Source organism: Triticum urartu, chromosome 6A (assembly GCF_056163025.1).
Source record: "Triticum urartu cultivar PI428250 chromosome 6A, HENAU_Tu73, whole genome shotgun sequence".
NCBI lineage: Eukaryota > Viridiplantae > Streptophyta > Magnoliopsida > Poales > Poaceae > Triticum > Triticum urartu.
In genome coordinates this window covers 475054898-475199076 of record NC_141878.1, presented here as the reverse complement: position 1 = coordinate 475199076, position 144179 = coordinate 475054898, and the positions used below count along the sequence as shown (strand labels likewise).

General features: G+C 46.5%; 4 protein-coding genes and 1 pseudogene across 4 annotated transcripts; 1 reads left to right on the top strand and 4 right to left on the bottom strand.

Moving 5' to 3' along the window:
* Window positions 1–35156: 35156 nt before the first annotated feature.
* On the bottom strand, window positions 35157–70594 carry LOC147965761 (uncharacterized). Its single transcript, XM_087530594.1, has 5 exons — window positions 70580–70594; window positions 70451–70487; window positions 69948–70089; window positions 69079–69491; window positions 35157–35503 (listed from the first exon to the last, which is right to left on the bottom strand). Exons 1-5 carry the CDS (start codon window positions 70592–70594, stop codon window positions 35157–35159), a joined length of 954 nt encoding a protein of 317 aa, XP_087386720.1.
* Window positions 70595–72678: 2084 nt separating this feature from the next.
* Window positions 72679–74215, bottom strand: LOC125512367 (E3 ubiquitin-protein ligase PUB23). The gene has a single exon (XM_048677460.2). The coding sequence runs from the start codon at window positions 74133–74135 to the stop codon at window positions 72852–72854; it is 1284 nt and encodes a 427-aa protein (XP_048533417.1). The 5' UTR covers window positions 74136–74215; the 3' UTR covers window positions 72679–72851.
* Window positions 74216–100703: 26488 nt separating this feature from the next.
* Window positions 100704–101410, bottom strand: LOC147965760 (uncharacterized; annotated as a pseudogene).
* A 2660-nt stretch (window positions 101411–104070) lies between these two features.
* LOC125514181 (putative protein phosphatase 2C 26) lies at window positions 104071–108403 on the bottom strand. Its single transcript, XM_048679459.2, has 4 exons — window positions 106456–108403; window positions 105779–105892; window positions 105193–105457; window positions 104071–104722 (listed from the first exon to the last, which is right to left on the bottom strand). Exons 1-4 carry the CDS (start codon window positions 107743–107745, stop codon window positions 104598–104600), a joined length of 1794 nt encoding a protein of 597 aa, XP_048535416.1. The 5' UTR covers window positions 107746–108403; the 3' UTR covers window positions 104071–104597.
* A 23129-nt stretch (window positions 108404–131532) lies between these two features.
* LOC147965759 (uncharacterized) lies at window positions 131533–132678 on the top strand. The gene has a single exon (XM_087530593.1). It carries the CDS (start codon window positions 131533–131535, stop codon window positions 132676–132678), a length of 1146 nt encoding a protein of 381 aa, XP_087386719.1.
* The last annotated feature ends 11501 nt before the right edge of the window (window positions 132679–144179 follow it).

Below are 144179 nucleotides of genomic sequence, written 5' to 3'. Positions count from 1 at the left end.
CACATTGTGAAAGTGCATACTTTTTTGTACAAGCTTGGTCAAAGTAGAGATACTTTGACTGCAGACAAAACTTGTATGCAGACTAGAAAGGACCGGAGGGAGTACATGTGAAACTACTGCAAATGAGGTGATCACCCTGGGAATAATGCTAGTACATATTGTTTTGCATGTTCATCCAATGCCAGTGATACAGGAATTCGAACTAATCGAAATAAATTCATTCATACACAGTCGGATTTCATATAAACATGCCAGATTTCATTACATTTCATACATTCTTCAACTAAAAAGGGGTGCGCTGGAGGTATAATTAATTAACCGAAGCTACCCACCTATATCCCGCTGAGCCGAACAGAAGCTTCAGTGACTTAATTGTAGGTGCGGTTGCGTAACTGACATGTGGCCTGTTGGGCCCACGTGTCAGTCAGCCAACTGCACCAGCAGTTAAGTAGAAGCAGCGTTATTCTCCAGCAAAACTCCCCGACTCCACGTCGTCGCCAAGAAGCTAACCGGCCGTCAATGGTCAACCCGCCTAGCTTGCCTTCAACAGGAGGGTAGCAGCGGTGGCCTTACTTGGACCCGAGCGACAGCGTCCTACCGTGTTCTACTCTTCCTTGTTTTCTGTGTGGCGCGGCCTCGTTGGCAGCGGGGCGGGGCCTCGGCGGAGCCGGCGATGTCCTCTGTCTCGTTGCCGGCGGGCGGCGCCTCAGCGGAGCGGTGGAAATCCTCCCCCGCGTTGCCGGCAGGGTGGGGCCTCGGCTGAGACGGCGATGTCCTCTGCCTCGTTGTTGGCGGGGCGGGGCCTCGGCGGAGCCGGCGGTGTCCTCTGCCTCGTTGTTGGCGCCGCGGGGCCTCAGCGGAGTAGGGCCTCATCGACGCCAGCGGAGCGGGGACTCGTCGGTGCCGGCATTTTCCTCTGCCTCGTCCTTGGTCTCGCCAAACAACGCCTCGCCCGCTTCATCGCCCTCTTTGCTAGCCTCTTTTTAGGTGGCCGCAGCCTCCGCCACCCGCATGTGCTCCCGCCAGCGCTCGAGGCGGCCCTTGTGGGCGGAGCGGTACGAGATGAGCAGCGCCTCCTGCTCCACCCGCTCTGCGGCGATCTGCTCCTCCGCCTGCAGATGCTCCTGGAGGAGATGGTGGTTGTAGGCGGCGTCGGCCTGCGCCTCCCAGAACTTCTCCTGACGCATCTGCCTCACATTGTCCATATATTGGGCACGAGCCTCGCTGATGGTCATGGTGCAATGCACCGGCGAGGATGGCGCGGAGGAGGGGGTTGGCGCCGGATCGTCGACTACCATGTTCTCCATTGGGATGTCGTCGTCCTCCGGCTGCCTGCCGGCCAGCCGGTCGGTAGCAATGGCTACCATCTCCTTGTGGTCCGTCGTCCGCCCGTCCCAAAGAGCGCTGGAGTGCGAGGAAGCCATGGTGGGAAGTAGTGGTGTGGACAGGATAAAGGGAACGGATGCGGATGACTGCGGCTATGGCCGGCGCAACAGTTTATATAGCAATGGTGGGCGGGCGGAGGGACGGGCATGTGGCGCCGGAGTAGCCGCCTCGGCAACCGCGTATCATTAATGTGGGCGGCAGATGGACGGACGGACGGCACTTGTGTCGTTTGAAGGCGGAGCAATCGCCTGCACCGGGAAGCGGGGCAGGCGGCGCTGACTGTTTCAGGCGGAAAGCGCGCGCGGGCGAGGAGGTGACTTTACTTGGAGAGGATGACAATGGGGACCCACCAGGTCTATAGCCTACATACGCCAGTGCCTCCTTATTATATATATGTATAAAACTATACTCCCTCCGTCTAGGTGAATAAGTCGTATTAGAAGGTGCATCACGACCTAGGTGCAAGCAGATTGGTGGAAAAGAAGAATATTTCTCTCTTCTAAACACAACATTTAATCACAGCAGTTAAGAGGATGCCTTATTAGCTACCCATGCAGACCATCGTAATTCATAGCATGCAAAGCGCTTTTATTTCTTGCCTAATAACCGCATGGACGTGCTGCATGCATTGGTCCTTGCCCGAGTAAAAAAAGGGAGGGAAGGGGTTTCCACGGGAGACAACGAGGCAGAGGTGGAAGCGCTCGTTGGAGTTATTTATTTTGCTTCCCCCTGGTTTCCTGACATCACGGTCCCACCCCGTTGTCAACCTATGTAGTACTAGTCAATAAACGAGAGAATTGCATAACAAGCGGCCGACAGCTGGAGAGGGAGTCCTGGATTAGGGGGTCTCCGGATAGCCGGACTATCTCCGTTGGCCGGACTGCTAGACTATGAAGATACAAGATTGAAGACTTCGTCTCGTGTCCGGGCAGGACTCTATTGGCGTGGAAGGCAAGCTAGGCAATACGGATATGGATATCTCCTCCTTTGTAACCGACCTTGTGCAACCCTAACCCTCTCCGGTGTCTATATAAACCGAAGGGTTTTAGTCCGTAGGGGACATCAACCACAACATACAATCATACCATAGGCTAGCTTCTAGGGTTTAGCCTCTCTGATCTCGTGGTAGATCTACTCTTGTACTACCCATATCATCAATATTAATCAAGCAGGACGTAGGGTTTTACCTCCATCAAGAGGGCCCGAACCTGGGTAAAACATTGTGTCCCCTACCTCCTGTTACCATCCGGCCTAGACGCACAGTTCGGGACCCCCTACCCGAGATCCGCCGGTTTTGACACCGACATTGGTGCTTTCATTGAGAGTTCCTCTGTGTCGTCACCTTTAGGCCCGATGGCTCCTCCGATCATCAACAACGATGTGGTCCAGGGTGAGACCTTTCTCCCCGGACAGATCTTCGTGTTCGGCGGCTTTGCACTGCGGGCTAATTTGCTTGGCCATCTGGAGCAGATTGAAAGTTACGCCCCTGGCCATCAGGTCAGATTTGGAAGTTTGAACTACACGACCGACATCTGCGGAGACTTGATCTTCGATGGATGCGAGCCACAGCCGGGCGAGCCGCACTGTCACGATGGGTATGACCTAGCTCTACCGCCGAACAGTACCCCAGAAGTCGCGCCCGCATCAGCTCCGACCATTTGCTCGGAGCCAACTGCGCCAATCGAGGACGGGTGGCTAGACACCACCTCAGGGGCTGCAGTCTCAACGGCGATCGAGCCGAACACCAGCCTAATCCTCTGCGAAGCCCGTGACTCCAAGGTGCCAGACTCTTTTCCGGACTCCGAACCGCCCGCGCCCCTGCCAATCGAATTCGATTGGGCGCCGATCATGGAATTAACCGCCGCGGATATCTTTCAGCACTCGCCCTTCGGCGACATTCTGAATTCACTAAGGTCTCTCTCTTTGTCAGGAGAGCCCTGGCCGGATTATGGCCAACAGGAATGGGATGCGGACGACGAAGAAATTTGACGCCCACCCACCACCCACTTCGTAGCCACTGTCGATGATCTAACCGACATGCTCGACTTCGACTCCGAAGACATCGACGGTATGGATGACGATGTAGGAGACGAACATGAACCAGCGCCTATAGGGCACTGGAAAGCCACCTCGTCATATGACATATACATGGTGGATACACCCAAAGAAGGCAATGGCGATGAGATAGTGGAGGATGACCCCTCCAAGAAGCAACCCAAGCGCCAACGTCAGCGGCGCCGCTCTAAGTCCCGCCAAAGCAAAAGTGGTGATACCAGCACAGGAGATAATAACACTCTGGATAGTGCCGAAGACAACAACAATCCCCTCCAACAAGATTTAGAGCAGGAGGATGGAGGAGCCAGCCCTCCCGAGAGAGCGGCAGACGGAGAGGAGGAGGATGACAATTACATGCCCCCTCCGAAGACGAGGCAAGCCTCGGCGACGATGAATTCGCCGTACCAGAGGATCCCGTCGAACAAGAGTGCTTCAAGCGCCAGCTTATGGCCACGGCAAATAGCCTGAAGAAAAAGCAGCAGCAGCTTCAAGCTGATCAAGATCTGCTAGCTGACAAATGGACTGAAGTCCTCGCGGCCGAGGAATATAAACTCGAGCGCCCCTCCAAGAATTACCCAAAGTGCAGGTTACTACCCCGACTGGAGGAAGAAGTGTATGGTACGGCTGATCGGCCACCTCGTGGCCGCGATAGAGAGGCATTCCAGCCAAAAACTCAGCCTCCACCCCGATGCCATTCAAATAAAAAGGCATGGGGAGATACGCCAAACCTGCGAGACACATTGGAGGACAAAGCAAAGCATGCAAGATCGATCTATGGATCACGAGGGCGCACCACTCTGCGGGACGATAAACGTCACGCCGGGTACAGTAAAAGAAAATCCGGCCGGGCCGAACACAGCGGGCAAGACCCATTCGAGCTGCATCGCGATATAGCCCAATACAGAGGCGCCGCACACCCCTTATGCTTCACAGACGAAGTAATGGATCATCAATTCCCAGAAGGTTTCAAACCTGTAAATATTGAATCATACGGCGGCACAACAGATCCCGCAGTATGGATCGAGGATTTCCTCCTCCACATCCACATGGCCCGCGGTGATGACTTACACGCCATCAAATACCTCCCACTAAAGCTCAAAGAACCAGCGCGGCATTGGCTTGACAGCTTGCTAGCGGACTCCATTACCTATTGGGAAGATCTGGAAGCCGCATTCCTCGACAACTTTCGAGGCACTTATGTGCGACCACCAGACGCCGATGACTTCAGCCACATAATTCAGCAGCGAGAAGAGTCGGCCAGGCAATTCTGGACTCGGTTCCTTACAAAGAAAAATCAAATCATCGACTGTCCGGATGCAGAGGCCTTAGCGGCTTTCAAACACAACATCCGAGATGAGTGGCTAGCCCGGCACCTTGGTCAGGAAAAGCCAAAATCTATGGCAGCTCTCACGACACTCATGACCCGCTTTTGTGCGGGAGAAGACAGCTGGCTGGCTCACAGTAATAACATATCAAAGAACCATGGTACCTCGGATACCAAGGACGGCAATAGCATATCACGTCGCAACAAACATAAGCGCCGCATTAACACCGAAAATACTGAGGATACGGCAGTCAATGCCGGATTCAAAGGCTCTAAACCCGGCCAGCGGAAAAAGCCATTTAAACAAAGTACGTCAGGTCCGTCCAGCTTGGACCGTATACTCGATCGCTCGTGTCAAATACACGGCACCCCAGACAAGCCAGCCAATCACACCAACAGGGATTGTTGGGTGTTCAAGCAGGACGGCAAGTTAATTGCTGAAAACAAGGACAAGGGCTGCATAGCGATGACGAGGAGGAGCCCCGGCAGCTACGCACCGGAGGACAAAAGAGGTTTCCCTCGCAAGTGCGGACGGTGAACATGATATACGCAACCCACATCCCCAAGAGGGAGCGGAAGCGTGCGCTCAGGGACGTATATGCGTTGGAGCCAGTCGCCCCAAAGTTCAACCCTTGGTCCTCCTGTCCGATCACCTTCGATCGCAGGGACCACCCCACTAGTACCCGTCATGGCGGATTCGCCACACTGGTCCTAGACCCAATCATTGATGGATTTCACCTCACTCGAGTCCTTATGGATGGCGGCAGCAGCCTGAACCTGCTTTATCAGGACACAGTGTGCAAAATGGGTATAGACCCCTCAAGGATCAAACCCACCAAAACGACCTTTGAAGGCATCATTCCAAGTGTGGAGGCCCATTGCATAGGCTCAATTACACTGGAAGTGGTCTTCGGATCCCCGGATAACTTTCGAAGTGAATAGTTAATCTTCGGTATAGTCCCGTTCCGCAGTGGTTATCACACGCTGCTCGGGCGAACCGCATTTGCTAGATTCAATGTGGAACCGCATTATGCATACCTCAAGCTCAAGATGCCAGGACCTCGCGGAGTTATTACAGTCAATGGAAACACAGAGCGCTCTCTCCGAACAGAGGAGCACACCGCGGCCCTCGTAGAAGAAGCGCAAAGCATCCTCTCAAGGCAATCAACCAGTTCGGCGCTTCAAAGCCCGGACACCTTCAAGCGTGCTCGGAGCAATCGGCAAATAGACTGCCTGGCGCGATCTGAGCTCGCGTAGCAATACGGCGGCCACCCCAATCCAGCCCAACGGCGAAACTCGTGCCACGCGTACATAATTACGCATTAAAAATACCATGGGCACAGGTGGGGAGGGGGGCACAACTGCGGCATGCCCCAAGACGCGGCTTAAACCGCACTAGGGGCTTCCCGTTTGGTTATTTTTCTCCTTTTTTTCAGGACCTTAATCTCTGGAAACACTGTCCGGCGGCACTATTGTTGAACACATGATGCAGCAACCAAGGAGGCAGACAGCTACGTCATACCACGGAATTCCCAGGTGGATTACAGTAACGAGCGAAATATTCAATTTAATATCATTCCTCAGCTTGCCCTCGGAAGGGACATAGTCTTACTCTTTGCTTATCACACTATCTGTATCACTCTGCTTTAACGCAATTTTTTGAATAAACAATGCATGACATTACGACTATTATTGCATTCTTGTTATATATATATATCCATGTGTTCATTAATGACGCCTTGCAACCGTACACTTTGGTATCGCCAATACACCAGGTAAGGATGGCAATGGGTCGGGTTTGGATCGGGTTGAACAATATCAAATCCATATCCATATCCATGAAGACAGTCTTTACCCGCCCATGAAAAAATCCACGGGTGAAAAATTGTGTCCATGTCCAAACCCGATGGATATCCATACCCACCGGATATCCATTGGGTCCTCTCGAAACATATAAATTAGAAATAACACAATGTTAACATAAGCTCTTCCGTCCTTTACCTCATGGCAGGCTAGGCTTAACTTATGGTAAACAAAAACTTATGGTAAATCAAAACGTCCAGTCACAACCTAAGATCATTTACTGTTTTTTCTAATAGATGAGAATGACAAGTCATTTAACAAGGAGATAAAAATAAGGGAAGGGGCATTGGAGTATGTTACGGAGGGGATTAAATGTCCACTAATAAAATTTATGACGAGGATTGTGTAGTTTCTTTTGCATGTTTTAGATAACAAAGTGTAAAATTGTAGTGGGACATGTGACTGTTGGGTAGGGATAGCAGATTTTTTCCAATTAAGTCATACTATCGGGTCGGGTTTGGGTATACCCATGGGTACAAGATTATATCCATGCCCTACCCACGAGCAGTTGGGTCGGGTTTGGGCGCCGCCCATGGACACAAAAGCATATCCAAACCCTATCCATTCGGGTCGGTTATCCATGGATATCCATGTCCATGGATAAAATTGCCATCCTTAACACCAGGGGCTTACGTACCCCACAATACGGTGTGAAAAGTCTGAACACTTCCATAAGTGCGGTACCCCGAACTTATAGCTTTATATGCATCAGCTCCGAATCATGTCTTTGGTCAAATGTTGGGTTTTCCCGGCTCCTATGTTTTGGTACCTTACGTTCCGCTCTATCGGCTAAGGTAGCGCTAGGAGAACTACTGCGATTGTGCCCCGGTTCTGCTGGGTTTAGCACCTCAGTAGAGAAAGCTAAAACTGACTGTCATGATAAGGCGAGAGACTGGTCGCTGTTCGGCAAGGTTTTCGAGTCCCTAAAGACTTATTCCGCTTAGAGCGAGGCGCCGGCCCTGTCCGGCTTAAAGGCGTGTATCGCGCCCCAAATTCGGCCTTCCGAATACCAGGGGCTTCGCTGAAATTTAATTATAGAATTCTATGGCTAAGTGAGAGTGATAAAGCATTATTAGTCAGGTTGCCTTGTTCGCTGTGCTGAGCACCTCCCTCGAAGGACCCAAACATGGGAACAAGAGTGCTCAGGTTTATCCCAAACACCCCAGCACTCTTGGCATGGGGGCAGAAGCCGATGACAAGCCATCTCTCAGATTGGATAAATAGCCAAACAGAAGGTAATATTTTAAATTCAAACAAGCGTTGCATAGCGCATATGAAACAAGTTTTCATAAATACAGGATAAAACGAGCAAGTCTCACTCAAATATTACATCTTTAGAACACTCGTCCGCTATGAGACGGGCACCTGGCAGAACACCCTCATAGTACATCTCGGGGTGGCGGTGCTCCTTGCCCTCCGGCGGCCCCTCCTTGATCAGCTTCACGGCGTTTAGCTTGACCCCCTGCAATTTCACACGGGCGAAAGCCCGGTGTGCACCTTCAATGCAGACAGATCGCTTGATGACCTCCAGCCGCGGGCAGGCATCCACAAGCTGCCTCACCAGGCCGAAGAAGCTGTTCGGAAGGGCGTCACCAGGCCACAGCTGGACTATAAAGCTCTTCATGGCCCGATCGGCCGCCTTATGTAGCTCGACCATCTGCTTCAGCTGGTCGCTCATTGGCACCGGGTGTTCGGACTCAGCATACTGAGACCAGAACAGCTTCTCCATTGAGCTTCCATCCTCAGCCTGGTAAAATTGTGCGGCATCGGACACGCTGCAGGGCAAATATGCGAATGCTCCTGGAGAACATGCTTGCTTTGCATATAGAAAGCCTTACCCGCCGCTATCTTCTTCATTGCGTCGATCTCCTGGAGGGCCTTTTGAGCTTCGGCCTTGATACTTTTTGCGCTCTCGAGGGCCGCGGCAAGCTCAAACTCCCGCGTCTTTGAGTCAAGCTCCAACGCCTCGTGCTTCGCCACGAGAGCCTGGAGCTCTTGCTGCACCTCGCCCACCCGAGCCTCGTGCTTCTCCCGCTCGATGCGCTCCTTGGCCGCTTTATCTTCGAGCTTGGTTAGCGCTTGCTTCAGGGTCACCACCTCGGTCGTGGCCCCTGGCAAATATACGATGATCCTATCATTTTGCAATCGCGTCTTTTTTATGTACATATCTATAGACAGGGTATTACTTACTCTTGTTCTCCTCGAGCTGCCTCTTGGCAAGGCCGAGCTCTCTCCTGGACCCTTCGAGGTCCTGCTTCAGTATGGCGACCTTCGCAGTCAGTGCGGCGGACGCCAGCAGCGAAGCCTGCATATGCATATTGACATACTTATATTAGACTCCTGCGATATTATTTGATCCTCTGTTCGGCATTTCTTTGTGAACACCGAACAAAGCATCAGGGGCTACTGTCTATGCGGTAATATTTCTACTACATTTTAAAACACTTACCTCAAAGCCTGTTAGAAGGCTGGCACAGGCTTCAGTCAACCCGCTCTTGGCGGACTGAACCTTCTGGACCACCGCACTCATAACAGTATGGTGCTCCTCGTCGATGGAAGCGCTGCGAAGCGCTTCCAGCAGATTGTCCGGCGCCTCTGGATGGACAGAGGTCACCGGCACAGGCGTCTTGCCCCTCTTAGAAGGAGGCCGCCTGCCCAAGCCTGGAACCGCTGGAGGTTCCGGCGCGGTGTTCGGCTGAGGGCCGAACTCGGAGCTCTCAGGGGCCCCGTCCCCTCGGCTCTCGGAGTCCGGAAGGTCGCCTTGAGGCGCCTCCGGGACTGTCTCCCCTTGGTCCGGTGCCTCTTGAGACAGCACCTCGGCATCGTCGGCAGGATGAGGGGAGGTGGCGGACAGGACTGGATCGCTGTCCATGTCCGACGAGCCCAGGGAGTCGTCCGATGATACATCGATACTGGCTCGCGGCGGCTTGCATAATTATGTTTGGCGTTAGGGAAAGCAGTGTGACAAAGGAATGCTATGAGTTACTCTGGTATCCGAATACTTACGATCTCCCTGGGGGATTGGCCCTGGGCAACCACTCGTCTTCGCCTTCGTCGGCGGCGGTGGAACTGTCCGGAAGGAGAGTCCTTCCCTTCTTGGACCCTTCAGCCCCCCCAGTTGGGGCGGCCTTCCTTTTCTTATCTTCCCTAGCCGGTGGGGGAGCATCTTCTTCTTCTTCCTCGTCTTCGGGGGAAGAGTGCGCCCCAGAGTCATCGGACAGTGAGTCCGACGACGCCTGGCGTCGGGAACTCTTTCGGGTTCCCTTGGCCTTCTTGGTCTTCTCCGGCACCGTATAAGGGGCCGGAGTCAGCATCTTCGCCAGAAGAGCATCTGCTGGGCCTTCGGGCAAAGGAGCCGGACAGTCGATCTGTCCGGCCGTCTCCTGTCAGTCCTGTCAAAGGTACGGGAGTTTAGATCCTGCATGGAGTCAATCTATAAAAAATAAGTATCCTGTGAAAGGTAAAGCAGCTTACCGCACTGGCTTGGCGCTTCACGCTGAATCCGTGATCCTCAGTAATGGGAGGGGGGATCTCGGCGCTTTTGAACAGCACCCTCCAGGCATCTTCGTGAGTTGTGTCGAAGAGCCTGTTCAGAGTTCGGTGCTGTGCCGGGTCAAACTCCCACAAGTTGAACTCCCATTGTTGGCACGGGAGGATCCGACGGTGGAGCATGACCTGGACCACGTTGACAAGTTTGAGCTTCTTGTTCACCATGTTTTGAATACATGTTTGGAGTCCGGTCAGCTCTCCCGAACTACCCCAGGACATGCCCTTCTCTTTCCAGGAGGTGAGCCACATGGGGATGCTAGATCGGAACTCGGGGGCCGCTGCCCATGCAGGGTCGCGCGGCTCGGTGATGTAGAACCACCCCGATTGCCACCCCTTTATGGTTTCCACAAAGGAGCCCTCGAGCCATGTTACGTTGGGCATCTTGCCCACCATGGCGCCTCCGCACTCCGCCTGGCGGCCGCCCACAACCTTCGGCTTGACATTGAAGGTCTTCAACCATAAGCCGAAGTGGGGCTTGATGCGGAGGAAGGCCTCGCACACGAAGATAAACGCCGAGATGTTGAGGATGAAGTTCGGGGCCAGATCATGGAAATCCAGGACGTAATAGAACATGAGCCTCCGGACGAATGGATGGAGAGGGAATCCTAGTCGACGGAGGAAATGGGTCAGGAACACTACCCTCTCATGGGGCCTGGGGGTGGGGATGAGCTGCCCCTCATCTGGGAGCCGGTACGCGATGTCGTCGGGCAGGTATCCGGCTCTCCTCAGCTTCTTGATGTCTCCATCCGTGACGGAGGAGACCATCCACCTACCTCCCGCTCCAGACATGGTTGGAGAAGGTTGAGGTGGGAAGTGCAGACTTGGGCACTAGAGCTCGAGTGTTCGAAAACGGATGAGCAAAGGAGGAAGAAGGCGTGGATAGAAAGGTGAATCCTTATCCCTTTATATGGGCGGACGAAACTACGCTTCCCACTTGCCTGGTAAAACTTGCTTATCCCCCAAGCGCCGTAATCGATGGCGCGGTTGGGTTACCCATGCCCGTATTGATGAGAATCCCGTAATAAGGGGACACGATCTCTGCTTTGACAAAGACGTGTCAAAAAACTGCCTCGCGTTAAGCGCGGGGCTAGTTAAAGGAAACGGTTCGAATAATCACTGGGCCATGACATAACGTCATACTGTCAAAACAAATCAGCAAATTAGATTTGCGAAAATATTGTTCTCTCTACGGTGGTATGTGGGACTTATTTTGCAGGGTCGGACACTATCCTCGTATTCAGATTCTTCTGTTATGTATTCAGAGAAGGAACCCGCCTTGCAATGCCGAAGACAATACTGCGCGCCAGACTCATCGTCATTGAAGCCTGGTTTAGGGGCTACTGAGGGAGTCCTGGATTAGGGGGTCTCCGGACAGCCGGACTATCTCCATTGGCCTGACTGTTAGACTATGAATATACAAGATTGAAGACTTCGTCTCGTGTCCGGACAGGACTCTACTTGGCGTGGAAGGCAAGCTAGGCAATACGGATATGGATATCTCCTCCTTTTTAACCGACCTTGTGTAACCCTAACCCTCTCCGGTGTCTATATAAACCGAAGGGTTTTAGTCCGTAGGGGACAACAACCACAACATACAATCATACCATAGGCTAGCTTCTAGGGTTTAGCCTCTCTGATCTCGTGGTAGATCTACTCTTGTACTACCCATATCATCAATATTAATCAAGCAGGACGTAGGGTTTTACCTCCATCAAGAGGGCCCAAACCTGGGTAAAACATTGTGTCCCCTACCTCCTGTTACCATCCCGCCTAGACGCACAGTTTGGGACCCCCTACCCGAGATCTGCCGGTTTTGACACCGACAGCTGGGACCAAGCAGCTCGAGCAGTATTTGTGTTTTTGAGGTGTGAGCACTGCAGAGTTTTTCGATGTTTAGCCCAGATATTAATTTTTCTCCTCTAAACAACAATGAAAACATCGCTGCAGGTATTAACTGGGAGGGCTGTGGCCCGTCTAGCCCAGGCCAAATATCCAGCCTACATATTAATTTTTTTCAAGCAGAAAATGGCTAGCCCAGCTATACTTTTTTTAGGAATACCCAGGCAAGGTCCAGTTGTTATTCTCCGCCCCGCTGGGCTGCAAATCTTTCCTAGGAGGGATGCATTAGGCTTAACAAGAAAATGGGCTTTAAGAAATAATAAATGGGATGTAATTATAAAAACTGGGCAGTAACTATAAAAAAATGCACCAAACACGTGATTACTTTATAAAATATTATTTTGGATATTGAAAATTTTAATTTCATTAATTGTTGCGAGCGCAATGTTTCGTTGGATTTTTATGTAATATAAATTTATATTGAAATTGTATTTAATCTGACTAGAAATTTCGAGATAAAAATATTTCGGATCCCATCAAAATGTGGGAAATTTTATTGAATTCTGTTTTGAACGGTTGGTTGAAATGGGATGTACTTTTAACAAACTGTAAATGGGATGTAGTAAATTCCATTAGAATTCAAAAATGGGCTACACATTCTTACAATTGTCAAATGGGCTATAAGTTCTCTGCCACACACTTCTGGCCTTACTAAGTTGACGCGTCCCCTAAAAAAACAGAGTTCATGCGTATGCAAGGCTTTGTCAACTTATAGTCAACACACGGTTCTAGCAGCAGTGGCCGTTGGATGTCCATCCAACGGATGCCGTGCTTCTTCTTCAATCTCGGATATTCTAGCTTCACCCGCCCAAAAAATGATTCCTCCCCCTGACATCTGGGGCACACCATTTTGGAAGCTGACCTGTGGGCCTACTAAGTTGACGTACCAAGGGCTTTGTCAACTTAGTCAATATAAACGATTCTAGCTGCAGTGACCGTACGATGTCCATCCAACGGCCGTAGTGCTTCTTCAACCTCTGGTCTTCTTGCTCCAGCCGCCCAAAGCAGCGCCGGTCGTGCCGCCTGCTCCTGCCTCCCGTGGCCGGCTGTGCTGCCGTGGAGGCCTCACCGCCCCCTACTATTCCCATCGCTGGCCAGGCCCTGCAGCGACGGTAGCCTCACACCGCAGCCGAACGAGTGAACCCTCATACTCCTCTCCGCATGGGCATCCACTGCCGCGTCTTCACCGGCTCTGCGTCGTCCCCTTCCTAGGCCTCGCCGTCGTCCACCGCCCTGGTGCTCTCGGCGCGGAGTGGTCAACATGGAAGGAACAACTTCCATCGGATGTGGACTGTACGTGGAGAGGCTGACAGCTGGGTCCACGGCGGAGCAAGGAAGTGCCTCCTTATTACGCGGAAAATAATGATTCCTCCACCTGACAGCAGGGACCCACCGGACGGGCCACCAGTATTTGCGAAAAAACGTTTCCCCCTGACAGCTGGGACCCACCGGACGGGCCACCGTATTTCGTGAAAAAAAAAATGTTCCCCCCACTGTCAGCTCGGACCCACCGGAAGTGCCTCCTTATTACGCACAAAAAATGAATACTCCCCCGGCTAGCTGGGACCCACCTTGCTGGGAGGCTGACTTGTGGGCCTACTAAGTTGACGGGGACGAAGGGCTTTGTCAACTTAGTCAATATGAACGATTCTAGCTCCAGTGACCGTACGATGTCCATCCAACGGCCGTAGTGCTTCTTCAACCTCTGGTCTTCTTGCTCCAGCCGCCCAAAGTAGCGCCGGTCGTGCCGCATGCTCCTGCCTCCCGTGGCCGGCTGTGCTGCTACAGAGGCCTCATCGCCCCCTACTATTCCCACCGCTGGCAGGTCCTGTGGCGACGGCAGCCTCACACCGCAGCCGAACCAGTGAACCCTCGTAGTCCTCTCCGCGCGGGCTTCCACTGTCGCGTCGTCCCCTTCCTAGGCCTCGCCGTCGTCCACCGCCATGGTGCTCTCCGCACGGCGTGGTCAACGTGGGCAAGGAACGACTTCCATCGAAAGAGTACTGTACGTGGAGAGGCTGACAGCTGGGTCCACGACCACAGCACAGTTTTTTTGTGATTTGCCAAGTAAGTTGCTTTGTCAGGCCTGTTGGGCTGCAAATCTTTCAAGACGAGGAGAGCTTTCATTCGGCTGGCCGAGAAAATGGCCCATCAGTAATGAGAAATGGGTTGTACATTTTTAAAACACATCAAACCGGCAATTAGTTTCAAATATCTTTTTTTCACTTCAAGATTTTAAATTACATTAATTTTTATGCATGGAGAATTTGTTGGATTTTATATGATATACATTTATTTTTAAAATCAGTTTGAATGTGAGTCGAAATTTCGGGATTAATAATAGTTCAGAGCGCACCGAAATATGCAAAATTTCGTATAATTTTTTAACCGTTGCCACAATATGGGCTGTAATGCTAACAAAAAGAATATGGGCTCCAAAAAAACCTTAAGAATTAGCAAATGGGCTGTAAATTATTAGAAATAATGGCAGATGGGTTGTATGCTGTTTTCCACAGATTTGAGGCTTTCCTAAAAAAAGATTGACGCACAAGCACTGACTGTTGGATGTCCATCCAACGGCCATCGTGCTTCTTCAATCTCTGCTCTTCCTGCTCCAGCCGCTCAAACAATGGCCGGCAGGACTGCCTGCTCCCTCCTCCTCGCGGCCAGCTGTGCTGTCGCGCAGGCCTCACCGCCCGACCGTACTCCCATCGCTGGCCTAGCCATCCCTCTACTCACCCACACCTGCTATTATTCTCCGGTGACGGGAGACGAACCAGTAAACCCTCGTACAATCGTACTCCCCTCCACGTGGGAAACAACCGCCGAGTCTTCCCTGCCTCCGTGTCGTCCCCTTCCTAGGCATCGCCGTCGTCCACCGCCCTGGTGCTCTCGGCGCGGCGTGGTCAACGTGGTCAAGGAACAACTTCCATCGGACGTGGACTGTACGTGGAGAGGCCGACAGCTGGGTCCACGGCCGCAACAAGGAAGTGCCTCCTTATTACGCGGAAAATAATGATTCCTCCACCTGACAGCTGGGACCCATCGGACGGGCCACTGTATTTCATGAAAAAAATGTTTCCCTAGACTGTGGGACCCACCAGCTACATCTTCGCACGCAAGGATGTGCGTCCGGGCAAAAAAAAACGATTCGCCCCCTGACTACTGGGACCCACCAGCTACATCTTCGCAGGCAAGGAAGTGCCTGACAGTCGGGACCCACCTGGTCGAAGCGTACGTAGCGTTGTCATTCTGGTCGTGAACGTGTACGTACATACTGGTCGATGTAGAGGCATGCACGTGTCGTAGTAGAGGCGCGCACGTGTCGTAGTAGAGGCATGCACGTAACCTGTACACGTACGTACAACGGCCAGGGTGAAGAAAGAAAATACGGCCACATATGTGTACATACGGGCGGGGTCTCGAACGCCTACTCGCGCATATGTACGATCAGGGCTCGTGTACATTGCTGGGTCGAAACGGAGAAACAGTGTCGTCGTCATGTTCATGGGGAGGCAACAGAATACGTCGTGTTCATCGGGAGGGCTTGGACGGAACAGGCGATGGAAACGAGGCCTGGCGTACCGCACAACGGAGGAAACGGACCTCCTATGTTCGGAACGGGGTCCTGTTGATCGGGAGGGGTGTGGCGTACCGCAAAACGGACGAAACGGACTTGTGTTGGAGCGCTACGGTTGAAACGGGGGTCCTGTTCATCAGGAGGGGTGTGGCGTACCGCAAAACGGGACTCCACGGGATACTGTTCATCTCCACCGTCGACCCCCTCCAGCCTCCATGAGCTACTGTTCATCCACCGTCGACCTCCTCCAGCCTCCACCTGCGACTGTTCATGCACGAGCTCCTGTTCATCCAGCCTCCACCGCGCGCTACTCCACCGGCTACTGTTCAACCAGCCCTCTCCACGGGCTCCTATTCAACCACCCCTCCACGGGCTACAGTTCATCCTGCCCTCCACCGTCTACTGTTCATCCTGCCCTCCATGGGGTGGTCCTGTTCATCCAGCCCTCCACGGGGTCCTGTTCATCCAGCCCCAACCGGCTCGATCGATCGGGGTCCTATTCATCCAGAGGCAACACCACGGGGTCCTGTTCATCCACCCCCACCGGGAACTGTTCATCCAACCCCCCTCCCCCGCAACGCTCACTGTTCATCCAGAGGCAGCATCGATCGGCTTCAGTTAGCAGCAGTAGCGAAGGAATCGCTCAATCGGGTTCAGTTAACAGCCATCGATCGATCGCTCGGGTTCAGTAACGCGTAGCCTGCAGTGCAATCGCTCGGGTTCAGTTAGAGCCCAACGCCTCGCTCGGGTTCAGTTAGAGCCAACGCCTCGCACACACGCGCATACGTGTACGAGAGAAATGCGCATCGGTCGGCCCCGACCTCCCACCGTAATCGGGAACTCCCCGAAATTTTCCTCCCCCTCGCTTCTACCACGGTTTTTTCCGTCATGGACGGCCCAAAGAATGTCATGCAGCTGCGTCTCCGGCCCGCCCAGGACGAAAAGCCCATTTTCTGTCATGATTTTTTGTCATAGAAGTAGGAGCCCACCACATTTATGATGATACCGGGTTTTGTCACAATTATCATCATAGAAGTGTCATATGTATGACAGGAAAAAAATTCGTTCGGTCCAAAATGTCACGGACATGTCTTTTTTTTGTAGTGCCTGGTTGTTGCTTGATGCGGCATAGATCGCCCGCGGCCGGTGGGCGGTCACGAGTGCCCTGGAAGTTCGCGACGAAGCGGTCGCGCATCTCGTCCCAGGAGGAGATCGAGCCGTGCTGCAGGTTCAGGAGCCAGGAGCGGGCCCCATCCTTGAGAGCCATGGGAAACCAGTTCGCCATGACTTTTTCGTCGCCGTTGGCCGCTTCGATGCTCAGCTCATAGAGCTGCAGGAACTCCGCGGGGTCGGCGGTGTCATCGTATTGAGGAGGTAGATCTGCCTTGAACTTGCCTGGCCAGGGGACGCTACGCAGTTCAGGGGTGAAGGCACAACAGCCAACCGTGGTAGCTGGGGCCCGCTTCTGATGCGGAACTTGGTCTTGGCGAGGTCCGCGTTGCGCCACTGTAGGCGGCATGCGGTCTTGGCGAGGTGGCGCGGGGAGCGCCAGTGCAGCTTCTCGCGGCTGCGGGATTTCTTGGCAACTTCTTTCTTCACGCGCGGGCGCCGGGCGCGGTGGATCACCCCGCGGAGGCGCGCGCCTTGGTGCCAAGGCACCATCTTGGGGTTGAGGCGGTGGAGGCACTCTATGAGCCCCATCGCCCGTGGCTGGTTGAGGGGGAGGCAGAGAGTGGGACGGCGTCGGAGAGCCCCCTGCGGCACGGACGAGATCGGCGACGCGGTCGAGCCACTCCTCATAGAGGTCGTCGACGGGGCGGTAACGCAGGAGCTCGTTCACCACGATGAGCGCGGCCCGTGCCTCCATGGGAGCGCGGTGCGCGTGGGACGAAGAACCAGCAGGGGTGAGTGATGGAGTAGCAGTGTGGCCGTCCTGCCGCACCGAAGGATGCTACGAGGACGCCTGCTGCTCATTCCCCACCGGGCCGGTGGCAGCGTTGGCGGCGGGGACGGAGAACAACGAGGTGGCCCGCCGACGGGAGCCGTCTGGGCGACACGGGCAGCGAGGGCAGCCCGACGCTCAGCTCGAGCACGGCGAGCGTCCGACATGGAGACGACGGAGCGACGGAGCAATGGACTGACGAAAAGGAAGCTACGGCGCACCCCTACCTGGCGCGCCAAATGTCGGATGTGGGGTTCCGGCTAACCCTTAAGGTTCGAACACTGGGGTGCGTGCAAAGTCTTTCCCTCCTACCGATCTATGCTCTAGCTTGCTAAGATCTTGCGGACGAACTCGATGAACTCGCAACATAGAAAGACACGGGGTTTATACTGGTTCGGGCCACCGTTGTGGTGTAATACCCTACTCCAGTGTGGTGGTGGTGGATTGCCTCTTAGGCTGATGATGAACAATACAAGGGAAGGATAGCCTCCTGAGGTTGAGGTGTTCTTGTGCTTTCGGACTTGTGTGTATCTCTGGGTCCGATGAGATCTCTGGGTCCGATGAGATCTCCCTGCTCTACTGTGGTGGCTAGTCCTATTTATAGAGGCCCTGGTCCTCTTCCCAAATATCGAGCGGGAAGGGAGCCAACAATGGCGGGCAAATTTGAAGGGGGACAGCTAGTACAAGCTATCCTGAGAAAAGCGGTCTTCGCCTGCGAAAAGCTCTGGGGTGACGTCGTGTTGGGCTCCACGATGACCTCCGTATTGCAGTCCATGGTCTTGGTCTTGTTGCACCGAAATGGCAACCTTTGCCTGATGCCTCGATACTCCATGGTTGCGCTTGCCCCCTTTGCACCAAAGAGGAAACAAGGACGCTGCGTGCGCTGGCGCCCGCCTGGCGCCCGCCTGGCGCCCGCCTGGTGTCGATCGTCATGGATCACGTCACGAGAGCCTCATGAGGTTCTCCTCGCCTTGATATCTCCACCCCTCGCAAGCCTGCCTGACTAGGCCGCTCGGGAGGAGGTCTTGCGTCATCCGCCTCGCGAGGCTTGGACCCTCACGAGGGTCTTGGATGCTTTGTTGATGAAGATGGGCCGTACGGCCTGCTGGCTCCGCCACGCCACGGGCCGCAGGCAGGCAAGTCTGGGGACCCCCGTTCCCAGAACACCGACAGAGAGTTCATAGAGGAAGCTGTCAAAAAAGCCAACAAGAAGTACAAGTGATCACGTGGTGCTCCATATCGCGTGCCTACCTTACATTCTGTGGCTGAGGAATGTAATGTATCAACTTGTTCTTTTAAAACTATGTATGTGCACTATGTTATGACTGCATGCCCCCATAGCCTAGTATATAGTGGTGGCGTGTGAGTGACATTGAATATTTGTAATATATGTGTGGATGTGAACCTACTTAGGTGTGACAGCAGCTACGTTTATGTTTCGGTACTGTTATGTGTTTGTGGTTGGTACAGAGAGAGACAGAGAGACAGATCCAATCTCGGAGGGGCTCTCGCCTCTCCCATGCCATGGAGACCAAGGACTAGAGGGGAAACCCTTCTCCCATCTAGGGAGGAGGTCAAGGAAGAAGAAGAAGGAGGGGGGCTCTCTCCCCCTCGCTTCCGGTGGCACCGGAGTGCCACCGGGGGCCATCATCATCACCGCAATCTTCACCAACAACTTCACCGCCATCATCACCAACTCTTCCCCCCTCTATGCAGCGGTGTAACCTCTCTTTTACCCGCTGTAATCTCTACTTAAACATGGTGCTCAACTCTATATATTATTTCCCGATGATGTATGGCTATCCTATGATGTTTGAGTAGATCTGTTTTGTCCTATGGGTTAATTGATGATCGTGATTGGTTTGAGTTGCATGTTTTATTATTGGTGATGTCCTATGGTTCTCTTCATGTCACACAAGCATGAGGGATCCCCGCTATAGGGTGTTGCAATACGTTCATGATTTGCTTATGGTGGGTGGCGTGAGTGACAGAAGCACATACCCGAGTAAGTAGGTTGTTTGCATATGTGAGTAAAGAGGACTTGATGCTTTAGTGCTATGGTTGGGTTTTACCTTAATGATCTTTAGTAGTTGCGGAGGCTTGCTAGAGTTCCAATCATAAGTGCATATGATCCAAGTAGAGAAAGTATGTTAGCTTATGCCTCTCCCTCAAATAAAATTGCAATAACGATTACCGGTCTAGTTATCGATTGCCTAGGGACAAATAACTGTCTCATGACAAAAAGCTCTCTACTAAAACTAACTTAGTTGTGTATTTATCTAAACAGCCCCTACTTTTTATTTATGCGCTCTTTATTATCTTGCAAACCTATCCAAAAACTCCTACAAAGCACTTCTAGTTTCATACTTGTTCTAGGTAAAGCGAACGTTAAGCGTGCGTAGGGTTGTATCGGTGGTCGATAGAACTTGAGGGAATATCTGTTCTGCCATTAGCTCCTCGTTGGGTTCGACACTCTTACTTATCGAAAGAGGCTACAATTGATCCCCTATACTTGTGGGTTATCAAGACTTTTTTCTGGCGCCGTTGCCGGGGAGTTACATCATCGGGTGAATATTCTTGTGTGTGCTTGTTTGCTTTATCACTAAGTAGTTTTTATTTTGTGCTCTTGTTTTCTATCTTTAGTTATGGGTAGGAAATGCAAAATACCAAAAAAATAGTTGTGCCTCCTACACCAATGGTTGAAGAACCACTCAAAATCTATCACACTCCTGAAGCTTTTTACTTGGGTCATCTTTGATCCCTATGTGCTCGTGCTGAAACCCCAACTAGCTTAGTTGAGGGCAAATCTTTAGATGAGCATGCTTGTTATGTGCGACACCGCTTATGTCAAAAAGGGAAACTTTTACTGGATCAAATTCATCGTTTGCAATGCTATGCTTGGAATTTATGTGAAATATATGATGTTACTTGTTGTTCTGAAAACCCTAAGAAACACCTTCCCTACCAATGTGTGTTTAGTGATAATGGAATCATATCTTCATATGCTAAGGGTGTTTATAATTACTATGATGTTCAACAAATTGAAGAATTTGTTGCTTTTAAGGGTGCTTATGAAATTGCTTCTTTGATTGAAAAGTATGATGCTACTCTTTACAAATCTGAAAATTTTGCCATACTTAAATATTGTTATGATAATTATGCTTCTAATGCCTATGTTAAACCATATATTGAGGACTCCTCCGTTGTCCAAGAAGAGACTAATATTTTGCAGGAGTCTATGGAAGAAGAAATTGATGAAACTATGAGCTCATTGGATGAAAAAGATGATGAGGAGAGCGACGAATAAAAGGAGGAAGATTGGATTAGCTACCCGTTCCCACCTTCTAATGAGAGTAACTCTCCAACTCATACATTATTTAATGTCCCTTCATTCTTACCGAAGGATGATTGCTATGATGATTGTTATGATCCCGTTGATTCTTTTGAAATACCCCTTTTTGATGAACTTGATGCTTGCTATGCTTGTGGCCATGATGCCAATATGAATGATGCTTATCGTGATGAACTTGCTATAGTTCCTTATGTTAAACATGAAATTGTTGCTATTGCACCCACACATAATAGTCCTATTATCTTTTTGAATTCTCCAAACTATACTATATCAGAGAAGTTTGCTCTTTTTAAGGATTATGTTGATGGGTTGCATTTTACCATTGCACATGATGATTTTGATGAATATAATATGCATGTGCTTGCTGCTCCTACTTGCAATTATTATGAGAGAGGAACTACATCTCCACCTCTCTATGTTTCCAACACGATAAAATTGCAAGAAACTGTTTATACTATGCATTGGCCTTTACTATGTATGCATGAATTGTTCTTTTATGACATGCCGATGGATAGGAAGAGAGTTAGACTTCGTCATTACATGATATATGTAACATTGTCCTCACTTCTAAATGCCAAATCATTGCTAATTCAAATTGGCTTTGATATACCTTGGGATCCAGGTGGATCCATTACTTGAGCACTATATGCCTAGCTTAATGGCTTTAAAGAAAGCGCTGCCAGGGAGACAACCCGGAAGTTTTAGAGGGTCATTTATTTCTGTTGTGTGCTTTTACAAAGTTTAAAAGTAAAAATAATGTGCCAAGATTTTCCTTTAGGATGTTTACTTTGCTTGTTGGTTTGTACGGTGCAGGACAAAAACTTTGGCTGTAGTGCGCGATTTTACATTTTTTACTGGAACATCAAACGGTTCTGAAACTTTTTGCACTGTCTTTCTATACAAATTTTTTATTTTTCCTAATTTTGGTAGAAGTTTTCAAGTATCATAAGTATGGTGAATGTTCAGATTATTACAGACTGTTCTGTTTTAGACAGATTCTGTTTTTGATGCATAGTTTGCTTGTTTTGATGAAACTATCGAATTATATCAGTGGATTAAGCCATGAAAAAGTTATATTACAGTAGCTACAATGCAAAAACAAAATATGAATTGGTTTGCAACAGTACTTAGAGTAGTGATTTGCTTTATTATACTAACGGATCTTACCGAGTTTTCTGTTGAAGTTTTGTGTGGATGAAGTGTTCGATGATCGAGAAGGTCTCAATGTGAGAAGTAGGAAGAGAGGAAAGAGCTCAAGTTTGGGGATGCCCGAGGCACCCCAAGTAATTATTGAAGGAGACTCAAGCGTCTAAGCTTGGGGATGCCCCAGAAGGCATCCCCTCTTTCTTCAACAAGTATCGGTATGTTTTCGGATTCGTTTCATTCATGTGATATGTGCAGATCTTGGAGCGTCTTTTGCATTTAGTTTTCATTTTTATTTTATGCACCATGCTGGTATGAGATAGTCCTTGGTTGATTTATAGAATGCTCTATGCACTTCACTTATATCTTTTGAGTATGGCTTTATAGAATGCTTCATGTGCTTCACTTATATAATTTGAAGTTCGGATTGCCTGTTTCTCTTTACATAGAAAACCGCCATTTGTAGAATGCTCTTTTGCTTCACTTATATTTGTTAGAGCATGGGCATATATTTTGTAGAAAGAATTAAACTCTCTTGCTTCACTTATATCTATTTAGAGAGATGACAGGAATTGGTCATTCACATGGTTAGTCATAAAATCCTACATAAAACTTGTAGATCACTGAATATGATATGTTTGATTCCTTGCAATAGTTTTGCGATATAAAGATGGTGATATTAGAGTCATGCTAGTGGGTAGTTGTGGATTAGTAGAAATACTTGTGTTGAGGTTTGTGATTCCCGTAGCATGCACGTATGGTGAACCGTTATGTAACGAAGTCGGAGCATGGTTTATTTATTGATTGTGTTCCTTATGAGTGGCGGTCAGGGACGAGCGATGGTCTTTTCCTACCAATCTATCCCCCTAGGAGCATGTGCGTAGTACTTTGTTTCAATGGCTAATAGACTTTTGCAATAAGTATGTGAGGTCTTTATGACTAATGTTGAGTCCATGGATTATACGCACTCTCACCCTTCCATCATTGCTATCCTCTCTAGTACCGTGCAACTTTCACCGGTACCTTAAACCCACCATATACCTTCCTCAAAACAGTCACCATACCTACCTATCATTTCATTCCCATAGCCATTCCGAGATATATTGCCATGCAACTTCCATCATCATCATATACATGACTTGAGCATTCATTGTCATATTGCTTTGCATGATGTTTTCATGGCTTGTCCTTTTTTAATGTCATTGCTAAGCTAGATCATTGCACATCCCGGTACACCGCCGGAGGCATTCATATAGAGTCATATCTTTGTTCTAGTATTGAGTTGTAAGTAAATAAAAGTGTGATGATCATCATTATTAGAGCCTTGCCCCAGTGAGGAAAGGATGATGGAGACTATGATTCCCCCACAGGTCGGGATGAGACTCCAGAAGAAAAAAAAGAAAAAAAGAGAAAGGCCAAAAAAAGAGAAGGCCCAAAAAATGAGAGAAAAAGAGAGAAGGTGCAATGTTACTATCCTTTTACCACACTTGCGCTTCAGAGTAGCACCATGTTTTTCATATAGAGAGTCTCTTGAGTTATCACTTTCATATACTAGTGGGAATTTTCATTATAGAACTTCACTTGTATATTCCGATGATGGGCTTCCTCAAACGCCCGAGGTCTTCATGAGCAAGCAAGTTGGATGCACACCCACTTAGTTTTCAGTCTGAGCTTTCATACACTTATAGCTCTTAGTGCATCCATTGCATGGCAATCCCTACTCACTCACATTGATATCTATTGATGGGCATCTCCATAGCCCGTTGATACGCCTAGTTGATGCGAGACTATCTTCTCCTTTTTGTCTTCTCCACAATCACCATTCTATTCCACCTATAGTGCTATGTCCATGCCTCACGCTCATGTATTGCGTGAAAGTTGAAAAGGTTTGAGAACGTCAAAAGTATTAAACAATTGCTTGGCTTGTCATCGGGGTTGTGCATGATGTAAATATTTTGTGTGGTGAAGATGGAGCATAGCCAGACTATATGATTTTGTAGGGATAACTTTCTTTGGCCATGTTATTTTGAAAAGACATGATTGCTTTATTAGTAAGCTTGAAGTATTATTGTTTTTATGTCAAATGATAGACTATTGCTTTGAATCACTCGTGTCTTAATATTCGTGCCATGATTAGATTACATGATCAAGATTATGCTAGGTAGCATTCCACATCAAAAATTATCTTTTTTATCATTTACCTACTCGAGGACGAGCGTGAATTAAGCTTGGGGATGCTAATACGTCTCCATCGTATCTATAATTTTTAATTGTTCCATGCCAATGTTCTACAACTTTCATATAATTTTGGCAACTTTTTATACTATTTTTGGGACTAACATATTGATCCAGTGCCCAGTGTCAGTTCCTCTTTGTTGCATGTTTTTTGTTTTGCAGTAAATCCATATCAAACAGAGCCCAAACAGGATAAAAACTAACGAAGATTTTTTTTGGAATATATGTGATTTTTGGGAATAAAAATCCATGCGAGACGATGCCCGAGGGGGCCACGAGGCAGGGGGCGCGCCCAGGGGGTCAGGCACGCCCTGGGCCCTTGTGGCCACCCCGTAAGGCGGTTGATGCCCTTCTTTCGCCGCGAGAGAGCTAATATCCGGATAGAGATCGTGTTATAATTTCAGCCCAATCAAAGTTACGGATCTCCGGGAATATAAGAAACGGTGAAAGGGAAGAATTTGAGAACGCAGAAACAGAGAGAGAGAGACAGAGAGACAGATCCAATCTCGGAGGGGCTCTCGCCTCTCCCATGCCATGGAGACCAAGGACCAGAGGGGAAACCCTTCTCCCATATATGGAGGAGGTCAAGGAAGAAGAAGAAGAAGGAGGGGGGCTCTCTCCCCCTCGCTTCTGGTGGCACCGGAGTGCCACCGGGGGCCATCAACATCACCGCAATCTTCACCAACAACTTCACCGCCATCATCACCAACTCTTCCCCCCTCTATGCAGTAGTGTAAACTCTCTTTTACCCGCTATAATCTCTACTTAAACATGGTGCTCAACACTATATATTATTTCCCAATGATGTATAGCTATCCTATGATGTTTGAGTAGACCCGTTTTGTCCTATGGGTAAATTGATGATCGTGATTGGTTTGAGTTGCATGTTTTATTATTTGTGCTGTCCTATGGTGCTCTCTGTGTCGCGCAAGCGTGAGGAATCCCCGCTGTAGGGTGTTGCAATACGTTCATGATTTGCTTATGGTGGGTGGCGTGAGTGACATAAGCACATACCCGAGTAAGTAGGTTGTTTGCATATGGGAGTAAAGAGGACTTGATGCTTTAATGCTATGGTTGGGTTTTACCTTAATGATCTTTAGTAGTTGCAGACGCTTGCTAGAGTTCCAATCATAAGTGCATATGATCCAAGTAGAAAAAGTATGTTAGCTTATGCCTCTCCCTCAAATAAAATTGCAATAACGATTACCTGTCTAGTTATCGATTGCCTAGGGACAAATAACTTTCTCGTGACAGAAAGCTCTCTACTAAAACTAACTTAGTTGTGTATTTATCTAAACAGCCCCTACTTTTTATTTACGTGCTCTTTATTATCTTGCAAACCTATCCTAAAACACCTACAAAGCACTTCTAGTTTCATACTTGTTCTAGGTAAAGCGAACGTTAAGCGTGCGTAGAGTTGTATCGGTGGTCGATAAAACTTGAGGGAATATTTGTTCTACCTTTAGATCCTTGTTGGGTTGTACACTCTTACTTATCGAAAGAGGCTACAATTGATCCCCTATACTTCTGGGTTATCACACAGCCAAAACTGCATTTGATGTTTGTGGCCCCAGCGCATCATCAGCGTCCCAAGTCCATCGCCGCCGTATGAAATGGTGGGGCAATCGCGTTACCACGACCATGTCCATTACGTTCAGTATGTTACAACACACAATCCCGTCTCGTTCAAATTTGCATCATTGGCAGTAGTATTCGCCTTCATTTATTGATTCCTTCACAAACTAGTTCATTCCCTTGTCCGGGTCTTCAGGTTCTAAATCCGACATGCCCAAAAGAGAACACACCTTGAACGTATGTTCGTCCATCTGGTAAGCCATGTACATGCTTGCACACTTTATTTCTTCCTGGAATCTGCATGTTTTTGTGTTTTTGTTAAACTCTTATATGATGTTGTGTAACACCTTATGTTGATGTAGGTCGTAACATAGCAAACGTATCTAACATCAATGATGGCATGGAAATCCTGATTTTCTTTCCCACATCTGTTCTTGTGTTGTTTGTTTCCACTTGGAACTGCATGATATTTCACATGGCAACTGCATAACATTCAACATGGCAAATGCAGTTCATTTAACATGGCAAATGCAGTTTTGGGTCACATGTCAACTACATATCATTTCACATGGCAACTACAGTTCATTAAACATGGCAATTACAGTTCAACCCACATGGCAACTGTTGGGGAACGTAGTAATTTCAAAAAAATTCCTACGCACACGCAAGATCATGGTGATGCATAGCAACAAGAGGGGAGAGTGTTGCCCACGTACCCTCGTAGACCAAAAGCGGAAGCGTTAGCACAACACAGTTGATGTAGTCGTACGTCTTCACGATCCGACCGATCAAGTACCGAACGCACGGCACCTCCGAGTTCAGCACACGTTCAGCCCGATGACGTCCCTCAAACTCCGATCCAGCCGAGTGTTGAGGGAGAGTTTCGTCAGCACGACGGCGTGGTGACGATGATGATGTTCTACCGACACAGGGCTTCGCCTAAGCACCGCTACAGTATTATCGAGGTGGACTATGGTGGAGGGGGCACCGCACACGGCTAAAAGATCAAATCAATTGTTTTGCCTCTGGGGTGCCCCCTGCCCCCGTATATAAAGGAGCAAGGGGGGGAGGTGCGACCGGCCAGGAGGAGGCGCACCAGGAGGAGTCCTACTCCCGCGGGGAGTAGGACTCCCTCCCTTCCTTGTTGGATTAGGAGAAGGGGGAAAGAGGAGGGAGAGAGGAAGGAAAGGGGGGGCGCCGCCCCCTCTCCTTGTCATATTCGGACTAGAGGGGGAGGGGCACGCGGCCCTGCCCTAGCCGCCTCTCCTCTTCTCCACTAAGGCCCACTATGGCCCATTAAGCCCCCGGGGTTTCCGGTAACCCCTCAGTACTCCGGTAAAATCCCGATTTCACCCGGAACATTTCCAATATTCAAATATAGGCTTCGAATATATCAATCTTCATGTCTCGACCATTTTGAGACTCCTCGTCATGTCCGTGATCACATCTGGGACTCCAAACAACCTTTGGTACATAAAAACTCATAAACTCATAATATAACCGTCATCGAAACTTTAAGCGTGCGGACCCTACGGGTTCGAGAACTATGTAGACATGACTGCGACACGTCTCCGGTCAATAACCAATACCGTAACCTGGATGCTCATATTGTCTCCCACATTATCGGTCAGACCGCATAACAACATACGTTGTTCCCTTTGTCATCGGTATGTTACTTGCCCGAGATTCGATCGTCAGTATCTCAATACCTAGTTCAATCTCGTTACCGGCAAGTCTCTTTATTCATTCCATAATACATCATCCCACAACTAACTCATTAGTTGCAATGCTTGCAAGGCTTAAGTGATGTGCATTACCGAGTGGGCCCAGAGATACCTCTCCGACAATCGGAGTAACAAATCCTAATCTCAAAATACGCCAACCCAACAAGTACCTTCGGAGACACCTGTAGAGCACCTTTATAATCACGCAGTTACGTTGTGACGTTTGGTAGCACACAAAGTGTTCCTTCGGTAAGTGGGAGTTGCATAATCTCATAGTCATAGGAACATGTATAAGTCATGAAGAAAGCAATAGCAACATACTATACGATCGAGTGCTAAGCTAACGGAATGGGTCAAGTCAATCACATCATTCTCCTAATGGTGTGATCCCGTTAATCAAATGACAACTCATGTCTATGGCTAGGAAACATAACCATCTTTGATCAATGAGCTAGTCAAGTAGAGGCATACTAGTGACACTCTGTTTATCTATGTATTCACACATGTATCATGTTTCCGGTTAATACAATTCTAGCATGAATAATAAACATTTATCATGATATAAGGAAATAAATAATAACTTTATTATTGCCTCTAGGGCATATTTCCTTTAGTCTCCCACTTGCACTAGAGTCAATAATCTAGTTCACATCTTTATGTGATTAGTTCACATCTCCATGTGACTAATACCCAAAGGGTTTACTAGAGTCTATAATGTAGTTCACATCGCTATGTGATTAACACCCAAAGAGTGATCATGTTTTGCTTGTGAGAGAAGTTTAGTCTACGGGTCTGCAACATTTAGATCCGTATGTATTTCGCAAATTTCTATGTCTACAATGCTCTGCACGGAGCTACTCTAGCTAATTGTCCCACTTTCAATATGTATCTAGATCGAGATTTAGAGTCATCCAGATCGGTGTCAAAGCTTGCATCAACGTAACTCTTTACGACGAACCTTTTGTCACCTCCATAATCGAGAAACATATCCTTATTCCACTAAGGATAATTTTGACCGCTGTCCAATGATCTGCTCCTAGATCACTATTGTACTCCCATGCCAAAATTATTGTAGGGTATACAATAGATCTGGTACACAGCATCGCATACTTTATAGAACCTATGGCTGGGGCATAGGGAATGACTTTCATTCTCTTTCTATCTTCTTCCGTGGTCGGGCTTTGAGTCTTACTCAATTTCACACCTTGTAACACAAGCAAGAACTCTTTCTTTGCCTGTTCCATTTTGAACTATTTCAAAATCTTGTCAAGGTATGTATTCATTGAAAAAACTTATCAAGCATCTTGATCTATCTCTATAGATCTTGATGCTCAATATGTAAGCAGCTTCACCGAGGTCTTTCTTTGAAAAACTCCTTTCAAACACTCCTTTATGCTTTGCAGAATAATTCTACATTATTTCCGATCAACAATATGTCATTCACATATATTTATCAGAAATGATGTAGTGCTCCCACTCACTTTCTTGTAAATACAGGCTTCACCGCAAGTCTGTATAAAACTACATATGCTTTGATCAACTTATCAAAGCGTATATTCCAACTCCGAGATGCTTGCACCAGTCCATAGATGGATCGCTGGAGCTTGCACAGTTTGTTAGCACATTTAGGACTGACAAAACCTTCTGGTTGCATAATATACAACTCTTCTTTAAGAAATCCATTAAGGAATGTAATTTTGACATCCATTTGCTAGATTTCATAAAATATGGAAATTTGGTAACATGATTCAGACAGACTTAAGCATCGCTACGAGTGAGAAAATCTCGTCGCAGTCAACACCTTGAGCTTTGTCAAAAAAACCTTTTTCGACAATTCTAGCTTTGTAGATAGTAACACTACTATCAGCATCCGTCTTCCTCTTGAAGATCCATTTATTTTCTATGGCTTGCCGATCATCGGGCAAGTCAACCAAAGTCCACACTTTGTTCTCATACATGGACCTCATCTCAGATTTCATGGCCTCAAGCCATTTCGCGGAATCTGGGCTCATCATCGCTTCCTCATAGTTCGTAGGTTCATCATGGTCAAGTAACATGACCTCCAGAACAGGATTACCATACCACTCTGGTGCGGATCTCACTCTGGTTTACCTGTGAGGTTCGGTAGTAACTTGATCTGAGTTTACATGATCATCATCATTAGCTTCCTCACTAATTGGTGTAGTAGTCACATGAATAGATTTTTGTGATGAACTACTTTCCAATAAGGGAGCAGGTACAATTACCTTATCAAGTTCTACTTTCCTCCCACTCACTTCTTTCGAGAGAAACTCCTTCTCTAGAAAGAATACATTCTTAGCAACGAATATTTTGCCTTTGGATCTGTGATTAGAAGGTGTACCCAATAGTCTCCTTTGGGTATCCTATGAAGACACATTTCTCCGATTTGGGTTCGAGCTTATCAGGTTGAAGCTTTTTCACGTAAGCATCGCAGCCCCAAACTTTAAGAAACGACAGCTTAGGTTTCTTGCCAAACCACAGTTCAGAAGGCGTTGTCTCAACGGATTTCGATGGTGCCCTATTTAACGTGAATGCGGCTGTCTCTAAAGCATAACCCCAAAATGATAGCGGTAAATCAGTAAGAGACATCATAGATCGCACCATATCTAGTAAAGTATGATTACGACGTTCACACACACCATTATGCTGTGGTGTTCCGGGTGGCGTGATCTGCGAAACTATTCCGCATTGTTTCAAATGTAGACAAAACTCGTAACTCAAATATTCTCCTCCACGATCAGATCGTAGAAACTTTATTTTCTTGTTACGATGATTTTCCACTTCACTCTGAAATTATATGAACTTTTCAAATGTTTCAGACTTATGTTTCATCAAGTAGATATACCCATATCTGCTCAAATCATCTGTGAAGGTCAAAGATAATGATACTTGCCGCGAGCCTCAACACTCATCGGATCACATACATCAGTATGTATTATTTCCAAAAAGTCAGTTACTTGCTCTATTGTTCCGGAGAATGGAGTTTTAGTCATCTTGCCCATAAGGCATGGTTCACAAGCATCAAGTGATTCAAAATCAAGTGATTCCAAAATCCAATCAGCATGGAGTTTCTTCATGCGCTTTACACCAATATGACCTAAAGGGCAGTGCCACAAATAAGTTGCACTATCATTATTAACTTTGCATCTTTTGGCTTCAATATTATGAATATGTGTATTACTACGATCGAGATCCAACAAACCATTTTCGTTAGTGTGTATGACCATAGAAGGCTTTATTCATCTAAACAGAACAACAATTCTTCTCTAACTTAAATGAATAACCGTATTGCAATAAACATGATCAAATCATATTCATGCTCAACGCAAACACCAAATAACATTTATTTAGGTTCAACACTAATCCCGAAAGTATAGGGAGTGTGCGATGATGATCATATCAATCTTGGAACTGCTTCCAACACACATCGTCACATCACCCTTAACTAGTTTCTGTTCATTCTGTAACTCCCGTTTCGAGTTACTACTCTTAGCAACTGAACTAGTATCAAATACCGCGGGGTTACTATAAACACTAGTAAAGTACTCATCAATAACATGTATATCAAATATACCTTTGTTCACTTTGCCATCCTTCTTATCCGCCAAATACTTGGGGCAGTTCCGCTTCCAGTGACTAGTCCCTTTGCAGTAGAAGCACTTAGTCTCAGGCTTAGGTCCAGACTTGGGCTTCTTCACTTGAGCAACAACTTGCTTGGCGTTCTTCTTGAAGTTCCCCTTCTTCCCTTTGCCCTTTTCTTGAAACTAGTGGTCTTTGTCAACCATCAACACTTGATGCTTTTCTTGATTTCTACCTTCGTCGATTTCAGCATCACGAAGAGCGTGGGAATTACTTTTGTCATCCCTTGCATATTATAGTTCATCACTAAGTTCTAGTTACTCGGTGATAGTGACTAGAGAACTTTGTCAATTACTCTCTTATTTGGAAGATTAACTCCCACTTGATTCAAGCAATTGTAGTACTCAGACAATCTGAGCACATGCTCACTGGTTGAGCTATTCTCGTCCATCTTGTCGGCAAAGTACTATCAGAGGTCTCATACCTCTCGACACGGGCATGAGTATGAAATACTAATTTCAACTCTTTGAACATCTGATATGCTCCGTGGCGTTCAAAACATCTTTGAAGCCCCGATTCTAAGCCGTAAAGCATGGTGTACTAAACTATCAAGTAGTCATCATATCGAGCTCGCCAAACGTTCATAACGTCTGCATCTGCTCCTGCAATTGGTCTGTCACCTAGCGGTGCATCAAGGACATAATTCTTCTGTGCAGCAATGAGGATAATCCTTAGATCACGGATCCAATCCGCATCATTGCTACTAACATCTTTCAACTTAGTTTTTCTCTAGGAACATATCAAAATAAACGGGGAGTTACATCGCGAGCTATTGATCTACAACATAGTTATGCAAATACTATCAGGACTAAGTTCATGATAAATTAAAGTTCAATTAATCATATTACTTAAGAACTCCCACTTAGATAGACATCCCTCTAGTCATCTAAATGATCATGTGATCCAAATCAACTAAACCATGCCCGATCATCACATGAGATGATGTAGTTTTCAATGGTGAACATCACTATGTTGATCATATCTACTATATGATTACGCTCGACCTTTTGGTCTCAGTGTTCCGAGGCCATATCTGCATATGCTAGGCTCGTCAAGTTTAACCTGAGTATTCTGCGTGTGCAAAACTGCCTTGCACCCGTTGTAGATGGACGTAGAGCTTATCACACCCGATCATCACGTGGTGTCTGGGCACGACGAACTTTGGCAACGGTGCATACTCAGGGAGAACACTTTTATCTTGAAATTTGGTGAGAGATCATCTTATAGTGCTACCGTCAATCAAAGCAAGATAAGATGCATAAAAGATAAACATCACATGCAATCAATGTAAGTGATATGATATGGCCATCATCATCTTGTGCTTGTGATCTCCATCTCCGAAGCACCGTCATGATCACCATCGTAGCATCATTGTCATCTCGCCAATCTTAAGCTTCTATGACTATCGCTACCGCTTAGTGATAAAGTAAAGCATTACAGAGCGATTGCATTGCATACAATAAAGCGACAACCATATGGCTCCTGCCAGTTGCCGATAACTCGGTTACAAAACATGATCATCTCATACAATAAAATTTAGCATCATGCTTTGACCATATCACATCACAACATGCCCTGCAAAAACAAGTTAGACGTCCTCTACTTTGTTGTTGCAAGTTTTATGTGGCTGCTAGGGGCTGAGCAAGAACCGTTCTTACCTATGCATCAAAACCACAACGATAGTTTGTCAAGTTGGTGTTGTTTTAACCTTCGCAAGGACCGGGCGTAGCCACTTGGTTCAACTAAAGTTGGAGAAACTGACACCCGCCAGCCACCTGTGTGCAAAGCACGTCGGTAGAACCAGTCTCGCGTAAGCGTACGCGTAATTTCGGTCCGGGATGTTTCATCCAACAATACCGCCGAACCAAAGTATGACATGCTGGTAAGCAGTATGACTTATATCGCCCAAAACTCACTTGTGTTCTACTCGTGCATATGACATCTACGCATAAAACCAGGCTCGGATGCCACTGTTGGGGAACGTAGTAATTTCAAAAAAATTCCTACGCACACGCAAGATCGTGGTGATGCATAGCAACGAGAGGGGAGAGTGTTGTCCACGTACCCTCGTAGACCGAAAGCTGAAGTGTTAGCACAATGCGGTTGATGTAGTTGTACGTCTTCACGATCCGACCAATCAAGTACCGAACGCACGGCACCTCCGAGTTCAGCAAACGTTCAGCCCGACGATGTCCCTCAAACTCCGATCCAGCCGAGTGTTGAGGGAGTGTTTCGTCAGCACGACGGCGTGGTGATGATGATGATGTTCTACCGACGTAGGGCTTCGCCTAAGCACCGCTACAGTATTATCGAGGTGGAGTATGGTGGAGGGGGGCACCGCACACGGCTAAAAGATCAAATCAATTGTTGTGTCTCTGGGGCGCCCCCTGCCCCCGTATATAAAGGAGCAAGGGGGGAGGTGTGGCCGGCCAGGAGGAGGCGCGCCAGGAGGAGTCCTACTCCCACCGGGAGTAGGACTCCCTCCCTTCCTTGTTGGATTGGGAGAAGGGGGAAAGGGGAGGGAGAGAGGAAGGAAAGGGGGGGCGTCGCCCCCCTCTGCTTGTCCTATTCGGACTAGAGGGGGAGGGGTGCGCGGCCCTGCCCTAGCCGCCTCTCCTCTTCTCCACTAAGGCCCACTATGGCCCATTAAGCCCCCAGGGGGTTCCGGTAACCCCTCGGTACTCCGGTAAAATCCCGATTTCACCCGGAACATTTCCGATATCCAAATATAGGCTTCCAATATATCAATCTTCATGTCTCGACCATTTCGAGACTCCTCGTCATGTCCGTGATCACATACAGGACTCCGAACAACCTTCGGTACATCAAAAATCATAAACTCATAATATAACCATCATCAAAACTTTAAGCGTGTGGACCCTACGGGTTCGAGAACTATGTAGACATGACCGAGACACGTCTCCGGTAATAACCAATAGCGTAACTTGGATGCTCATATTGGCTCCCACATATTCTACGAAGATCTTTATCGGTCAGATCGCATAACAACATGCGTTGTTCCCTTTGTCATCGGTATGTTACTTGCCCGAGATTCGATCATTGGTATCTCACTACCTAGTTCAATCTTGTTACTGGCAAGTCTCTTTACTCGTTCCGTAATACATCATCCCACAACTAACTCGTTAGTTGCAATGCTTGCAAGGCTTAAGTAATGTGCATTACCGAGTGGTCCCAGACATACCTCTCCGACAATCGGAGTGACAAATCCTAATCTCGAAATATGCCAACCCAACAAGTACCTTCGGAGACACCTGTAGAACACCTTTATAATAACCCAGTTACGTTGTGACGTTTGGTAGCACACAAAGTGTTCCTCTAGTAAACGGGAGTTGCATAATCTCATAGTCATATGAACATGTATAAGTCATGAAGAAAGCAATAACAACATACTAAATGATCGAGTGGAAAGCTAACAGAATGGGTCAAGTCAATCACATCATTCTCCTAATGATGTGATCCCGTTAATCAAATGACAACTCATGTCTATGGCTAGGAAACATAACCATCTTTGATCAACGAGCTAGTCAAGTAGAGGCATACTAGTGACACTCTGTTTGTCTATGTATTCACACATGTATCATGTTTCCGGTTAATAAAATTCTAGCATGAATAATATACATTTATCATGATATAAGGAAATAAATAATAACTTTATTATTGCCTCTAGGGCATATTTCCTTCAGCAACTATAGTTGATTTCACATGGCAATTACAGAACATGCTTACAATGTACTTAATGGCTATTTTTCAATAGATCAGCAAGTCAAAAAAGTTGGCAACTGCATTGCATTCTACATGTCACCTACTAACTTCATGCCTGTGCAAATTAGAACGGTAAAATTATTCACTTACTTGTTAAAAATCTTGTTGGTATATATCTTGCTCATCTGCCTTTCCATCGGTAAATATGTTAGCAATTTAGGCTGCTTGAGCATGGTGTTTGCTTCTTGTTGTAGCTCAGATCCCAGTATTTTCTGTTGCAAAGCGGTGTATTGCTTGGCAAACTGCAGCAATGAGTTGCCAGGGCTCACGTACCGCTTCAAAACAGCATTGAACCCCTCGCTGCGCTGCATAGTCTGCAGAAATGGGAAGAAGCACTGCATGAAGTAGGCCGGCACCCAGTACATTCGCTTCTCCCACAGGCTAGTAAGTGTCTTGTTGTCTTGGAATTGATATGTTTCAATCATAGCCGTCACTACAAAAAATACACTTCCGTGATGATACGTGTTTGTCACAGTAGGTCACGTTTTCTGTCATGCATGTACATCCATGACAAATTTATGACAGAATCAAGTAATCATACATGTGCTGTCGTAGAAGTGTTCCATGACATTACCAAAATTATCATCACAGAAGTATCCACTTCCATGACGATAAATCGTGTGTCATAGAAGTGCTTTCGTCTAGGGTGACCGACACGTGTCATCCACCGTAACAGAACGCCGTTAAGCTATCGGGTCCGGTTTTGGATCCGATAGCCCGTTAACAGCCCCGATCAATGGGGATTTTCCATGTGTAAAATCATCTTTGGCTGGAGGAAACACGTGTCGTCTCACCGTTGGGACAGATGTCATCCACTCGTTGGACCCAAAGCGCCTATGATAGGTCGACACGTGGCACGGCCCAACAGAGGCCCATTCCTGTGAAAAGGCCGGCCCATTTGACTTGGTCAAAAGGTGTCGGGCCGGCCCACGACAAGCCTATTAACAGCCTGTTCGCATATAGCCCATTTACAACCCGCTATGCCAGGGCCCGTTTACGGCCTATCCGAATTAGGCCTAGTAGGGTCATCTAGGCCATCCAATATAATTCCAGCCCGTTTTAACTTCTAGCCCATGTATGGCCCATGACGTCTTTCGGCCCATACGAGGCCCTTAGTAACCCTCGGCCCCTTAACGTCCCGTGGTAAAACTGGCCCGTAATGAACATTGTATCATATTATACCCATTAATGGCCCATTATTCCGTTGGGCCGTTTCCAGCCCATGTTATCTTTCGGCCTTCTCAGGGTCCATTTATTCTTGGGCTCATTTCCAGCATTCAGTTACTTATGGCCCGTTACTGTCATTTTTGGCTTGTGGGCCAAATATAGCCCGTGGTTACAGTCGGCCCGTTTGTGGCCTGTTAATACGTTGGGCCGTTTTCATGTCGAAAAAAACCCGTTGGGCTGTTTTCATAGAGTTATCAAATACGGCCTATTAACAACCCATTATTGTTCATGAATAGTACAGCCCGTGATTGGCGAAATGATGATACGCCCCGTAGAAGGCCCATGGATCCTATGGCCCGTAAAAGGCCCATGGATCGTACGACCCGTAGAAGGCCAATGGATCCTACGGCCCATATAGAAGGCCAATGGATCCTACGACCCGCAGAAGGTCCATGGATCATACGGCCCACAGGAGGCCCATGGTTACAACAGTCCATGTGTTGCCATGATTATTTTGGCCTAGTTTCCAAAAATAGGTTATTGGGGCCACTAGAAAAACACAGAAAAAGAACTGCAGTGACTACAAGCAAACAACTAAACAAGACAATAAGGAAATAAATAAGCAAGCAATTAACGCTAGCCTATTACCGCTATTACACATATTACATCCACTGGGCATCAAAGTTCGCCACCAGTGCAAATATAGGGAACAAAGGAGCATATTACATACACTGGCCGTCAAAGTTGGCCACCAGTGTAAATAAACGCGGCAGCAAAACAAGAGCATAACTGAAACAACTTCAGAAGAGCTCAAGAAATGTGGTATCCACCATGCTGACAATAAGCTTAGCAAGCTTATTAGCTTTGTCCTGTTTGGCGCTAAAATCCTCCAACGCTTGCTGTTGCACCAGAAAGTATGCATCTGAAAGCTCCAGGGACTTCCGCAGTCCTTCCGCTTCTTGTCGCAGCACAGCTGATCGATGTCTTTCAGCTTGTAGTTGAGACTCAAGAAACCAAACTGATTCAGACAGTGAGTTTGAATAGCTTGTGCAAGCGGTAGTGGCCAGTAACTCGAACACTAAACCAAGACAGGACTTTGGGGTTGTCTCACTGTCTTCGAGATAGTCTTCCTTAGCTGTTTTATCAACTTTGTTGGAGACCAACAAGGATGTGTCACTATCCTGAACCTTATCTGCATTACTTCCTTTACCATTGCTTAATAAGGCACTCTTCCCCAATATTCTGTCAGCATTCTAAAAGAAGAAACAAGCAGACACATAACATGTTTAGCATGTACTAGTATAAGAAACTCATTTCGGTGAACCAGTTCATTCGTAAGGTGGACAGGATTAAACTACCAAGTCTTCTATTGCCAAGTACTAGTACATAATAAAAACATCAAACAAACATATATCTATGTCCTATAGTCACTGCATTGTCTTGCCAAATCAAAATAGAGACACGGTTCAAATCATACCAGTTCAAGAAAAAGTAGCAGTGAAAGAATACAAAGCGTGGGAAACTACATGGCACAACAAGATTTCAGATGGTTACCACGAGTCTACATGTACAAGAACACTACTAGCTCTGTTGTGATACTAGTAATGTGCATGATATGAGAAGTCAACTGTATACACAATTGAAATTGAAATCAACAGAGCTATTGATAAGAGCAAGCTTGTTAAAGAAACATGCATGAACATACCTGCTGTGCCATTGGAGTTTCGATTGGATCCTTCAATTTAAAAATAAGTTTGTATGAGTAAATACAGTGATACAAGAGCAAAGCTGTATGCACGACAGCAATCATAGTTAAAAAAAGGCGCGCCTAAGAGAGCGCTTAAGCGCGCCTAGGCTCTAGGCGTTGGCGAAACGCATTGCGCATAACTACGCTTAATATGTGCATAACTACGCATAAGCATGCGCTTTGGTCAGTAAAGCGCAAGGCAATGGCAAAACACACAATTAACGCCTAGTGCTTTTTGAACTATGATAGCAGTGGAATCTTAAATTAGAACAGTTGTTCTTCAGGTTTAGGCACTTGTTCTACATGAACAGAGTACAGTAAGACGCAAGAATATAGTACTTAAAAATAGAAAATGAGCTCATAGACCTTACCACATTCTTGGTTCGGGACCAGTACAGAACAAGGTGTTCCCAGTCATCGTCCAGTAAATGTGTCTCAGGAGAACGTAAGGGAATTTGATGAGTTTCTTTGCCGGTGAAGTACGTTTTCTTCAGGTAATTCCGATACTGCCACCAAGCATTCTTGAAGATAGCAGAGGTACTAGCACAGGTTACCTCATCCTGAGTTTCCAAATCGGTCCTTCTCTATAGAGAAAAATGGGAAAATTTGTTGTATTATAACCATCATGGAGGTAGGATGTATGGGACAAAGCAAAGTAATTTCCATGAATAACATTACTTGCACATAACTCCTGGACAAACACCTGCAACTGGCATTTTCCTTCATCTTCATTATAATATTTCCAAGATGGGAAGATACGCAGATACGATTTAACAACATCAAATGCGATAGATGCTAAACTATGACTAGTTGGTTGTGCTTCCTCCATAGGAATAGGCGTACTAACTGGTGGAGTTGGGGTTCGCCGTGGTAGTACTGGCCCTTTGGGCACTGGAGCTGCCTTACTAACTGCTCTTGTTTGGGAGCTCTGTGGTGGAGATGGTTTTGTCTCAACAGGAACTGGGTTACTATCTGCTGGGGTTGGGGTTAGATTGGGTGAAGCTGGTTCTCTGTCCATCGCAGTAGGGGTACAATCTGCGGGAGTTTGGGTTATGTGTGGTAGGGCTAGTTCTTGTGCATGTATGACCGGGGTGCTATCTCCACCAAGAGGTAGCACTGTTTTAGATGGTTCTCTGTGCATCGCAGTAGGGTTACAATCTATGAGAGTTTGGGTTATGTGTGGTAGGGTTGGTTCTCGTGCATGTACAACCGGGGTGCTATCTCCACCAAGAGGTAGCACTATTTTATTTGAAGACCGTGTTTTTAGTCCGCTAGATGCTGGCATCACCCGCTCCAATTCAAATGGCTGATAAACAAGAAACATAGTTGAATGTACAGACATTGTATGAGAGAAAGATGCAATAGATAGTGTGGAAAAAAGAGGGCATGAAATAGTTGACATGTATATTGTTTAACTAAAATGGATAGCCTGACATAATTTCACATATATGATGTCTATCTAAACTGGATAGCATAGCATAACATAATTCAAAGATAGGATGAATAACTAAACAGGATCGCATGACATAATTCACCTACATGTTATCTAAGTAATCAGGATCGCATCATTTAATTCACACATGTGATTTATATGCTAAACAGAGGGCATTAGATATGATGTCTAAACTAAGAACATGGTGTTGAATATTGTGTATATGATGTCTAAACTATGTAATGCAAGACACCATATGCATGATATGAGCAGTATAACCGTGCCAAGTTAGAGCATACACCTCGGTGGGGGAATAGGACTGGTCATCTGTCTCTGAATCCATCTCTGAGGAGCTATCGGGACCCAACAAGAGATCTGCTTCGACAGGTAGCATTGTCTGCTCTCAAGGCCTTGTTTTCACTCCAGATTTTTCAATCTCCCACCCAAATGGCTGATTCGCAGGAAGAGTAGTTTAATGTACAAACATTGTCGACAAATGGAAATGTAATGAAGAAAAGGATGGGCAAGATATCATTCAAATATATGATGCCTGGTTAAACAGGACGGCATTGAACATTTCACGTATATTATGGCTGGCTAAAAGACATGAGACTGCATAATTCCCATATGTGACATAGAAACTAAACAGGTGGCATTACAGAACATGTCTAAACTAAGCAGATGACATATATGATGTCAAAGTAGGCACTGCAAGGCAACATATGCATGATATGACTAACATCATCATGCCAAGGTAGAGCAAACACCCTGGGAGGTAAATAGGAGTGGTTAGCGGCGTCTGAATCCGCCTCACAACAGATATCTTCCTATGGATTACAATCTAGAGAGGGGTGGGGAGGGTTTGCCATTGAACCCACCATGGAGCGATGTATGCATGACATTGTATTGCCGCGCAAAACTTTTCTCTTTTTCTCTACATGTTCAGCATGACTGTGTACAATATCTGACATGCATACGAAAAAAATATGGTGAGATTATGTAAGGAGAGCATGCAGAATTTTAGAGTGGTGGTAACAAACAGTGGATGGATCCAAAAATAATGATAGCAGGCTGATGATTGCTTTAATTTAATAAAAAGACAGATGATGATTGCTTCACTATTTGTTTCCCACCCAAGATGAACAACATAGGCATACCCTAGGTGAACCAGATATTAGACAGAGATACTATTCATTGCTTCCTCGATATGTGCCCCACAACTAATTTAGAACTCAAGATTGAACATTAATTTGGACCTGACTTGGAGTCCAAGAGGTGAACAGGACGATAAAGTAGCAGGTAATTTTCAGCAATGCATAACATAAGCAGAAACAAAAGAGTGCGATCTCTCTTGTGGACCCGTGTACTCCTCAGGTTCGTCTGTTGAGTCGGTGATGGTGATGCCGTTGCGGTGGGTGCCGGCGGCAGGGGAGGAGGTCTGAGGCGGCGAAAGATGGTCAGGAGTCGTGATGTCCGGTTTGGTGGATGTTTCTGTCGATGGAGCAGCTCAGTTGAGGTGGACGACGCCGCGGCAGGAGCAGGACAAACCACACAAAGTTCCCTTCGGCACCTACCTGTAACTGAAGTAGTTCTGTAAGGGGTCATTTGGCTTGCATGATTCTAAAAACGCAGGGATAGGAAAAACACCGGAATAGGATAGGAATGCACATGGTAAACAGAACATTTGTAAACACAGGATTTCTGTCAACTTGAGTGTTTGGTTTACAGGAATTGGAAGAGCAGAGGAATGCAAAGAAACATGGCCAAAATAAAGTGAAACCATATGAAAGCGTGTACAGTTAGAATGTTATTCTGCCACTAATGCACTTGCTCTTGTTTTCATGCATAGGATTTTGAAAAGTAGGTCCAGGTGGATGTTTTGCTTCATTCCTTTCAACAAAATGCATGAATAATTGAATAGTAGAGTGCCATTGGAAAATTCCCTATTGCTATGTTTTTCCGTCGAACCAAAATAGCCCTAATGGATCGACATGAATGTATAGTAATAAGTGATGCAACAAGTGTACAACCTCTTTGCCGTAGCCGTGTCGACCTCAGCATCATTGGGTTGGTCGCTGAAGCAGTTGAGGCAGAGGTGGCTGTCGGAGGTGTGGAGGAAGATCTGAGGAATCTGTAGACGGCGTCCAGGGCACTGCTCTGTTGGGATGGATCGTTCTGTCGTTGGAGCAGCCCCGGTGAGCCATAAGACGTCAAGGCTGAAGCAGCACAACATATACATCATCAATCTCAAGTGGGATTCTAATAGCATCTCCAATAGATGATGTCAAATAGATGTAAAATTTATATCACCAAAAACCACCTGACTACAACTGATGAGGTAGAAACAGTTGACACTGAACTTAACTGTTGAAACTGAAATTTACTGTGGAATCTGAATGTTACTATCGAAACTGAACGCAATGGTAGCAGAGAGGCACTTGACATGTAGTTTAGGGAGGGCCTGTAGTTCATCTTCAACCTGCATCCCCCCGAGCCGCCAGCCACCACCGGCCGAACCACTGGCCCCAGCGCTGCCTCGCCGCCCCGAAAAAACTCCCCACCGCCGGTCCACCGCCGCCCGGCCAGGCCTATAGGCCCCCACCCTGAACCCTAAGATAGATAGTGGGGTACCTCTACGATGAGCCCCCGTCCCCGCTGCGGGTGGTTCTTCCTTAACTCCGGCGAGCCCCCCACCCCCTGAAAATCGACTGACCCAAAAGTCGATTCAGTCGACTGGAGTGTAGCTAAATCGGAGTAGAGCAGCAGCGATTGAGGGGGAGAGCAGCAGCAGCGCGAGCGAGCGAGCGAGAGCCGGAGCAGCAGCAGCAGATCCGACTGGTATGGCCGCCGCCGCCGAAGGGGCCTCGCACTGGGGGAGAGCCGTCATGGAGATGTCGCCCGCGGCGCCAGCTTCAAGGTAGCTGCTCCATTGGGGTGCGAGATGGAGCACCATCGGCGCCGGGAGGTCGAGCTAAGGAGAAGGTGTGATGCGATGAGTGTACAACCTCTTTGGTGGCACCGAGTAGGCCTCGGCTTCGTCCGAGGAGTCGGTGAGGATGCTGCGGTTCCGGTGGAGCAGGTTAAGGCGGCGCTGTGGGGATGGAGCAGCCGCGATAGACGAGGCGATCGTCGGAGCAGCTCCTTGGAGCTGGAGGACGGGGCGGCTGAACCGGCGGGACAACGAGATGGACGAAGGATCCTGATCCGGAGAGGTGGATGAGGGACGTCGAGCTGTTGCGGTGGACGAGGTTGTCGGGGAAGAGGCTCCGGCTGGGCAGCGGTGAGGTGGCGAACGGAGGAGGGTGGGGTTTCGCGGCTGGAGCAGAGAGGTTATGGCGGCCTGGTATTTCGAATGGCAAAAAGGAGGCGATGGGAGGGGGTGAACCATGACTTAGGGACGCGCTTGCCCAAAATGTAGGGTGTGTTGCAAAAGTACCCCCCACCGATTTGAACTAGCGGACCTTTCGGCTCAGGGTTAGAAGGGGGATTTCGCGTCTCGGGATTTGGCAGCTGGAGGGAGTTTTCATGCGCATTGTAATTTCGGGATAGCAAGGCGCGAGTTGTGAAGGCGCCAGTTTTGGGAGCACGATATCTGAATTTTCGGGATATAACAAGGTGCGGGTTGAATTTGAGGGACAAGCCTAACGTGTAATATTGTACTTGTATGTACCAAATCAATTCGCACTTCCCTCAACCAAAAAGAAAATGAAAAAAATAAAAATATTCACACCACACAAAGAGAGAATCTTGCCCCGTTTTACTATAAAAATGCTATTCAAAGCTACTCCCTCCTTCCATCTATATAGGGCCTAATGCATTTTTCGATGCTAACTTTGACCAAATATTAGAGCAATAATATATGACATGCAACTTACACAAAGCACACCGTTAAATTCGTCTGTGAAAGGTTCTTTCAATGATATAATTTTCACATTGTGCTTGTCATGTACTATTAATCTTGTCAATAGTCAAAGGCGGTCTTAAAAAACGCATTACGCCCTATATAGATGGAAGGAGGGAGTATGAATCCATGTTATGTCCAATTAAATTTTTTTGCTTGCTGTATAATGCATGTAACCTACTCATACCAACATTTTAGTGCATTCCAAATGTCTATACTACCGCTACAATTCGAACTGAATTTGAATTCGTTTCTCTATTTCAATAAGAGTCTACAATCATGATTGTTGCAAACTTCAACCATCATTCGTGTATTACCTTAATAACACACCACATGATTACTATAGAGATAGATATGAACTATGTGTACTACATGAACTCGAATTCTATTTTTTGAATACACTTGATGTTGATTCCAAATAATAGTACATTTGATGTACTAACTATATATTCATAATCTAAACCATGTTCCATACGTGTACATCGTGTTTATCACACATAGTATAGTGCCCCGCCCCCTACATTATGACAAGTATTTAGACCTGAGCTGCAAAAGCCACACATTAGCCCAAATTATGATCAATGTTCTATATATTATACGTAGTAATAGTAAGATGCCCATGTTTCCACAGAACATCAACATGATCAAGGGGAGGCCTAATTTGCAAATATGGAGAGGGGTGTGGGTATCTTTTTTCAAAATTGCCATAGTTTCCTTCCTATCCGTCAGATATAAATCGGACGTCCTATATTGCAGGATGGCAGGCACACCATCATTAACAAATCCGTTTTTTATAAGAGTAGAGATAAAATATATTATATGTAGTATAACAAGTTCATAACCACACCATGTGTATCACCATTATATATATTCACACATGCGTTGGTTTAAAACACTATGATAGATTCTTCAAATATCCGAATTCGCTTTTTATAATGAAGTGTGATCTCCATTCGTCTTTTACACCCACACAATCCTCTTATCTTTGTAGCTAGCTAGCGCTAACTTTCTCTCGTGCATGCACACGCCCGCATCCCTCTCACCCTCCCTCAGCATTCTCTAGCTCCATCACGCAAATTCGCCTTTTCACTTTAGGTCGTTCACCCACGGTGTGTGTAGGCCCCCCAGCTCCTTCTTTACGGCACACATCGATCGATATGCCTCTCTAGCAAGGTGTGCCTAGCACAAAACACAAGCTTCCTGATGTCTACTACACAACCTTCTTCTTGTAGACGTTGTTGGGCCTCCAAGTGCAGAGGTTTGTAGGACAGTAGCAAATTTCCCTCAAGTGGATGACCTAAGGTTTATCAATCCGTAGGAGGCGTAGGATGAAGATGGTCTCTCTCAAACAACCTTGCAACCAAATAACAAAGAGTCTCTTGTGTCCCCAACACACCCAATACAATGGTAAATTGTATAGGTGCACTAGTCCGGCAAAGAGATGGTGATACAAGTGCAATATGGATAGTAGATAATAGTTTTTGTAATCTGAAAATATAAAAACAGCAAGGTAACTAATGATAAAAGTGAGCACAAACGGTATTGCAATGTGTGGAAACAAGGCCTAGGGTTCATACTTTCACTAGTGCAAGTTCTCTCAACAATAATAACATAATTGGATCATATAACTATCCCTCAACATGCAACAAAGAGTCACTCCAAAGTCACTAATAGCGGAGAACAAACGAAGAGATTATGGTAGGGTACGAAACCACCTGAAAGTTATTCTTTTTGATCGATCTATTCAAGAGTTCATAGTAAAATAACATGAAGCTATTATTTCCGTTCAATATATCCTAGAGTTTGTACTAGAATAAGACCTTAAGACACAAATCAACTAAAACCCTAATGTCACCTAGATACTCCAATGTCACCTCAAGTATCCGTGGGTATGATTATACGATATGCATCAGATTCATCTATTCAAACCAACACAAAGTACTTCAAAGAGTGCCCCAAAGTTTCTACCGGAGAGTCAAGACGAAAACATGTGCCAACCCCTATGCATAGATTCCCAAGGTCACGGAACCCGCAAGTTGATCACTAAAACATACATCAAGTGGATCAATAGAATACCCCATTGTCACCACGGGTATCCCACGCAAGACATACATCAAGTGTTCTCAAATCCTTAAAGACTCAATCCGATAAGATAACTTTAAAAGGGAAAACTCAATCCATTACAAGAGAGTAGAGGGGGAGAAACATCATAAGATCCAACTATAATAGCAAATCTCGTGATACATCAAGATCGTACCACATCAAGAACACGAGAGAGAGAGAGAGAGAGATCAAACACATAGCTACTGGTACATACCCTCAGCCCCGAGGGTGAACTACTCCCTCCTCGTCATGGAGAGCGTCGGGATGATGAAGATGGCCACCGGTGTGGGTTCCCCCCTCCGGCAGGGTGCCAGAACGGGTCTAGATTGGTTTTCGGTGGCTACAGAGGCTTCTGGCGGCGGAACTCCCGATCTATTGTGCTCCTCGAAGTTTTTAGGGTGTATGGGTATATATAGGAGGAAGAAGTACATCGGTGGACCTCCGAGCTGTCCACGAGGCAGGGGGCGCGCCCAGGGGGGTGGGCGCGCCCCCACCCTCGTGGGAAGCCCGGGACTCTCCTGGTCCAACTCCGATACTCCGTGGGCTTCTTCTGGTCCAAAAATAAGTTCCGTGAAGTTTCAGGTCAATTGGACTCCGTTTGATTTCCCTTTTCTGTGATACTCTAAAACAAGGGGGAAAACAGAAACTGGCACTGGGCTCTAGGTTAATAGGTTAGTCCCAAAAAGCATATAAAATAGCATATAAATGCATATAAAACATCCAAGGTTGATAATATAATAGCATGGAACAATCGAAAATTATAGATACGTTGGAGACGTATCACTTCCCCTCTTCTCTTATCACCGTCCATGCCTCACTCCCACCACTCTTTTCATCGATCTCGTACTTGCACACTCCTTCCCGCTCGATATAGTATGACTCTCGCACTACCTCCTAGATGCATCCCTCTCTCTCTCTATCCTTCTCCCCATGCCTCATTTGCTTCTAACACACACATGCATGTATACCGATCGATCTCCCAACATATACCTAGGTCGACTTTAACCATTCCCCCCCATCGATCGATGTACCTCACAAGTTATGTCTCTCCTTTCTCTGACAAAGGACGATTGATCTTCCTACTTAGTTATGTCTGCTTACCACAACCATATCGCCCCCCCCCCCCTCATCATTCGTGCATGCCTCCTGACCCGTCTCTCACACGCACGTGCACAGACAGGCAGCCATCCCCTCTCTTATTGATATTGCAGGCATGCCCTTTGGTTGTCTAGCAAGCCTATCCCACCATTTGTTAGAATCAACTCCACTACCACCCCCTCCAACACTCTAGCTCTGTCTCTCTCCCAACCTTATTCCTCTCCTACACATATGCATGGATGCCGATCGATCTCCCTTAATACATGAGGTAGATCGATCTCCCTTAATACATGAGGTAGGCCTCTCTCCTCCTCCACACATATACCAGCCATTGTACCTCTATAGTTAATTAGGCCTCCATCCCCCCCACAACACATCGATAGTCGAGCGTTGTAGGTAGGTATCCATGCCACAGAGACAAACTGCACCTGTCCCCTCTCACGTTCCAGTAGGCCAGCCACTCTATATCTTTGACGTGGGCACACACAAATTCGATGGCACTATTTATCGATCGCGCGCGCGCACACACACACACACACATCATCCCTCTCTTCGATTTTATGGACACCTGAAGCCGATGATACCTCCACTCTCTTCTCGTGGATCGCCCCCTCTATATATATGATATATCCAAGACTCTGTTTCACACACATTGCATATGTTACATTTTTTGATTGACCCCACCCCCCACCCCCAAAAAAACTCTCACGAACCCACACACTATACTATCTCTCTACGTTTGTATCTCTCTCACACAACCCCACGTAGGTGGTGTACGTATACAAGAAGAGAATAGGTGCACCGTGCACGTACTCACGCTTCGTGCCTAGCCACACCCGCGCGGGTACACGGTGGAGCTCATTTATGTACGAAATGGCAGCCCACGTGCTAATTTGAACGCGTGTAGCGGTTGTTTACCTACGGAGGTTGTGTACACGCGTGCACGAAACAAAGTTCGACTTGATGCGTTGGCGCGTTATTTTTAAATAAAGTTATATCGCTCAATGGCACGTACGTAGAATATAAAATGATTTTTATGGAGAAAAAGGTAGTCCGCTCCACTATATACAATGGAGCCTGCCTGCCTGGTTTGTCTCTCTTCATAGTATCTCACACAAGGCTGCGGTGACCTCTCTCTCTCTCACCGCTGGTCACTGATCTGGCCGCATCCCGTCCGCCGGCGGAAAGGGAGGACGTGCATCGTTTCTCCGTTTGACAACGCTGAGGCAGCACGCCCCGATCTGCGATACACGCCGTTCTCTCTGACCAAGCTCCGGCGTGGTAGGGCCTACGCCACATGCTCGCTACCGCAGAATGGGCAGATTCCGCCCGTTGCCGCTCACCTAGTTACACCCCCGACGACCTCTAGGTATCCCCTCCGGCCTTGCTCCACTGCCCGTCTTCCCACGTTGCTGCATGTGGATCTTCCATAGTTCTTTGCCCAAAACGTAGCTCGTTCGGCGTACTTTCCATATTGCAATCTCGTCCTCGCACCGTTTTAGACAAACACAACTGTGTTGTTATCTTCCCTTAGGACAAGGAATATGCTTCTTTTTTGTCGTCGCATGTGTCATCAACTGTTATTGGCCAGTAATTGTTTCCTTTCTACCTCTTTTTTGCAAACAGGGCTATCCATTTCACCTCGTCGCTATTGCGACCTTTTGGCGAACTGCACAAATCACTTCTTTCTTAAGAGTGTTTTGTGCAGTTCTACCAAAATGTCACACGGGCAACGTCTCTACATTTCAGTGCGACTGCACAAAGGGAGATTGGTTTTGCTCTATCCTCCTCATCCAACTCTGAGCCTAATCTTCTCCAACTAGTTAGTCTTAAGAGAGACCGCAAAGGTGACCGACTTCTATTTGTGTGTTTATTGTTTCATCAGCAGTCCTCTATTATCGTAATCACACTTAATATCTTTGGAACAGGGACGCTCAGCTCTATTTTAGTGGAACTGCACAAAATGATCGGAATGTTGCATGCTCCAGACAACTACTTTTTTCCCAACATGCCTTGTTGATTTAGACAGAGCTGGGGGGACGTTGCTGCCAATGAAAGCATGGATCAATTTTAATTTAACACCTTCTCACAACTTTGTCTTCAGTTGTGATGTAAATATTAGCTTTAATTAGCAAGGAAGTTAGTTTTTTATTGTTTCCGAAAGAGCATGGATGGCAAGACACACGAAACAAAAGCTGAAGCTCACACCATTGTACAATTTCATGTCGCTGGAAAATTATTTGTATCTATACCTACTAATAAAGGGGCTATTGCTTCTTACCACCGTAAATTCGTCCGTCATTGGTCAAACAAGTTTCGTCCATCGTCCCCTCGGTAGACTGGGTGAGGCATCGTAAAAGTTTCGTTAAAAGGAAAAAAGAAACGTGATGTTAGGGGCCCAACTCGGCCGGCCCATTAACTCTTAACGAGTACCCAAAAATTGTTTGCGAGTACGTAGAATCGAACTCGTGCCCTCCGCACCAGCTAATTAGCTTGATGCCAGCTGAGCTAGAATGATTCTGTTGATTGGAAGGTTTCGTCCCGTTCTAAAATAGTACCAGCTCGACTCCTTATGTGCAATCACACCAATTTATATACATGCAGAACCTGCACATATTCAGAAGCTGGCTGCTGGATGATTCTACCTATAGATGATAAAAGAAAGCATGTAGCATATTCTCAATGAGAGATACGATGCTACACTGGAACGATGCAAGACCCGACCGATTAGATCTACCGATGCAAGGTCCGTCCAATAGACATGAGTGGAGTGTGGGAGAGGCTTCAAGCCCAGCTGGATTGATTTCGCCGGCAGCTAGAGAGGCTGTGGGTCGGTCTTTGGCTGTGTACATTTATACTTTATTATTGTTTCTTACCATTAACCTGATCATACTTGAATTATTTGTTAGATAAAATGCTCAACACCTCAATCTTATCAGCAAGACAACAAGAAAAATAAGGTGGTGCCCGGACCGGAACCACAAACACATCGACCGAAATCGGAGAGGGAGATGACATCGTAGACCTTGAGTTCCTGTAAATAAGGTATGCCAACATCATCACCACCATGAGCAATTTCCCAAAACATTCATGATCGGACGTGAAGAGTTCGGACATAAGTGTTCCATTACCTCTTAAAACTGCTCACCGTGTGTTTGAGGTAACATGTAATTAAATCTAATATTGATATGATAACAGCTAAGTTGACCAATATAATCTTTAACAACCATAATCAAATTTAATAATTCTCCTGCAACACCACCTTATCATACCCGATGAATATTTGCAGTGCTATTTCTCGATGTACCTTATGATGTATTGTGTACAACTATATACAAATAAAATATGGAGTTGTAAAAATAGGTGCTTTTTTTCTTTCATGGTGTTGCAACGGAGGAGTCCATGAGGTATGAGCTAAGGACATGAAAAGGTTTTTTCTCCCGTTGCAACGCACATGTATGTTTCCTAGTAGTACATCAATTATGTAAACAAATGCTGGAAGCTTGATAGCATTGCCAGAAGCCTCTTCGGCATCCGGGTCCATGTGCCATGCACAAAATTATACTCCTTCGTTCCTAAATATTTGTCTTTTTACAAATTTTAAATGGGCATATTTTAGAGTGTAGATTCACTCATTTTGCTTCGCATGTGTACTCTCTCCGTTGCTAAATATTTGTCTTTCTAGAGATTTCAACAAGTGACTACATACGGAGCAAAATGAGTGAATCTACACTCTAAAATATGTCTATATACATCCGTATGTAGTAGTCCATTTGAATCGATCTAAAAAGACAAATATTTGAGTAGTCACTCGTTGAAATCTCTAGAAAGACAAATACTCTGGAGTATATTTAAGAACCGAGGGGATAGTGCACAGCCGCATGGGAGACTCAGACCGGTTGTTGCGCCGCATTAATAGTGAGTAATGAGCAGTCAAATCATAAGCCTCACCTTTCCCACTGTAAGTTGCTCGGAAGAAGCAACCATCAATACGTTCTTCTTTGAATCCACTCATACTACTCCATCCGTCACTGCTTATAGAGCGCGCTTCAGAAAAAGAGAAAATCTCTGGGACCAAGGCGACTAGCGATCGGCCTGAAAAATAGCATTGGTAGTTATAGCACGGCGTCTATTACTAGAGGAAATAATGCGTACACACATGCATGTAGTGCTTCCACCACGGGTACACACATGCCTGCACTTAATCCACTCCGTAGTACTACATCGAGAGAAAATTGCGGTTACCACGCCCTAATTAATTGAGCATTAAACCAAATGCGTCTAAAGTCTCTCTAGTGGTGGAACTGCATTGAGAGAAATGCATCATAATGAAGCGCGCCCTATAAACTGTGACGGAGGGAGGAGTAGTATGAAGGTGCAAAACCAAGTACGTGTAGGCTAGTCGGTCAACGCACCTCCTCTTAGCATATCACTGACATGTGGGACCGGAGTGTGAGCAAACCGATCTCAATTGACAGCAAAATGGCCAACCCGTCGTTCCTTGAGAGAGACGAGGAGCGAGAACACACAGACGGGCTCGCACGGAGGCCAAGATATATTCGAGCATGGTTTATCGATATCATCATTACATGTTGGGCTGCCGTTTTCCGCTCTTCTCCGGAATAAATGTGTACTTTATCAGAGATTAAAAAAATAAGAGTACAGAGGCTCCACCATGCGGTTCTAGTGGTAGTACTACTCGTACTACTAAACCTTGCGCTTGGCTCTTCGCCTCTTCGTGAAGTCGAACAATGATGGTACTCCGCATGTTCGGTACTAGTACAGTGTATGCCTCTGGCAATCTGACACCGAATGAATTGATGCATGTCCATCACCTGGGCGAGGGTACGTTGCATTAGCCAAAAGGCATAAGCGAGCTTCACCTTGTCCTGCAAGCTTCTCCTCGTTCTGCGAGTTGACGGGACACACCAACAAGTAGCGCTAGTCCATACTCCCTCCTTTCCGGTTAATATGGCTTAATCTTTTTTGCAGGTAAGTGAGAGAGCTTTATTCATATATAAGCATTCTTAGGACGATCAGCCAAGACACTGGTCACTAGGAAGCGAGGTACCCCGCAAAAAAAGAAGTAGGGAGCGAGCTGTTTCATCAAGCCAGCTCTCGGCCACATTCAAAGTGTAGCAAGCACGGTTCACACAAAGATGCGCCGCAAGGTTTGCTGACCTGTTTACATGCTGAATAACAAACAAGAGGAAATATTACCAAGCGCTCCTATTTGTAACAGGATATGAGCCAGCATTAAGCGAGAATTGTGGCGAGTGTTCCATGCAATCAAATTCCATTATCACATGCGAGAACCCTCGAAGAGAACCAAATGTGTTGAAGATTGCTTTATCACATTTTAAAAATATAATAAAAGTGCAGACGCTCCTCCATCCGGTTCCTAGTACTAGTATAGTACATACATCTATAGACTATAGTAGTAGTACTACTACTAGTAAACTTTGCGCTTGGTTGTTCGCCTCTTCGGGAAGTGCAACAATAATAGTACTAGTACAGTGTATGCTTCTGGAAATCTGACACCGAATTAACTATTGCACGTCGACCGCCTGAGTGAAGGAGAGATTGCATTAGTCAAAAGTTTCTCCTTGTCCTGCGAGCCATCGCGCGCAAGCTTCTCCCGTCCTGCAAGCTTCTCCTCGTTCGGCAAGTTGACGGGACACAACAAAGTAATGCTAGTCCATACTGCCTCCTCTCCTGTTAATATGGCTTAATTTCAAACAAGATAAATACACTATCTGTCACTATATATTTGTAAAAATACGGTCAGTGGACTTCATAATACGCTCATTGCGCTCAATACATGCATTTTCCGGTGTTTATACGGTCACTAGCTCACCCTGGCTGAGTATGTGTGTGCATGCACGTGTAGGTTGAGCACTTGAGCGTGACCGTGTGTATTCCATCGTGTGCTCGGACATGCATGCATTAGGGCGTCACACGCATTTTTGCGTCCATGTGTACGTTTGACTGTTGCATACGCTTAGGGGGAGTACATCTAGGGGCCACTAAAGGAGCAGTCAAATCAAACAGTAAGTTAGTCGGAAGAAGCAATCATCATTTCACTCTTCAATGGCACGTACGCAATATAAAATGGTTGATATGGAGAGAAAAAGAAAACCACTATATATATATACACTAGCAGGAGCCTAAGCTACAAGCCTGCTTGCTTGGGTTGCTCTCTTCACAAGCATAGAACAACGGTGGTCACACCGCTGGTCACATATCCGGCCTGATCCCACAGCTGGGGGACGGGAGCAATGTTCTGCGTAGACGCGGTCGACATCAGCGAGGAAGAAAATCCACAGTCGGTGCGTCCCAATCGGGGGTCACCGCGGTATGGGCCGATGCCGCATCCCAACCGCCCTTCTAGCTACAGCCCGACGTCCCAGGTAGTCCATCTTCCTTTTGGAGCCGGCTTGCTGTTGGAGAACGTAGTAATTTCAAAATTTTCCTACGCACACGCAAGATCATGGTGATGCATAGCAACGAGAGGGAAGAGTGTTGTCCACGTACCCTCGTAGACCGAAAGCGGAAGCGTTAGCACAACGCGGTTGATGTAGTCGTACGTCTTCACGATCCAACCGATCAAGTACCGAACGCACGGCACCTCCGAGTTCTGCACACGTTCAACTCGATGACGCCCCTCGAACTCCGATCCAGCCGAGTGTTGAGGGAGAGTTTTGTCAGGTAAGATCGAGGTGGATTATGATCGCCTAAGCACCGCTACGATATGATCGAGGTGGATTATGGTGGAGGGGGGCACCGCACACGGCTAAGAGATCAAGAGATCAATTGTTGTATCTTTGGGGTGCCCCCTGCCCCCGTATATAAAGGAGTGGAGGAGGGGGAGGGCCGGCCCTCTCTATCGCGCGCCCTAGGGGAGTCCTACTCCCACTAGGAGCAGGATTCCCCCTTTCCTAGTAGAACTAGGAGCCCTTCCAAGTAGTAGGAGTAGGAGGGAAGGAAAGGGAAGGGAAAAGGAGAAGGAAGGAAGGGGGCACCACCCTCCCTAGTCCAATTCGGACCAGCCCATGGGAAGGGGTGCGGCCACCCTTTGAGGCCTTTCTCTCCTTTCCCGTATGGCCCATTAAGGCCCAATACGAATTCCCGTAACTCCCCGGTACTCCTGAAAATACCCGAATCACTCGGAACCTTTCCGATGTCCGAATATAGTCGTCCAATATATCGATCTTTACGTCTCGACCATTTCGAGACTCCTCGTCATGTCCCCGATCTCATCCGGGACTCCGAACTCCTTCGGTACATCAAAACACATAAACTCATAATATAACCGTCATCGAACTTTAAGCGTGCGGACCCTACGGCTTCGAGAACTATGTAGACATGACCGAGACACGTCTCCAGTCAATAACCAATAGTGGAACCTGGATGCTCATATTGGCTCCTACATATTCTATGAAGATCTTTATCGGTCAAACCGCATAACAACATACGTTGTTCCCTTTGTCATCGGTATGTTACTTGCCCGAGATCCGATTGTCGGTATCTCAATACCTAGTTAAATCTCGTTATCGGCAAGTCTCTTTGCTCGTTCTGTAACACATCATCCCGCAACTAACTCATTAGTTGCAATGCTTGCAAGGCTTATAGTGATGTGCATTACCGAGTGGGCCCAGAGATACCTCTCCGACAATCGGAGTGACAAATCCTAATCTCGAAATATGCCAACCCAACAAGTACCTTTGGAGACACCTGTAGAGCACCTTTATAATCACCCAGTTACGTTGTGACGTTTGGTAGCACACAAAGTGTTCCTCCGGTAAACGGGAGTTGCATAATCTCATAGTCATAGGAACATGTATAAGTCATGAAGAAAGCAATAGCAACAAACTAAACGATCAAGTGCTATGCTAATGGAATGGGTCAAGTCAATCACATCATTCTCTAATGATGTGATCCCGTTAATCAAATGACAACTCATGTCTATGGCTAGGAAACTTAACCATCTTTGATTCAACGAGCTAGTCAAGTAGAGGCATACTAGTGACATACTGTTTGTCTATGTATTCACACATGTATTATGTTTCCGGTTAATACAATTCTAGCATGAATAATAAACATTTATCATGATATAAGGAAATAAATAATAACTTTATTATTGCCTCTAGGGCATATTTCCTTCACTTGCTCCACTGCCGCAGCTCCCCACGTAGCTCCATCTCCATGTCGATCTTTCTCTACTTCTATCGGCTTCTACTTGTGATGAGTTTATGTCTCATGAACTAGTGCTAGTACTATTATTCTAATCACACTTCTTCAATATCTTTGCCATCAGGGATGCTCAGCTCGATTTTAGTGAAACTGCACAAAAGCATCGTATGATCCAAGGGTGCCAGCCGTGTTTCCTTCGACAGGTTCTACCTGGCCAGGAAATGAAATCCTATTTAGGGTTTAGGGTTTAAGTCATAGTGACCCCATCAGTAGTTTTTCTTTCGTACACGCTCTCACAACTTCTGTCTTTAGTTATGAAGTAAATATTGGCTATGATGTGTGAATCATTGACATGCATCAGCATGCGTGTTAGTTTTCCTTTGTATTTGATGGAATGTTGTAACGGGGCAACCTTGGAGTAGGAATGAAAATGGAGTGGAAAGTTTCCATTTTTCCGGAGAAAAATGGAAACGGAGAGGAACCAACGTTTCATCTCGTTGGATCGCGCCATCGAGCAAAACCAACGTTTAAATCACGTCTGTCGCGTTCATGTCTCACGCTCCTCCATGGCTCGACCCCACACGGTCGCTCGGCATGCCACTCACCGCAAACCGAGTATACGATAACTTTCCCGCCTGCTTGTCGATGGATCGCGCCATGGAGTACTAGTACTACTGGAAGAGATTGACGAGTTGGGGGAGGACAGCTAGTTGTAGCACGGACTCCCAAGAACTTTTTACATGCATGTTGTGGCCGGCTATTGCGACCTTTGAACGCGGAGCAGTCGCGTGCACCAGGAAGCGGCACGGGCGACGCTCTCTTGGCCGGCGCGCCGCTGCAATGCCGGCACCAGTGAGAGGTCGCGTCCGCTCTAGCTGGGCATGAATGCGGCACTGACCATTTCGGGCAGGAAGCACGCGCGGGTGATGAAGAGGGTTCGGGTTGGTCAGGAGCGGCCATGGCAGCGGTCCAGACGCCCGCAAACAAGAGATGTCGTACGTTAATATTGCCGCGTATATAATTAACAACATAAATAATGTGTCAGTTGGACAAATATGATTGGATATGGAGATGGAAATGGAATTTTATGTAAACACGGATATGCATGTCTATGTCTATGTGTGTGTGTGCGCGACGACTCTCACGACCTGGAAGCGGGGCCGTGTTTTTGATCGAGTTTTCTTTCTTCGTACTTAAAAAAATGTCTGCCAGTTTTCGTTTCTTTTTTCCGGGAACGCACGTATTCTATTTAAAACCACTGCTATGGAGAGATTGTTTTACTCCATTATAGCCTCTTGTTTGATAGAGTTTCTCGTGTCTCGCTCTCTCACCCTCTCCATATCAAAACAAGATGACAGTGTCCACACTATCTCTCTCCTCATCGGTGGTCACAGATCCGGCTGAGTCCCGTCCATTGCGGGAGGTGAGGAGGTGCAGCGTTAATGTTGTCGTCGTCGGCGATGGAGGAAGTCGATGCGCACCGTCCTCTCGGAGCCGGCGCTGGCACGGACGAAGGTCCTTCGCGCCCTTGTTCGCTGCCGTGTGTGGGCAGATCCCGCCCGCCTGCCTAAGTGACATCTCGCCCATCTGAGGTATAACTTCTTGTACTGGTCCAGCTCCCTAGGTCGCTGCATGCGGGTTTTCTTCTATGTGACTACTCCCCAGCTCCCCATGTATAGTAGCTAGGGTTCATCGGCTGGTCCAACATCACCTACTATTATAGAGGAAATGCCACTCGAAAAGTTGTCCTGATTTATGCCTCGGTGGAGGTATACATGTTGTTTGACAAAAAGTACATGGTGGTTGTGCGGTCATTGTCCATATGCGCCTATTGCTGCTGCTAATCTAATACTATCACTGGTTAAATGAAGAAATGCTTTTTTTCTCGGGTATCCTGGTTTAGTTCCCATCAAGATAATCATGACGCTTCTGTTTGTTGGTGTACTTCCCATAATTCTTATTGACAGTTGAGATGTCGTTGTTAATCTTGTAAAACAAAGTAACACCACTATATCCCTTTTTTATATTTTTGGAAACAGCGACGCGTATCTCCATACCTGGGCATGTCTTCCTCAATTTTAGTGGAACTGCACAAAATTGAATGGCCATTGTTGTTCCGCCTCACTGTCCTCTGCCATGTGGTTCTTCCTTCCTTGAGCTTGACTACTGAGAAGAAACAGACCATAGTGAGGATTTGTCGAACTTCATAGGTGCCTCACCCAAACTTGATGCCAAATGGATGATGCATCACCACGATGACCTATCGATGCTCATGGTTGTGCCTCATGGTTGCGTCGGCTGGTGAAGCTGATCGATTTTCAATGAAAAACAAGTTGTCTTCCATCAGTGCTCTTTGCTTTTTACCCACAAAGATGACATCCTTCGTCAGTTCACCTTGGTTGCGTTGGAAACGCAATCGTCTTTCACGTTGGTGCAATTTTATCACACAATTGGCTATGAACCAAATGTTTCCTCGAAGAAGGATCGACGTTGGTACTAAGAGCATAAGTTTTGTATTGATTTCTAAGCCTTCTCACAACTTTGTCTCCAGCTCCCCTGTAATTTTATTTGTCTAGCTATTAACTTTGATTAAAAAATGGTGTGGACTAAAAACCCAGATGGACGTAGTAGCCCTCCATTTTTATTTACTCCGCATATTAGATTTGACTGAAGTCAAACTTTGTAAAGTTTGACCAAGTTTAGGCCGAACACAACAAACCATAATTATTAGCGAGGGAAAACTGTACATACTCTCAAACCTTTCCGATAATTGAAATTAAAATTCTTTATTTGTACACACTCTCACACGTTTCCGATAATTTGGCGCATGTGTGGTTGTTCACTTAAGGGAGGGTAGTGTACTGCACGTGAGGACAGGAAGTGCGACCAGGACGCGTGGACAATAGTTTTCTTCACTGGTACGTTAAATAAAGAGTTTCGCTTCATACTTACACAATTTAAAATGATTGTTATGGAGAGAATAAGAAAACCACTACACTATATATTAGTCATATACATGAGTACTATATGGATGCAGCTTCATTGACTTTAGTGCACTTTCCTTTGGGTTTATGATAGGTGAGCCCAAAATGTGGCTGGCCCACCTGTCATACAGCCAAAAGCAGGTGCAGTTAAGGCACCGGAGCTTGGTCCATACTACAGTATATATATAAGCATGAGCATCAGCGCTTGTTTGCTAGGGTTTGCACTCTCCACACTCTCGCCGCACTACATATGTAAATACACGCTGGAGGCTCAGCGTTCCTTTGCTAGGGTTTGCTATATTCATTGTCTCTCACCCTCTTCACCAGATCTAAACAAGACTGCATTGTGGCCTCTGTCTCTCTCACCCCCTCACAGCTGGTGAAGGAGGCATCCGGATCCCGTCGCACCGGGAAGGGGAGGAGGTGTAGCATTCACTCTATCGCCTTCGGCGAGGGAGGCAATCCACTGTCGGCTGCGCTTTTCTCTTTCACCCAGCGCCTGTGTGGGAGGGCCACCGACCCTTCTTCCTAGCTGTCGTACATAGTGTGGGCAGATCCGACCTCCCTCCGCACGCCTTGCCACATCCCGACGACCCTAAGGTATAAGTTTCTTTGAAACTGTCATTGATCTAGCTGCATGCTGATCTTTTTCGATTCTGTAGTCGAATCTAGGTCTTGGTTCAAATAGGAAAGAAGGGTGCGGTGGGGTGGAGCATGAATCTAGGACGTGGTTCAATGAGGAAAGGAGGGAGGGAAAGTAGTATAGACTAGCTATCCAGCCGCTTTTGGTCGAAAAGGGAAAAAGGGGGTAACCCAGTACACACATCTGTAAGGAACCGAACTCTTTGTTGAAAAGGGAAAGAAACTGGGGGGCGGGTAGTTTGTGCAGGACTAGATTTGCTGCCCTCACATCGGAAAAAGTTTCAAAGATAACAAATATGGGACCAACGCAGATATGCTGCTTGGCTACATACTCTGCATCACCCATTTATACGTATGGACGCACATGGTGCTGGCATGTCCCATGTCCCATCCACATGATCGTGCAGTGTGTTTTGAGATGTTGTGCTACTTGTATTGGTACTGTTTTAAATAAATGTTGAATTGAAGCTATTATATTTTAAGCAATGCCACTCTCAGAATTAACTACTGAACTATTTTAAGAGAATTTCTCTGTTAATATGAATCAATGCAACCGTTTTAGAAATGCTACTATCCTATACTTTTTTCCATCAAGATAAGGTAGATGCTTCTTTTTGTGGCCGCGTGTTTCATCCTCCTTTATTGGCAGTAATTGTTTCCTTTTTTGCCTCTGTTAAATCAGGGATATATATTCAACTTGTTGCTATAGCAAACTTAAATGTCACACCGGCGACTTTACTTGATTTCAGAGTAACTGCACAAAATGAGATTGGATTTCCTATTCGTGTTGGCAGATTCGTACGTGATCTTGTGTGCGTCATGACATGTTGGTACTTGCCTTCATCCACATGATCATCCAGTGTGTTTTGAGATGCCGTGCTACTTGTATTGGTACTGTTTTAAATAAATGTTGAATTGAAGCTATTTTATTGTTGTCTTTTCCCATTAAGTAGTGAACAAAAATGGGACCAACCCAGACATTATGCTTGTTGCTTTGTCACAATAAACTCTGCATCACCCCCTTTATAAGTATATGGAAGCACATGTTGTTGTTGGCCCACTCTCCCCTGGAACTATTTATGCTTTTTGTTAATCTAATGCCGCTGGTAAAATTAAGCAATGCCACTCTCAGAATCAACTATTGAATCTTATTTCAAAACTGCAACACTTGTTAGGGATTTGCGAGATTACCATTTTTGTGGCCGCATGTTTCATCCTCCTTTATTGGCCAGTAATTGATTCCTTTTTTGCCTCTATTAAAACAGGGATATCTATTCAACTTGTTGCTATTGCGACATTTTGCTTTGCTTAATTTTTTTGGAACTGCACAAAATGAGACCGGATTTCCATATATGTGTTGAGATCTCTCTCAGGTCTTCCTCACGAGTTGTTTCAAATCTTGGTCTTGAAAGGTCAGTGCCGACTTTCCTCGGAATTAACTACTGAATCTTAGTTCAAAACTGCAACACTTGTTAGGGATCGGCGGGAGTACCATTTCTGTTAGGGATCGGCCGGAGTACGTTTAATAAATGTATTGTTCAGATAATGTCTCTGTTATTATATATCAGTTAAAGTGTTTTACAAATGGTACTATCCTGCTTTGTAGTTCTTTCTACATGTTTAACCAAGGTATTGTTAAGATAATGTCTCTGTTAAAATGAATCAGTCGCATTGTTTTAGGAATGATACTTTTCTGGTTTTTCATTCTTTATACATGTTGAAACAAGGCATTGTTAAGATAATGTCTCAGTTAATATGAATGAATCACACTGATTGAGAATTGCTACTCTCCTGCTTTGTTTCCCATTAAGATAAGGTAGATCAGTAGATGTTTTTCTTCTAGGAGTACAAGTCATCAACCATTATTTCTCAGTAATTGTTTCCCTTATACCTTTTGTTGCTTACAGGGATATCAAAATTAAAGCTCGCTTTTATTCCGACTTTGATTTTAGTTGAACTGCACAAAAGGAGCCAATGTGTCTAAGGCAAACTGCTGCATTAGTGGGTCCAGTTGGTCTTACCACTTTGCAGAAAGAAGCAGTCACTGTTTGCGCTACATTGCACAAGGAATGATCGAGAAGCTTTACAGAGCATTAGTAGACGCTGGTGACATGACTAGTCTGCAGAGAGCATAGGAAACTCTACAACACGTGGAGTGCACTGGGCAAAAAGTGCCCAAACAAGTACAGGAAGCCAGGACAGGACTCCAAATCTGTCAATGTCATTCTAAGTAACAATGATGGGGCATCTGCGTATGGTAATCTGTTTACCGTAGTTTCAGTTTGTTAGTCCATCGATTGGTGGGTTGACACTGCGGCCAATATTCATGTGTGTGCTGCTGTGTCTTTGCTTTCTTGCAGCATATAAATACGATATCCACAGGGATGCTCAGCTTGATTTTAGTGGAACTGCACAAAATGTCCAGATGGTTTGTGTCCTCCATAATACTTCATCATGCACAATACATCGAATGGTTCTCTAATCATTCATCGTCACCTTGAGCCACCGGACTATATGTTTGAATGGTGTTGCCAGCATCGGCCATTAAGAAGGGTAAGAAGAAAGACAAAAGGAGAGATGGCTGCTTTACTTGTGGTTCAGAGGAACGTTGGGCAAACAAGTGCCCAAACAAGTACCAAGAAGCCAGGACAGGACTCCAAGTCTGTCAATGTCACTCTAAGCAACAATGATGGGGCATCTGGGTATGGTAATCTGTTTACCGTACTTTCAGTTTGTTAGTCCACCAATTGGTGGGTTGACACTAGGGCCAATATTCATGTGTGTGCTGATGTGTCTTTGTTTTCTGGCAGCATATAAATACGAAATCCACAGGGATGCTCAGCTTGATTTTAGTGGAACTTCACAAAATGTTCAGATGGTTCGTGTCCTCCATAATACTTCACATCATGTACAATACATCGAATGGTTCTCTAATCATTCGTCGTCACCTTGAGCCACCGGACTATCAGATGACAAACTGATGACAAACCCTGCCCGTTCCATAATCATAGGCATTACATATTTTGAATCGGAAAAGCTTGTCAAAGTTGACATTAGTTTAATATATTGGAATTGGAAAACCTTGTCAATTTTTGCTCATTGATGTTAGCCAGAAGACATGCATTTGATATTTTTGAGTGGGACGCCCTTTGCTGTGAGCAACGTCGATTGTTTTTTCCTATTCCTGTCTTCAGTTAAGAAGTAAATATTTTAAGAGTTTGTTCTGAGTATTGTCTATGTAATGCCAAGACTTGTGTTTGATTGCAAAGTTGAGCTTGGAATGTTGTGGCATGCGGCATCACGAGTTGTTCACTGTGCCTCCTGAGAATAATGCTTCGTATTGTTTTGCATGTCGATCTAATGCCAGTGATTTGCTTGTTAGGAAGATCATCCTCTTGTGTTGTTTCCGTGCTTAAGAAGTTCATCGTCTTATGTTTCATTCACACTACTAGGAAAAGGGCTACTAATGGCGCACCAGTTTTGCCTACTAATGACGCATCACTGGTGCGCCATTAGTATCACGCCACTAGTATTTTTTACTAATGGCGCACCACTGGTGCGCCATTAGTATCTGATATACTAATGGCGCATCACTAGTACGCCATTAGTATAGGTCACGGTGCGCCATTAGTATAGGCCACTGGTGTGCCATTAGTATAGGCCACGGTGCGCCATTAGTATTTTTGAATTTTGAAGGCAGGAAAATAGTAGTGGCGCACCATCTAACCCCCACCGTGCGCCATTGCTATTTTTGAATTTTGAATTTAGATCTGGATCGTGATTTTTTTGCCCATTTTTTGCTCGTTTTTTGGCATGATATTATTTCAAATTTTGTTCCTGTTTTTGGATCTTGTACGTTCTTTTGCCGTGTTCTTTTGCCGGAGAGGAGTTCGCCGAAGAGGAGGAGGAGGAGGTCACCGGAGAGGCGCTCGCCTACATCGCCGGAGAGGAGGAGGAGGTCGCCGGAGAGGAGTTCACCGAAGCATCGGAGAGGAGGAAGGAGAAACCATGAGGGAATGGGAGGAGAGGGGGGAGGAGGAGCTCACCGGAGAGGAGGGAGGAGAAACCGTGAGGGGAGGGGAGGGGAGGAGAGGAGAGGAGGGAGGAGGAGGTCGCCGGAGAGGAGGAGGTCGCCGGAGAGGAGGAGGAGGTCGCCGGAAAGGAGGAGGGTAGTATGGTGGAGGAGAGAAGGGAAGATGGAGTGGAGGAGAGGAGGAGATGGAGTGGAGGAGAGGTGGAGTGGAGGAGGTGCGCCCAGCCATATATACAACATAGTAATGGCGCACCGTGGGCAGGTGCGCCATTACTAACTTTTTTTTTATTTTTTTGATTTATTTTGAATTTTGAAGGCGGGAAGATACTAATGGCGCACCATGGGCAGGTGCGCCATTAGTAAATTTTTTTTTTATTTTTTTTGACTTATTTTGAATTTTGAAGGCGGGAAGATACTAATGTTGCACCATGGGCAGGTGCGCCATTAGTAAGTTTGAATTTTTTTGAATATTTTTGCCTCTCCAGATCTTAAAAGCCCGTATCTTTTTTTCTGTTAGGTTTTTGAGGATTTTGAAAATATTTAACGGGGATCCCCCGGTTAAATTCGGATGTAACTTTTCGAGTAGATGATTTTTCATATAAAAAACTTTTTCATCCAAGTTCGTACGCAAAAGTTATGCCCATTTTTACAAATTCTCGAGAGATTTTGCAAAAAAGTCGAAAATTCATGTTTGTAAATTTTGCTAACAACTAGACCACATATCACATGGGAATCTTATTTTCTTTTATTTTTTTGACATTTCTATTATTTTCTTTTTTTTTGAAACTGAAAAGGCGGTCCACGAGGGGTGCATTCCGGCGAATGTTTGGGCCAAGTTACTAATGGCGCACCGTGGCATGGTGCGCCATTACTAGTTCAACTAGTAATGGCTCACCACTCCCACGGTGCGCCATTAGTAGTTTTAAAAAAAATAAATTTTTTTTTACTAATAGCGCACCGTGGATGTGGTGCGCCATTACTAGTTCAACTAGTAAGTAATGGCGCACCACTCCCACGGTGCGCCATTAGTAGTTTTAAAAAAATTTAATTTTTTTTTACTAATGGCGCACCGTGGACGTGGTGCGCCATTAGTATTTGCACACTAATGGCGCACCAACACATGGTGCGTCATTAGTATATAGTAATGGCTCACCACATGTCTGGTGCGCCATTAGTGTCAATTCCATCTATAGCCCTTTTTCTAGTAGTGTCATAGCCTATATGACAAGTCGGGTAGGTTAGACGTGAAACCATATGATCTTCCGACCAACTCATCATCTTAGGCCGTGATTGGATCGTCGTTTTCCAACCAAAACCGCTTGTAAAACGGACGCTTGTAAATAAAAGCAGATGGTTTCGGGCGAAGCGCTTGGTTGGTCGATTTCGACTAGTAAAATATACACAGTTCTCTCAAATTACACGCGTAACCCGCCGGTTTTACTTACAGACCTCAGTCCCTCGGTTTCATTACGCCTGCATTTTACGGTGTTGTTTCTGATGACGAGTAAATAACACTTGTATCTTAATACAGGTGTGAAATAAACCAGAGCTCCCAAGCGCGGCCTTACCGTTTCATGTCGTCTTAGTCTCTCGAAGGTGCTCATAGGTGTCCGATGATCCTGGCTTCCTGAATGAGCAGCGGGCGCTGTATCAGACCATCCGTAGGGCCCGCGAGGCCCTCTCCGTCGTCCTTCGAGTTGTTGCGCTTGCCGTGGCGCCGAGCATTGTTAACATGGTCAATGAACATGAGGATTCGGGAGATGACTTTATTTTGACTGGATGACAGTAGGGACCCACTAGGGCCATAGCCGTACGTACGCAAGTGCCTCCTTATTATGTACACCTATATTTTTTTGCTTCCTCCTGGTTTCCTGACATCACGGTCCCACACCATTGTCAACCTATGTAGTCAATATAAACGAGAGAATTGCACAAGGTGCGGTCGACAGATGGGACCAAGCAGCTTGAGCAGTATTTGTGTTTTTGAGGCGTGAGCACTGCAGAGTTTTTCTTGGCGATGTTTTCGTTGTTGTTCAGAGGAGAGTAGGGTATTAACTAGGCTGGCTCTGGCCCATCTAGCCCAGGACAGATATCTAGCCCAGATATTATTATTTTTTGCAAGATGAAAATGGCCAGCCCGGCTATACGTTTTTTGAGGAATACCCAGGCAAGGTCAACTTGTTATTCTCCGCCCCGCTGGGCTGCAAATCTTTCCTAGGATGGATGCATTAGGCTTAACAAGAAAATGGGCTTTAAAAAATAATAAATGGGATGTAATTATAAAAACTGGGTAGTAACTATAAAAAAATGCACCAAGCATGAAATTAGTTTATAAAATATTATTTATGGATTTTGAAAATCTTAATTTTTAATTATTGCTCGCGCAATGTTTCATTAGATTTTTACGTAATATAAATTTATATTTAATCTGACTAGAAATTTCGGGATAAAAATAGTTCAGATTTCTCATCAAAATGTGGGAAATTTTATTGAATTCTGTCTTGAATGGTTGGTTAAAATTATTAATCATTGTCCAAGCTAAAAAATGGGATGTACTTTTAACAAACTGTAAATGGGTTGTAGTAATTCCATTAGTATTCAAAAATGGGCTGTAAATTCTTACAAATCACAAATGGGCTATAAGTTCTCTACCACACACTTATGGGCCCACTAAGTTGACGCGTCCCCTAAAAAAAGAAGTTGATGCATATGCAAGGCTTTGTCAACTTATTATAGTCAACACACGGTTCTAGCACTAGTGGCCGTTGGATGTCCATCCAACGAATGAGGTGCTTCTTCTTTAATCTCGGATATTATAGTTTCACCCGCCCAAAAAATGGTTCCTCCCCAAATATCTGGGGCGCACCATTTCGGAAGCTGATCTATGGGCCTACAAAGTTGACGCGTACCAAGGGCTTTGTCAACTTAGTCAATACGAACAATTCTAGCTGCAGTGACCGTACGATGTTCATCCAACGGCCGTAGTGCTTCTTCAACCTTTGGTCTTCTTGCTCCAGCCGCCCAAAGCAGCGCCGGTCGTGTCGCCTGCTCCTACCTCCCGTGGCCGGTTGTGCTGTCGCGGAGGCCTCACCGCCCCCTACTACTCTCACCGCTGGCCAGACCATCCCTCCACTCACCCACACCCCCTATTATTCTGCGGCGACGGTAGCCTCACACCGCAGCCGAACCAGTGAACCCTCATACTCCTCTCCGCGCGGGCTTCCACTGTCGCGTCTTCCCTGGCTCTGCGTCGTCCCCTTCCTAGGCCTCGCCGCACTCCGTCGTCCACCGCCCTGGTGCTCTCGGCGCGGCGTGGTCAACGTGGTCAAGGAACGACTTCCATCGAAAGAGTACTGTATGTGGAGACGCTGACAGCCGAGTCCACGGCAGCTGCAAGGAAGTGCCTCCTTATTACGGGAAAAATAATTATTCCTCCACCTGACAGCAGGGACCCACCGGACGGGCCACCATATTTGGCAAAAAAATGTTTCCCCCCTGACTGCTGGGACCCACCGGACGGGCCACCGTATTTCGCGAGAAAATGTTCCCCCGCCGTCAGCTTGGACCCACCGGAAGTGCCTCCTTATTACGCACAAAAAAATGAATACTCCCCCTGCTAGTTGGGATCCACCTTGGTGGGAGGCTGACTTGTGGGCCTACTAAGTTGACGAAGATGGAGTGCTTTGTCAACTTAGTCAATATGAACAATTCTAGCTCCAGTGACCGTACGATGTCCATCCAACGGCCGTAGTGCTTCTTCAACCTCTGGTCTTCTTGCTCCAGCCGCCCAAAGCAGCACCGGTCGTGCAGCATGCTCCTGCCTCCCGTGGCCGGTTGTGCTGCTGCGGAGGCCTCACCGCCCCCTACTATTCCCACCGCTGGCCAGGCCCTGCGGCGACGGCAGTCTCACACCGTAGCCGAACCAGTGAACCCTCGTACTCCTCTCCGCGCGGGCTACCACTGCCACGTCTTCCCCGGCTCCGCGTTGTCCCCTTCCTAGGCCTCGCCGCTCGCCGTCGTCCACCGCTCTGGTGCTCTCGGCGCGGCGTGGTCAACATGGTCAAGGAACGACTTCCGTCGAAAAAGTACTGTACGTGGAGAGGCTGACAGCTGGATCCACAGCGGCCGCAAGGAAGTGCCTCCTTATTACGCGCAAAATAATTATTCCTCCACCATACAGCAGGGACCCACCGGACGGGCCACCGTATTTCACGAAAAAAACGTTGCCCCCTGACTGCTGGGACCCATCAGCTACATCTTCACACGCAAGGAAGTGCGTCCAGGCAAAAAAAACGATTCGCGCCCCTGACTGCTGGAAGTGCCTGACAGTCGGGACCCACCTGGTCGAAGTGTACGTAGCGTTGTCATTCTGGTCGCGAACGTGTACGTACATACTGGTCGATGTAGAGGTGCGCACGTGTCGTAGGAGAGAGGCGCATGTAGCATGTACACGTACGTACAGCGGCCAGTGTGCAAGAAAGAAAATACGGCCGTACGTATACGGGCAGGGTCTCGAACGCCTACTCGCGCGTACGTACGGCCAGGGCTCGTGTACATGGCTGGCTCAGAACGGAGAAACAGCGTCGTCGTCGTGTTCATGGGGAGCCAACCGGCTGGGTCGGAACGAAATGTGTCGTCGTGTTCATCGAGAGGGTTTGGACGGAACAGCCGATGGAAACGAGGCCTGGCGTATCGCATAACGGAGAAAACAGCCTTGTGTTCGACCGACCACGGTCTAAACGGGATCCTGTTCATCGAGAGGGGTGTGGCGTACCGCAAAACGAAGGAAACGGACCTCCTACGGTCGAAAGGGGTCCTGTTGATCGGGAGGGGTGTGGCGTACCGCAAAATGGGACTCCACGGGATACTATTCATCTCCACCATCGACCCCCTCCAGCCTCCACGGGCTACTGTTCATCCACCGTCGACCTCCACCAACCTTCACCTACGACTGTTCATCCACGGGCTCCTGTTCATCCAGCCTCCACCACGCGCTACTCCACCGGCTACTATTCAACCAGCCCTCTCCACAGGCTCCTGTTCAACCACTCCTCCACGGGCTACTGTTCATCCAGCCCTCCACCATCTACTGTTCATCCAGCCCTACACGGGATCCTGTTCATCCAGCCCCAACCGGCTCGATCGATCGGGGTCCTGTTCATCCAGAGGCAACACCACGGGGTCCTGTTCATCCACCCCCACCGGAAACTGTTCATCCAAACCCCCCAGCAACGCTCACTGTTCATCCAGAGGCAGCATCAATCGGCTTCAGTTAGTAGCAGTAGCGAAGGAATCGCTCGATCGGGTTCAGTTAACAGCCATCGATCGATTGCTCGGGTTCAGTAACGTGTAGCCTGCAGTGCAATCGCTCGGGTTCAGTTAGAGCCCAACGCCTCGCTCAGGTTCAGTTAGAGCCCAACGCCTCACACCCACGCGTGTGTGTGTACGAGAGAAACACGCATCGCTCGGCCCCGACCACCCACCGTAACCGGGAACACCCCGATATTTTCCTCGCCCTCGCTTCTACCACGGTTTTTTCCATCATCGACGGTCCAAAGAATGTCATGCAGCTGTGTCTCCAGCCCGCCCAGGACGAAAAGCCCATTTTCTGTCATGATTTTTTGTCATAGAAGTAGGATCCCACCACATTTATGATGATACCGGGTTTTGTCACAGTTATCATCATAGAAGTGTCATAAGTATGACAGGAAAAAAACTCGTTCGGCCCAAAATGTCATAGATGTGTCTTTTTTTGTAGTGCGTCCAGCTCCGTTCAAACTCCTCCACCGTCAAGCAGTGGTCCACGCACAACTCTAATGCCTTGTGCAGCTCTGAACTATTAGCAAAGAATGGTCCTAGCGTCTCCTCAGCCTTCTTAATAATATGCCACCTGCAGTGCCTGTGCACTACCAACGGAAAGACCTCCTCTATGCGTGCACGCATGCTAAAATCCTGGTCTGTTATTATGTTCATCGGAGCAAGTCCACCCGTGCACTCCAAGAAGGTTTTGAACAGCCCAGTGTAACCATCCGTATCTTCGTTCTGAACGAGTCTGCATCCGAACTGCAATGACTGATTGTGGTTATTTATTCCTATGAATAGAGCGCATGGCATCTTGTACATATTTGTGAGATATGTCGCGTCGAATGAAATGCAATCATGGAAATGTTTGTAGGCTCTTCTTGCAGCACCATCCACCCAATACATGTTTCTGACACGGTCCTCATCGTCCAATCTTATCATGTAGAAGAAATCGGCATCCGCTTTTGCTTCTCTTCGAAGTAGGCTATCATGTCTTCTATGTCAGCCAACCTGCTCTCTCTTCGGTACTTTGCCTTTAGGTTTGTGACGTCTGCCGGTATGTAGGGCATGCTACTCAGTCTACCATCTCCGCTATGGTTCAAGGACAGTATCTGGACCATTCTTGATGGACCGACGTTAAAATCATGTAGCAGCTTTATGAATTTCTTCTCGAGGGGGTGAATCCTCTATGGGCGCTCAGAAATTTTACGAGATCAAACTTCTTTATGAGTTCATGGTTGTGTTTGTCGAAATATTCGGTGACCACCCACCATGCTCCATCTGCGTTTAGCTTATACCGGACAGGGCATTCCGTCTTGACAATGATGCATCTCTTTCGTTCTGGCACGAAAGACGCAACACCTTTACCCTTCTTGTTCCTTCGTGCCTTGTAGCACCTTATCTCACCTCTGTTGTACTCGTTAGATTTTTTTATTTTCCTATGGTATTCGGTGTTCACCGCAAACCCATGGAACATTGCATATCTCTGGTAGAATTCCTTGGCATCTTCAAACGAACCAAATCTCTGCCCAACATACGGTGGTTGAGGTACCATGATTTCTGATTGCCCATCTTCTTCATCCCCTTGTGCTTCATCGTCAGTTTCATCATTCACTTCAGTATCGGCGGTTGTTTCATCTGCTTGAGTGTTGCTTGTGCTGGTGTGCAAAGGTGTGCTTGTCGGCATTGCTCGAATGATTTCCATTTCCGACACTGATTCTGCATTGTTTGTGGCAGGATTGTTGGCTGGCTGGTGGGACGCTTCTTCCGTGTGCTCAGAGGTTCCCGCAGTAGATGTCCCCGCGCCACTGTTGATTGTACTTGAAGGTCCCGCAAAAAAACAGGTGCATGTGTAAGCATTGCTTCAATGGCAGGTTTATCGTAACGGAATATAGTAACTGCATCTGATTTGGCATGACATCATTCATGCAGCAAGTCATGGCATCTACATGTGGCCATGCATGGCAACTGCAGTTTTTCAGCCATGGTAGCTACAGTCCAACAAACATGGCAGTTATTGTTGCCAAGGCATGGCAACCAACATCTTTAGCATCAAAACTTGGATTCTAGGTACGAGCTCACTAGGCAAATGGAGTCAATCACGAATGTTGCACACAGGCATACAACAATTGACAAATCCAGAAGACAATAGATAACTATTTTGCACGCTTCCACTTGGTAGCATTTCTGATGTTTTTCTGCCACCACCGTGACAAATCCACTTTCCCCCCATGCTTTTCCACAAAATCAAATGCACTACTGTTTTGTTGGTTGACATATTTTTACCTTGTTGTGCCACATGTGCTAATCGTATCTGGTCTGTCATTCCAATTTGCTGTGCTCTATCTACAATAGTGTTGGCCTGCAACTGTGAAGCTTGCCACGATACGTTTGCCGATGTGGTTCCACCATAACAACCTGCGATCATTTTAGTAGTTGGTCAATGCATGGCAACTGTAGTTTGTACAACATGGCACATGTAGTTGTTCAACCATGGCACGCAGATTCGTTCACACTTGTCATCCACAGTTGTTTAGACATTGCAATCACATTTGATTACACATGGCAACTTCAATTGATTTGCCATGGCAACTGCAGTTGTCCAGACATGGCAACTGCAGTTGTCTAGACACAGCAACTGCAGCTGTCCAGACACGACAATTGTTGTTTTGTCAAGTCACCACGTAAACACCAATGTCACCTATGTTCCTTCTCCTGATTCATTGTCCACAAAATCACTTCATACGACTCACCTGTGTATGACATTGATGGCAGGTACATGGTTGCCGCCTGTTTCCACGTGCTGCATGAAGGTTCTGCATTTTTCCATATAACTAGTAAGTCTCTGCCATCCTTACAAGTTTAATTTCATGGTCACACCAGTATGTTTACTTTTTGTATGCCTTACCTTGATTTGCCACATTGGATACTTGAAGTTCGTCGCCCGCACATCTGTCAGCGTTAGCGCCCTGTGCCTGAACTTGCCATGGTATCTTCGTGTGTGTGGTTGGGTCATAAGAACCTACGAAAAATGACATTGTAGGACATAAGTAGAATGTCATATTCCTCGTCACAAACATGGCAACTCGCCCTTTTGTTGATCATGCATCGTACCGATGCTCGCGTACTGCTCTAGTAGTGGCAGCAACGGCCCTGCGGAAATGAGTTGATTGTACTCTGTTGCATCCTAAGGGGACGTTTCCGGCCTTTGAGAAAACCAAGGACCAGTGTCGTCTTCATGATTCATTTTTTCGCTTTTTTCTACCACTATGTTTTCACTCATTGCATGAACAAGAACGTATGAATATCCGAAAATGCACACTTTCTATTTTGTACATACAAGAAAACACGGCAATCTTATCACATTTTCTTGCATAGACAACCAATACATCATGGCAAGTAGGTCATGCACATTCGTTCTATTTTCTAAAATATGGATGCCAAATATCATTTTGAACAGATGGCAACAGCCAAGATAATATGATGGCAAATAACAACATAACATGGTGACAGTTAACGGCAAAGATAGGTGGCAACTAACGTCAGATATATGTGGCAATTAATTTTTTCCCTCCGTACGCACCACCCAAATTCTCCTTTCTTTCCCCTAATTTTAGTAAATCCTACACATTCTTCTGGAGCAACTACTTGCAACAACCCAAACCAGAAGCTTAGTTCAACTCTAGGATACAATATGGCAGATCTGGCGTGTGTTGGTTGGCAAAGAGGGAATACGCACAGATCTATGGTGTGTTTGCCATGACAACGTGGTTCTAGTCGCCATCTTCGTAGGCAATCTAGAATTTTCAATTTTATGGACAGAAGAAGGACGAGATCGAAGATCGACCTGTTAGCTCGTCGTCGCAGGGGAGGGGTGGGGGTAGGGATGTGCTAAGGATGTTGCCATGGCAACTAGAGAAGGAAGACGATGGATGTAGGGGATCGAGAGGTAGGAGACGACGGCGGCAGGTCGGAGTGGGGTTCGAAGGCAGGCCGAGACGACGGGCATGTTAGGTCGTGCGGGCAGCGCGGTCGATCGCCCGGACATGTGGGCGATTGTGCCACACACCAGACGCGCGTGCTGTGACTGCCTGCGTCCGGACGCCGTCGTGCGGGCGAGGTCGTCTCCGTGCCACACAGGGCGTGCGTCACAACCCCACTAGATGCCACACGTGTGGCAGTTATCATCATCCTAACTAAAACATGAAAGTATACATGAATATGTCATAAATGGGCCATGCGTACTAGAGGCTTTGTCTGACACATGAGAGGTGTGCATATCAGCATTGATTTTCCATTGCTTAGCACATGGCTGCATTAATCATATGAGCGCAAGTTTGAGCATTAGGCTCATCATAGTGGGAGTAACTTATACTAATATATGTTATGCATGTGACATTAGTCTAAGTTATTGTGTCTATACTGTAAAGTACTTTCTCTCGTCGTTTTTATTGTGCATATAAGATTTATCTGAAAACAAACTTCGATCATCACCTCCTCTTTATTTGTTTCTTTAAAGCAGTGCTCAAACTTAATCACTAGAAATTCAGAGCTCCTTTGGTTCATAGGATTGAAAAATTATAGTAATAGAAAAGTCATAGGAAATGAGATGACATGCATCTCAAATTTTATGCATAGGAATAAAAAAGAAGACGCCCTTTGATTCACACTATAGAATTTTTTCATTGAGTCTAGGCTAATGTTTATTTTTCTATGAAATGTGAAGGATAGAAAGAATCATTTCATAGGAATAGGATTTCATTCCTACAAACCAAAGAGCTCTGAAGGATTTTTTTTTTTTCCTATAGAAAAACTATTCTATGAAAATTTTATAAAATTCCTTCAAACCAAAGGAGGTGTTTAGGCTGCAATGCATAGGATCAAAGACCTACACCGTAATGCGAACTCGTGCAGCGGGGCTTGGTTTTATGATTGGGGATCGATAAGCAGTGCAACAGCCCATGAGGGAACACAACTGCTATCACATGAAATTTAAGACGGACATAATAGGGAATGATGCTCTTGCTGTTTCATGTACATTTTCCATAAAATTTTTAGGTACAATCCGTATAGTCGTTACATTATAATCACAAATAGACTAGTTCCAAAACTTTTCTACTATAAGAAAATTCACGGTTTTCGTTCACTTTCTTGCAGATTACCTGAAACCAATGAACAAATCAATCGAGCAGCCTCAAGTAATCCTTGAGGTCGGTTGGGAAGCAAGGGTACTGCCTCCAGAACACGCCGTGGATCCTCACCATCCTCACTGTCTTTTGCTTCGTGGACGGCGCGCTCTCGACGTGCAGCAGCCCCAGCAGCTTCGCCACGGCGCCGGTGAGCACCATGTCCTCGAGCACCTTCTCCGACTGGGCCACCATGGACACGAGCCACAGCACCTTGACGGCCAGCTGCGTGGCCAGATCCGACACCCGCAGCATTGTCCTCGCCACGGCTGCCACCGACAGGTCGTGCTCGGCGAAGGCGAGGCGCCCCTCAGGGCACTTGCACAGCCGCTTGAGAAGCAGCAGTATCCGCTCGGCGACGTGGCGGTCGTCGGCGTCCACGACGAGGAGCTCGACGAGGACGTGCACCGCGCCGACCTCCACGGCCTTGGCGCGGCCGCTCGGCGACCGCTCCACGACGTCCAGGAGCACGTCGAGCGCGCGCGAGCTGAGGCGCGCGGAGACCTCGTCGGACAGGAGCTCGAGGAGGGACTTGAGCACGTCGTCGACGTCGATGCCGGCAGTCCAGTGGTCACCGGCGCCGGCACTGGAGATCTTGGTGAGGATGTCCATGGCGTGCAACCTCGCCTCCGCGCTGCCGCGCTGGAGCAACGCCATGACGGGCCTCAGGCACTCCGGCGCAAGAACGAGCCCCGCCGACGCCTCGTCGGAGAGCGGGAGCGCGGCGAGCACCGCCGCGGCCTCCTCGCACACCGTGAACGCGGAGAAGTCGCCCCCCGCGCCGCTCTCCGCCAGCGCCTGCGCCATCACGCGGCCGACCGCCTCAACGCCGCCCGAGGCGACGAAGATGATCTGCATGGCCACGTCGCCCGCCATGCAGCTCCGCATGCTCTTGAGCGCGGTCACCTTGAACGGCGTCTGCTCGAGGTCGCCCAGCGCCGACCGCAGCCGCTCCTCCTCCAGCATCCTCGTCAGCGGCGTCCCCAGCTCGTGGACCGGACTCGACAGCGACGACGTGGACGGCGACGACGAGGAGGAGGAGCCGCGGTCGAGCCAGGAGGAGATGACGCGCGCGAGGGTGTGGTTCGGGGTGAGGTCAAGGTTGGCGAGCGGCTGCATGGTGGCCGGGCAGGTGGCCCGGCCGTACGTGAAGAGCCAGCGCTCGATGCTGCGGCGGTCGTAGGTGACGCCGGTGGACACCGTGACGGGCTCCTCCATGAGCTCCATGGAGATGGGGCACAGGAACAGGTGGGGAGGCTCCTCCATGTCCATGTCCATAGATCGCGATGCACACCACACCAACTCGTACTAATGGCCCGTTCCAAGTCTACACGAAGTAGGAGTAGAAATGATGCGACGAGGCTATATGTACCACTACAACCACAACATGCAGGCCGGCAATTCTGCGAGGGAATAGTCAAAGGGGTCATAATTGAGAGAGACGATGCTGGCAATTAGTGCCGAGGAAGCTTAATTCGGGGGAAGATTCACACTAGTATTTTATTGGATTGTTAACCCTGGTTTCATTCCGTCTCTGTTCATACTGGTTTTGGTTGCCGTTGCCGGCGGTTGAGTGCCGAGCACGACGGTGCTTGGGATTTCCAGGGAGAAAACAAGGGGATATGGGGCGCCACTTGCTCCAGGTCAATGCCGAAAGTTTGGTTTTACATTCAAAGTTAAGAAGAAGATACCTATTCGCTGTTCCGTTTCAAGTACTACTGCTAGAGGTAGTGCCTCAAGTAACTTTCGTTCTTGTTCCAGGGATAAAAAAGTAGCAGCATTCGTTGCAATTGGGTTGGTGGCACCTGAGCCAATGGGCTAAGAAAAAGACTGTCAAAAGAGAGCCTGAGAATGACACCTGGAACTTGGCTCTGGCTAAACTGAACGATCGGACAAAAATTTAAAGGAAAGCAAAAGATTTGCCTCGTCGATTAATTAATTAATGAAGAAAAAGAAAATTGCTCAGCTAATTAATGAAAAACCGAGTCCATAGGATTCATTGATCTATTAGACCCTCTGTATTTCGGGAGACACTCAAAATTCTCTGCTAGTAAGTATTTCCTCGGTAAAGAAATATGAGATTGTTTAGATCAATAAAAATAATCTAAACACTTTTATATTTCTTTACGGAGGGAGTAACACACAGAAGGTGCAAGAGGAATCCAAATGTGGACTGCTACACACGGCATGCTTTGTCCTAGTGTGGGATCACCCCGTCCCATAATGTCACCTGCCAATTTTGCTTCCAGCCTATGGAAACACACGCATCCTTCTTTTGCAAGCAAGCCTACCTCATATCCCCCTCAATCCACCATTTCCGACGTACAATTTTGACACATAGTACATCACAAACGGACGCTTCCCAGATCTATAAATTTGACCGGCCATTAAGCTCCCTTCTTGCAAGCATATACTATATTTATGCATCAAAACGCAGCCCATGATCTCAGGGAATCATCTCCAGCCGTTGACTAACCAAGTACAAAACCGGCCCGGAGAATTATCACCGACCGCATGGCATTATAATACTCCTCCGTTGCATCTCACTGGCCTGCTGTGAGATCGCAGAAAGTCCTGCAGGTGATTCCTTCTGTGAGTTTCCTTTTACATGATACTCCGGCTGCTGCCACAGACAAGCGTATCACAGAGATTTGATATCTTCAGCTGGGGATTTTTCAAAGTACTGTACAAGGTTTGCATGGAGTCCGCCTCCAGATTTCACCTGTGGTAAAAAATAGGAAGCCAGGTGACCTTATCTCATGTTCTGACGCAGTTGACATCTCGATTCTAAGGCTATGTTTGGCAGCCTGCACGGAGGGTGCATAAGCCCAAAAGTTCTCCATCGAACCCACTTTTCGCTGTTTGGTAGGATGCATGGGCTCTATCGAGCTATGCTCAACCGATACAAAAAAGCCCCTCAGCTATGCTCAACCCAGCACCCCCAGCGAGGCAAGCCAGGGTCAGCGAGGCTGTCTTCGACCCACCGCTCCCTCGAACGACCACTCCTCCCAAACCCCACCTCTCTCCCACGACCCCATTTTCTCTCGTGACCCCAACCCTCTCTCTCGCACAACCCGATGGCGGCGGCGCCGCCGCTTGTCTACCCCGCCGTTCGCCGGTCTATGTCGCCGCCGCCGCCCAAGATCTTCCGATCTACCTCCCCCTTGCCCCGCCCCAGTTGCTCAGTCAACTCGCCGCCGCCCCTCTTCAACGTCGTCGCGAGAGGTAGCATGTCGTCGCCGCCGTGAGGGGTAGCACCTCCCCCCCCCCCCGCCCCCCGCGTCCGCCCTTCTCCCTTCACCTCCTTCTCCCTCCTCACTTCCTTCCCCTAACCCCCTCCATCCATCCTTCCTGCCATGTCTACCTTGTAGATCTCTGCAGTATTCCTCTATTCCCTTTTGATTATGATGTTTAGGTGGTAAGAACGAGCACAGTAGATGTTTCCCTTTCATATGTTGTAGCTATTGTGTGCTCAGACTTAATTTTGTTGATTGCTTGTCATGCTGGAAAAAATTGCATGTGATAACTTCTATTTGTTTTTGTTTTTTAGATGAATGATTTGGCAAGAAAACGAAGAAAATTCATTGTGAGAGGAGCTTGGTTTAGTTGATCTAGTGATGTTATATTGCTGAGATTCTGTTTCTAAGATGTTTTATTTCCCAATCATATTGAGATATGACTAGTAATTTTTTCTTCATATTCATATATAGCCGAAATAATTTTTATTGTTCAGATTATGTTGAAACGGATATGTTTATTGTTCGAATTATTAATGAAGTGTCGAAGTGTTGTTCGAAATTGTACGGGCACAAAAAAAATTGTTGATGCATCCTACCTCATATACAGGCTGCCAAACACAGTCTCGGCTCAGCATGTCTCAACACATACATCACTACCAAACAACTGCATATGCATGTACACAACATGTCTAGACTTGGCATGTCTCAAATGGGAACAACTATACTAGGGTGGGAATAGCTACCAAACACACCCAAGTTTCCAACCATCCATTTTAGATCAGATGGTGAGCGGAGGTGGGTGTTGAGTATAATGTTTATTAGGAAAGACGAGATAGATTAGAATTTGTTCTGGCTTGTCTTGTACTGCAAGTAGATGATTGTACTTCTATATATATGCCCACGAGAGTCAAGCAATAAAACGAAATATTCTATCAAACCTCTCTCTTCCTTATAACATGGTATCAGAGCAAGTCGATCCTAAACCCTAGCTGCCGCCGCTTCCGCACCCATGCGCCGCTCCGGGGCGGTCGGTCTCCATGACCGCCGCCGAGGGCCGCGCCACCCGTGCCTAGGGTTCGTCCGCCGACCGTGTTGGCCGGCTGCCCTAGAGAGTCTTTTTCCCGATCCCTTGCTTCGGGTTTTTTCGCTCTCTCGCCAGTCGCTTTGATCGGCGTCTCCTTTTTGGTTTTTCGGTCTATGTGATCCGGTTTGCGTCGCCCACCACCGTCGTCGATCCCATGCGCCTCTACTCCAACATCGGCGCGATCGACCGGCTTCTTCACCGACCCGGCGGCCTCGCGCGTCGCCGCGCGTCTGCCCATCGGTCGCCCCGATCCGACGGCCTCGCGCGGCGTCCGCGCGTCGGCCCGCCAGTCGCCCCGACCCGGCGGTCTCGCGTCATGCGGCGATCCTTCACCGCCGCCGTTCGCGCGATGGCCCGTCCGTCGATCTATGTCGGCCGTCACCGCCCTGCTCCGACCGGGACTCCTGCATCACCCCGGCCCGTCGGCCTCGCGCTATGCTGCGGCCAATCATAATCGCCCTGCCGCCGCCGGCTTCATCTCGGACTCCACCGCCACCGCGCCTCCACCGAGTGGCTTCCCCGACCTCGCGCGCGATCGGCTTGATCACCCGCTCGCCGCTGCGATCCGCCTCATCTACGCCGCGCGACCGACCTGGCCCGTCGGCTACGTGCGCCTCCGCAGGTCCCGTGAAGATCGTCCCCGAGTTCAGTGCACCTCTCCACCGATCGAGCATCGGGCTGCCGCTGTGTCGCCCCGTCGGGCCGCAGCACCGCCGCCCCGTGGTTCTTCTCCCGGCTGCGCCGACCCGCGTCACCGCTGTGTCGCCCCTTCGGGCAGTAGTGCCGCGGCCCGCGGTCCCCCGCCGCCCCGAGGGCGTCCGCTCTAGGCTATCCCATGGTCGCCTCGACCCTTGCACCACCGCTGCGTCGCCCCGTCGGGCCGTAGCGAGCGTGGCACGCGGTCCACGCCGCCGTCCCGAGGCCGTCCACGCGGTTGCACCGACTCGCGAACCGCCGTTGCGTCGCCCCTTCGGGCTGCAGCGTCGCGGCCCGCGGTCCATGCCGCCGTCCCGAGGTCTTCCCGCCATCGCCCCGACCCGCCTGCCGCCGCTGCGTCGCCCCTTCGGATCGTAGCGCAGCGGCCCGCGGTCCACTCCGCTGTCACCGCGCGTCGACCTCCCGTGGTATGTGTCGCGCCGTCTTCCTTGGCGCGAGAACACCACCGTCCGCGCCGGTCTTCGTCATGTTGTCAGGGTTCTTCGCCTACTTGGAGCACCGCCGCCGCACTCCTAACCTAGCCGCCGCCACCGCCATCAGGCAGCCACCGCCGCTCTTCTTTGGTCGCCGCCGCCGCTACCTTTGTAGTCGCTGCCGCCGCCCGTCCATCCCATTCGTCTTCGTCCAGCACCAGCTCGTCACCAGCGTTGCCGTCATCTACTCCGACAACCGCGGGCGACATTGGCCCCGCGCCGATGGACGCCGCAATCGTCGTCGAGTTCTTCTCTGCTAGCCCCTCCGACTTCTCCGACATGGCGTACAGCTCGTGCAGGTCCCTTGTCTACGCATGTCCAGTGCTGGCAACACCTATGCGTGCCTTCATCCATGACGTGTCCCCGGGCCTGGCAAGCCTGGTCGGCGCTTCGTCAACTTCGTCTCCGTCCGTCTACGCATGCCCAGTGCTGGCAACACCGGTGCGTGCCTTCATCCGCGATGTGTCCCCGGGCTTGGCAAACCCGCCGCGACGCGTCGTCAACAACATTTTCTTCCCGGCGCACCCCTACTTCGACACCACTGCGCCCATGCTAACTCGGTGCCCTCTTGCGCCCGCGGCTCCATGGCGACTTCCTCAACACCGACCACCCCGACTCGACATCGACCACGGGATTTTTCGCACGGCTACCTCGACCATGGCTCTGAAGGAAATATGCCCTAGAGGCAATAATAAAGTTATTATTTATTTCCTTATATCATGATAAATGTTTATTATTCATGCTAGAATTGTATTAACCGGAAACATAATACATGTGTGAATACATAGACAAACAGAGTGTCACTAGTATGCCTCTACTTGACTAGCTCGTTAATCGAAGATGGTTATGTTTCCTAACCATAAACAAAATAGTTGTTATTTGATTAACGGGATCACATCATTAGGAGAATGATGTGATTGACATGACCCATTCCATTAGCTTAGCACCCGATCGTTTAGTATGTTGCTATTGCTTTCTTCATGACTTATACATGTTCCTATGACTATGAGATTATGCAACTCCCGTTTGCCGGAGGAACACTTTGTGTGCTACCAAACGTCACAACGTAACTGAGTGATTATAAAGGAGCTCTATAGGTGTCTCCAAAGGTACATGTTGGGTTGGCGTATTTCGAGATTAGGATTTGTCACTCCGATTGTCGGAGAGGTATCTCTGGGCCCTCTCGGTAATGCACATCACATAAGCCTTGCAAGCATTGCAACTAATGAGTTAGTTGTGAGATGATGTATTACAGAACGAGTAAAGAGACTTGCCGGTAATGAGATTGAACTAGGTATGGGATACCGACGATCGAATCTCGGGCAAGTAACATACCGATGACAAAGGGAACAACGTATGTTGTTATGCGGTCTGACCGATAAAAGATCTTCGTAGAATATGTAGGAGCCAATATGAGCATCTAGGTTCCGCTATTGGTTATTGACCGGAGACGTGTCTCGGTCATGTCTACATTGTTCTCGAACCCATAGGGTCCGCACGCTTAAGGTTACGATGACAGTTATATTATGAGTTTATGCATTTTGATGTACCGAAGGTTGTTCGGAGTCCTGGATGTGATCACGGACATGACGAGGAGTCTCGAAATGGTCGAGACATAAAGATTGATATATTGGAAGCCTATGTTTGGATATCGGAAGTGTTCCGGGTGAAATCGGGATTTTACCGGAGTACCGGGAGGTTACCGGAACCCCCCGGGAGGTATATGGGCCTTAGTGGGCCTTAGTGGAAGAGAGGAGAGGTGGCCAGAGATGGGCCGCACGCCCCTCCCCCCCTTGGTCCGAATTGGACAAGGAGAGGGGGGCGGCCCCCCTTCCTCCTCTCTCTCCTCTTCCCCCCCCCTCCATGAATCCTATTCCAACTAGGAAAGGGGGGGAGTCCTACTCCCAGGAGTAGGACTCCTCCTGGCGCGCCTCTCCTGGCCGGCCGGCCCCCCTCCCTTGAACCTTTATATACGGAGGCAGGGGCACCCCCTAGAGACAAAAGTTGATCTTCGTGATCGTTCCTTAGCCGTGTGCGGTGCCCCCCTCCACCATATTCCACCTCGGTCATATTGTAGCGGTGCTTAGGCGAAGCCCTGCGACGGTAGAACATCAAGATTGTCACCACGCCGTCGTGCTGACGGAACTCCTCCCCAACGCTTTGCTGGATCGGAGCCCGGGGATCGTCATCGAGCTGAACGTGTGCCAAGAACTCGGAGGTGCCGGAGTAACGGTGCTTGGATCGGTCGGATCGTGAAGACGTACGACTGCATCAACCGCATTGTCACAATGCTTCCGCTGTCGGTCTACAAGGGTACATAGATCACACTCTCCCCTCTCGTTGCTATGCATCACCATGATCTTGCGTGTGCGTAGGAATTTTTTTGAAATTACTACGTTCCCCAACAGTGGCATCCGAGCCTAGGTTTTATGTGTAGATGTTATATGCACGAGTAGAACACAAGTGAGTTGTGGGCGATATAAGTCATACTGCTTACCAGCATGTCATACTTTGGTTCGGCGGTATTGTTGGACGAAGCGGCCCGGACCGACATTACGCGTACGCTTACGCGAGACCGGTTCTCCCGACGTGCTTTGCACAAAGGTGGCTAGCGGGTGACAGTTTCTCCAACTTTAGTTGAACCGAGTGTGGCTACGCCCGGTCCTTGCAAAGGTTAAAACAGCACCAACTTGACAAACTATCGTTGTGGTTTTGATGCGTAGGTAAGAACGGTTCTTGCTAAGCTCGTAGCAGCCACGTAAAACTTGCAACAACAAAGTAGAGGACGTCTAACTTGTTTTTGCAAGGCATGTTGTGATGTGATATGGTCAAAACATGATACTAAATTTTATTGTATGAGATGATCATGTTTTGTAACCGAGTTATCGGCAACTGGCAGGAGCCATCCATATGGTTGTCGCTTTATTGTATGCAATGCAATCGCGCTGTAATGCTTTACTTTATCACTAAGCGGTAGCGATAGTCGTGGAAGCATAAGATTGGCGAGACGACAATGATGCTACGATGGAGATCAAGGTGTCGCGCCGGTGACGATGGTGATCATGACGGTGCTTCGAAGATGGAGATCACAAGCACAAGATGATGATGGCCATATCATATCACTTATATTGATTGCATGTGATGTTTATCTTTTATGCATCTTATCTTGCTTTGATTGACGGTAGCATTTTAAGATGATCTCTCACTAATTATCAAGAAGTGTTCTCCCTGAGTATGCACCATTGCGAAAGTTCTTCGTGCTGAGACACCACGTGATGATCGGGTGTGATAGGCTCTACATTCAAATACAACGGGTGCAAAACAGTTCCACACGCGGAATACTCAGGTTATACTTGACGAGCCAAGCATATACAGATATGGCCTCGGAACACGGAGACCGAAAGGTCGAGCATGAATCATATAGTAGATATGATCAACATAGTGATGTTCACCATTGAAACTACTCCATCTCACATGATGATCGGACATGGTTTAGTTGATTTGGATCACGTGATCACTTAGAGGATTAGAGGGATGTCTATCTAAGTGGGAGTTCTTAAGTAATATGATTAATTGAACTTAAATTTATCATGAACTTAGTCCTAGTAGTATTTTGCAAATTATGTTGTAGATCAATAGCTCGCGTTGTTGCTTCCCTGTGTTTATTTTGATATGTTCCTAGAGAAAATTGTGTTGAAAGATGTTAGTAGCAATGATGCGGATTGGATCTGTGATCTGAGGTTTATCCTCATTGCTGCACAGAAGAATTATGTCCTTGATGCACCGCTAGGTGACGGACCTATTGCAGGAGCAGATGCAGACGTTATGAACGTTTGGCTAGCTCAATATGATGACTACTTGATAGTTTAGTGCACCATGCTTAATGGCTTAGAATCGGGACTTCAAAGACGTTTTGAACATCATGGAGCATATGAGATGTTCCAGGAGTTGAAGTTAATATTTCAAGCAAATACCCGAGTTGAGAGATATGAAGTCTTCAACAAGTTCTATAGCTAAAAGATGGAGGAGAATCGCTCAACTAGTGAGCATGTGCCCAGATTGTCTGAGTACTACAATCGCTTGAATCAAGTGGGAGTTAATCTTCCAGATAAGATAGTGATTGACAGAATTCTCTAGTCACCATCACCAAGTTAGTAGAACTTCGTGATGAACTATGATATGCAAGGGATAACGGAAACGATTCCCAAGCTCTTCGTAATGTGGAAATTGACGAAGGTAGAAATCGAAAAAAAAACATCAAGTGTTGATGGTAGACAAGACCACTAGTTTCAAGAAAAGGGCAGAGGGAAGAAGGGGAACTTCAAGAAGAGCAGCAATCAAGTTGCTGCTCAAGTGAAGAAGCCCAAGTCTGGTCCTAAGTCTGAGACTAAGTGCTTCTACTGCAAAGGGACTGGTCAATGGAAGCGGAACTACCTCAAGTGATTGGCGGATAAGAAGGATGGCAAAGTGAACATAAGTATATTTGATATACATGTTATTGATGTGTACTTTACTAGTGTTTATAGCAACCCCTCAGTATTTGATACTAGTTCAGTTGCTAAGATTAGTAACTCGAAACGGGAGTTGCAGAATAAACAGAGACTAGTTAAGGGTGAAGTGACGATGTGTGTTGGAAGTGGTTCCAAGATTGATATGATCATCATCGCACACTCGTATACTTTCGGGATTAGTGTTGAACCTGAATAAGTGTTATTTGGTGTTTGCGTTGAGCATGAATATGATTTGATCATGTTTATTGTAATACGGTTATTCATTTAAGTAAAAGAATAAATTGTTGTTCTGTTTACATGAATAAAACCTTATATGGTTACACACCCAATGAAAATAGTTCGTTGGATCTCGATCGTAGTGATACACATAATCATAAATTTAAAACCAAAAGATGCAAAGTTAATAATGATAGTGCAACTTATTTGTAGCACTGCCGTTTAGGTCATATTGGTGTAAAACGCATGAAGAAACTCCATGCTGATGGGATTTTGGAATCACTTGATTATGAATCACTTGATGCTTGCGAACCATGCCTCATGGGCAAGATGACTAAGACTCCGTTCTCCGGAGCGAGCAACTGACTTATTGAAAATAATACATACTGATGTATGCGGTCCGATGAGTGTTAAGGCTCACGGTAAGTATCGTTATTTTCTGAACTTCACAGATGATTTGAGCAGATATGAGTATATCTACTTGATGAAACATAAGTCTGAAACATTTGAAAAGTTCAAAGAATTTCAGAGTGAAGTGGAAAAACATCGTGACAAGAAAATAAAGTTTCTACGATCTGATCGCGGAGACAAATATTTGAGTTACGAGTTTGGTCTTCAATTAAAACAATGTGGAATAGTTTCACAAACTCATGCCACATGGAACACCACAGCATAATGGTGTGTCCGAACGTCATAACCGTACTTTATTGGATATAGTGCAATCTATGATGTCTCTACCGATCTACCACTATCGTTTTGGGGTTATGCATTAGAGACAGCTGCATTCACGTTAAAAGGGCACCATCTAAATCTGTTGAGACGACACCGTATGAACTGTGGTTTGACAAGAAACCAAAGTTGTCGTTTCTTAAAGTTTGGGGTTGCAATGCTTATGTGAAAAAGTTTCATCCTGATAAGCTCAAACCCAAATCGGAAAAGTGTGTCGTCATAGGATACCCAAAAAGTTACTGTTGGGTACACCTTCTATCACAGATCCAAAGGCAAGACATTCGTTGCTAAGAATGGATCATTTCTAGAGAAGGAGGTTCTCTCGAAAGAAGTGAGTGGGAGGAAAGTAGAACTTGATAAGGTAATTGTACCTTCTCCCTTATTGGAAAGTAGTTCATCACAGAAATCTGTTCCTGTGACTACTACACCAATTAGTGAGGAAGCTAATGATGATGATCATGTAACTTCAGATCAAGTTACTACCGAATCTCGTAGGTAAACCAGAGTGAGATCCGCACCAGAGTGGTACGGTAATCCTGTTCAGGAGGTCATGCTACTTGACCATGACGAACCTACGAACTATGAAGAAGCGATGGTGAGCCCAGATTCCGCAAAATGGCTTGAGGCAATGAAATCTGAGATGGGATCCATGTATGAGAACAAAGTATGGACTTTGGTTGACTTGCCCGATGATCGGCAAGCCATTGATAATAAATGGATCTTCAAGAGGAAGATGGACACTGATAGTAGTGTTACTATCTACAAAGCTAGAATTGTCGCAAAAGTTTTCGACAAGTTCAAGGTGTTGACTACGATGAGAGTTTCTCACTCGTATCTATGCTTAAGTCTGTCCGAATCATGTTAGCAATTGCCGCATTTTATGAAATCTGGCAAATGGATAAACAAAACTGCATTCCATAATAGATTTATTAAAGAAGAGTTTTATATGATACAACTAGAAGGTTTTGTCAATCCTAAAGGTGCTAACAAAATATGCAAGCTCCAGCGATCCATCTATGGACTGGTGCAAGCATCTCGGAGTTGGAATATACGCTTTGATAAGTTGATCAAAGCATATAGTTTTATACAGACTTGCGATGAAGCCTGTATTTACAAGAAAGTGAGTGGGAGCACTGTAGGGGAACGTAGCATAAATTCAAAATTTTCCTACGTATCACCAAGATCTATCTATGGAGAAACCAGCAACGAGGGGAAGGAGAGTGCATCTACATACCCTTGTAGATCGCTAAGCGGAAGCGTTCAAGTGAACGGGGTTGATGGAGTCGTACTCGTCGTGATTCAAATCACCGATGATCAAGTGCCGAACGCACGGCACCTCCGCGTTCAACACACGTACAACCCGATGACGTCTCCCATGCCTTGATCCAGCAAGGAGAGAGGGAGAGGTTGATGGAGATCCAGCAGCACGACGGCGTGGTGGAAGTAGCGGGATTCCAACAGGGCTTCGTTAAGCGCTGCGGGAGGAGGAAGATGTGTCACGGGAGGGAGAGGGAGGCGCCAGGCCTTAGATTGGTTTGCTCCTCCTTTTTCCCCACTATATATAGGGCCAAGGGAGAGGGGGAGGCGCAGCCCTTGCCCCTTCCTCCAAGGAAGGGTGCGGCCAGGGGTGGGGAGGAGTCCATCCTCCCCAAGGCACCTCGGAGGTGCCTTCCCCTTTTAGGACTCTCCCCTTTTCCCATCTCTTGGCGCATGGGCCTCTTGGGGCTGGTGCCCTTGGCCCATATAGGCCAAGGCACAACCCCTACAGCCCATGTGGCCCCCCGGGGCAGGTGGCCCCACCCGGTGGACCCCCGGGACCCTTCCGGTGGTCCCGGTACAATACCGATGACCCCGAAACTTGTCCCGATGGCCGAAACAGCACTTCCTATATATAATTCTTTACCTCCGGACCATTCCGGAACTCCTCGTGACGTCCGGGATCTCATCCGGGACTCCGAACAACATTCGGGTTACCGCATACTAATATCTCCATAACCCTAGCGTCACCGAACCTTAAGTGTGTAGACCCTACGGGTTCGGGAGACATGCAGACATGACCGAGACGTTCTCCGGTCAATAACCAACAGCGGGATCTGGATACCCATGATGGCTCCCACATGTTCCACGATGATCTCATCGGATGAACCACGATGTCAAGGACTTAATCAATCCCGTATACAATTCCCTTTGTCTAGCGGTATGTTACTTGCCCGAGATTCGATCTTCGGTATCCTTATACCTTGTTCAATCTCGTTACCGGCAAGTCTCTTTACTCGTTCCGTAACACATCATCCCGTGATCAACTCCTTGGTCACATTGCGCATATGATGATGTCCTACCGAGTGGGCCCAGAGATACCTCTCCGTTTACACGGAGTGACAAATCCCAGTCTCGATTCGTGCCAACCCAACAGACACTTTCGGAGATACCTGTAATGCACCTTTATAGTCACCCAGTTACGTTGTGACGTTTGATACACCCAAAGCATTCCTACGGCATCCGGGAGTTGCACAATCTCATGGTCTAAGGAAATGATACTTGACATTAGAAAAGCTTTAGCATACGAACTATACGATCTTTGTGCTAGGCTTAGGATTGGGTCTTGTCCATCACATCATTCTCCTAATGATGTGATCCCGTTATCAACGACATTCAATGTCCATGGTTAGGAAACTGTAACCATCTATTGATCAACGAGCTAGTCAACTAGAGGCTTACTAGGGACATGGTGTTGTCTATGTATCCACACATGTATCTGAGTTTCCTATCAATACAATTATAGCATGGATAATAAACGATTATCATGAACAAGGAAATATAATAATAACTAATTTATTATTGCCTCTAGGGCATATTTCCAACAGTCTCCCACTTGCACTAGAGTCAATAATCTAGTTCACATCGCCATGTGATTAACACTCACAGGTCACATCGCCATGTGACTATGTAAGATCCCAAATTTTTAATTTGGAATATTATACACTAGATCATATGCATATCATATTTTCTTGCATTTTGGTTGATCCTAGAAATTTCACGCAACTCAAGGACCCTCGGAGAGAGTTGGAGATTTCGTTATTTTCATATTTGAGAGTTCTCTCGAATTTTGAAAATAGGATCATTTGATTTATTTATTTTATCTTCAATAATTTTTCCAGTGTCAAAATATATGAGAGAGGGAATAATATGACTTTCCCAAATTTAGGAAAAATGAAGATATAATAAATAGATCAATTTTGCTTTCCGGTGTTTATTTGCATTTTATTTGGATAGGGAAAATGCGCGTTTTCAAAAATTGCATTTTAGGTCCGGAGAAAAGTTCATTTTGTTCGGCTCATTTTTAGGAGTCGGGGAAAATTTACTTTAGATTTTTCGGAGTTCGTTTAGATCCCTTTTTGTTTTTTTTTCTCTGCGCGAGGAAACTATTTAAAAAAAATCAGCGCCTTGGGCCAAAGGCCCAAGCCAAGCCACCTACCGCCGCGCTCCCAGGCGCCAGGCGCCGAGCCAGGAGCCGGTCGGCCGCCGCCGCCTCTTGCTAGGACCAAATCCTTTTAGGATTCTAGGGCGCCCCCTTGTCCCTTTTCCTTATTCCGTTTATTTTCTAGATCTTTCCTACTCCTATTCTAATTCCTTGTCCTCTACCCCAAGTAAACCCCTCCCCTCCCCAATATAAATACCCAAGCACCCCCCCCTCTAAACACATCAAATCAAAGCCCTCCTCCACACCGCGCCTTGCACCGCCGCCGCGCCGCATCACACCGCGCCCTGCGTCACCGCCGCCGCGCCGCCTCACCCGCGCCGCCACCCCACACCCCCGCGCCGCCGCCGCACCTTGCGCCGCCACCCCACACCCGCGCCGCCGCCACACCTTGCCGCCGCCACCCCACACCCGCGCCGCCGCCGCACCTTTCGCCGCCACCCCACACCCGCGCCGCCGCCGCACCTTGCCCACGCCGCCGCCCTACGCCGACGCCGCCGGAGCCCCTCACCGGAGACCTCGCCAAGGTTGCCCCGCGCTACATCTATTCTTTTTCTCGGATCGTTTTCTTCTAGTCGTTCCGATTCTTTTCTTCTCTAAACCGTTCCGGTTTTCTAGATCAGTTTTTCGATCGGTTTTTCTTCTCCGAAACCCTAGATCGGATTCGTTTTCTTCTCCGATTTAGTTGCCTTTGGACCGTTCGCCGGACCATTCGTCCTAACGAACGTGATCACCGGATTCTTCTAGGTTAACGACGTCCGTTCGTTTAACCGTTCTTCTTTTTCTTTTCGTCGGATTTATTCCGCGATCGCGATCTCAGATCCGATCTTCTTCCTAGTCTATTTTTCCGCTCGTTTATCGGAATCAGGTGATTCAAGCGCCTGGAGTTTCGTCTCGAAACCGTCATTCCGTCTAATCAACTTGAACAAGCTTTTGTTACAGTAAAATTTTGACCTAGATTCAACTTGCTAGAACCGAGTTGTTTTCTTCCGCCGTTTGTTTTTCGTTCTTTCTTTGCAACCGGAGTTCTTAAGTTGAACTACCTGGTTCGTTCTCTTGTTCGAGTTTTACCTGTGCATTAGATGAGTACTTATTGTATGCTTGTTGTTTGTCTGCGATAGATTACCCGGATTGCGCCGCTTGTTACTTCGAAACCCTAGGACTCGCGGATCATCAGCAAGGCAAGTTCACACTTTGATCATACCTTTTATACAACCCAGTTTTATTGCATTAGATCAATCCTCTCACACTGCATGATTAGGATCTAATTAAATTGTGGGATGGGAAGTAGATGAGGTAGTACCTATTACCTGTATTATTATCAAACCCTTGGGAGTTACTTCTACGTTGCTTATTATGCCATGCTATGCTAGTAGACGTGGATTGGGTGAGTGATATCCATGACAGATGTGAGTTTATTAATTTTAATGGTTTATCTAAGGTGGCAACCTAACACACATCTGGGTGGATTGAGGCACCTGATGTCTATCAGGACTTGCCTGTTTTTTTTTTTGGACCGCCACCCAGGCTCAAAGGGATCATAAGATCTTTCATGCTAGAAACTTCCGTGTGCAGCCACATGCTACTATGGGCTCTAGCATAGTTGACTAAGTTGTGCGAACTCTTACGGGGTGGACTAGCAGATGTAGGGGATGTAGGTGTACCGGTCTACCCCACATGTAAGGTGCTAGTGCTTCTGAAAGACTATGTCTCGGTCATCCGTTTCTCAAACACCATGTAGTGCGAGAAAACAAACGGAGGCGATCGAGTCATGTGGGGAAAAGTGCGCAAACCTCTGCAGAGTAACAAACTAATCATGATTAGCCGTGTCCCCGGTTATGGACAACTTGAGTATCTAGTACTTGAATATCATTGTGAATCTCAACATGTTACTTCTAATTAATGTTATTGGGTTTTAATTACTTTTAATTGGGATTGAGAATGCTGTCAACCATTCTCAATGTTTCACAACCACCATGATAGTAAATAAAATTTATTCCTTTGCAGTAGGGAAAAACTGGCTTTACGCAAAACTGTAACCATAGAGTTTTCCACCAGCCAAATATGCATATAGTGATAGCCATTGTTCATCATTTCTCTATGGTGTGAATTTGCCAGCATATTCCATGTGCTGACCCGTTTTCGGGCTGCAACGTTAATGTTGCAGACTTTTCAGACGACGATTGAGGTGTTTAGGTCGTGGTTCTATACTCAGTGATGCCGCTGGAGTTGATGGACCCATTTATCTTCCAAGTCTTCCGCTGTTATCTTTAAAATATGGCCTTAAGCCATATTTATTGTAATAAGTTCTTTTTGAGCCATCGATGTAATAAGTGTGTGATTGCAACTCTGCTATAAAACCTCGATGTACTGTGTGGTGTCAGCATTACTGATCCAGGGATGACACCGTAGCACAGTAGATGTGATCCATTCGGGTCAGGTCGCTACAGACTAACACCCAAGAGTTTACTAGAGTCAGCAGTCTAGTTCACATCACTATGTGATTAACACTCAATGAGTTTTAGGTTTGATCATGTTGCTTGTGAGAGAGGTTTTAGTCAACAGGTCCGAACCTTTCAGATCCGTGTGTGCTTTACAAATCTCCATGTCATCTCCTAGATGTAGCTACCACGTTCTATTTGGAGCTATTCCAAATAACTGTTCTACTTGGAGCTATTCTAAATTGTTTCTCCATTATACGTATCCGGTATCTCTATTGGAGCTATCCGGATAGGTGTTAAGCTTGCATCGACGTAACCCTTTACGACGAACTCTTTCACCACCTCCATAATCGAGAAAAATTCCTTAGTCCACTAGTTACTAAGGATAACTTTGACCGCTGTCCTGTGATCCATTCTTGGATCACTCTTGTACCCCTTGACTGACTCACGGCAAGGCACACTTCAGGTGCGGTACACAGCATAGCATACTGTAGAGCCTATGTCTTAAGCATAGGGGACGACCTTCGTCCTTTCTCTCTATTCTGCCGCGGTCGAGCTTTAAGTCTTAACTTCATACCTTACAACTCAGGCAAGAACTCCTTCTTTGACTGATCCATCTTGAACACCTTCAAGATCACGTCAAGGCATGTGCTCATTTGAAAGTACTATTAAGCGTTTTGATCTATCCTTATAGATCTTGATGCTCAATGCTCAAGTAGCTTAATCCAGGCTTTTCATTGAAAAACACTTTCCAAATAACCCTATATGCTTTCCAGAAATTCTACGTCATTTCTGATCAACAATATGTTAATAACATATACTCATCAGAAATTCCATAGTGCTCCCACTCACTTCTTTGGAAATACAAGTTTCTCATAAACTTTGTATAAACCCAAAATCTTTGATCATCTTATCAAAGCATATATTCCAACTCCGAGATGCTTACTCCATTCCTTAGAAGGATTGCTGGAGCTTTGCATACCTATTAGCATATTTCAGGATTGACAAAACCTTCCGGTTGTATCACATACAACCTTTCCTCAAAAATCGTCGAGGAAACAATGTTTTGACATCCTATCTGCAAGATTTCATAAATAATGCAGTAATCGCTAATATAATTCCAACAGACTCTTAGCATCGCTACGAGTGAGAAAGTCTCATCATAGTCAACTCCTTGAACTTGTCAGAAAACATCTTAACAACAAGTCGAGCTTTCTTAATGGTGACATTTACCATCATTGTCCGTCTTCCTTTTAAAATCCATCTACACTCAACAACCTTACGACCATCAAGTAGTTCTTCCAAAGTCTACACTTTGTTTTCATACATGGATCCTCTCTCGGATTATATGGCCTCAAGCCATTTATCGGAATCCAGGCCCACCATCGCTTCTCCATAGCTCGCAGGTTCATTGTTGTCTAGCAACATGACTTCCAAGACAGGATTACATACCACTCTGATGTAGTACGCATCCTTTTCGTCCCACGAGGTGACTTGATCTGAAGTTTCATGATCACTATCATAAGCTTCCACTTCAATTGGTGTAGGTGCCACAGGAACAACTTTCTGTGCCCTGCCACACACTAGTTGAAGAGACGGTTCAATAACCTCATGAAGTCTCCACCATCCTCCCACTCAATTCTTTCGAGAGAAACTTTTCCTCGAGAAAGGACCCGATTCTAGAAACAATCCCTTATTGCTTTCGGATCTGAGACAGGAGGTATACCCAACTGTTTTGGGTGTCCTATGAAGATGCATTTATCCGCTTTGGGTTCGAGCTTATCAGCCTGAAACTTTTTCACATAAGCGTCGCAGCCCCAAACTTTTAAGAAATGACAGCTTAGGTTTCTCTAAACCATAGTTCATACGGTGTCATCTCATCGGAATTACGTGGTGCCCTATTTAAAGTGAATGTGATTGTCTCTAATGCCTAACCCATAAACTATCGTGGTAATTTGATAAGAGACATCATGGTATGCATCATATCCCATAGGGTGCAGTTATGATGTTCGGACACACCATCACACTATGGTGTTCCAGGCTGTATTAGCTGTGAAACGATTTCCACAATGTCTTAATTCTGTGCCAAACTCGTAATTCAGATATTCATCTCTATGATCATATCATAGATATTTTATCCTCTTGTCACGACGATATTTCAACTTCACCCTGAACTTACTTGAACCTTTCAATAATTCAGACTCGTGATTCATCAAGTAAATATACTCAACATCTACTCAAATCATCTGTGAAGTAAGAATATAACGATATCCACTACATGCCTCAGCACTCATTGGACTGCACACATCAAAATGTATTATTTCCAACAAGTTGCTTTCTAGTTCCATTTTACTGAAACCGAGGCTTTCAGTCATCTTGCCCATGTGGTGTGATTTGCATGTCTCAAGTGATTCAAAATCAAGTGAGTACAAAACGGTCCATTTGCATGGAGTTTCTTCATGCATATACACCAATAGACATGGTTCGCATGCCTCAAACTTTTCAAAAACGAGCGAGCCCAAAGATCCATCAACATGGAGCTTCTTCATGCGTTTTATACCGATATGACTTACGTGGCAGTGCCACAAGTAGGTGGTACTATCATTACTATCTTTTGGCATGAACATGTGTATCACTACAATCGAGATTCAATAAACCATTCATTTCAGGTGCAAGACCATTGAAGGTATTATTCAAATAAACAGAGTAACCATTATTCTCCTTAAGTGAATAACCGTATTGCGATAGACATAATCCAATCATGTCTATGTTCAACGCAAACACCAATTTCGATGGTAGAGGGTGCGTGCAATGCTTGATCATATCAACATTGGAAACACTTCCAACACATATCGTCAGTTCACCTTTAGCTAGTCCCCGTTTATTCCGTAGCTTTTATTTCGAGTTACTAACACTTAGCAACCGAACCGGTATCTAATACCCTGGTGCTACTAGGAGTACTAGTAAAGTACACATTAACATAATGTATATCCAATATACTTCTATCGACCTTGCCAGCCTTCTAATCTACCAAGTATCTAGGGTAATTCTGCTCCAGTGGCTGTTCCCTTCATTACAGAAGCACTTAGTCTCGGGTTTGGGTTCAACCTTGGGTTTCTTCACTAGAGCTGCAGCTGAATTGCCGTTTTTATGAAGTATCCCTTTGTTCCCTTGCCCTTCTTGAAACTAGTGGTTTCACCAACCATCAACAATTGATGCTCCTTCTTGATTTCTACTTTTGCGGTGTCAAACATCGCGAATATCTCAAGGATCATCATATATGTCCTCGATATATTATAGTTCATCACGAAGCTCTAGCAGCTTGGTGGTAATGACTTCGGAGAACCATCACTATCTCATCTGGAAGATCAACTCCCACTTGATTCAAATGATTGTTGTACTCAGACAATCTGAGCACAAGCTCAACAATTGAGCTTTTCTCCTTAGTTTGCAGGTTAAGAAAATCGTCGGAGGTCTTATACCTCTTGACGTGGGCACGAGCCTGAAATTCCAATTTCAGCCCTCAAAACATCTCATATGTTTCGTGACGTTTCAAAACATCTTTGGTGCCTCAACTCTAAACCGTTTAACTGAACTATCATGTAGTTATCAAAACGTGTATGTCAGATGTTCACAACATCCACAGACAACGTTCGAGGTTCAGCACACTGAGCGGTGCATTAAGGACATAAGCCTTCTAAGAAGCAATGAGGACAATCCTCAGTTTACGGACCTAGTCCGCATAATTGCTACTATCAACTTTCAACTAAATTTTCTCTAGGAACATAACTAAACAGAGAACTATAGCGTGAGCTACGACATAATTTGCAAAATCCTTTTGACTATGTTCAGGATAATTAAGTTCATCTTATGAACTCCCACTTAGATTAGACATCCCTCTAGTCATCTAAGTATTACACGATCCGAGTCGACTAGGCCATGTCCGATTAACACGTGAGACGGACTAGTCAACGTCGGTGAACATCTTCATGTTGATCGTATCTTCTATACGACTCATGCTCGACCTTTCGGTCTCTGTGTTCCGAGGCCATGTCTTCACATGCTTAGGCTCGTCAAGTTAACCCTAAGTGTTTTTGCATGTGTAAATCTTGCTTACACCCGTTGTATGTGAACGAAAGGATCTATCACACCCGATTAACACGTGATGCTTCGAAGCGACGAACTGTAGCAACGGTGCACAGTTAGGGGAGAACACTTCTTGAAATTTTAATGAGGGATCATCTTATTTACTACCGTCGTTCTAAGCAAATAAGATGTATAGACATGATAAACATCACATGCAATCAAATAGTGACATGATATGGCCAATATCATATAGCTCCTTTGATCTTCATCTTGGGGCTCCATGATCATCTTGTCACCGGCATACTCATCGACATGTAAGTTGTGATTCCTTTGACAAGAACATGATCAATCTCATACATCACATATATCATTCATCACATCCTTTTGGCCATATCACATCACATAGCATACCCTGCAAAAACAAGTTAGACGTCCTCTAATTGTTGTTTGCATGTTTTACGTGGCTGCTATGGGTTTCTAGCAAGAACGTTTCTTACCTACGCAAAGACCACAACGTGATATGCCAATTGCTATTTACCCTTCATAAGGACCCTGTTCATCGAATTCGATCCAACTAAAATAGGAGAGACAGACACCCGCTAGCCACCTTATGCAACTAGTGCATGTTTGTCGGTGGAACCGGTCTCACGTAAGAGTACGTGTAAGGTTGGTCCGGGCCGCTTCATCCCACGATGCCGCCGAATCAAGATAAGACTAGTAACGGCAAGCATATTGAACAAAATCAACGCCCACAACTACTTTGTGTTCTACTCGTGCATAGAATCTACGCAATAGACCTAGCTCATGATGCCACTGTAGGGGAACGTAGCATAAATTCAAAATTTTCCTACGTATCACCAAGATCTATCTATGGAGAAACCAGCAACGAGGGGAAGGAGAGTGCATCTACATACCCTTGTAGATCGCTAAGCGGAAGCGTTCAAGTGAACGGGGTTGATGGAGTCGTACTCGTCGTGATTCAAATCACCGATGATCAAGTGCCGAACGCACGGCACCTCCGCGTTCAACACACGTACAGCCCGATGACGTCTCCCATGCCTTGATCCAGCAAGGAGAGAGGGAGAGGTTGATGGAGATCCAGCAGCACGACGGCGTGGTGGAAGTAGCGGGATTCCAACAGGGCTTCGTTAAGCGCTGCGGGAGGAGGAAGATGTGTCACGGGAGGGAGAGGGAGGCGCCAGGCCTTAGATTGGTTTGCTCCTCCTTTTTCCCCACTATATATAGGGCCAAGGGAGAGGGGGAGGCGCAGCCCTTGCCCCTTCCTCCAAGGAAGGGTGCGGCCAGGGGTGGGGAGGAGTCCATCCTCCCCAAGGCACCTCGGAGGTGCCTTCCCCTTTTAGGACTCTCCCCTTTTCCCATCTCTTGGCGCATGGGCCTCTTGGGGCTGGTGCCCTTGGCCCATATAGGCCAAGGCACAACCCCTACATCCCATGTGGCCCCCCGGGGCAGGTGGCCCCACCCGGTGGACCCCCGGGACCCTTCCGGTGGTCCCGGTACAATACCGATGACCCCGAAACTTGTCCCGATGGCCGAAACAGCACTTCCTATATATAATTCTTTACCTCCGGACCATTCCGGAACTCCTCGTGACGTCCGGGATCTCATCCGGGACTCCGAACAACATTCGGGTTACCGCATACTAATATCTCCATAACCCTAGCGTCACCGAACCTTAAGTGTGTAGACCCTACGGGTTCGGGAGACATGCAGACATGACCGAGACGTTCTCCGGTCAATAACCAACAGCGGGATCTGGATACCCATGATGGCTCCCACATGTTCCACGATGATCTCATCGGATGAACCACGATGTCAAGGACTTAATCAATCCCGTATACAATTCCCTTTGTCTAGCGGTATGTTACTTGCCCGAGATTCGATCGTCGGTATCCTTATACCTTGTTCAATCTCGTTACCGGCAAGTCTCTTTACTCGTTCCGTAACACATCATCCCGTGATCAACTCCTTGGTCACATTGCGCATATGATGATGTCCTACCGAGTGGGCCCAGAGATACCTCTCCGTTTACACGGAGTGACAAATCCCAGTCTCGATTCGTGCCAACCCAACAGACACTTTCGGAGATACCTGTAATGCACCTTTATAGTCACCCAGTTACGTTGTGACGTTTGATACACCCAAAGCATTCCTACGGCATCCGGGAGTTGCACAATCTCATGGTCTAAGGAAATGATACTTGACATTAGAAAAGCTTTAGCATACGAACTATACGATCTTTGTGCTAGGCTTAGGATTGGGTCTTGTCCATCACATCATTCTCCTAATGATGTGATCCCGTTATCAACGACATTCAATGTCCATGGTCAGGAAACTGTAACCATCTATTGATCAACGAGCTAGTCAACTAGAGGCTTACTAGGGACATGGTGTTGTCTATGTATCCACACATGTATCTGAGTTTCCTATCAATACAATTATAGCATGGATAATAAACGATTATCATGAACAAGGAAATATAATAATAACTAATTTATTATTGCCTCTAGGGCATATTTCCAACAAGCACTACAACATTTCTGATAAGTATATGTGAATGACATATTGTTGATCGGAAATAATGTAGAATTATTCTGCAAAGCATAAAGGAGTGTTTGAAAGGAATTTTCCAAAGAAAGACCTCGGTGAAGCTGCTGACATATTGAACATCAAGATCTATAGAGATAGATCAAGACGCTTGATAAGTTTTTTTTTCAATGAGTACATACCTTGACAAGATTTTAAAGTAGTTCAAAATAGAACAGTCAAAGAAAGAGTTCTTGTCTGTGTTACAAGGTGTGAAATTGAGTAAGACTCAAAACCCGACCACGACAGAAGATAGAAAGAGAATGAAAGTCATTCCCTATGCCTCAGCCATAGGTTCTATAAAGTATGCCATGCTATGTACCAGATCTATTGTATACCCTACACTGATTTTGGCAAGGTAGTACAATAGTGATCTAGGAGTAGATCACTGGACAGCTGTCAAAATTATCCTTAGTGGAATAAGGATATGTTTCTCGATTATGGAGGTGACAAAAAGGTTCGTCGTAAAGGGTTACGTCGATGCAAGTTTTAACACTAATCCAGATGACTCTAAGTCTCAATCTGGATACATATTGAAAGTGGGAGCAATTAGCTAGAGTAGCTCTGTGTAGAGCATTGTTGATATAGAAATTTGCAAAATACATACGGATCTGAATGTGGCAGACCCATTGACTAAACTTCTCTCACAAGCAAAACATGATCACTTTTTGGGTCTTAATCACATAGCGATGTGAACTAGATTATTGAATCTAATAAACCCTTTAGGTGTTAGTCACATGGAGATGTGAACCAATCACATAAAGATGTGAACTATTGATGTTAAATCACATGGCGATGTGATCTTGATTATTGACTCTAGTGCAAGTGGGAGACTGAAGGAAATATGCCCTAGAGGCAATAATAAAGTTATTATTTATTTCCTTATATCATGATAAATGTTTATTATTCATGCTAGAATTGTATTAACCGGAAACATAATACATGTGTGAATACATAGACAAATAGAGTGTCACTAGTATGCCTCTACTTGACTAGCTCGTTAATCGAAGATGGTTATGTTTCCTAACCATAAACAAAAGAGTTGTTATTTGATTAACGGGATCACATCATTAGGAGAATGATGTGATTGACATGACCCATTCCATTAGCTTAGCACCCGATCGTTTAGTATGTTGCTATTGCTTTCTTCATGACTTATACATGTTCCTATGACTATGAGATTATGCAACTCCCGTTTGCCGGAGGAACACTTTGTGTGCTACCAAACGTCACAACGTAACTGAGTGATTATAAAGGAGCTCTATAGGTGTCTCCAAAGGTACATGTTGGGTTGGCGTATTTCGAGATTAGGATTTGTCACTCCGATTGTCGGAGAGGTATATCTGGGCCCTCTCGGTAATGCACATCACATAAGCCTTGCAAGCATTGCAACTAATGAGTTAGTTGTGAGATGATGTATTACAGAACGAGTAAAGAGACTTGCCGGTAATGAGATTGAACTAGGTATGGGATACCGACGATCGAATCTCGGGCAAGTAACATACTGATGACAAAGGGAACAACGTATGTTGTTATGCGGTCTGACCGATAAAAGATCTTCGTAGAATATGTAGGAGCCAATATGAGCATCCAGGTTCCGCTATTGGTTATTGACCGGAGACGTGTCTCGGTCATGTCTACATTGTTCTCGAACCCGTAGGGTCCGCACGCTTAAGGTTACGATGACAATTATATTATGAGTTTATGCATTTTGATGTACCGAAGGTTGTTCGGAGTCCCGGATGTGATCACGGACATGACGAGGAGTCTCGAAATGGTCGAGACATAAAGATTGATATATTGGAAGCCTATGTTTGGATATCGAAAGTGTTCCGGGTGAAATCGGAATTTTACCGGAGTACCGGGAGGTTACCGGAACCCCCCGGGAGGTATATGGGCCTTAGTGGGCCTTAGTGGAAGAGAGGAGAGGTGGCCAGAGATGGGCCGCGCGCCCCTCCCCCCCTTGGTCCGAATTGGACAAGGAGAGGGGCTGGCCCCCCTTCCTCCTCTCTCTCCTCTTCCCCCCGCCCTCCACGAATCCTATTCCAACTAGGAAAGGGGGGAGTCCTACTCCCAGAGGGAGTAGGACTCCTCCTGGCGTGCCTCTCCTGGCCGGCCGGCCCCCCTCCCTTGAACCTTTATATACGGAGGCAGGGGCACCCCCTTGAGACAAAAGTTGATCTTCGTGATCGTTCCTTAGCCGTGTGCGGTGCCCCCCTCCACCATATTCCACCTCGGTCATATTGTAGCGGTGCTTAGGCGAAGCCCTGTGACGGTAGAACATCAAGATTATCACCACGCCGTCGTGCTGACGGAACTCCTCCCCGACGCTTTGCTGGATCGGAGCCCGGGGATCGTCATCGAGCTGAACGTGTGCCAAGAACTCGGAGGTGCCGGAGTAACGGTGCTTGGATCGGTCGGATCGTGAAGACGTACGACTACATCAACCGCGTTGTCACAACGCTTCCGCTGTCGGTCTACAAGGGTACGTAGATCACACTCTCCCCTCTCGTTGCTATGCATCACCATGATCTTGCGTGTGCGTAGGAAATTTTTTGAAATTACTACGTTCCCCAACAGGCTCCACCACCCACGCTCTCGGCTATATCGACAAACAGCACAAAGGGCTACCGCCTTGCTTGAGCAATCTCGTCGGTTGCCACTCCAGTCACGACTCCGCGATGCGTTGACTGTTACGATTGGGGAGGGTGTCCGTTGGCTTGCCTTCGGATTCTTCTCTAGTCTCACCGTCTGTGTCGCTACCGTTATGACTGCGGGGGGATGTTGAGTATGATGTTTATTAGAAAAGACGAGATAGACTAGGATTCTTTCTGGCTTGTTTTGTACTCCAAGTAGATGATTGGACTTCTATATATATGCCCACGAGGCTCAAGCAATAAAACGAAATATTTCACCAAACCCCTCTCTCCCTTCTAACAGTGGGAAAATGACTCGAATGCGGTTTCAAACTCTAGACTCTAGAGTAACTAGAATGTGTTCGCTTCTGTTTTAGTTTAGCTGATGAGCTAAGAGCAAGTTTTTTGGCGGCTTAAAAAATAAATTGTCTCCTTCCCATTTTTTTTCATAAGCCGCCTTTCTCATTCATTGCAGCTTCTGAACTAGTTATTGAATTACTAATCTAAAAGCCCCAGCAAATTTTAAGAACGGCTTATTTTTTAAGCTGAGGAGAGGCAGCTTATTTTTTAAGCCACCAAAAACAACTGGCTTGACGAACAGAAATGCGTTGGTTGCCAGTGCAATATCGTTGACCGAATCGGCAAACGCGTACGTACCATTTGGCGACCAAGTGTACTATTGGTAGAGGTAATAGGGTGAGCTTTTGGCATGACAGGTGGAACGAGGGACGAAGTGCCCACGACATCACACCCAGTTTAGGCCAACCCAGCACACGACCTCTAACGGACGTTCGTTTTGACCTGCTTTCGTTCGTTTGAGACGGCAATAGGGTCATCCATGTCTGTTTGGGGTCGTTGCCGTGTCGGTGCGTCCAAGGCGCGCCCGCACCCCAAATCATGTCCGGGATAGATGTGATTAAAAAAACGCAAAACTAAAATAAAATGCCGAAAAAATAAAAGAAACGCAAACATAATAACATAATTAAACATCACGGCCACGAAACGGCCCCATTTCACAGTTCACATAAACGTAATTAAAATTAAAAAAACAAAAGAGAACCGCCGCCCGCGTGCTCCTGCCGTGCCTGTCGATGCTGTAATCGTCGCCGTCTTCTCACGCGTCGCTGTTGTCGTCCTCGTCGCTGACAAGGTCGACGTAGACCGGCAGCGTCCAGAGGTGGGACGGCGGTGCCTGGTAGACTGTAGCTTGTTGGGAGGTGGGAGGTGTCTGCACCACCTTCCCCCATGGCGACGCCTCGCGCTTCGGTGACCGCGGCGGCGTGGGGCACCAGTTCACGCCCCCCACGGCGTCGGCCATGTCCGTGGCCGTGCACGACCAGCTCCACCGCTGGCCCACCAAACCCGGGTGGAACGCGGCGACGGGCTGCTCCTCCATCACCTCCTCCCTCACCTCTAGCTCCGGCACGGCCACATCGCCGGCCGCGAGTGTCAACAGTCTTCTCATCATTGAGTTGAGCTCGAGTGATCAAGTCATGACGTTATTTGATCTGAGATACCAAATATCCACGAGGCTCGTGATAGGCTTAGCTTAAGCCGCTAACGTTCGGTTCGGATAAGTAAAGTCCCTTCGGTCGGTTCGCTCAGGTGGTCTTCCCTTATTTTCCCTAACGTTCAGAGTTGTTCTGAGAGGGCCATCATGGTGTCCAGGCCCTCCCATTGACGCTCATCATGCGTGTTCATGGAGTCTTTCATGACACGTTGAAGGAGCCGGGTCTCCTCCTCCTCTGTCATGCGAGGAGGTGGTGGTGGCGACGGAGAGGGCGACGATGATGGCGTCGGCGTGATGCCGCATAGCACCCTACGCCCGCGCACTTGGGGAGGGCTCGGAGCACGCGCGCGGAGCTCACGTGGCTGCCGCGGCCCCGACGAGGTGCCGGCAAAGAAGGAAGCGCGCCGCGTGTCGTGCTCGTCCTGAAACCACGTGTCCCAGAGGGCGGAGTCGACGCCGTACCTGGGGGCGTAGTAGAGGTCGTCTAGCAGGAGGCGGCGGCGACGTTCGATCTCCAAGCGGCGCAGTCGCTCATCGGGACCGGCGGGATCGGCACCCGATCAACCGACAAATGCCAGTTATTGGGCAGGTACACGTCGCTCCAGGGGAGTGGCGTCCTCGTCTCCCAATAACAACGGCAAACATCCGCGTGGATGTAGTGCCGGTCGCACTCGCCGGCGGCCGTAGGGGCGATGGTGAATGCGGGAGGCGCGAGGGCTCTCCGTGGTGGTGATGCGGGCTCAGCTTTGACGCCGCGGCGGCGGCGGCCCGAGGACGAGCCAGCCTCGCGGTCGTGCGTCCCCTTGCGGCCGGTGTTCCACCACCCCATGGCTGTAGGTGGCCGGCGAGCTCGAGGAAGGAGAAGGGGAGAGCTAGGGTTTGGGTGTCGGGTTTCGAGGAGGCCGCGCGACTGGAGTGGGAGCGTATACTGTGACCGTCGACGACTTCCCATTTAAGAAGGATGCCTACGACGCACCTAGGCCGATGACAGGTGGGGCTGACCGCGCGTGCGCATTTTATGTTCGGCGGTGGGAGGTAGGTGGCCGCCTGTCACGCGGCCCCGATGCGGACGTGCGGCATGTCTATTTGTTGTCCACCTCGACCCAAACCAAACAGGATGGGTTCAGGCTGTCGCGCGCTGGGCCGTAGGATCTGTCCGTTTTGCCTCAAACAGACAAGGTCGGACGAGATGGAGTCGCGCGCTGGAGTTGGCCTTATATACATTCGTGAGGGCTAGAGGTCGTATATGGAGATCTGTGGCAGACGCCCTGGCGGAAGACAAATGGGTATGGGTTAAATATATCAAAGGGGCCCTTTTTTAGATGCGCTCATCGAATTTATGGAGCTCTGGTGACTTATCCAGAGGGTACCGCCGCTGAATGATGTGGAGATAGCTTCACATGGAGGCTAACGGTGTCACCGCGTCAGGTGTTTACACTGCATAGATTAGCCTATCATGTGAGCTCCTTTGGTGCCGACAATGCGGACTATGCAGTGCTCTTTGGAAGAATGAGGTTCCTCCAAAGGAATGTTTCTTCACATAGCATGTGATGACTGATGAGAGATTGATGTTGGATGGCCAATCAGCTCTCGTGAAGTGGTATGCAACACGCAGCATGCTTGCTCTATGATCTTGCCTCGGAGACCATCAACCATCTGATGGTGCAATGCCCGTTTGACAGACGGTCTCTTCCTCCGTGGCTTCAGACTTTGGGAGCATAACTCCAAATATGAACATCAATGCGAGAGAATGGTGGTGCTCGATGGGCAACAAGTTCCCTTGTGCTACGATGAGAGAACTGGTTTCGAACTTAATTGTGGGGTTCTGCAAGCTTTGGCTAAAAAGGAACACCAAAGTGTTCGATGGCAAGGCATCGACCGTATAGAGAGTTGTAAGATTTGCGTAAACGAGCACAAGCAGTGGGTGCTTGCTAGGCGAAAGGAGGCAAGCATTAGAGAGGAGCAACTTACGTTTGGATCTTAGGCAAGGATAGCTATTTGGTTAGCAAAATAAAACTAGATTTTGAGGACAACCTAGTCCGCAACTGCCAAGAAAAGCTTGCCGATGGAGGCGAGCCAATTTGGCTCTTCCGCACAGGCAAGAACACAAATCGTGGGTAGTTAACGCTTTAATTGCTACTCATCCAAACAACCAGGCTTGCTTTTGACGTCTCTGGCCACGGCCGGCTAGGAAAAGCTAGCCCAGCTAAGCTAGGTGAGCTAGCAAACCAAACGTTCCCAGTTCTTTGCGGTGAGTGTTTCAATCTGTTCTCTCCTTTGAGCGCCAAAGAGGGAAGAATATCATACGGAAACCAAAATTCAAAGAAAACTTTATGAAAACCACATTTGAAAGTTTTGAAATAATCTGAAAAAATACTTGATGTCAAGAGGGTGATATTTTATTGCCATGCAAAATTTCAAGTCGAAACGCATCAAGAAATGTGAGCTATGAAAAAAAACAAATTCAGCTCTGAATAATGAAGTTAGCACTATTCAATATTCAATGATGATTTTGTTATTCTCATAGCTCACATCCTGTAATGTGTTTGTACTTGAAATTTTGCATGGCAATAGAAGATCACTCTCTTAACATCTCGTCTTTTTTAGATTTTTTTGAAACTTCAAAACATCTTTTTCGTGTGGTTTTCATCTGTTTTCGCTGAACGTTGGTTCTTATATGATATTCTGCCTTTGCACTCATAGCTTGTAACTGACCCTCCTTCAATGAAAACGACAGGAAACATTGGGGTGCTCGTTCTACAAAATATAACACTTTGGCAACCCAAATATCTCCACCATGCCGTAATCTTCGCAGGTCCCAACTGTCTTCGAAGCAGGCCAAGCAGAGCACCGGCCGAATCTTGAAAAGCTGGGCCTCGAATAGTTCGATTTAAGCCTCCGTTAAGACCCATTTATCGCCACGCAGGATACAGGAACAAAATTAGGGCATATACAATGGTGCTATTTTATGAGTGTCACATAGGATAAATAATGAGGTGGAGGAGAGAGAACTCATAAAAAAAGGTTTGTCTTCTCTTATTTAAGATAAGACAAGATATGATCTCTTAGCACAATTTGTCTCACCATGTTTTAAAGAATTGCTAGTTATTAAAGATAAGACTAAGATATAACCCATTGTAGACATATTTTTTTATCATCTCTAAATTACATGCAAAACTTAAGATAAAACTGTCTTATCAACCATTGTACATGTCCTTAAGAGACCTCCTGTTTTCTCGCGGCACCGGCCGAACCGCCCTCGCCCGTCAACCGCGGCCTCGCTACCCCTCTCTGCCCTCACCGCCGCCCCGTCGTTCACCCCACTCTCTCTGACGGCGGTGAGCCGCACCCCTTTCGTCCTCCGCCTCACCACCGTCGCGCGACCTTCTTGGGCCAGGCCCAGGATGACGCGCCTTATGCGCGGGCGTGGGCGTTCGCTTGCGTGCGGGGAATAGGATTTGCCAATAATCAGGGCCGAGGAAGACAACATAAAGCACAAAACGAGGAGCGAATGGTCATTTTCCTTTGTGAAGAACAGTTCGAGCCCCGTACAGGCTCATGACACCCCCTACATGACCCAGAAAAATTGCCTGTCCCAGAGGTCTCCTCCCTCTCCCAGCAAGGGAAGAAAAAGAAGCAAAACCTTCTACAACACCACAGCGAGGTGGGGGAAAATTGTCACAGGCAGAGTACCGTGACCAATTAACGCTGCGGGTGGCGGGACAAGGCGAATTCTAACTCTAATCTGACAGGGATTGCTCCCCCTTTTCCCTCTCGGTTCTTCTCCGCGGTGTTAATCTGACTCATGGGCTGTGTTTTGTGCTGAACCTGAGATCTGGACCTGCCACGGTCTCCGATCGGAGAATACAGCTTTCAGAAATGCATGGAGCACATCATCTGCCTGCCCAGCTGTCAAGTGTGGGGATGTTTCTGTCTTGATGAGCATGCTCGGAGGCGCTGACCAGCTGCAGGGGCCGCACCATAAATGTTGATGCTGACATTGTTCCGGCTGAACATCACACATAAGTTCCAGACGATTTCCATATTCTACCTTCCAGGGAAACAACCATGACGGTGACATCGTCGTGGTATTTCCTCCGGTCCCCTTGAGGTATATCTAGTAGCTCGTAGAAATCCATACCTGGAAAGCCAAAGAAGAAATGGGGCAAAAGCAGATCAAAACACATTTGACATTCAACATAACTCAAACCAGCTTAGATGTATGACGTAATGCATCGGCACATAACAATAAGCCAATGACCGAATGTTAATGACTGTATCAATGTGAGATGGCATACGGCTGGAAGAAAATGATAAAATGATGTGAGGTCCTTCAGAGAGACAATCTAAATTTGGGTAGCCTAGCTAGGAATTTTGACTGCTATTTGGTAAAGATAACTTAAGAGCATTTTATTATTTGGAATAATATGTCAGGGACAGTCAATTTGGCGACGGGCATGTCATTTGTGTATATGAATTTGCACGTGACCATGTCATTTCTGTATACGTGTAATGCTGATTACAGCAAAGAATGGTCACATACAAACAAATCAAGAACTGAAATATGAAAAGGCATGGTATGGAAGGACAGGCATGACAGATAAAGCTTACCAGCTTTCTTTGCTGCACGCGAAAGAAGTTCCTCAATTAGACTCTGTGCTGGGTCGCCTTCAGGAAATCTCTCCATGAAATTCTCAACATGCAGAACTACCTCCTCGTTGCTCAGGTACTGATATAAGCCATCCGAAGAAAGTACCAAAAACTGGTCCCTTGAAGTGAGCTTGTGATGGCAAAGAGAAGGTATGCATGATATGTATGGTGCATCACCTATGTATTCATTGCGGAACATCTCCAGCAATCCATTGTTCAACTTTGCCTGTACAACATACACAAATTCTAGGTAAGCTTTATCTAGGTTTTCTATTACATTAGACCAATCGGAGCTTCTAAAAGTAGTTTCTAAATAATTCAAAATTAAAAATACTCCCTCTGTAAAGAAATATAAGAACATTTAGATCATTAAAATAGTAACCTAAACATTCTTATATTTCTTTACAGAGGGAGTACTAACTCCTGGTAATAAATTCATACTCATTCGAAAATAAGTTTTTTAGCCAACAAATAAACTGCTAACAGGAAAAAAAATGAACTATGAGAGTAGGGTTAGATCTTAGTAAACACCCAACCTCCCAATTACCTGCTTGAGATACCCAGCGCCAAATGCTCGGGTAACTTTTAAACGGCCCTTTACTCTGTCATTTACGATACACTGATCATCATCTGGATGTTCACGTTTGATCCTCTGCACTTCCTGCATATCATAACAAATAATATGAATTCATAGGCATAAATAGTGCAAGGGGTAAAATGACAAACTGCTTTCATTGACAAATTTAGAAGACAAATAAGGGTAATGGAAATGGAACCTAACAGCAAATGACCAAATGATGAAACAAATGGATGTGACTCTGACCAACTGAAAATAAGGCATCAAGGATAACAAGTGTTCTGCATGATCTTTTCATAAAGACATGAAACTTTTTTTTTGCCTTGGTGTTTCAACTTTAAAGCTTTCAGGTATTTGCAATAAAATGATTTCCATGGTTAGTTCTACGAAATATGAATGCAAGCCCGGCAAAGAACAATAATGTGATGGTTTGATCATTTAGAGTGCCTTACTGCTGACAGAGGCACGCACGTTTTGCATTTAGAGACGCGAGCAGATTGCTCACAGACAATGACAGAAGCTCTGGCGTACACATAATAAACAGTGGAACAGCAGGTCAATAGAACATAAATGTATATAAGCTACAAACTCATTCTAAGTTGTGTCAACAGATTTGCTTATGCAGAGGAGTGTCAGCACAAAGTTACCTCTTCGATGCTGGTGCTATGATCGATAGACAACTGCAATGCCTCGAGCCCAATCATGGGATATCCGACAGGCCTTGACTCGATCTCCAATCCCACGCCGATGTCATCCATCCTCATGGCTCCAAGCCCGCAACCATGGTCATCATCTGCTCGTTGCGCCACAATGGCGCGGCTGTCCCCAAGATTCATTACATACACATCGTCATCCCTCACCAATGCCACAAGCAGGCATGCCCCGGTCACCGCCAACTCCGGGTGGGATCCCATTGATTGGTCAGTCATGTCGAGGTATGCTGCCTCCGTCGAGGCCAGCGCCCGAGTGAGCGCACCAAGCACAGCTCCATGATCTCTCACTGCTGGCGCTGCCTCCAACTTCTTGGGACCCCACTCCCTGTTGATTTCATCATCACCCACAGCCGCTGCATGTGCCCACATGTTGAACCGACGCTCCTTGAGCCTGGCAAGCGACATTGCAAACCGGCCGGAACCTGAAAAGTCGAGTTCATTGTCATCGTCGTCGCCGTCAGCGAGGAACTGCCACAGCCGCTTGCTATCCCTGTCTGCCTCTTCGTAGAATATCCCACGAAGCTCGCGTAGGAGGAAGCGGTAGAGGTTGGCAACAAGGAAGTCGGGGGCCTCAGGGCCGTTGAAGCCGTCGTAAATGCCGACGAACAGCCAACGCTGGTCCTCGGAGACAACCACGTGGACGCGGTCCTCCCCTGCACGCCCGTGCGCCCACTGCACGCCGTCGTCTCGGCGGAGTGGCACCATGAGCGCCGGCTGGTGCTTCTCGGACACGCTCCGCCGCAGGCTGCCGAATAATGGCTTCCGGAACCTGCTGGAGAGCCCTCTGGACGAGGAGGAGGTGCGCTTGGTGGGCTTGGTGGGGAGCGGGCCGGAGAAGGGCACGGCGGCGTCGAGCGGGCCGGAGAGCTGGGCGCCGCGGTCGATGGGCCCGGAGAGGAAGAGGGGCCCCGAGGAGAGGTTGGAGAGCTGCAGCGGCGCGGAGGAGAAGGAGGAGGATGTGTGGAACGCGGAGGAGTAGTTCTGCGGCACGGAGCCCGCGCCGGCGGCGGAGGAGGAGAGGTAGAGCGGCACGGGCACGGAGGAGTTGGCGGAGAGCGCGGCGCCGGAGATGCCGTGGCGGAAGGAGGAGGAGTATGCGGCGGCGGAGGCGTAGCAGAAGGAGTGGCCGAGCGCGTCGTCCAGGCAGGGCTCGGCGTCGACGGACGCCGGCGCCGGCCGCGAGCACGCGCACGCGGTGAGCAGCCGTGACGCGCCGCTGCCCATGGCATCCGACGCTGGCCGCGGCCCGGTCAGAGGAGAGGCAAAGCAACGACGACGGGGAGGGAGCAGAGCAGACCTTGTTTACCAGCACATCGCACCGAGCGATACGGGGGGACGGCGGCGGGCGTGGGGCTGGAGCTGCGACCGCGGGATCTCGCCGGGGCGGGGGTGGGATCTCGCCGGGGCAGGATCCAGCGAGGGCGCGGGGGAGGCGCAGGATCCGGCCGGAGCGGAGCGGGGAGGGATTGGGGGCGAGGGGGGGCGAGATTGGGGGCGGCCGGGCCGGAGGGAGGGGGGGTGGGGGATTGGGGCAGGGCGTTGAGAAGAGAGAGAGAGGGAGGGAGTTTTCTATGCTCACTCCTGTCAGTGATGTGCACACTAACAAAGGAGGGAGTAGAGTAGAGTGGGGAGGAGGAGACTTAGCGCTGGCGTAAGTGCGAAAACCGCAAATTTGACATCGGAATTTGGCCGCTCCGGCGCTGCGCTCCTCCGGGGGCCGGGCCGGGAAAGACCTCACCGGACCTGTCAGGTGGTGCCGGTATGGCGGAGTGGGCGGGGTTTGTCCGCACCCGGCACGCACGCCGTGGAGCAGGGCGGGAGGGACGAGCGGCGCGGCGGCAGGCAGGGCGGAGGGAGCGAGACCCGTGACGTGGGGGGAGGGATGGGGGGTGGTGGGTGGGGTGGGAGAGCGGGACGGGGGTCAACGCTGCGCCCTGGGAATCGCCTACCCCGGTCGGGCTTAATTACGGCGGGCGGGACTCCGCTCCGCTCCACTCCACTGCGCCGAGGAGAGGCGGGCGCGTGGATCCGCGCGGCGCGGCCAAATTGGATGGCTTTGGCGGGGCCGGCTTTGAACTCGGACGACTGCTGGACGGTGGGCTCCTCTAGTCTACACTCCTCGGTGGAGCGGGCGTTTCGAAAGTGCGGCCGACGCGAGCGCAAAGGCGACGGGGAGGGGAGGGGAGAAGATTACAGTTTACAACGGGAACGAGGAAGCATCCCATGTGAATCACCCGACGTTTATCGAGAGTGGCTTTGTTTCTTTTGTGATGGCAGTGTAAACTACTCCACTGTCAACATGTGAAGATTTATCGCATGCCTTCACGTGCTTTTTACCAAGTCAAATTCGACGATATTGTGGCCCAGTTCTTTTGACCGATTCTCCCAGAATCTTGAGAATTGACCCAGCTTCTTTCAGAATATATAACTCATATTTTGTTTTTACAATCCTAGCTAGTTAGGATGTAAACAGCTACTAGGATTGTAAAAAAAATGGATTCAAGATTTTGGGAGAAATTGGGTTCCAAGAGTAGATTGTAAGAGCATCTATAACCGCATCTAGCTAATCCGGCCTCTCAAACTTCGTGAACACGTCCGCACACAATGACTGATCACATCCTAATGTCTTCTTCCACAACCAGATACCTCATTACCAAATCCTCGAATCCACGCAATTACATGGAATGTAAAACCTAGTCTAAATCTTCGTTGGGGCTAGTTCATCTTCATGTTTGTGTCCTATTCGCCGGCCGGCTGAGCCCCGGGAGTGAAGGTGCGGTCGCTGGCGAGGAAGAGTGGACATGGGACACGGAACGGCTTACAGGACGCAAGGCAGTGCCGTCCCCCCACCCTACTATTTCCTCATCGGAGCTCGTGGCCTGGACGCCGTTGCTCAATGTGAGGTCCACGATAGACCCCTCGTAGTTGGAGCCCGACACCTCTAGCACGACACAGTTGTGGCGCTAGGGGGGCGGTCACCTGTACCAGCGCCGGAGGGGCGTCCAACTCCGCCTCCGAGGAGAGGCGCGTGGATCCGGGCAGCGTGACGTGGGTGCCCGATTCCGCAAATTGGATGGCTTTGGCGGGGCCGGCTTTGAACTCGGACAACTATTGGACGGTGGGCTCCTCTGCTCTCGTTTCCTCGGTGGAGCAGGTGTTTCGAAAGTGCAGCGACGCGAGGGCAAAGGCGACAGTGTCAGTGTGGAACGATGATCTATGGGACCAACAGGCCCCTTCGTGGTTCGGCGAGGGGAATGCACTAAACGCAGAGAGCGGGATGAACAGAGAGCACGACGATCGTTTACCCAGGTTCGGGCCACCTTTCAGGTGTAATACCCTACTCCTGCTTGATTATATTAGGAACATGGATGCACAATTACAAAGGAGCGCTCTTCCCCGGCAAGGCGTGGGGTGGCAGCTACACGAGCAAGAGTGCGTCTGAGTTTGAATGGGTTCGAACCCCTCTAAAGGTTGCCCCGATCCTCCTTTTATAGTGTAAAGGAATACCACAATGGCAAAATAGTCATTACATAGTGACTAGATAGAAACAACACTATCATATCTAACTCTGCTAGTTAGGACAAAGAGCATTTAATGCATCTCTAGGTGTCGCAAGGAGGAGAAACCCCGACAAGTGTATTGTACCGCTTACTACAGCTAACTCCTATTATCTTGACACGCTGCTAGGACGGGCGTCGATAAAGGTAATTTCACTCCCAGTATGCTGCCACGTGTTGGCCATCTCCACCTAACTACCTGTGGGCTCGACACCTCACCGCCCAGCGACCAGCTGGCTAGAGAGGTGGAGCGCTAGTAGTTGGTGGGGGTCCGCGGGCGACGGAGCTTGTCGGGTCTTCTCCTTGCCGGCAAGGGTTGCTTCTATTGTAGATCTCGCAACTTGTTTCAACCCTTGGTCTTCTTGATGTGCTCATTGATCTCCGAAGAGTTGTCTTCTTGAGTTTGGTCGCTTGTTCGGAGGCTCCAACTTGGCCGGGGAGTTGCTACTTGTCTGCGCATAAGTCAGGGTAGTAAACACTCATGTTTACTGCACCGACAGGAGCCCCGGGGCCTAGATCACGCATGTTGCTGCGCATCGTAATGCACAGACAAGCAACATTGATCATGTCTAAATTGGCACCTGTGTCTTGAAAACTTCTTTGCTTATTTATTAATATGAAACCAAGCCAACCCTTGGCTTTCCTCTAGTACCCTTGCCACTTAGGCGACATACTTTGTTCATGTCAACAACTACCAGAGCGGCTCCATGGTCACGTGTGGCTCAGGTAACTACCATGTTTGTGTAGCGCTCAAGATGCGATTATATCCCAATCACGTGATGAACTCATGATTGGGGCACAACCGCATTTCGAGCGCATACCAAGGTGGATATCATTACAACATACCATGTACTGAATAGATGAGAATACAAGATAAAGGCTTACACTCGCCACAAGTTACAAGATTCATACAACAATACATCAATACATAGCAATCATCATACAAAAGAGCAAGATCTGACTACGGATGAAATCAAACGAAAAAGAAGAACGACATCCACCCTGCCAGTCCCAGGTTCCCGGACCTGGAACCTATCCCTTGATCGAAGAAGAAGAAGAACTCCAAAACAAGCAAGCATCACACTCGCGTTAGATCATCGCATTACCTGTACCTGCAACTGTTGTTGTAGTAATCTATGAGCCACGAGGACTCAACAATCCCATTACCATGGGTATCAAGACTAGCAAAGCTTAATGGGTATGGAAAAGGATAAGTGGTGAGGTTGCAACAAGCGACTAAGCAATATATGGTGGCTAACTTACGATTACAAGAGTAAGATGAGAATCTATGCAAACGGTCACAAACTAGTAATGATCAAGAAGTGATCCTGAACTACTTATGTTCAAACATAACCCAACAGTGTTCTCCTCTCGAACTTCCCCGAAAAGAGACAATCACGGTTACACACGTGGTTGGTGTATTTTAATTGAGTTTAGTTCAAGTCCACTACAACCGGATATTAACAAATTCCCATCAGCCACATAATCGCGGGCACGGCTCTCGAAAGTTTAAACCCTGCAGGGGTGTCCCAACTTAGCCCATGGTAAGCTCACGATCCGCGGAGACAATCCTTCGTCGCGGGACCCTCCGGTCAGACTCGGAATCCCGGTGCACAAGACGTTTCGACAATGGTAAAACAAAACCAGCAAGACCTCCCGATGCACCGACCTAGCCTGATAGGAGTCGCGTATCTCGTTCTCAGGGTACACCGGATGGGCAAGACGTCGAGTTGGATGAGACCCTGGTTGCCCAGGGGGCGTCGGACATCGTGCAGTTTGGACCAACACTCATGTGGAGAATTGGCCCTGGGGGTTGATTAAGTCCACGTGGGTCGGCAAGTCCATATGCAAGTTTTAGTTGTTATTAGGCAAATGGTAAAACCAATGTTGGGCCTTGCTGGAAGAGTTTTATTCAAAGCAAACTGTCAAGAGGGCCCCATACCCCTCATCGTGTTAGGGACGCAAAAATCAAGGAACATAACACCGTTATGACCGAAACTAGGGCGGCAAGAGTGGAACCAAACACTAGCATAAGGCCGAGCCTTCCACCCTTTACCAATTATATAGATGCATTAATTGAATAAGAGATATTGTGATATCCCACGATACCCATGTCCCAACATGGAACAACCTGCAACTAGCAATGCTATAAGAGGGGCTGAGCAAAGCGGTAACATAGCCAAACAACGGTTTGCTAGGAAGGGTGAAAAGGTTAGAGGCTATCATGACAATTTGGGAGGCTTGATAAACAAGTTGTAGGTAGCACGACATAGCGATAGCATCGAGACAACTAGCATAGCAAAGATAGTAGTGAGATCTAAGGTGACAGTCATCTTGCCTGAAATCCTGCTAGGAAGAAGACCGAATCCATGAAGTAGACGAACCAACGTAGTCGAACGGATCCTCACAATCGCAACATTACCGGAAGTATCAAGAAGAAGCAACACCGGAAAGAAACAAACAACATGGTAAACAACCATCACATACACATGGCATGATGCACAATCAAGTATGATGCATGTCCGGTTTAAAGAGGCATGGCATGGCAAAGTGCAACAAACAATACTACAAGTTAAGTGGAGCTCAATATGCAACGAGTTGCATATTGACGAAACACCACATTCAATCATTTAGTTCACTCTCGTTTATGTACCCAACAATATTAAATGTTATTAAACATGGCAAGAGGTGAAACATAAGTAAACTAACTCTCTAGGCAAGTTTAAATGAGGCCGGAAACAACAAACAACAATTCCAGAAAATCCTCATGTGCATATTTGAATTTGTTACTGTTCTGCCCTATACACAATTTTAGAGTTATTAAACATGCAAAATAAGTGCACCATGTTAATCTATGCATTTTTCTACCCCATTTACATATAAAGTTTATTAAATTCGGAGCTATGGTTATTTAGTTATAAAATAAATCATTTTAGCATGGCATTTGAGCAAAATTAATCAAACACCAATTTAAACATTTTTAACATGGATAAAAGTTGCATATTATGAAACTACATGAAAATCTAAGCATTTTACATATGATGCATGGTTATTTAGTTATTAAATGCATGAACAGCAAGGGTTTTTCTGCAAAACTACAGTGCACTGGTTAATTAGCAAAGACGTTCTGCGGGAAAAAATGTGACTCGGGCCGAATCTGGCTGGCCCAACATGCACAGGAGAGGGCCGGGTGCTGCTCACCCTGGGCCAAGGCCCAGCTCGGTGAGGAGGGCGCTAGCTGGGCCGGACAGGGACGAGGCCCACGAGGCCGGGTCAATGGGCGCAGGGACTTGGCGCTGCGTGCGTTCCAGGAAGATGAGCGGGCGAAGTAGGGGGTGGCGGCCAGCAAATAGGAGGGGCGCCGGCGGCGGGGACAGGGCCCTGCCAGCGGGATCCGGCCGTGAACGGGTAAGGGCGGGGGAGGCCGGCCGGATCTGGTGGGTGGCGGTGGTGGGACTTGGTGAGGAGGCGACCAGCGCGAAGCTTTTGCGAGGCTCCCATGGCGGCGCTGCTGTCCCAGAAAAGAGAGATCAGGGAAGGTGAGAAACAAGGCAGGAGGGAAGGAAGGATAGGGGAGGCGCGATGGGGCTCATCTTGCTAGCTGGTTCGGTCGGCGGCAGCTGCGCCAGACGACGAGGCGAGGAGGGGGAGCATGGGGAGGCTCGGGGCAGGGGCTTGAGGACGGGCATGCTGCGGGAGGAGGAGGCCGGGAACGAGCCTCCTGCTCGATCTCGAGGCGGGCGCGAGGATGGTTCGAAGGGAGGAGGTGGAGGCTGCTGGCTGGATGGAGTCGATGGTGGCAGGGGCGAGCGCTGGTTGGCCCGACGCTGAAGACAAGGTGGAGCGGTGGTTGCTGCGGGAGGAGATCCCGAGGAGGGAGGCGACTGGGTGGAGCTAGTGGCGGCGGCGCGATAGGACAAGGGGGAGGATTTCTAGGGTTATCCAAAATGGACTAGGAATGGACTATATACATACGAAAGCGGGATGATTTGGATCCTCCGATCGCGGGCGGGCGGTCAGGAATAAATTGGTTAGGGAGTCCAAATAAAAAAACAGAGATATTTTAGGGATGTTTGGGGATGATCCTGACCCATCGGTCATGACTGCCCAGGTCGGGTTCGGGACAGCTTTCGGACGCGCGCGAGGGGTTTGTGCACTGTGCACAGAGGCTAGGCGGTCAAACAAGAGGGACTCGAAAACCCTGATTGGTCTCGAAACGGTCAACGAAGGCGAGGGGGGGCGCGACAACTACGAACGGATGCAAGCTTTATGAAAACATGCGGATGCAATGCACATGATGCCATGATGAATGTAGCGAACCAAACAAGTCACGCGACGAATCTCAGAATCCATGGAAGGCATCTGGAGCGCCGGTCTTGGGGCGTCATAGTTTGTCATCACTCCCTTCTTTTACTGCAGCCCCCCCCCCCCACGAGCGGATAGGGCGCGAGGCGTGGGATTGGTGCAGAAGGACGGTCATGTAGATAATGCTTTGATCAAGGGAGCTAGGACGCCGGATTGACGAGACTGGCATGGGCGGTTGATGGAGCAATGTGCTCGTCAGGATCGCAGGGCGTGGGACATAAGGTAACGAGACGGTTACCTTATGTTAGTGGAGATCCATCCCCCGCACTTCTCCCTATAAAAAGAGGGGACGTGGGCGACGATGCTCATCCACCTTCCTTCTCTCCATCCCATCTGCTTCTGCTGCCATCACGGCGAGAGAAAAGAGGTCGAGCTCGTGCTTCCACCACCGCATCGAGAGCTTCTTCTTGGCATCATATCCCTGCCTCGGCCGCGGCCATGGAGGTCGGTTCCAGTGCGCGAGTGCTACCTCTTGAGCACTGTGTTGGTTTTCCCTTGAAGAGGAAAGGGTGATGTAGAAAAGTAGCGTAAGTATTTTCCTCAGTTTTTGAGAACCAAGGTATCAATCCAGTAGGAGGCCGCGCACGAGTCCCTCGCACCTACACAAACAAATAAATCCTCGCAACCAACGCGATAAGGGGTTGATAATTCCCTACACGGTCACTTACGAGAGTGAGATCTGATAGATATTATAGGATAATATTTTTGGTATTTTTATGATAAAGAGAAATAAAAGATGCAAAGTAAAATAAATGGAAAAGGAAATAACTAAGTATTGGAAGATTAATATGATAGAAGATAGACGCGGGGGCCATAGGTTTCACTAGTGGCTTCTCTCAAGAGCATAAATATTTACGGTGGGTGAACAAATTACTGTTGAGCAATTGACAGAATTGAGCACAGTTATGAGAATATTTAGGTATGATCATGTATATAGGCATCACGTCCGAAACAAGTAGATCGACTCCTGCCTGCATCTAGTACTATTACTCCACACATCGACTGCTATCCAGCATGCATCTAGAGTATTAAGTTCAAGAGAACAGAGTAACGCTTTAAGCAAGATGACATGATGTAGAGGGATAAACTCATGAAATATGATATAAACCCCATCTTGTTATCCTCAATGGCAACAATACAATATGTGCCTTGCTGCCCCTACTGTCACTGGGAAAGGACACCGCAAGATTGAACCCAAAGCTAAGCACTTCTCCCATTGCAAGAAAGATCAATCTAGTAGGCCAAACCAAACTGATAATTCGAAGAGACTTGCAAAGATAACCAATCATACATAAAAGAATTCAGAGAAGATTCAAATATTGTTCATAGATAAACTTGATCATAAACCCACAATTCATCGGTCTCAACAAACACACCGCAAAAGAAGATTACATCGAATAGATCTCCACAAGAGAGGGGGAGAACTTTGTATTGAGATCCAAAAAGAGAGAAGCAGCCATCTAGATAATAACTATGGACCCGAAGGTCTGCAGTAAACTACTCACACTTCATCGGAGGGGCTATGGTGTTGATGTAGAAGCCCTCCGTGATCGATGCCCCCTCCGGCGGAGCTCCGGAAAAGGCCCCAAGATGGGATCTCGTGGATACAGAAAGTTACGGCGGTGGAATTAGGGTTTTGGCTCCGTATCTAGTAGTTTGGGGGTATGTAGGTATATATAGGAGGAAGGAGTACGTCGGTGGAGCAACAGGGGGCCCACAAGGGTGGAGGGCGTGCATGGGGGGGGGGGTAGGCGCGCCCCTACCTCGTGCCTTCCTCGTTGATTGCTTGACGTAGGGTCCAAGTCCTCTAGATCATGTTCGTTCCGAAAATCACGTTCCCGAAGGTTTCATTCCGTTTGGACTCCGTTTGATATTCTTTTTCCGCGAAACCCTAAAATAGGCAAAAAAACAGCAATTCTGGGTTGGGCCTCCGGTTAATAGGTTAGTCCCAAAAATAATATAAAAGTGTATAATAAAGCCCAATAATGTCCAAAACAGAATATAATATAGCATGGAACAATCAAAAATTATAGATATGTTTGAGACGTATCACGCATCCCCAAGCTTAATTCATGCTCGTCCTCGAGTAGGTAAATGATAAAAACAGAATTTTTGATGTGGAATGCTACCTAACATATTTCTCTATGTAATCTTCTTTATTGTGGCAAGAATGTTCAGATCCATAAGATTCAAGACAAAAGTTTAATATTGACATAAAAACAATAATATTTCAAGCATACTAACAAAGCAATCATGTCTTCTCAAAATAACATGGCCAAAGAAAGCTATCCCTACAAAATCATATAGTCTGGCTATGCTCTATCTTCACCACACAAAATATTTAAACCATGCACAACCTCGATGACAAGCCAAGCAATTGTTTCATACTTTTGATGTTCTCAAACTTTTTCAATCTTCACGCAATACATGAGCGTGAGCCATGGACATAGCACTATAGGTGGAATAGAATGGTGGTTGTGGAGAAGACAAAAAGGAGAAGATAGTCTCACATCAACTAGGCGTATCAACGGGCTATGGAGATGCCCATTAATAGATATCAATGTGAGTGAGTAGGGATTGCCATGAAACGGATGCACTAGAGCTATAAGTGTATGAAAGCTCAACAAAATAAACTAGTGGGTGTGCATCCAACTTGCTTGCTCACGAAGACCTAGGGCATTTTGAGGAAGCCCATCATTGGAATATACAAGTGAAGTTCTATAATGAAAGATTCCCACTAGTATATGAAAGTGACAACATAGGAGACTCTCTATCATGAAGATCATGGTTGTACTTTGAAGCACAAGTGTGGTAAAAGGATAGTAGCATTGCCCCTTCTCTCTTTTTCTCTCTTTTTTTTATTCCGGCCTTCTTTTTTTATGGCCTCTTTTCTCTTCCTTTTTTTATTTGGGCTTCTTTGGCCTCTTTTATTCATTTATTTTCGTCCAGAGTCTCATCCCGACTTGTGGGGGAATCATAGTCTCCATCATCCTTTCCTCACTGGGACAATGTTCTAGTAATGATGATCATCACACTTTTATTTACTTACAACTCAAGAATTACAACTCGATACTTAGAACAAGATATGACTCTATATGAATGCCTATGGCGGTGTACCGGGATGTGCAATGACTCATGAGTGACATGCATGGAAGAATTATGAACGCTGGCTTTGCCATAAATACGATGTCAACTACATGATCATGCATAGCAATATGACAATGATGGAGCGTGTCATAATAAACCGAACGGTGGAGAGTTGCATGGAAATATATCTCGGAATGGCTATGGAAATGCCATAATAGGTAGGTATGGTGGCTGTTTTGAGGAAGGTATATGGTGGGTTTATGGTACCGGCAAAAGTTGCACGGTACTAGAGAGGCTAGCAATGGTGGAAGGGTGAGAGTGCGTATAATCCATGGACTCAACATTAGTCATAAAAAAACTCACATACTTATTGCAAAAATCTATTAGTTATCGAAACAGAGTATTACACGCGTGCTCCTAGGGGTATAGATTGGTAGGAAAAGACCATCGCTCGTCCCCGACCGCCACTCATAAGGAAGACAATCAATAAATAAATCATGCTCCGACTTCATCACATAACGGTTCACCATACGTGCATGCTACGGGAATCACAAACTTTAACACAAGTATTTCTCAAATTCACAACTACTCAACTAGCATGACTCTAATATCACCATCTTCATATCTCAAAACAATCATAAGGAATCAAACTTCTCATAATATTCAATGCCCTTTATATGAATTTTTTTATTATATCCCTCTTGGATGCCCATCATATTAGGACTAAATTCATAACCAAATCAAATTACCATGCTGTTTAGGACTCTCAAAATAATATAAGTGAAGCATGAGAGATCAATTATTTCTATAGAATAAAACCACCACCGTGCTCTAAAAGATATAAGTGAAACACTAGGGCAAATGACAAACTACTCCGAAAGATGTAAGTGAAGATCAATGAGTAGTCGAATAATTATGCAACTATGTGAAGACTCTCTAACATTTAATAATTTCAGATCTTGGTATTTTATTCAAATAGCAAGCAAAACTAAAGAAAATAAAATGACGCTCCAAGCAAAACACATATCATGTGGTGAATAAAAATATAGCTCCAGGTAAAGTTACCGATGAACGAAGACGAAAGAGGGGATGCCTTCCGGGGCATCCCCAAGCTTAGGCTTTTGGTTGTCCTTGAATATTACCTTGGGGTTCCTTGGGCATCCCCAAGCTTAGGCTCTTGCCACTCCTTATTCCATAGTCCATCGAATCTTTACCCAAAACTTGAAAACTCCACAACACAAAACTTAACAGAAAACTCGTAAGCTCCGTTAGCGAAAGAAAACAAAACACCACTTCAAGGTACTGTAATGAACTCATTCTTTATTTATATTGGTGTTAAACCTACTTTATTCCAACTTCTCTATGGTTTATAAACTCTTTTACTAGGCATAGATTCATCAAAATAAGCAAACAACACATGAAAAATAGAATCTGTGAAAAACAGAACGGTTTGTAGTAATCTGTAACTAACGCAAACTCCTGGAACCCCAAAAATTCTAAAATAAATTTCTGGACGTGAGTAATTTATCTGTTAATCATCTTCAAAAATAATTAACTAAATAACACTTTCCAATAAAAAATGGCAGCAAATATCGTGAGCGCTAAAGTTTCTTTTTTTTACAGCATGATCGCAAAGACTTTCCCCAAGTCTTCCCAAAGGTTCTACTTGGCACAAACACTAATTAAGACATAAAACTACATCTAAATATAGGCTAGATGAATTATTTATTACTAAACAGGAACAAAAAGCAAGGAACAAAAAGCAAGGAACAAAAATAAAGTTGGGTTTCCTCCCAACAAGCGCTATCGTTTAACGCCCCTAGCTAGGCATGATGATTTCAATGATGCTCACATAAAGGATAAGAACTGTAACATAAAGAGAGCATCATGAAGAATATGACTAGCACATTTAAGTCTAACCCACTTCCTATGCATAGGGATTTTGTGAGCAAACAAATTATGGGAACAATAATCAACTAGCATAGGAGAGCAAAACAAGCATAACTTCAAAATTTTAAGCACATAGATAGGAAACATGATATTATTGTAATTCCTACAAGCATATGTTCCTCCATCATAATAATTTTCAGTAGCATCATGAATGAATTCAACAATATAACCAGCACCTAAAGCATTCTTTTCATGATCTACAAGCATATAAATTTTATTACTCTCCACATAAGCAAAATTCTTCTCATTCGGAATAGTGGGAGTATCATAAGAGACTCGAATACTATAAATTGTTTCCACATTAAAAGAGTAATGTTCAGAAAAAGAGTAATCATAATCATGACAAGTTTTGATAAATATAATCATCACTACTTTTTATAGCATATGTATCATCACAATAATTATCATAAGTAGCAACTTTGTTCTCATCATAATCGATTGAAACCTCTTCGAAGCTAGTGGGATCATGACTAAATAAAGTCATGACCTCTCCAAATCCACTTTCATCAATATAATCATCATAAATAGGAGGCATGCTTTCATCATAATAAATTTTCTCATCAAAACTTGGGGGATAAAAAATATCATCTTCATCAAACATAGCTTCCCCAAGCTTGTGGCCTTGCATATCATTAGCATCATGGATATTCAAGGAATTCATACTAACAACATTGCAATCATGCTCATCATTCAAATATTTAGTGCCAAACATTCTAATGCATTCTTCTTCTAGCACTTGAGCACAATTATCAGAATTCTTATTCTCATGAAAGATATTAAAAAGATGAAGCATATGAGGTATCCTCAATTCCATTTTTTTGTAGTTTTCTTTTATAAACTAAACTAGTGCTAAAACAAGAAACAAACAGATTCGATTGCAAGATCTAAAGATATACTTTCAAGCGCCAACCTCCCCGACAACGGCGCCAGAAATCCTTCTTGCTACCTCTTGAGCACTGCGTTGGTTTTCCCTTGAAGAGGAAAGGGTGATGCAGCAAAGTAGGCGTAAGTATTTCCCTCAGTTTTTGAGAACGAAGGTATCAATCCAGTAGGAGGCCGCGCACGAGTCCCTCGCACCTACACAAACAAATAAATCCTCGCAACCAACGCGATAAGGGGTTGTCAATCCCTACACGGTCACTTACGAGAGTGAGATCTGATAGATATGATAGGATAATATTTTTGGTATTTTTATGATAAAGAGAAATAAAAGATGCAAAGTAAAATAAATGGAAAAGGAAATAACTAAGTATTGGAAGATTAATATGATGGAAGATAGACCCCGGGGCCATAGGTTTCACTAGTGGCTTCTCTCAAGAGCATAAATATTTACGGTGGGTGAACAAATTACTGTTGAGCAATTGACAGAATTGAGCGTAGTTATGAGAATATCTAGGTATGATCATGTATATAGGCATCACGTCCGAAACAAGTAGACTAACTCCTACCTGCATCTACTACTATTACTCCACACATCGACCGCTATCCAGCATGCATCTAGAGTATTAAGTTCAAGAGAATAGAGTAACGCTTTAAGCAAGATGACATGATGTAGAGGGATAAACTCATGCAATATGATATAAACCCCATCTTGTTATCCTCGATGGCAACAATACAATATGTGCCTTGCTGCCTCTACTGTCACTGGGAAAGGACACAACAAGATTGAACCCAAAGCTAAGCACTTCTCCCATTGCAAGAAAGATCAATCTAGTAGGCCAAACCAAACTGATAATTTGAAGAGACTTGCAAAGATAACCAATCATACATAAAAGAATTCAGAGAAGATTCAAATATTGTTCATAGATAAACTTGATCATAAACCCACAATTCATCGGTCTCAACAAACACACCGCAAAAGAAGATTACATCGAATAGATCTCCACAAGAGAGGGGGAGAACTTTGTATTGAGATCCAAAAAGAGAGAAGCAGCCATCTAGCTAATAACTATGGACCCGAAGGTCTGAAGTAAACTACTCACACTTCATCGGAGGGGAGATGGTGTTGATGTAGAAGCCCTCGGTGATCGATGCCCCCTCCGGCGGAGCTCCGGAAAAGGCCCCAAGATGGGATCTCGTGGATACAGAAAGTTACGGCGGTGGAATTAGGGTTTTGGCTCCGTATCTGGTAGTTTGGGGGTACATAGGTATATATAGGAGGAAGGAGTACGTCGGTGGAGCAACAGGGGGCCCACGAGGGTGCAGGGTGCGCCTGGGGGGGGGGGGGGTAGGCGCGCCCCCTACCTCGTGCCTTACGCGTTGATTGCTTGACGTAGGGTCCAAGTCCTCTGGATCATGTTCATTCCGAAAATCACGTTCCCGAAGGTTTCATTCCGTTTGGACTCTGTTTGATATTCTTTTTCTGCGAAACCCTAAAATAGGCAAAAAAAACAGTAATTCTGGGCTGGGCCTCCGGTTAATAGGTTAGTCCCAAAAATAATATAAAAGTGTATAATAAAGCCCAATAATGTCCAAAACAGAATATAATATAGCATGGAACAATCAAAAATTATAGATACATTGGAGACGTATCAGCGAGGTGGGGCTATAGGCCGGGGTCGTGGACGTCATGGTGCTCGCGGCCGGGGAGGCCGGACCGGAGCGCTCGTTGTTCCTTCTCCCGCCACTCCGCCTCCAGTAGAGGGCCACACAGGGGACACGGTGCTCGAATTCGTCGTAGAATTGCGCGACCCACCGCGAAGCCGACTACAGCTCCCTCGTCCTTTCGCTAGGGTGATGGAAGTTGACCAGCCGCTCGCCCTGTGGCTGCGCGTGAACGGCTGCTACAATGGTGCCATATGGGTGAATGTAGAGTTCCCCGCACTTCGTGTCATGTTCCTCACGCGTGGGTGGAAATCTTTCGCTCGTGCCCACTACCTTGTGGAGGGGCATGTCCTCCACGTCAAGTTGGTGGAGTCTGACACGCTCTCCCTCAAGTTCTTCGGGTCTTTAGGCGCTCATATGGAGTGGTGTGCGGAGAGCTCGAGCAACAGCGAAAGATCCTCCTTGAGCAACAATGACGAGGAGGACGCAGATGGTGAATACGACGGCGGCAAGTCCTTGATCGTCAAGATCGAGGACGACGGCTCCGACTCCGGCTGAACGTCGGCAGCACCACAATCACCAGCTAAGCACCGGCAGCACCATCATCTGCAGCTAGACCCCGATAGGCTGATCTATGGGGAGAGCTCCGCCTAAGCGCCCCTTTTGCCCTGGCTTGCACTTGATGTAAACCCCGAAAAGGAAGGGCTAGAGAAAATGTTATCGATCACTTTTATTTTCCAACAAATATGTAATATCTGATGTGCTCAAATTAATATAAACCATTTCCCTTATTCGTGCCTATTTTTGTATGACTCGAATCTGACACCCTACACAATTTAGAAGCCTGCCGGGACCCATGCTTGCCGCAAACACTTCGAAGGACTGGTTATTCAGCAAGGCCACTCGCCGGTTATATCATAGCTACACTCATCCTTGCCGAGCAGACTCGAGGCAGGAATAGGAGCGCGAACGGAAACACGACAAGATTCCCACACATGCAGGTTTTTCATACATATGTAAGCCCAAATTAAGGAAATATTCTCAAATATAACAAAGAAATTCTCAGTTGTCTTTCAACTTATCTTTCTTTGTTGTACTTCTTGTCGTATGAAATGAACACCACTATTGTTGAAATGGTACACCATCGTCTCCCCCGGAAACATGCACGCGGGGAATCCCTTGTCTTTGTAAAAAAAGAAGGTGGTGCCAAGACCTTGGTGGTATGTTAGCCATTTCATTCATACAAAGTGTAATCACATTATACCATGCATTAGTACATAAACAAACATGCATAAAGTTCGTAGAACGCATATGCATAGGATCTGCGCCTGGCTTTGTACAAAGGGTTACAAGTCGTTGAGACTAGGCTTGTACAAAAGAGGTTGCCGGGACGAAGCCTGACAATGGTGCCTCATGGGTAGAAATTGTGAAGATGGTCGATATTCCACGAGTTTTGCATGTGAATGCCATCACCAGAAGGAGAGCTACCCGATAAGGGCCTTCCCACTTTGGTGTCAACTTGTTTGTTCCCTTGGCAGACTGAACACACCGAAGGACAAGGTCGCCTTCCTCAAGGCTTCAGGCGCAAACCTTGTGGCTATGATAGCGTCCCAAGACTTGCTGGTAGCGTGCAGCTCGCATAGCTGCGCGAAGACGATCTTCCTCAAGGAGCACGACATCGTAATGCTGGAGCTGCTCTTGCTCTACTTTGTCGTAGGCAAGTACTCGAGGTGATCCATATATGAGTTCCATGGGTAGCACCGCTTCTGCACCATAGACTAGGGAGAAGGGTGTTTGGCCATTAGCTTGATTTGGTGTCGTTCTGAGTGACCAAAGAACCACCGGTAATTCATCAATCCAGCGCCTCCCGCACTTGTGCAGCTTATCAAATGTTCTTTTCTTGAGACCGTGTAACACTTCAATGTTCATTTTCTCTGTTTGTCCATTGCTTCTCGGGTGAGCAACGGAGGCGAAGCAAACCTTGCTACCAAGGCTCTGGATGTATTGTATGAAGGTGTGGCTCGTGAACTATGTGCCGCTATTGGTGATAATTCTGTTTGGAACTCCAAAATGACAAACTAGTCCTTTAAAGAACTTGACGGCTGACTGTGATGTCACCTTTCTCACTAGCTCTACTTCAGGCCACTTTGTGAACTTGTTGGTGGCAATGTACAAGAACTCAAAGCCCCCGGTAGCACGGGGGAAGGGGCCTAAGATATCGAGCCCCAGACCAAAAAGGGATAGGAGAGAGGGATTTTCTGGAGAGCTTGAGCTGGTTGATGTAAGTTCTTCGAATGGAATTGGCATGCTTCACATATTGCTACTAGCTCAGTTGTATCCTGGAGGGCGGTGGGCCAATAAAATCCCTGTCGGAAAACTTTCCCGGCAAGGGCTCTTGATCCTATGTGAGAGCCACATATGCCTCCATGTATCTCTGCCAACAACACTAGTCCATCTTCGTGACAAATACACTCTAATTTCACTCCATTTGGTCTTTTTCTATACAAAATGTTGTCCACAAACTGGTACATACTTTACTGACTGGCTACTTTCTCAGCCTGTTCCCACTCATCGGGAAGTTCCCCTGTTTGGAGGAACTGCACTATGGGTTATGCCCATGCCGGAGCTTGTAGCTCAACAACAAGGACCAATAGTATTTCTGCAGCTGCGGGGGCGCTATTCTCAGCAACAAGAACCCAAGGTTCAATGCAGAACTGCGGCTCACCGCTAAGCACATCGTCTTTCCTAGTAAGATTCTCGCTGGCGGCTTTGGGAAGATCTGCCATAAAATACTTGTCGGTACTCAACTTCCTTCTCTTTCTAGCTCGCATTGATGGGGTAACTGACGGCTGATTCAAATGGAGTACAAAAGTTCCTGGTTCCACAGGTAGCTTTTGGGCAGCACACTTTGATAGGTGGTCAGCAATGATGTTCTCCGCACGGGGGACATGCTCTGTTTTCAACTGATACGTCTCCAACGTATCTATAGTTTTTTATTGTTCCATGCTATTATATTATCTGTTTTGGATGTTTTATATGCATTAATATGCTATTTTATACTATTTTTGGGACTAACCTATTTCCTAGATCCCAGTGCCAGTTTCTGTTTTTTCCTTGTTTTTGAGCTTTGATGTCGCTTAAAGCTACGTCGGTATTTCCCCAAAGAGGAAGGGATGATGCAGCACAGCGGCGGTAGGTATTTCCCTCAGATATGAAACCAAGGTTATTGAACCAGTAGGAGAACCAAGCAAAAGAACATAAACAACCCCTGCACACAGATAACAAATCCTCGCAACCCGACGTGTTAAAGGGGTTGTCGATCCCTTTCGGGTAATGGCGCCAGAAATTGGTGCGTCATGGGAGAAAGATTTGTAGTAAATTGATAGATCGAACACGAACAAAATAAATACGGATAAATTGCAGCAAGGTATTTTGGGGTTTTTGGTTTAGTAGATCTGAAAATAAAAGCAAGAGAAAAGTGGATCGCAAAGGCAAATATATGAGAAAGAAGACCCGGGGCCCCTAGGTTTCACTAGTGGCTTCTCTCAAGAAAAATAGCAAACGGTGGGTGAACAAATTACTGTTGGGCAATTGATAGAACTTTGAATACTCATGATGATATCTAGGCAATGATCATTATATAGGCATCAGATCCAAGATTAGTAGACTGACTCCTGCCTGCATCTACTACTATTACTCCACACATCGACTGCTATCCAGCATGCATCTAGTGTATTAAGTTCATGGATAAATGGAGTAATGCAATAAGAATGATGACATGATGTATACAAGATCTATCTATGTAGAGATAGACCCCATCGTTTTATCCTTAGTAGCAACGATACATACATGTCGTTTCCCTTTCTGTCACTGGGATCAAGCACCGTAAGATCGAACCCACTACAAAGCACCTCTTCCCATTGCAAGATAAATAGATCAAGTTTGCCAAACAAAACCCAAATATCAGAGAAGAAATACGAGGCTATAAGCAATCATGCATACAAGAGATCAAAGAAACTTAAATAACCCTCATGGATATAAAAAGATAGATCTGATCATAAACTCAAAGTTCATCGATCCCAATAAACACACCGCAAAAGAGTTACATCATATGAAAGTGCTTTATATCGACTAGAGGGGGGGTGAATAGGCGATTTTTATGAATTCTTCACTGAGGAATTTGCAGGTGAGGAAATTCCTTAGCGAAGAACTACTAGCAGCGGAATAAGTACTCAAAAGTAAACATAACAGAACACAAGCATAGTCATCATGATGAAATGAAGACAGGCACAGAGTACAGAAAGCATAAGCACATGATAACACAGGATGAAGACAAACAAACTGAAGAAATTGAACCGAGGAAATTGAGAAAATCTCCAGTCAAAGTGTTCAAACACAGATATGAACAAGCATACAACGCAGTTATGAGGAAATGAAAGAGTTGAGGAAATAGAACCAGTAAGCTTGGTGAAGACAATGATTTGGTAGACCAGTTCCAACTGTTGTCTCAGTTGTACGTCTGGTTAGGGCGGCTAGGTATTTAAACCCGAGGACACACAGTCCCGGACACCCAGTCCTGAACACGCAACTCAGGACACTTAGTCCTCACCGTATTCCCCTTGAGCTAAGGTCACACAGACCTCGCCCAATCACTCATGGTAAGTCTTTAGGTGACTTCCAAACCTTCACAAACTTGGTCACTCGGTGATCCAAAATTCCTCTTGGATGCTCTAGACCTTGACGCCTAACCGTCTGGAAGAAGCACAGTCTTCAAAGGTAACAAGCGTCGGATCCAAGCAGGATCAATCTCTTTAGTGATGCTCAATCACTTGGGGTTCGTAGGTGTTTGGGTTTGGGTTTTCCTCACTTGATGATTTTTGCTCAAAGTCCTCGGAGGATGGGTTGCTCTCAAATGACAAGTGTCAGTTTCTCTCGGAGCAGCAAACCAGCTAGTGGTTGTAGGTGGCGGCTATTATAGCCTAGGGAGCAGCCCGACATGATAAGACATAAATGCCCTTCAATGATATGACCATTAGGTGGATAGATATTTTGGGACAGCTGGCACATAGCACAACAACGGTCGGAATTTTGAGTAGCAAAATCCTCAGGGCTATCATGTTCCTCACTGTGTAGGCAATCCGCACTGGCGAATTCCTAAATCCTTAGTCAGAACAAATTCCTCAGAGACCAGAAGAACTTTGTCTCTGTCACTGAAGAATATGACTGGACTCTATGGGATTTCCAATGGCTTCACTCGAAGGGATTGGTAGGTGTAGGATTTTGAGTTGAGCATCACATGGAAAATTTTCCTTAGTATTTCCTCGACCCCCCTTTAACAGTACGGTGTTTCCTATGACTCAAGAAAGAGAAAATGAAACTACGAAAACAAAAGTCTTCACGCTTCATGTTCCTCGAATGAACACCAAGTCTTCAAGGTCACACCAATTTCTTCACTTTCAAAGTCTTCAGAAAGTCTTCAGAAATCCAAAGTCTTCAGTCGAAGAACTTCATTTTTAGGGGTCGACTTTCTCTGTAAATATCTAACTCCTCATAGACTTATAGACTTGTGTACACTCACAAACGCATTAGTCCCTTAACCTATAAGTCTTCAATACACCAAAAATCACTAAGGGGCACTAGATGCACTTACAATCTCCCCCTTTTTGGTGATTGATGACAATATAGGTTAAGTTTTCAATGGAGATAAACATATGAAGTGTAAATACTGATATTGAGGAATTTGATTGCAAGATATAGAAGAACTCCCCCTGAATATGTGCATGGTGAGGTATTTGCTTTTGAAGCATTGCACACTTGAAGAGTAGAATCATGGAGATCTCCCCCTATATCTTGTAATTCATACACACATTTGACATATCACAAAAAAGAATTTGAAATGCATGATGAAATATGGTGACTAATGTAATTCAGCATGCGTGCATTAGCATATATGAGGAATAAGCATGCAGAAAAACATATCAAAAGTATCAGAGCACCATCGGGTTTAAGTTTACAACTCGATCCAATAAAGTCTCCGAAGAACGAGAGTTGTAACTTAACAAATAAAAACGCCCATATAGAAAGACCCGCTTGAAGACTAACTCAAAATTCTCCCTCTTTGTCATCAAATGACCAAAAGGATCGAATATGAGGACTAACGCCCCTGAAGAATATCAAGTTGATGAAGGAGCGCCAGCGTTGTTGGGGTCGTTTGTCGTGGAAGGGCCTGCTGCAGTGTCGTCCAAGTCTTCATTCTCATCGGTGTCACGCGATGAAGAATATGAGCTGGCCACCAAGGAAGGAACCTTGACCTTCTTGAATTTCTTCGGTGGAGGTGCAGACCAGTCAAAATCTTCCTTGAGACCCATTTTCTTGAGATCTTTTTCACCATATAGATGTGACAGTATTGCCCAGGTGCGACCAAAAACTTCATGGAGGTAGTAATGGTTTTTCTTCACTGCATTGTGGGTAGCAGTCATGTTGTGAAGAAATGAACCAAACTAACGCTTAACCCATTTATGGTTTCGATCCACCTTATGGTGCAGACTAAGCAGAAGCTCATGGTCAGTCATCACACGAGGAGTAGTGGCTTGAGGAGTAGACTTGGGTGCATTGGTAGAGTCATGTGTGGCAGAGTCATCATTGGTGGAATAAGATGCAGCTTTGCGAAACTTTCCATCCAATGGATGAATGCCTTCATCTATAATAGTTGGTGCCTTGCCCTTTTCATCAACTGAGGAATAGGTCCGCTTGAGGACTTCAATCGGGGGCAAGTAGCTGAGGTGATTCTGAAAATCAGCTTTGTAGTTGAGTGAAGTCCTTGTTTTGAGGAATTTCATGATCCAGGGTGCATAAGGCTTCAGCTCAAACGGAGAAAGTGCAACATTTGCCAGAGTCCTCATGAAGAAATCGTGATAATTGACAGGAATGCCATGAACGATATTGAATACCAGATTCTTCATGATGCCAACAATTTCCTCATCAGATGAGTCGTGGCCTTTGATGGGACTCATTGTCCTCGTTAGAATGCGATAGACAGTTCTGGGCACATATAGTAATTCCTTCACGAGGAATTTGGTTCATGGGGCCTGACCTGGCTTCAAAGGTTTCATCAGAACTTGCATGTAGTGATTTGTAAGCTCAGGTTCACTATAAATGCAACGAGCTTCTTCAAGGGGAGGACTGGGTGGTAAGGCACGAAGCAATTCAGTAGCTGGTGCTATGTAGTGAGTGTTCTCAGACATCCAGTCTAGCACCCATGAATTCACATCTTTAGAATCTCCTGTGATGTGCAGCGTCGCATAAAATTGAAGAATCAGTTCTTCATTCCAATCACAGATGTCAGAGCAGAAATTTAACAGTCCAGCATCGTGAAGAACACTGAGGACTGGCATGAAGCATGACAGAGATTCCATATCCACGTGAGGAATGTGCTCATGGTAGAAGATTTTGTTTTTGTTGAACAGCACTAAGGAATAGAAATTAGCCTGGCTGGCAGTCCAGAAACGCCTCTTCCTAATGCGATTAGAGTCATAAGGGTTGTAGTCTGTGAAGAATACGTGCTCGCCGAAGAAATCATCAACCTTGAATTTTTGCTTCCTGGAGAATGGATCCTTTGGCTTGGGTAGAGGAGTGTCAGTGAGTTGCATCACGACCTCAGGAATCTCAATCACAGGTTCTTCAGGCTGAGGAATTTCTGGTTCCTCTTCAGTGGCAGTCTGCGTCTTCAGATGTTCAGCAGCAGCAGTTTCTTCAGCACTAGTGGCTGGAATTTCTTCATGTACAGATGAAGTGGGGTGAGTTTCTTCAGAGCCCATTTGAACAGTTTGTGCAGGGGACTGAGGTATTTGCTGTGATGTGACCAGAGGTGCAAAAAGAGATCAAGTTATCAAATCAAATAGTTTGACCATTGGCCAAATTACAATGAAAGTACCATCATCAGAATCACCAGCTGAAGAAGTCACGCCAAATTTTCGTACTCCAAGTTGGACATTGGTCGGTGCTATTCCAATTCAAGTAGCCTAATTTTTTTTAGTTTTTTTTAGTAAGTTTCATCCGAATAGAAATCTTGTTTTGGTTGGTTAGATCCTGCGTGATCTATTTTGGTTAGGCGTGATCCTGCATGATTAACAACGTTGCCGGATTATTTTATTAGGAAAGTCCTAGTTATATGGTTGAGAGAGAGAGTCCTAGTTTTCCTTCTCTTTGTTTTGCACGTGAGTGTTTTGCACGTTAGGATAGAGTCCAGGTCGGTTTGTGAGCTCAGGGTCGCCTATAAATATGGCTGGCTTCGGCCATGTAATGCAGATTGGTTTTTCTTTAATCGTGAGTCAATAAAGTTACAGAAAAACGTCCCATGTCGAGGGACACCAAATATCGTCTTCGTTGCTGATCCGTGAGGATTTTGTTGCTGCTGTGCGTGGAGTCGATTCAATCTACTTGACGCAAGTTTTCGTTCTTACGGTCTTGCATCTTTGCTCGACCGGAATTTCTTGTTGTTGCTAGTATCGTGAAAGATCGGGACGTCGAACGACTCGCCATCTAGTCGAGTCTATATCAAGTGGTATTCAGAGCTAAGGTTGTTCACGGTACTGTGTTGATCAAGATGTCAACCTCGGTCAACAAGGGTGATGAGGTTGCTGCTGATTCTGAGGAAATAGTACGTCCAGTGTATGTGGATGATATTCCGCAAAATATTCGAGATGGTTTTGACCACACATGCAACTATATCAAGCAATGTCATGATGCGATCGGTAAAAGGATAGATGTCCTGATCACTCGGTTTGATGGTTTGGCGGACATCATCAATATGCCGGCGACGAATTTTGCCCCACCACAGACTGCTCCGGTGGCTCCACTGCATTATGCACCACCTGCTCGCGACGGACATGCCGGCGTGCATGATCGCCGTTTGGCGGCACAACCTCATGCTGGAGATGATGGTCTTGATGACGGCGTTGACCAGGTGGGGTACGCACCACGACCACGACACTATGAGCCTCGTCCTAAAACTTCCGTTCGTGGCGGAGTGCATGACCGAGTTGGTCAAGCTGTGCGTGTGCCTGTGGATGATGGAATTGGGCGCATAAAAATTTCAATCCCTTCGTTCTCCGGCAAGTGCGAACCAGAAGGCTATTTGGAGTGGGAGATGCGTGTTGATCAAATTTTTGATGCCCATCATTATAGCGAGGAGAAGAAAGTTCAACTTGCTAGAATTGAATTCACCGGATACGCGCTAATTTGGTGGAATCAAATTTGTCGTTCAAGACATCGGCCGACGACTTGGCGAGGTATGAAAGAATTCATGAGGCGTCGTTTTGTTCCTGAGCACTATAAAAGAGACATGTACAACAAGTTGCAGCGGCTCTCTCAAGGTAATATGAGTGTTGATGAATATTACAAGGAGATGGAATTGCTTATGATACGTACAGGGACAACGGAGGATCCGGAGGCGACTATGGCTCGTTTCTTTAACGGGCTAAATATCGAGGTGCAGGATCGTGTTGAGATGGTGGTCTACTACAACATACAAGATCTTGTGCACCAAGCTGTGCGTGCGGAACAACAGATTAAGCGACGCCAAGTCAACATTGTTCCCAGTACCACTTTGAACACATGGCGACGCTCGCAGTATAAGAGTGAGGATGTCGGTCCTAGCTCCAGGGCAACATCATCAAATCGCTCTCATGGTTTCGTGCAAAAGGATGCTTCAAAATCAGGACTGTCGATGGTTGATTCTAGTGCACAGTCGACCAGACGCACTAGTGACATAGAGTGTTTCAAGTGTGGAGGAAGGGGACATATGAAGCGTGAATGTCCTAATGAGAAAAGAGTGTTGCTCACGAGAGATGGCTATGCATCCGCTAGTGATGAAGAGGCAGTTTCTGACACTTCTGGTGAAAAATCTGAAGATGTTGAAAATGTGGTTGCGAGTTTCGAAGCTGCTGAATCATATCCGTCTTTGATGGTGCAACGGGTGCAAGAAGATCGCATTGAGGATAAGGGGCAGCGATGGAATATTTTTCAAACTCAATGCAAAATCAACAACACTAATTATAAGTTGATCATAGATGGAGGAAGCTACACCAATGCGGTTAGCAAGGACTTGGTGGATGCTTTAGCTTTGCCTACCTGGAAGCACCCACAACCCCACTGCGTCGAATGGTTATATCAGTCGGGGAAACTGAAAGTTACTCACAAGGTGCGTCTCAATTTTTCGGTTGGTGACTATACTGATACAGTGATTTGTGATGTATTGCCGATGGATGCATGTCACTTATTGTTGGGGAGACCGTGGCAATATGACCGTCATGCCACACATGAGGGACGGTCCAATACATACTCTTTTTGGAAAGCCGGAAGACAACATGTTCTGCGCTCTATGTTTATGGGAGAAATCATGGTGGACACAACTGCTTCACTGAAGAAGTCAATGAAATCTACCGCAAAACCGAGGACGGTTTTGTTTCAAGGAGGAGGGGATGATGTGACCAGAGGTGCAAAAAGAGATCAAGTTATCAAATCAAATAGTTTGACCATTGGCCAAATTACAATGAAAGTACCATCATCAGAATCACCAGCTGAAGAAGTCACGCCAAATTTTCGTACTCCAAGTTGGACATTGGTCGGTGCTATTCCAATTCAAGTAGCCTAATTTTTTTAGTTTTTTTAGTAAGTTTCATCCGAATAGAAATCTTGTTTTGGTTGGTTAGATCCTGCGTGATCTATTTTGGTTAGGCGTGATCCTGCATGATTAACAACGTTGCCGGATTATTTTATTAGGAAAGTCCTAGTTATATGGTTGAGAGAGAGAGTCCTAGTTTTCCTTCTCTTTGTTTTGCACGTGAGTGTTTTGCACGTTAGGATAGAGTCCAGGTCGGTTTGTGAGCTCAGGGTCGCCTATAAATATGGCTGGCTTCGGCCATGTAACGCAGATTGGTTTTTCTTTAATCATGAGTCAATAAAGTTACAGAAAAACATCCCATGTCGAGGGACACCAAATATCGTCTTCGTTGCTGATCCGTGAGGATTTTGTTGCTGCTGTGCGTGGAGTCGATTCAATCTACTTGACGCAAGTTTTCGTTCTTACGGTCTTGCATCTTTGCTCGACCGGAATTTCTTGTTGCTGCTAGTATCGTGAAAGATCGGGACGTCGAACGACTCGCCATCTAGTCGAGTCTATATCATGCTGCAATGGTGTGAACATTGGAGAGTTTGGATGCTGACTTTCCCAGAATTCATCACTCATCACTGGTGTGGAGCAACCAACGTCCACATCTTCATCTTCCATTTCTTCAACGCCAGCCTCTTCAGAAGTGAACTGAGGCAGAGGCGAGGAAATGACAGGTGTTGAAGGGATCTCATCCACTTCAATTTCTTCATCCAACTGTTCTGACGAAGCAACAGAAGGATTTTCTTCATCAGATCCGCTGGGGACCACATATTCTTCATCGAAAGGAACAAGGTCCTTTGATGGCATGGTAGAGAGAGGAACAACATCAATGGGATTTTCAAACAAGCTGGTCAAAGGCTTCATCTTCTTCGGAGCTGAAGAATCTGAAGTAGCTGATGCTTTCCTTTTTCTTCACTGTTGCACGCTCTACAACCTTGGTCTTCTTCACATCTGATGCAGATGGAAGGATCGGGGTTGGTGTTGGCGCAGGAGGAGCAGAGGAATCTGGTTGATTTTCTTCAGGCACAACTGATGCAGTTGCCCTGACATCTTCATTTTCTTCAGGCGCACCACTAGTGGATGCCCTGGCAATTTCTTCAACGGCTGGAATGCAGTCATCAGCCCTGGAACTCACATTTTCTTCAGCAGCATGAAAGTCATCAGCGGTGCTGACATGTTCTTCAGTTGGCTGAGCAGATGCTTCAGCCTGAGGAATTTTCTGTTGCGTTGGGGCTGCAACATTTGAGGTGAAGTTATCAGCAAGTTTCACAAAGCAAGCCTTGGCTCCAAGCCAATCAGCGCGGTATGCGTCAAATTCATCACTAAGTTTCTTGATCTCAGTTTGAACAGTGACAAGTTCTTCAGTTGTCATAGAGATAGCGTTTTTCTTTAGATAGCGCTCCTTCTTGTACCGCGCTTTCTTGATCTGCCTGGCCTTCTCATATTTCCAATTTTCTTCTTGTATGAAGTGGGTCAACATGTGACTTTGGCCAGGAGTCAGCTTGAAGTCGGGCATGGGAATGTTGGGGTCCTTGTGCTAAACATCAATGTATTCGAGGATCAACTTTGGATCCAAAAGCAGTGGCACATCTGTTCCCTTGGCTCTAGCGGCCCTGACTTGCCTATCTCTGATGATTTCAGCAAGTTCGTCATCATCAACTTCATCTTCTTCAGATGGCACTTGGAAGGCGACCTGCTTCTTCTAAGGACTAGGGCGAGGACCTCGTCCAGCAATGGCCTTTGTCTTCAGTAGAGAGGGTCCCGCTGAAGAATTTGGTGCAACTGAGGAATTAGCTGAAGCTCCTGAGGCAATTGAGATGCCTGTGGTCCTTTGACACGTGGCGAGATGCACAGGTGCAGAGGACTTTGTCGGAGCAACTGAGGACTTGTGAGGAGATAAGGATTTGGTAGGAGCAGGAGCAGCATGAGGAATTGGCCTTGATGGCTTTGAAGATTCTGGCCGTGAGGGCATTGCTGAGGAACTTGGCCTTGAAGGCACTGAAGGCGAAGCACTTGGCTTGTGCGCAGGCTTCTTTGACATGGCCTTCTTAGGCTTGACAGAGGCCTCAGTTGCAGCAGCAGAGTCTTTGTTGAATTTCCTCACATCTTCTTTGGCTTGTTTAGCCAACTTGGCTTGGCTCTTGGCCCATTCATCAGGATAATCCTCACCATGCTTGAGGCTGGTGGGATCAGCTATTTGCCCAGGTGCCAATGGAGGTCTTGGGCATGGAGGATTGAGTGCGAATTTCTTCATGTATTTGGGAGTGACATATCTTTACTCCCTCCACTCTCTAGCCCATCTCCTCTCTATCTTCTGAATGCGCACCTTGCGCTGATTTTTGTCTTCCTCGGGAGGTGTGCAGTACCCAGCATATATATGATCAGGGATCTCAAATGTTGTGTTGACCTCAGGCCTCTTTCCTCCTTTCTGTGGTTTCTTACCGTCAGACATTGTCTTCAGTTGAGGAATTTGAACAATCGAATTCTCTGAAGAAGTATGCAACTTTTCTTTGGGGAACGCTGCAAATGAGTTATGTTGATGAGAACCTAGTGATTCAGCAGCTGACATGAGTACCTGTGAACAGAGTATAGTTGCGAGGAATTTGGAGAGGTCATATGCATTCTCAGAAGGTTTTTATAAAGAACAAGTTTGAGGAATTTGACCAGATAACTCTTGAAGAATTTCACTGAGCGTTCTTAGTCTTAGGTTGCAGAGTTGTACAGATCAGAAATCCGCACAATTGAGGAATCTTGAAGAGAAATTCGCAGCTTAGAGAAATGAATCAAGAACAGATGATATGTGAGGTGTTTTAGTGTGTGAAGATATGAATAAAAACACCTTTGAAGATTTTGTAGATAATCATTTGAATCAACTAGGGTAGTAAAAGTAACTTTTAATTACCCTGGACGAAGAACACGACGAACTGGAGTGTGGAGATGTGAAGTTCGTCTGTGCAGATCTTCCACGCCCTAACTTGGCGGAGGAAGACGGCTACGGCGGTGGCGGAGTGAAGATTTCTGCGGCCGGCGCGAGTACGGCGGCGACGAGGTCGAGGCAGTGAAGCTCTTCCTCACCGGCGATGATGAAGTAGTGGCGGCGCTAGGGTTTGAGAAGGTCGAGCTGGAGAGAGGTCGGGCGGAGTAAAAGAAGTGAGGAAGGGGAGAGGGGTATTTATAGCCACGGTGAAAAACCATTCGCCCGAAGAATTTGGATGAACGTGCCCCTGACCCTTCTCATTCGCATGATATGTGTCACCCACGTATTGAGAAGTGGAGATCATGTTAGATCGTGGGTGAATGGATAAGTATGTCATGGGATGTGGAACGCTTTGAGCGGCAAAGCTGAAAATTTGGATAAGATAAGTTAAAAGTTCCGTTCGCAAATTCTTCAGCTGACAAGGACACAGTGAAGATTTTGAACGAGTTTCAAATAGAACGCACATGAAGAATTTGTGAATAGATTGGGTTGAGTATAGCATAGAGGGGAAGGGTCCGATCACATTCACTTAGCAGAAAAACCAACTTGAAGAATTATCCATAAGTGAATGATGTAGAGGACATAAAGTCATATATATAGCCAATGAAGAAAAATGACGAAAACAGTGAAGACAATGCAAAGTTGAAGAATATAAACAACTGAGGAATTTCAACTTTTGGTGGTGGCATGACACACCGTATAAGAATGATGATTTTAGACACCGCGTACAATTGTCGTAGGGTTCTGAGAATCAAATTATTCATTAATTTCTTCACACTTAGAGTGTTATTCTTCATTGATTGAAGAAAAACGTTTCTTCATGTGTTGCACATCTAAGTCATCAATTTTGCATAAGTTTTAGGATGAGTGTCCTTTTCAAAGAACATTCGAAGATTCTAGGATATTTAGCTCACACCGCAACGTGCTAAATCTCTTCTCATCCAAGGGCTTTGTGAAGATATCGGCTAGCTGTTCTTCAGTCTTCACATGTTCAATAGAAATGCCGCCCTTCAACACATGATCACGAAGAAAATGATGACGAATCTGAATGTGCTTAGTCTTCGAGTGTTGAACTGGGTTGTGAGCAATATTGATGGCACTCTCATTGTCACAGAAGAGAGGCACATTCTTCATGTTGACGCCATAGTCCTTGAGAGTTTGCTTCATCCATAGAAATTGAGCACAGCAAGAACCAGCGACAATGTACTCAGCTTCAGCAGTAGATAGTGATACACAATTCTGTTTCTTCGAGGACCAACAGACCAAAGATCGTCCGAGGAAATGACATGTACCAGATGTTGACTTGCGGTCCACACGATCACCAGCATAGTCAGAGTCAGAATATCCAATGAGATCAAAAGCCGAGCCCTTGGGGTACCATAATCCAAGTGTTGGTGTGTGAGCTAGATATCGAAGAATATGCTTCACAGCCTTATGGTGTGATTCCTTCGGTGTAGCTTGAAATCGGGCACACATGCAAACACTAAGCATTATATCTGGCCTAGATGCACATAAGTACAATAAAGAACCAATCATGGAGCGGTATACCTTATGATCGAAGTCAATACCATTTTCATCAGTGCACAGATGGCCATTTGTGGGCATAGGAATTTTGACGCCTTTGCAATATTGCATGCCGAATTTCCTCAGTACATCCTTGAGGTATTTCTCCTGAGGTATGAATATGCCATTGCGTTGTTGATGAATTTGAAGACCTAAGAAGAATTTCAGTTCTCCCATCATAGACATTTGATATTCTTCACTCATCATGTAGGCAAATTCAACACTATAACGTTGGTCAGTACAGCCAAAGATAATATCATCAACATATACTTGGCACACAAACAATTCACCATCATAAGATTTAGTGAAAAGAGTAGGGTCGAGTGAACCGGGTTTGAAGCCTTTCTTCATGAAGAATTTCTTCAAAGTATCATACCACGCCCGTGGGGCCTGCTTGAGGCCATAGAGGGCCTTGTTGAGTCTGAAGACTTTGTCAGGATTCTTTGGATCTTCAAAACCTGGGGGTTGAGCAACATATACTTCTTCCTCAAGCTTACCATTGAGGAATGCACTTCTCACATCCATTTGATATAAAGTGATATCATGATGGTTAGCATAAGCAAGTAATATGTGAATAGCCTCAAGTCTAGCAACAGGCGCAAAAGTTTCATCAAAATCAATTCCTTCAACCTGTGTGTAACCTTGAGCTATGAGCCGTGCCTTATTCCTCACCACAAGGCCATTTTCATCTTGCTTGTTGCGGTAGATCCACTTTGTGCCAATGATATTGTGCTTGCGAGGATCTGGGCGTTTGACCAGTTCCCAGACATTGTTGAGCTCGAACTGATGTAATTCTTCTTGCATGGCCTGAATTCACTCAGGCTCCAGAAATGCTTCATCTACCTTAGTGGGCTCTGTGATAGATACAAAAGCATAGTGCCCACAAAAGTTAGATAAATGTGAAGCTTTTGAGCGTGTGAGAGGACCTGGCGCTTTGATGTCATTGATGATCTTTTCAACTTGCACTTCTTTTGCAATGCGAGGATGAGCTAGTTGTCGTTGAGGACTTTGATTAGCATTCTCTTCAGCACCATTTTCTTCAGTGTTTTCTTCAGGTGCATTAGCTTGACGTTCTTCATGTTCTGGAATGAATTCTTCATTAGATTCTTCAGTAGGAATGACATCCTCGGTAGCCTTGAACTTGATAGTTTCCTCAGGTGCTGGTTCATCTATCACAGTAGGTAGGTGCTCTCTTTGTGAGACATTAGTTTCATCGAACCACACATCTACAGTTTCAACAACCTTGTGAAGAATGTTGTTGAAGACTCTGTAGGTGTGCGAGTCCTTTCCGTAACCAAGCATAAAACCTTCATGTGCTTTCGGTGCAAATTTTGAGTTGTGATGAGGATCTCTAATCCAACATTTAGCACCGAAGACTTTGAAATAACTTACATTGAGTTTCTTATCAGTGAGGAGTTCATAGGCAATCTTCTTGAAGAATTTGTGAAGATATACTCTGTTGATGATGTGGCACGCAGTATCAATTGCCTTAATCCAGAAACGACGAGGCGTTTTGTATTCATCAAGCATAGTGCGAGCCATCTCAGCAAGAGTCATGTTCTTGTGCTCCACGACACCGTTCTGCTGAGGAGTATAAGGAGCAGATAACTCATGAGTAATACCAAGTTCATCAAGATAGTCATCTAGACCAGAATTCTTGAACTCAGTTCCATTGTCACTTCTGATGTGCTTGATCTTCACACCAAAGTTGGTTGAAGCCCTCGAGGAAAATCGTTTGAAGACTTCCTGCACTTCATGTTTGTAAGTAACAATGTGTACCCATGTGTATCGAGAGTAATCATCAACAATAACAAAGTATAATGATTAGGACCAAAGAGATCCATATGAAGCAATTCAAATGGACGAGTAGTGGTCATGATAGTCTTCGCTGGATGCTTAGCCTTTGTCATCTTCCCAGCTTCACAGGCTCCGCATAGGTGATCCTTGAGGAATTTGACATTCTCGATGCCGATGACATGCTTCTTCTTCGCAAGCGTGTGCAGATTCCTCATGCCTGCATGACCAAGTCATCGATGCCATAGCCAGCCTTCTGAAGCTTTTGCAAGTAGGCACACGGCTGGTTGTGGTCCTGTAGAGAAATCAACAATATACAAGTCTCCTCTCCTAAAGCCTTCGAAGACTTTGGAATTGTCAGCTTCCATAACCACGACACAACGGTACTTGCCAAAGACTACAACCATATCGAGATCGTAAAGCATTGAGATAGACATGAGGTTGTATCCTAAGGACTCGACAAGCATGACTCTGTCCATGTGTCGATCCTTTGTGATCGCAACCTTACCTAGACCCAATACCTGACTTTTGCCTTTGTCGGCAAAGATGATATGCTTCAGATGCGACGGAGATAATGGAGCATCCATCAATAGATTCTTGTCACCAGTCATGTGATTTGTACATCCACTATCGAGGACCCACTCAGTGGCTTTGGGTTGATCATCCTACAGATGAATTAGTGCAACTTACGAACTCATATACTTCATCAGTGAAGAATATGACATCAATTCATCAGATCAATTTCATCAAGCAATAGAACAGATAAAGCAGTATGAGGACGTGAGAAATGAAAGTTCATTTCTTCATGATTAGCCCGCGTCCTTTCAGGCATACTCAGGTCTCCAGCAAATTCTTCAGACGATTACGTTCGTCTGGAGACCTAACCCTGCAGAAGAGATTAGTTCTTTTTCTTCACCACCCACATCTGAAGGGGTGGCAAAGATTTCATTACTCTGCGAGCTCCATACGAGAAAGGTGGCATAGAAGCCAGTCCATTTCGTTTCACATAAGAGGAGTTGGGATAAGCATATGAATAAGCAGAGAAATTCTTCGAGGACTTATGAACATGATAATTAGAAGAATAATGCTCATATTCATAGCCCTTAGCTCTTCCCTGCGAAACAGAGTTGTTAGCACGATGATATTCATATGAGGACTTTGATCCTTTTGAGGAATTTGATCCACGTGTGGAGTTTGGTCCGTATGAGGACTTGGATCCATATGAAGAATTTGGTCCATATGAAGAATTTGGTCCATATGAAGAATTTGCTCTGGGGTTCCTATTCTTCACAGGTGGTGTCCTGAGGACATTCACCTGAAGACTTTCAAGGCACTTTTTGGGAACCCAGATTTTCTTCATAGGGGAACCGTTCCTGTAGTTAGTGCCAACATATCTAGCAAATACTTCACCATTCTAATTTTTGAACAGTTTATAGTTGGAGTCAAATGACTCATCATCAGAACGAGGAGATTCACGTGCAAATCCAGATAAGTTAGATGGATCAACTGGAGGTCCCTTTGCAGCAACCCATGTAGTTTTGGGGTACTGCTCAGGCTTCCAATATGTACCATCAGCATTGAGTTTCCTCTCAAAGGCAATACCCTCTTTCCTAGGGTTCCTGTTGAGGATCTGCTTTTTAAGCACATCACAAAGAGTCTAATGCCCTTTGAGGCTTTTGTACATGCCTGTCATGTACAATTCCTTCAGCCCTGCATCGTCAGTGATACTGGCAGTGTCCTTATATGAGGAATTAGTGATAGCGGAGGCATGTGAAGAATTTGAAACATTAGCAGCATTTGAACATTCTGGTGAAGAATTAGCAGTTTCACGTTCAATGCACTTTAAGCATGGAGGAACAAATTCTTCTTTAGAAGCGCTGATTTGTTGAGCAAGTAATGAACCGCGCTCCTTCTGAAGATCTTCATAACTCACTCTTAGCTTTTCAAGATCATGCTTTCTTTGAAGAAATTCATAAGAAATCTTCTCATGATCAGATAAAAGAGTGTTATGTTGATCTTGAAGGGTGTCATACTTAGTATGAAGTCTCTGAAGACTTTCAGCCAAAGCTTTTGACTGATCCATTTCTTCACCCAACATATCATCGCTCTTATTTAGCATGTATTGAACTTTTTCCAAAGCTCTTTGTTGTTTAGTGGCAAGGGAAGCAAGTTTGACATAGCTGGGTCCAAATTCATCACCAGATTCATCATCACTAGACTCGGATAGGTAGCATTCAGTTACCTCAGCATCTTTTGCCATAAGGCATGATGCAGAAGATGATGATTCTAGTTCGAATGTCATCACTTTGAGAGATTCCTTGAAGTCCTCATACCAAGGATCATGACAGGTTCGATGACCTTCATAGACCTCAGAGAGACGGTCCCAGATAAGCTTCGCATGATCGAGATGCATGATATTCCTGAACTGATTTTGAGACAGACAGGAGCAGATGACATCCTTCGCCGTGAGGTTGAGAAGAGTGTACTTGCGAATGTCATCAGCTTCCACCATCTTGCACAGATCGGTCAGACCAATCTCAATGACGGTCCACAGCTTGCCGTTCATCGCCATGAGGCGCTTCTTCATCATGGCCTTCCACTTGGGATACTCGTGACCGTCAAAGATGGGGCATGCCACTTTCTTCATACCTGCGGTCGACATAACTAAATTCCAGGCGGTTAAACCAAAATCACACAGAACAAGGGAGTACCTTGCTCTGATACCAATTAAAAGTGCGTTATATCAACTAGAGGGGGTGAATAGGCGATTTTTATGAATTCTTCACTGAGGAATTTGCAGCTGAGGAAATTCCTTAGCAAAGAACTACTAGCAGCGGAATAAGTACTCAAAAGTAAACATAACAGAACACAAGCATAGTCATCATGATGAAATGAAGACAGGCATAGAGTACAGAAAGCATAAGCACAGGATAACACAGGATGAAGACAAACAGACTGAAGAAATTGAACTAAGGAAATTGAGAAAATCTACAGTCAAAGTTTTCAAAAACAGATATGAACAAGCATACACCGCAGTTATGAGGAAATGAAAGAGTTGAGGAAATAGAACCAGTAAGCTTGGTGAAGACAACGATTTAGTAGACTAGTTCCAACTGTTGTCTCAGTTGTACATCTAGTTAGGGCGGCTAGGTATTTAAACCTGAGGACACACAGTCCCGGACACCCAGTCCTGAACACGCAGCTCAGGACACTCAGTCCTCACTGTATTCCCCTTGAGCTAAGGTCACACAGACCTCGCCCAATCACTCGTGGTAAGTCTTCAGGTGACTTCCGAACCTTCACAAACTTGGTCACTCGGCGATCCACAATTCCTCTTGGATGCTCTAGACCTTGACGCCTAACCGTCTGGAAGAAGCACAGTCTTCAAAGGTAACAACTGTCGGATCCACGCAGGATCTATCTATTCAGTGATGCTTACAACCTCTTGAGCTTACGTTGGATTTCCCCGAAGAGGAACAGATGATGCAGTAGAGTAGCGTAAGTATTTCCCTCAGTTCTTGAGAACCAAGGTATCAATCCAGTAGGAGGCCATGCTCAAGTCCCTCGCACCTGCACAAAATGATAGCTACTCGCAACCAACGCGATTAGGGGTTGTCAATCCCTTCACGGTCACTTACGAGAGTGAGATCTGATAGATATAATATTTTTGGTATTTTTGGTATAGAGATGCAAAGTGAAAAGTAAAAGGCAAAGTAAAAAAGCAAAGCAAGATTAAAGTGATGGAGATTGATATGATGAGAATAGACCCGGGGGCCATAGGTTTCACTAGTGGCTTCTCTCAAGAGCATAAGTATTCTACGGTGGGTGAACAAATTACTGTTGAGCAATTGACAGAATTAAGCATAGTTATGAGAATATCTAGGCATGATCATGTATATAGGCATCACGTCTGTGACAAGTAGACCGAAACGATTCTGCATCTACTATTATTACTCCACTCGTCGACCGCTATCCAGCATGCATCTAGAGTATTAAGTTAAAAACAGAGTAACGCTTTAAGCAAGATGACATGATGTAGAGAGATAAATTCATGCAATATGAAATAAACCCCATCTTGTTATCCTCGATGGCAATGATGCATTACGTGCCTTGCTGCCCCTTCTGTCATTGGGAAAGGACACCGCAAGATCGAACCCAAAGCTAAGCACTTCTCCCATGGCAAGAACTACCAATATAGTTGTCCAAACCAAACGGATAATTCGAAGAGACTTGCAAAGATAACCAATCATACATAAAATAATTCATAGAAGATTCAAATATTATTCATAGATAGACTTGATCATAAACCCACAATTCATCGGTCTCAACAAACACACTGCAAAAAGAAGAAGATTACATCGAATAGATCTCCACGAGAGAGGGGGAGAACTTTGTATTGAGATCCAAAAAGAGAGAAGAAGCCATCTAGCTAATAACTATGGACCCGAGGGTCTGAGGTAAACTACTCACACTTCATCGGAGAGGCTATGATGATGTAGAAGCCCTCCGTGATGACGGCCCTCTCCGGCAGAGCTCCGGAACAGGCCCCAAGATGGGATCTCGTGGATACAGAAAGTTGCGGCGGTGGAATTAGGTTTTTGGATCCGTATCTGTTCGTTTGGGGGTACGTAGGTATATATAGGAGGAAGAAGTACGTCGGTGGAGCTTCGATGGGCCCATGAGGGTCGGGGGCACGCCTGGGGGTATAGGGCGCGCCCCCTACCTCGTGCCCACCTCGAGGCTTCCTTGGCGTAGGGTCCAAGTCTCCTGGGTCATATTCGGGAAGAAAATCACGTTCCAAAAAGGTTTAGTCCATTTGGACTCCGTTTGATATTCCGTTTCTTCGAAACACTGAAATAGGCAAAAAACAGCAATTCTGGGCTGGGCCTCCGGTTAATAGGTTAGTCCCCAAAATAATATAAAAGTGGAAAATAAAGCCCAATATAGTCCAAAACAGTAGATAATATAGCATGGAGCAATCAAAAATTATAGATACATTGGAGACGTATCAGGCATCCCCAAGCTTAATTCCTGCTCGTCCTCGAGTAGGTAAATGATAAAAAGAGATTTTTTATGCGGAGTGCTACTTGGCATAATTTCAATGCAAATCTTCTTAATTGTGATATGAATATTCAGATTCGAAAGATTC

What these genes read in the sequence shown, in the direction of transcription:
- LOC147965761 (XM_087530594.1), bottom strand. An exon ending in TGGAAACAGGCGGCAACCAT is followed by an intron (nt 70,090 to 70,450) that starts GTACCTGCCATC and finishes AAATGATCGCAG; the next exon opens with GTTGTTATGGTGGAACCACA. An exon ending in ATCTAACGAGTACAACAGAG is followed by an intron (nt 35,504 to 69,078) that starts GTGAGATAAGGT and finishes TATTTTTTGTAG; the next exon opens with TGACGGCTATGATTGAAACA.
- LOC125512367 (XM_048677460.2), bottom strand. Translation starts at nt 74,135, where the DNA reads ATGGACATGGACATGGAGGAGCCTCCCCACCTGTTCCTGTGCCCCATC.
- LOC125514181 (XM_048679459.2), bottom strand. Translation starts at nt 107,745, where the DNA reads ATGGGCAGCGGCGCGTCACGGCTGCTCACCGCGTGCGCGTGCTCGCGG. An exon ending in ATAGCACCAGCATCGAAGAG is followed by an intron (nt 105,893 to 106,455) that starts GTAACTTTGTGC and finishes TATGATATGCAG; the next exon opens with GAAGTGCAGAGGATCAAACG. An exon ending in GCGCTGGGTATCTCAAGCAG is followed by an intron (nt 105,458 to 105,778) that starts GTAATTGGGAGG and finishes TATGTTGTACAG; the next exon opens with GCAAAGTTGAACAATGGATT.
- LOC147965759 (XM_087530593.1), top strand. Translation starts at nt 131,533, where the DNA reads ATGGTGGTCTACTACAACATACAAGATCTTGTGCACCAAGCTGTGCGT.